The sequence below is a fragment of the Alligator mississippiensis genome, chromosome 3 (assembly GCF_030867095.1).
Source record: "Alligator mississippiensis isolate rAllMis1 chromosome 3, rAllMis1, whole genome shotgun sequence".
Taxonomy (NCBI): Eukaryota; Metazoa; Chordata; order Crocodylia; family Alligatoridae; genus Alligator; species Alligator mississippiensis.
Window position 1 is genome coordinate 76,592,844 of NC_081826.1, and position 144,179 is coordinate 76,737,022.

General features: G+C 42.0%; 1 protein-coding gene and 1 long non-coding RNA gene across 3 annotated transcripts; both read right to left on the reverse strand.

The window, feature by feature from the left end:
• Positions 1-21,916: 21,916 nt before the first annotated feature.
• On the reverse strand, positions 21,917-84,582 carry LOC132249083 (uncharacterized). Its single transcript, XR_009460475.1, has 3 exons — positions 84,215-84,582; positions 23,527-23,648; positions 21,917-22,850 (listed from the first exon to the last, which is right to left on the reverse strand). It is a non-coding gene; the product is annotated as an uncharacterized LOC132249083 (long non-coding RNA).
• Positions 84,583-94,826: 10,244 nt separating this feature from the next.
• LOC132249084 (centrosome-associated protein CEP250-like) lies at positions 94,827-100,320 on the reverse strand. 2 transcript variants are annotated; one of them, XR_009460476.1, is made up of 3 exons: positions 96,102-97,029; positions 95,229-95,306; positions 94,827-94,921 (listed from the first exon to the last, which is right to left on the reverse strand). XR_009460476.1 is itself a non-coding variant. In XM_059723480.1 (3 exons), exon 1 carries the CDS (start codon positions 99,027-99,029, stop codon positions 98,130-98,132), a length of 900 nt encoding a protein of 299 aa, XP_059579463.1. In that variant the 5' UTR covers positions 99,030-100,320; the 3' UTR covers positions 94,827-94,921; positions 95,229-95,306; positions 97,066-98,129. The 2 variants fall into 2 exon arrangements, 1 of the variants encoding a protein (XP_059579463.1); XM_059723480.1 differs by lacking the exon at positions 96,102-97,029 and adding an exon at positions 97,066-100,320.
• Between the last annotated feature and the right edge of the window lie 43,859 nt (positions 100,321-144,179).

A 144,179-nucleotide genomic window follows, 5' to 3' on the forward strand; every position in this document is an offset into this window, starting at 1 on the left:
GTTTTATGTTTGTATGTACCCGTTTGTTATATAGTGTTGTAAATAAACAACACTATATGCCAGAGCCCGGTCCACTCCACCAGCTCTTCCCTGCCTACTATCTGTGGGGTGGCTAACCTTGGATTAAAAGTTAAATTAAATTGATTTTTGCCCCCTAATAATTACCTTTCTACAGCATCTGAGAGACAATGAGTTGGCTCAGCCTTCTTTTGCGCTTCACAGAAGATTTTTCTGTGCAAGGGGGCCTAAAAACTGCTAATTTATGAAACAAAAGTCTTCACATCTTTTTAAAGAGAGCAATTCCTGAAACAGGCACGATGGACATTTTAAATGGAATGAACACAGTCTTGGATAGAAGAAGAACATGGAAATTGAGATCCTAAAGGCTGCTACCATGCCTGAAGGTGGGCCTTCCTTGGTTACCCACATAAAAAGGACTTGAATAGTTCCACATCTACTGCATCTTCCATTTTTCAGTTCTTATAGGGTGCGTCTACACAAGATGCTTACTGTGCAGTAGTGTAATAACACTGCGCAGTAGCGCACTGGTCAAAAACTATGTTAAAAACTGCTACTGTACAGTGTTATTAGGCTATTGTGCTGTAAACATCACCAAAAAACCCCCCATGCAGTAGTGCTACTAGTGAGTAACTAAATGTGCAGTAACTATGGTGAATTAATGAATGTGTAGATACACCCACAGAGTCATACAGTAACAGAGAAGTAGGGCTAGAAGGGACCTCAGAGGTCATCTATTCTAATCCCTGCCTGAGGCAGGATCATCCCTTTCCTAACCATCCCATACAAACCATAATCAAAATTCTACATAGAACTGACATCAACACTGACACAATGGGTAGAACATAGGGATAACTACACCTATATCATCCCTGACCAGAGGTTTTCCAACCTCTTCTTGAGCACCTCCTGTAATGGAGAGTACACAACTTCCCTGGCCAGTCTATTCCAGTGCCTCACTGTTCTAACAGTGAAGCAGTTTTTCCAGATATCCAATATCCAAACTTACCTTGCTGCAACTTCCAGTCATTGGTCCACATCCTCCTCTCTGCAGCAAGACAGAAAAGGTGATTTCCCCCTTCTTTATGATAGCACTTCAAATATTTGAACAATGCTATCATGTCCCCTGTTAAGCGCCCTTTCTGCAAGCTGAACATGCCTAGCTCCTTCAGCCTCTCCTCATATGACTTGCCTTCCAAACCTTTGAACATCTATGTTGTCCAGGCTCTGAGCAACAGGATCACTGTAGATGCAGCCCCAGGAGGATCCCAGGAAAGGCTGCTGGGACCAGCCCAGTGCTGGCCCCAGCCTCCCCTACCCCATCTGCGGTAACCTGCTGCATGCCAGAGGGCACATGGCACAGGTACTCCCCAGGGACAAGTACCAGTGGCACAAGGTGTGACACTGCTTCTGTCCCCAAGGAAACAATCTTCCACGCTCATGTGGACATGGCCCTGGGGATGGAGAGGGGTGTATTCTGACACACCATCAGTTAGGGGCCATAGTTACACTACTGGAACCAAACATCCAAGCTGGCAGAAGACACAATCGCCTATGACTGAGGGGAGTAAGTTGTAGTTGCTGGTAACTTCGTGTGTTATAGGCACAACAAAAGTTAGAGACTCACCTCAGCTGGAATCTTTCAATGACAGTGAAAAGAAACAAAACCTTCAATACAACATCCCCAAATACAATGCTATCTATAGTTATGCTATTTGCTTGGGAAATATTGGTGGGGGTTTCATTTATCAGTTGTTATGTTTGTTTCTATTGAATATAATTTTATTTCTGTTTATATATAATTACTTGTTTCTGTAACTCAGTGACATACTTTTACTCTGACTATAATACACAGATAAATTATAAACATTTCTATAAAAAATGTGTCAGATGGATAACCAAAATACCTCACCAATATGAATCCCGAAGGGAATGAAGAACACAAATTATATATTAGCTGAGGACTCTGGTATTGTATGTAAAATATCTACAGGAGAAAGGACAAGTCATTTTATTTTCTTAGCATGAAGTAAGTTGGGAGAATAGATAGGAAACTCTGATCAGTTTAGTTATAAATAAGATCATTCTGAGACATTCTGCTGTCCTGTGGGTGCACATTCATTAACAGTCTACACATTCATTAACATGCTTTTGCTACTGCACATTAAATTTAGTACCTCTAATGTGAGATATTAACTAAATGTGCATTAAGCTACCCTAACGCACAGTAGCAAAAAAATACAACCTTTTTTTTAGTGATGCTTAATGTGCAGTAGCTTAATTTTATTGTGTATTAGCATATTAGCATTGTTTTTGCCATGACACACTAATACACAGTAAAATAGGCTACTGTGCATTAAAGCTTGCATGTAGACACACCTTGTGAGTAGAAAAGGTATGTCAGTAAGTGCAAAGTTTGAGGGAATGGGGGCAAAAAAGCAATGCAAAAATCAAAAGTAAAAAACCCAAGGTGCCAATGATTTTAAAAGGACAGTTTGCTTGCAACACAAGTAAAATGTTTCCCAGTTGATGACTTACCACTACCCAGTTGTAGTAATGAATCAGTCCTTTGAAGCAAATAAATCTAAACTATTGATGAACTGTTATATTTGGCTGTGTTTACATACACACAAGGTTCATTTTCTACAATGCTTTCTAAATTTGTCCTTAAGAAAAAAAGAGCTTACTCCAACCTTCAATACATGGCACATATCACTCTGCATAGGTCCTAATATTGCCTCAATACAAAGTACATAAGCAGTCCCAGGATAAGGGAAAACCAAGGCTTTCCCCCTCCCAGAGCAATGTTCTTATCACTGTGCTATAATCAGGCTTTTGACACCATAGGGCCTTTGAAGTGCAGATCTCAGCTGGCATCCTTAAGCATTATTATAATACAAATGTTGCATATATTCTACTGTATTAATCTTACATTTGGATTTTGAAATGGTTGTCAATAATTTATTCAAGAATTTCAGTAAAGAATTTCATGTTACACATTGTTCTGATAATTTTCATTCTTTACTTAATAGGTTCTTTTAAACTTGTAGATTTCCATGAATTCCAGTGGTTAGGAATTATATAGAGACAGCCTACATTCAGAAGTGACACATAGCAATGTAAGGTTTGAAGGTTGAGGCTATTTGGGGAAAAATTATGGCCCTTGCTGTTCACATGCATCACACATTGACTCTCATGCATTGGTCTCTGCAGCTGCCAATCTCATTCAGTTCCTCTGTGCTGCCATGGATACTCATGCTGGGGAACCCCCAGTGAACGCAGAGCCAGTAAAGCAGGCAAGTACAAGTCCCTGGTATTGTTGAGGAGGCTGTTTCCTAATCAATTAATTATGCAAGTCAACTGTTTTGACAGCACTGCCTTGGTGGATGGCTTATCTGTCATTGGACTATTGGCCTGAAGCCTGGCTCCAATCCGATGCTTACCCAGTTAATTTGTAACAACCAGATGACGCAGAGAGAAGGGGTAACGATCAAATATTTAACAACAATGACAATCAACAACAACGTGACCAATGAAGCTAATTAAATCACCAAAATATTCAATCGAACCATGAGATATATATAAATATATTACCAGAGAGGGCTCCAAAGAGCAACCTCTATCTCTGACTTGCTAATAGCTCTGCTGCAGCTACACCTCTCACCACACACTCACAACCCTGACTGCTCTTCCAGTCAGCACTCAAACCACACCAGGATGTCAGTCACCTTGCACACACAAATCCACAAATGGGATATTGGCCTCCTGGGGCCCTCGTCCACTCTCAACACAAAGAGAACATTAAGTGGATATTAGCCTCCTAGGCTCACACCCACTCTGCATTCACTCACTTATGTTTTGTCAGCCTCCAATCTCCCATCACCACAGTCAAACGCTGAATCACACTGGCCTTTGGCCTCCGAGGCCCTCAAGCCTTGCTTTAGTTGTTTGCACAGCTGCGGAAGACATTCACCAGACACTGCTTGGCCTTCACATACACAGACAGGAGACAACACTCCCTTCGATCTGCTTCCTTTTTATGCACATGATTGACAGACAGTATACAAGTTGTTAAGAACACATGAACAAAGAACATAAGAACTGGCATTTGCTAGGTCAGACATTTAGTCCATCTTGCCCAGTATCCTGTGTCACACATTGGCACAGAGTGGATGCTAATAGGGAGAGTAAATAGGATATGTTTGAATCTAGTTAAACTGTCAGCTTCTACAACATCCTGTGGCAATGAATTCTACATTTCAATTACACTCTGTGTGAAAAATAACTTCCTTTCATTAGTTTTAAACATATTGCTTACTAGTTTCATTTTATGTCCCCTAGTTATTTTATTGTGAGATGCGTTAAATGATAAATTCCTATTTACTTTCTCTTTAGTATTTTGTAAACCCTTATCTGATGGCCACCTATAAGTTTATCAGGGGTGACCACCAGTATCTGGGGGAACGTTTGTTCACCAGAGCACCCCAAGGCATGACGAGGTCAAACGGTTATAAACTACTGCAAGACCGTTTCAGGCTGGACATAAGGAAGAATTTCTTTACTGTCTGAAAGGTCCAGAACAGCCTGCCACTGGAGGTGGTTCAAGCACCTACATTGAACACCTTCAAAAAAAAATTGGATGCTTATCTTGCTGGGATCCTATGTCCCCAGCTGACTTCCTGCCTTTGGGCGGGGGGGTGGACTCGATCTTCTGAGGTCCCTTCCAGCCCTAATGTCTATGAAATCTTATCACATCTCCCTTCAAGCCTCTCTTGTCTAAACTGAATAGGCCCAGCCTCTTTAGTCTATCCTCATATGGAAGCCCCTCCATACCACTAATCATCCTTATTCATAAATGTTAGATGTTAGGGTCAGAAGAGACCTCAATAGATCATCAAGTCCGACCCCCAAGTCCTTGTTGCTCGAATCCTTGTTGCTCTTCTCTGTACCTTCTTCTCTAGTTCTGCTATATCCTTTTTGAGGTGGGGCCCAAAACTGAGCATGGTATTCAAAGTGTGGATGCACCATTGTTTTTATAGTGGGGCATGATGATACTTTCAGTTTTGTTCAGAATTCCCTTCTTAATAAACCCCAACATTTTGTTTGCCTTGGTGGCAGCTCCTGAGCACTGAGCTGATATTTTCAGAAAAATATCGCAGTGCTTTGCAGATCTTTCCCATGCAGTAACAGCTAACGTAGAGCCCATCATAATATAGGTATAGTTTGGGTTAATTTTACCCATGGGCATCATTTTACACTTACCTATGCCGAATTTCATTTGCAAGATACTGCAAGATCCTTCTGTGGTTCCTCACAGTCTACCTTGGCCTTTACCACTTTGAATAATTGTGTCATCACAAATTTGGCCACCTCACTACTCACCATCTTTTCCACATCAAATTCCAGAGTACTCATAAAACTTGCTAGGTCATCAATATAAAACACTTCAGTTCATTGGAGAGCATGCAGTTGCAATGAAAGGGAACATTTTAAATTTAAAACTGGCAAAGAAAAAAAAAATTGCAATCAGGTTTTAAACAAAACAACCAACCCCGAGCAACTCACTGGTTTTACTGAGACCAAGTGCTTAGAAGAAATCTAAAAAATATTCCAAATGTATATGGATAACAACAACATTCACAGTTATATTAAATACAATAAAAATCTACAAGAGTACTAAGCCCTCAGGGCATGAGCTATCCTTTAACTGCCTGGAGTTTAGCAGCTTCCCTTGGGGTAACTTAAAGCATACTGGTCTATTATGCAGTGTCTAGCACTCTCTATATGCTCTTAAGGCAGGATACTGGACTACACAGATGAATGGTTTGATCCAATAAGGCACTTGCTATACACCAGACTCTCTCTTAAGCATTAAGAAACCCATTTGCTCTGATCCAAAAGGCTGTATAGCCTGTAGAGGCAAAAAGTGAAAGGCAAGCCTTTCCCTACCTTTTTCCATTAACACACAGACACAAATCATATGTCAACAGTCTAAAAGTGCAGGTGAAAAAAAACACTCCTCTTTCAATAGTAGGAACAGAATTTGCAGTCCTTATCACTATTTTGATACACTTTACAAAGCTTATCTCTACAAAGACAGCACCTGTACATAAAGAAATCTGAGACTACTTATGTGATTATCAACATCTGCAGCTCAATAAAAGATGTACACACACCCTCCAGAAAGAGAGATGCAAGACAAGCCTGTTGAAAAACATATCACAGAGGAAATGGATTTACAGTGGAGATAATGAATTAGGTACTAATTAACGCAAGGGAAAAAACACATGGAAATTAAAACATTTTTAAGTTCAAATGGAATTGAATATAAAGTGCATTATTAAAAATGGAATGTAAATTTACATCTTTACAGTGTATTAGCCAAAAAGAAAAAGAAAAAACATTAAAAAGTTATGCTGTAAACAGACAAATGCTTTAGAGATATGGCAAGATGTTCTGAGATGAGATGGATATAAACAATGTGGATCTTTTGGTCATTATTATATTCATCTTAAAAGCTACAGGGGTACTATATGGTGTATTTGTGTGCACTCTTTTGAAACTGGTTTGCTTCTGTAACAGATTATCATTTAAATTTACAATCTATGCAAAACTACTTAATTTTCATGGACATGCATATACATCCAAAGTCAATATAAAACAGTAAATATATGCTCCTTCTCTATCAAATCTGGATACTTATTTACAAGCACAGAATAATGCAATTGCAACTCTTCACACACACACACACACACACACACACACACATATAATATACACACATCCATAAACACAGACAAACAGACAGACAGACAGACACACACACACACACACACTATATATATTGTACTAAAGAAGCTGTCATCGGGAATCTCAGAGTCTTTCACAATTATTTTTAGCTACCTGTGAGAGTTGGGTGAGGCACCAGAGGACTGGAAAAGGGCTAACATAGTGTCCCTCTTCAGAAAGAGGCTCTTGACAAAGTCCCACTTGACCTTCTCATAAGCAAACTGGAAAAGGGCAGGCTAGACAAAATTACTACAAGGTAGAAAGACAAATGCCTCTATGGCTGCAACCAAAGGGTAATTATAATCCATGTCAGAAATGCAAGTTTTAAGTGGAATCTTTACAGGGGGTCTCTGTGCTCTGACCCAGTGCTGTTCAACATTTTTTTCAGTACTGGACTAGAGAGATTCCTGAACAAATTGGCAGATGACATAAAACTGGGAAAGACTGCAGACATGCTGGAAGACAGGAGCACAATTTAGAAGAAGCTTAATAGATTGGAAAGTTGGGTTACAGCCAACAGGATGAAGTTCAATACTGTCAAATTCAAGGCCCTACACCTGGGGAAGTCTAATCAAAGATGAATACAAAACAGGTGACAACAGGCTGGCCGGGAGCACTGTAGAGAAACAGCTTGGGGTCTTGGTAGATTGAAGACTCAACATGAATCTGCAGTATGATGCAGCTGTGAAAAAGGCAAGTGCAGATGTTGTCTACATCAACAGGAGCATTAGATATAACACACAGGTGGTGATAGTGACTCTTTACCTGGAACTTGTTAGACCTCAGCTAAACTATTATGTGAGTTTGGGACTCTGCATTTTTAAAAAGGACCTGGACAACTTATTGAGAGTCCAAAGGCAGGCAAAAAACCCCAAACCCAAAATGATAAAGGCTTGTAAGAAAAGCCATATGAGAAGATGTTGAACAATTAGGCATGTTTGGTTTGTGGGAAAAGCACTTTATAAGAGGGAATATGATAGCAATCTTCAAATGTCTGAAAGGGTGGTCATAAAGAAGAGGGAACCACCTTTTCTTCATTGCTGCAGAGAGTAGGACACATACTTGCAGAGAGTAGCAGCAAAATAGGCTCACATTGGATATCAGGAAAAATGTTCTCACTGTTAGAAGAAAACAGTGTGGAATAGATTAGCATAGGACTGAGTGGCTGTAACTGGGATCCCTGGCATATGGGTCTGATCACCAATCCCAACAGTCATATCTTATGGTTTGCTATATGTGAATGGCAAGGCAAGTGATTTTGGGATCAGGGATCAGATCCCAAAAGAACCATAACCACTTGGCCAGTGCAGGTGGTTCCCCCTGCACCAGCAAGTTGAAAGCTGGGTGCCCACAGCCTGGCAGTCCTAGGAAGGGCACTGATCATTTTCAGTCCCAGCCATGTGAATACACCAGAGCCAGTTCCAGATGTCCATGAGGTCCTAGGGCTGGGACAATGAGCTTGACTGCAGTACAGTCCCAAACCTGAGACTGCACCAGGACCATTTCCAGATTCTTTTGCAGGTCCCAACCCCGGGACCTAGAATTAGCTGATTGTGGGCTCCAGCCCCAGGACCATACTTGAATGGGTTTGAGACAGTCAGTTGATTATGGGAATCAGCTCTGAGACCTCACTGGGCCCAGTTTAAGACTCCACACTAGAGTCTCGAGTCTGCTTTGATTGCCCTCACACAAATTCAATTTCAGTTGTAAAGGAAACCAACCACAATAATAGTTTACATCTTTCATAGGAATATTTTTATAGCTCATTTCCTGTTTCATTGTGCCATTATTTTCTTGAACATGTGGGAGGGTTACTATTTATGGAATGATTATCAGGTTAATCATGTGTTAATTGTAACATCTGCCAGAGGCTACTATAGTCAAGTCACAGGACAGGTTTTTTTATTGTGAAAGAAAGCAAACTTTTGCCTGTGAAAATCATCTTGTGAGTTTTTCAGGAAAAGAATTAAAAGGAATAAAAATAAACACTTGTCCAGGTCTTTGCAGTACTGAGTTCAGATTTTCCCTTTCATATAATCAATTAGGAGACATCTCCCTCTGTCTCTTAAGAAATACTAAGGGAGGCAATTAGAGCTCTGCATTTTTTTCTCTCTGCAAAAAAGAAAAGGTTTTGGAAAAAAAAAATAAAATCCAAATGTTGGTCTGAAAACCAAAGAATTTATCTAAAGACTTACAGAAGAAAAAGAAAATTTCTATTTTGCATTGCTACTATGTTAGGAGATGCACTTAGGCTGCCTAATGCCAGCATTCTTCTTTATGGGATGGATTCCCCAAACAGATTGTGGTGTATCATGAGAGGCTGATAGCCACATACCACCACACATGCAATCCAGGCCTGGGGAATTCAGGCCAAGAAGGGGGATGTAGTCCATAAAGGAACACAGAGATAAGACACATCCAAATTACACCACAGGGTATACCATACGACCCCACAATAGCATTTTTTAATAAAAATGTTTTATATTTAGATGTTCATTTTGAATTAAAAATTGAAATTTTCTGCAGAAAGCAAACACTGAATATCGTCCTGAAATACAGTTTCCATTACGTTTCAATAGGGATAAAAAACTAAATAGCCTTACATACAATATGAATACCTTGAAACTGAAAGAAGTATTTGTATGGACTCCTACAAAAGGGAACCATGATACTTTGACACAGATCTTGTTACGGAGGCAAAAATCTAATATAAACAAGTCTAGTCATATCTCAAAGTCAGAATTTTCTAATATAATACAATGCTCCCTATTTCCATTTATGAATAGACTTCCTAATTATCATTTACTCCTACACATATATTATCACTGTGTAGAACATCAAATCCCTTTGTCAGGCTGTCTCATTCTCTAATGGAGCTTGACACTTGCTGGGCTGTGCATTGTCCACTAATTAATCACTTATTAGCAATTATGTTCCAGTAGTTCTTTCACTATCTTTTTTTTTTTTGGTAAGTTATGCTCCTCTAAATTTCTAATTGTATTTGTTAAACTGTATTTCCCTTTGTTCTTTAATTTTATTCCTGCATGACAAATAGGCATTAATTCATCTCTTCTTCCTGTTTCAGAACAAAGTGCAATCTTGAATAAGGACTTGATTTCTTTTCCCAAAATGTATTCTTAAACCCCCTAGTCTTAAAAAAGCTAAGGCTGTAATGCACATTCTATGCATTTCAAACTGAGACTCTTTTTGTTGTATTTTTTAAAAAGGAACGGCTCACTGATAGGGTATCTTCTATTCTAAAAGTGGTTGTGGAAGAATATTTATATCCTGATTGAATCCCTGGAAGAACATTTGAATTCAATGATCTAATTACATGTGGTGGTCTGACATGTAAATCTTCAATAGGGCTCTACTTTAAAAGTGGGGGTTTGGAACAATAAAAACTGGTTTTTAAGGTAAAGCAACATATTGTTCTCCTTGTAAATCTTTACAAAGCATCACTGACTGCTTTGTAGCTTATTAAACTCTTTGGCCAGATCCTCAGCCAGAAGTCAATGGAGAGTAGCTGAATCTCACTGGCTAAGAGCAGGCTGCTAATTAATTATTCATTATTATTTATATCCATTTTATTTCTGCATGTCAACTTCAGTATTCAGATCCCTAAAATACAACATATTCTTCTACCAGTCTACTGAAATTAAGGATCACTATACTGTGTACATGAGTTACTCTGATCTCTGCTAAATCCATAGGGCTAACATTCTGGTTAAATGGTCATTACATTTCATTTGTCAACAGTTTTCTATTTTGAAGTCCAGAAGTCTGAATTTTACTAAACTCTGAAAGTGTCTTCACAATAGTTTATTAATATAAATATTAGAATAACTATGCAAAGTACATTAAAACATCTGTTGTTTTTTTTTTAATTCTACTGGTTTGTATAATAATAATTGATTCAGAACAGTACATGATGGAGCTTCTTGTTCAGTTGTTCCCAAAACAGTTAATGTAGTATATGTACCTAGGCATTCTGAAAAATCCATGTAGTTTATTATTTCAGAGGCACTGGCCACACTATTTATGCTCTTGAAGCTGATTATAGAATAAAGACAAAAAATGCAAGTTGAGGAAGCAATCTGTTGTTGTCGTAGAGGTTGCAGAAAATCCATTGAAATGCAGAGGCCAGTAAAAGCCAAGAGAAAGCCATGGAAGTGTATTTTAAAGACCTTTCTTACATACAAATTAAGAACAGGGCATCTTAGGGTGCCTTGCATTGGAATTACTTACATATTATTTTTAAGTTAAGAATTATACAAAAGAAGTTAAGCTGAATCAGGACCTTAATACGGAAATTATTATTATTAATCCCACCATTAGACCAGCTGGCTTTGATCTCCCTAGATCTCTCTGGTCTTCTCTAAACTGAATTAGGATAGGACACGGAAGACATGGATTTCTGTTACATCGATGGGGCTGGACTAGTTCACCAAACTGTAACAGCGGTGCCCCTTTTCAAACTTTGAATCACATCATCTCTGAATGTCCTATCTGTGCATTTAATGGAGCGCTGTTGGATCTGCACAATATTACACCAGAGGCAATCAGCCGGCTGCAGAATTTGAACATAACATTGTGAATATGCTTCTTCTTGCTTTGTGATCACCATATCATCATATGCTAAATAAAAATAAAGGGCCCAAAAAAACTATAGTAACATCCAACACACTATAACACCTCTACTGAAAGCCTATTTGACTATAGAATACTTTAGTACAATGTGTGTAAGAGATTACTGATTAATAGCTAAATGAAATCCGTTCCAACCCGTTAGCTGGCTCATTATTCATGACACCCTCTCATCACCAGGCAATATTATGAAATAACTTTCAAGTACTCCATTTTTGCCCCCAGTGGATGGATATAATTGAGTGAAAATGTGTTGATGTTTCCTAAACAACAAAATACTTTCCAAGTGTTAGTGTCTGTGCTGTTAAATTTCACACAGAATTTATATTAAAATTGATATTGCTATTGAAGATACAGTACACTAAGGTACAGTCTCACATTACTTGGCATATACAATGTTAAACCCGTGTTAAGTTAAATTGCTTCTAATTCACTCCACTAATGACAATAGATTCAGGTGAATTATGTTTACTTTTAGGGTGATGCACTTATATTCTGAATTATTTATATATTCAAGAAAGAAATATTCTGATTTTTGTTTTAAATTAATGCATTCCTTACTAACATATACCCAGTTTAGATTAATAAAATGCATTCCTAGCGTGTGAGAATATATTCAAATCATTCAGCAACATTATGAATTGAAAAAAACCCTCTGGGAACAGAGAATGATATAATCAAGTGTTTTTAATCAGTGTGCTATGACAGCCTTTCAGGTATGTCATGGTGCAGGTAATACCACCACCACTGCTGCTGCTGCATCCAAGTGAAAGCGCTCTGTGTTCTTGCCATAGCCCTTCCCAGTTCAACCCTGCATGTTTCTCCCAGAAAGAGAGGTACACAGGACAGGTGGAATCGTCTACCTCTGTCTGCCTACCTCTATGTCCAGGAGGAACATGGGGGATAGGGCTGGGAAAGGCTGTGGTAAGAATGGGTGCTCCAGCCTGCTTTAGGGTGATCAGATAACACTAATACAGGTGGGATCACACACTCCAGCCCCAGACCTTCCTTATCTGACTTAACATGAGGTTCGCAGGGAAGCTTCAACTGGCCAAAGCAGCAACAGCAGCTGAAGCTTATTTGAGAATCTCTGAGAAACTGGGGCAGAACAACAGTGATTCTCAACCAGGGCCCTGAAAACTTATGGAGAGGTGCCCTGAATCAAAGAAGCCTGAGGACCACTGATACAATCTGTGTAAAAATGAGAGAACTATTGTTCAGTGTTCCACTCATCATTAGATTGCTCTGTACTACTCATTTAATAAACCACCTTTCTTACCTAAAACTTCTCCTTTGGAGTTACCTTGTCAGAACGTTTATAAGAATCAAACACAGAAGTTATAAACAGAAGATGTGTCCCAGACTTACTAGAGCACTATATGGGAATTTATCCATTTAGCTCATTTACATCAAGAAAGATGATAAGTATCCAAGTGAAACCAAAAAGAATAATTGGATGATTAGTACATTGCCCTTAGATTATTATTTATATTGAAATAACAACTCTGGACACCTGTCTTGAATCAAGACATGAGTCTGCTAGGCACTATACAGACACAAAAACTAGAAAGATACTTCCCACTGCAAATTATTTCATTCTAGGGTGGACGGGCATGTTTCTTTGATTCCTGGTCCACCCAAAGTTTGACACTAACTGCCTGGCAGTGGCAGCAGGATTTCTACTCAGGTAGTGCTAAGGGAGTTAAATGCCTTCATGGCTCATAATTTAACTGATCCCTTCTAAACTCTTTATTCCAGAGGTGTTAATGACCATCTCTTATTTTACTGGTCGTGATGTTCAACCAATCAAGCTAACCTTTGTTTAGAAATTCTGCTGTCTGATAGCTGCTTCTGGTAAGGAAGCTCCTATTTCACAGACCTGCAGATTGTTTTTGATTCGTTCCAATGAAGTTATATTTGTTTTTGCTTCAGTATTAAACTTCATAATATAGCCCTTGGTCAAGGATGGGCAAAATGGTTGATCCACCCCATTTCTCAGCAGCACCTGCCCATGTTGCTGGGGCTGGTTTCCATAGATGCCCCAGCAACAGCGGGTCCATGACAATATGGGGCCAGGGTTTCTATGAGCTGGGACAGAGGCACAATCTGCTGCCTGCACACCCCTGCCCAGTCCACGCTGCTACCACCACCAGATCCCGGTCCTAGCCCTAGAGTAGCTCCCGACCCAGCTGTACCACCAATGCTGCTTGGGCTAGTTTCCATGGAAAACTTGGCCTTGTGCTTTCACAACCTCGCCACTTCAGGGGTCTCCATGAAAACCAGCCGCAGTGACACAGGCAGGGACTGTGGGGCAATGGAGTCTGCCATAGGCCCAATTCTACCCATGGGCTGGACTTTGCCTGGCTCTGCCCTATGCGCCTAGCATATTAGTAAAACGTCTAGCTTAGTTTTAATGGGAGCAAAAACTGTGTTGTTTCATATGCACTTCACCATCTGCAACCCCGTTTTCAAAATTCTAGATCTGTGCATGGGACCATCCCATTCATACTACAGTCACTAATAACAATACGCTCTCATAACTAAGGTTAAACATGATTTCAAGACAAATCACTAACTAAATCTGGTTAAAACTCAGGGAAATATATTTAAATATACTCCTGTTTCACATAATTTGAAACAAAGTCAATTCATTTTTTTAATGTTTTCACTTTTTAAATAGAAATGTTAACATTTTTATCAACGTTCTTTTAAAAGCTTACTTTTCAGTTAGGAGATATATATATATATAGTCTAAAATAAAGATTCTTATAATGATTTCAAAAGCAATGTGAAAAATGTCTAATAAAATTTAAGTTAAAACATTGATTTTTTAGATATCCTAGAGGGGTTTTTTGGTAATTTATTTTGAAAATAGCCACTTCCCAATGGAAAAAAAAAAGTTTCACATAATGGATGCTTACTAGGTTGATTATTTATGGCAAATCTTGTGCTACAGAAATTCCGTTTAGTTCATAAACAAATGCAATTATAGAAAACACCAAATTAAAAATTTAAGAAAGGGCTGTATTAGTAAAATTATTATTCAACCAATCTAGTACCTACATTTACTAAATAATTGCTGAAAAAAGTATAGCCTTTCTTCTAGTCAGGAGTGTGAAGAGAATGGGAACTCAAATTCAGAAATTTGGTTGGCACCATAAAAGCCTTGCATATGAATGGCGTATTTTTTATATAGATTTCACTAACATAAAAATGGAAGCCAGAAATGAGATAATTTAATAACTACTATAAAATGCTAACTGTCCAACAGAAAGATTCTAAAGAGAGGTTACTAATATGGAGTAACTATGCAAATGTATATTTAATGTTATTACAAACTGACTATATACCAACATCTGTTATGATTCTGAATCTGCATAATGAAAACTATGCTTCCAGTGGCCAGTGCAAATTCTGTGTGATGTCAGTGTGCAGGTAACATTAACATCTTAATTTTAGACTACTAAATTTAACCTTACATATACAATCATTTCCCTAATTACATCTGTGTGGTACTTTGATGGACTCCATTAGTATGCTAACTGAACACCTCATAGGAATTGCTGAACTTATCCTCAGAGCCTCCATGTTTGATAAATGAAAATAACAGTGCTTCTTACCTTTTAGAATATGGTAAAAATCTGAACATGAACCTCTTGGGTTTTATTCAAACATACAAATATGTAACTGACAGGACAATGAGGTTTCTGGGTGCTTATTAAGTGCAGGAAGCCAAAGAAAGATATGAAAGCAATATGCCAAATAGTCTTTTCTAGGGGAGAGTACTTTAGAGTCAAGAGAACAGGGAGAATAAACTGCTGAAATTCACTGGCCAAATTCAGTAGGAAATTAGACTATTCTATGCTTGGCATATTTTGCTTGATTCCCAGAAAAAAAAAAAATGTAAAAATAAAGCTAATGTTGAGCATATGTATCCGTATAACTTCAGGGTAAAACATTCTAGAAGGAATATTGTAACCTCATACACTACAAACTCTGGTTATCTATAAAAGAAATCCAACATGTTAAGGTATAAAAATGAAGCGTTAAAGTACCTGAAGAACCTTAGTTTTACCACTATTGTTAGAATGCAATAACAATACTAGAATCATTTTAGAGATTTTAGTTGTTATGGTTGGATTAAACTTGATTTTAAAAATACTTGTTCCCTATTCTTCCTCTTTGTGGTATTCTCCTGCTCTCCTTGGTCAGATTCCCTGGGACTTCTCTGACAGCGTGCAATGAGATTTGTAGCTCCCATATTACAGAGGAGCCTTTCAAGCTAGACTGCAGGAATGAAACATTAAAAAAAGGAGTGACAAACAATCAAGCCAAATCCTTCACCAATAATAAACACCTCAAATATGTGCACAGTCTTTATCATTCTGCTAGCAGATTCATAGCAGTGACTGTAGAGGAAGGGTGTTGCTGCAAGGTGATCTGGACGTCTAAGAAGCTAAGGTCCCATTCTCTGCTTATCAGTCACACAACAGCAGTTGAAAAGGACTGACAACTATAAAGCTAGAAAGTTGGCCGCCTGTTAAGACACAGTGGAACTGAACTTTATAGAAGAGGGAGGTTGTCCACCACAAGCTAACAGGAAGGTTATTGGAGAACTAGGAAGCCCCAGGTTTCAAAATATGGCAGGGTTTGGGTGGGGCTGAGCCCTTCTATAAGAGATGAGAGCCCCCAGCCTGCCCATTACCTTTCTAAGCAGTTCAGGCAGCAGTGACAGCCATGGCAGCTCCTTCCAGCTTCTGGCTGCCACTGCCACAGACCCCTCCCACCCCCGAGTCAGAGTTTAATTCGTAAACCTGGGAAGTCCTCAGCTGAAGCTCCAACACCAGCAACCAAACCCTAAACCAGGGAAGGCCTCAGAGTTCTCCCAGAGATAAGCCAATGATATGAGGAAGACTGAAACAATTTCTAGGTTCTTTTTTCCCCTGACCCATCCCATAATTCAGCACAAGACCATCAGCAATATCTTCATTCACTAATAATAATGATAATAATAATAATAATAATAATAATACACTTCCAAGGCTTTATACTGTTAATGTAATTGGGGGTGTGGGGATGGTCAAGGAAGGGGTAGGAGAAAACCCCCGAAGTATTTTACCTTAATTTAAGAACAGAGCGTGATTCAAGATTTCAAACTAGGACAGGAAGCTTGTTCCACAGTGATTGTATGTAATTGCCTAAAGAACATGGCTCAATGGATTTAAACGATCACATTTACTACCCCATATAAAGTAAGTACCAGGAAAACAAAATGATAAATACAAGACAATGATAAGCAATGGACCATAGTTCTAAACAGCAAGTGTACTGTGGGACTGTACTGGAAAAATATATGCTAATTAAATGTATTAGCTTATTCTAAAGTCATACTGCTCTATACATAAAATATTGTTTTTATATCTATTCACATATACAATGGATACATATTTATTAAGAAGATGTAGGGCAGTCCTCCCAGGGGTGCGTGCCCCCAGATCTGCAGGCCAAATGATAGCAGGCTGCCAGCAAGTGTCATGGGTTTTGCTTTGAACAGTTTGAGGTGCAGTTTCCCAGAAACCTCTGTACCTGCAGAGCTGTGCCAGACTCCACACAGGGGTGTGGGCCCTGGATCTGTTCGCCAGATGACAGGAGGCTGCTGTTGCTGCCTGGCTAGGAAGATTGGTGCTGCCGCTGGCCCCTGCTGGCAGGACCAGCCTTCTGTCATCCCACACACAGATCTGGGGGCCTGCAGGGCTGTGCCAGACTCCTCCCGGGGGGCACAGGCCCCCAGATCTGCATGTGGGATGACAGGAGGCTGCCATTGCTGCCTTGGGCTATCAGCAGCAATCTTCCCAGTGCTGGGTGCGGGCTCTGCCCAGCACCAGTCCCAGGTGGCAGCACTAGCCTCCTGTCATCCAGCACGCAGATCGGGGCCCCGTATCCTTGGGAGGGCTGCAGGGTTGTGATGGACTCCTCCTGGGGTGTGGGCCCCTGATCTGCATGCTGGATGACAGGAGGCTGCCGCTGCTGTCTGGGGCCAGTGGGCAGCACCAATCTTCCTGGTGCTGGGCATGGGCTGCACCCAGCACTGGTCCCAGGTGACAGCAGCAGCCTCCTGTCAGCCGGCATGCAGATCGGGGGCCCCCATCTCCGGGAGGAGTCCAGCACAACCTTGCAGCCCTCCCAGGGGTGTGGGTGGGCCCCTGATCTGCATGCCAGATGACAGGAGGCTGCTGCTACCAGCTGAGACCGGCACTGGGTGCAGCCTGTGCAGAGTGCCGGGGAGACTGCTGTGGCCGCTTGTCCCAGACAGCAACAACAATATGCTGTCATCCCACGCACAGATCTGGGGGCCCACACTGAAGCCAAGTAAACCTGATTTGGAAACTTAACATGTTTTGAAACTTTGGAAACACTTCTAGTGCCCTTGTTTCATTTCGAAGCTGTTTTGAAGGCTTTCATTTCATTTCGATTTTGCTGTTTTGAGCTTGAAATGCATTGAAACAGCTTCAAAACAAAACACCAGTGTATCACTGCCTTTCTTCTCTCCAATTGTGTATGTAAATTAGACTTTTCCAAGCAAATGCAGTACTGAGCACTAGACAAACTTTTATTGTATGTGTTGGTATCAAAGGTTCCCAAACTGTGACCTGTGGACCCACTCATGGCTCACAGAGAGGTAATAGCATCATCTGCATTGGCTCTTACTACTTATTTCCAGCTGCTAAACTGCATTAAAAAAACCTCATAAAATAGATTAAATGATTCTGGCTTGGAATCAGTTGGTCTATTTCCCACTGGAACAGATTTACAAATGGGAGGGCAGGTGGTCTGCAAGACAGTCTGTATCAAAATACAATCAAGAGTATGAAGCATTTGAGAACCCTGTGTTTTAGCACACAAAATTGAATAGGAGTTGAGAGGTATTGGAAGGCACATTATGTATCTTAGTCTTATAAATTGGTAGCACTTAGCACTGATTAGTTCTCAGATGCAAACACTTAAAAGGGACTTGGCACTCACAATCTTTGCCAGAATAATATTTTTTATTGCCCTGGAGAGTAAGATTGAATTTGCTTAGCTAGTCTAGGCTCACTCTGCCAAGCTATTCATATGTTCTGAGTACTAAGGAATAGTGCATGTGTACTAATACAATGTTTCTGCTATTAGATCTCAGAATGTTCTTTTTTTTTTTTTTTTTTTTGTTACTTCTTCATTTAGTATTGCCAGATGTTTCTAAAATATTCTGTCATCTAAATTGGAAGCAGAACACTAAGGGGGAAATATAGCAAATGTTGTGTCCTTCAGTATTTTGTCTGAGACGATATCCTTCCAGCTATCTGTACATGCAGGAGATAAATGGTTTTCATGTTGCCTTTGAGCTACTCTGCAAGAAATGTAACTAACGTATTTTTGTATCTAGCAAATGAAGTTCACAAATGTTAGGTCTGCAAATGTTAGAGAAAGTTAATTTCCTCCTATACCAAATAAGAACCATTAATAATTTGGTAGGGTAAGGGAGGCAGGAGGAGAAGGTATGCGGATGGGATACTGAGAGGGGAAAGCATTACTAGGACAGGTAAATAATCAGCAGTTCAGCCTTATTATACTATTATTACTAATAGTATATTAATATTACTAAAGTGATCCTTAATGGGCACAGCTACATGAGACACTACATCACCATAGTAACAAGCTATGGTGATGTAGCTCATTGTTACGGAGACGTAGCATCAGCAGGCAAAAACCATGATGCCAACCCGTAGCGTCTAAAAATAACTGCATCAGTAGGACTGTGCAGTACCAAATGTGCAGTTAGGGGCACATGTAGATGTGCCCATTAAAATTATTTTTAACAAATAAGAAAAGCAAACAGGGCTACATCCTATGCATTCTTACTGCACTGATGGGATTTACTATTTGTCCTGAGTAAATCCAGATGCTGCTCATATACACTTGACATGTGGCCACCCTCCTAAAAAAAAAAAAAATCACAGTTGTAACTATTGTGGGAAGTTGATTCCAGTGTGGTATTTCCCAAATCCATACTGCCCTGCATACTTCTTGCTGCCACCCCATTTAGAAATTGGTTGACTAGAATGTCAGCCTTTGATAGACATCACTTTTGATAGACATGACAATATCCAGTATTTGGTTATTCCTTCAGGATCTATTTTCCCTCTTCTCCCCTGGATCTCTGTTCTATCTTTCATTCTGCCTCAAATTTCTTATCACTGCTGCTATTGTAAATCAATGAAGATAAGCTAGTGGCATTTTGACAATTAGTAATCTAAACCCACTGAAACCAAGGTGAGTTGATTACAGTTGTACTTCCTCCATTGCTATCACTAGCACAGCAAAGCTGGGAAATTTGAAATAAAAAAAAAAAAATCACTAATGTAGTCACTGGGTATTAAATATATTAAAGTATTGGAAAAATGAAGATGTTGTAGGATCAATGAGGAAAAACACTTAGGTGATTTCTTCATTTTCTATTAAAGCTGAGTCTTATTCTTTTGGTCCTTAATTTTTCTGTGTGGCCTTTGTCAATACTGCTATTATATCCCCACATTTGTAATGTTGCCCATAGTACTGTATATACTTTGTTTTATCCTAATAAAAAGTGTCTGAACTGCTGTGACACATAGACTCAGGATGCTCTTTAAAACAAGAGGTATTTATTATAGTACTCTTCAGCATCCTCAAACACTTCAGTGATATTTTCAGATGCAAATCTTTATTACTACTCCTCCCATTACACTCATTGAATTAACCTTTACTTGATCTTTCCTCCTCATTTCATCACTTTATGTTATGTTCATTAGATAGACATGGTTATTAGAGAGACATGCGTAACAACTGCACACTGTTTATTCTTTGTTAATTTGACATCAGGTTTTGAATTTTCCCAGATTTATTCACCTGTTTCCAGTGACTCCAGCTTAGAAATACATCCTAGAAATAATGCTGCCTTTCAAATAATTAGAGAAGAAGTTGCATGATTAAATGTGCCAAGGAGTTATACTATACACACATGATGGGATGCAGGAAAAGCTTTTTAAGCAGTTTCTTCTTTCCTCCTTAGAGATATGCCGCTTACATTGAGTTTCCTATTAGTTACCTCTAGTTAACTCAAACAACAAACTAGAACTCTTGGTTCCAAAACGATACCTTTTATTAGACCAACTGGAAAATGGCAAGAAAATTGTCCTTTCCTGCAAGCTTTTGGGATCAAAGTCCCTTCATCAGGCTCTGGGAAAAATGTAGATGGTACAAGATGGTAAAAAGTCCCCATAGGTAAGAAATAAACTTCATTTTTGCAGAGGGAGCTGAAGATGGAAGGCTGTCCCTCTGGGCCCATGACAGTGTCTTTGTGAGCTGTGTTGAGTAGCAATTTGATGTGTTGATCAGGTAGAATTCCTTCCCTGAAGGTGTCAGATGGCAGGCAGGGAAGTAAAAAAAACTTCCTTGTTGTTCTGCAATGAAGTTTAAAATCCAAAATTGGCTAAAATTCAGCATCTTCCATGTTTCAGGGGTGTACTTGGTAGCCATGTTGGTCTGAGACAAAAAGACATAGTTAACTCTTCACTTAGACAGTGAGGTTGGCCCTTCAAACATACCCAGCTCTCCTCATAGATGGGATACATTTTAAATCCTATTTGGACTGCCCTTTTTTTTTTTTTTTTTTTTTTTAAAGATGTTTTGAAGCCTAAATAGACCTACACAGGCAGCATCTTTTACTCTGCCTCTGACTAATCTAACCAATTTCATCAGGTAGGGGAGCACCAATAGTCCAAAACAAATTTTAAAAAGAAATAGGTTGTTACTTACACAAAACATGCAAGTATGAGCAAATACTATGATATAATTTTCTTATGTATTGTTAGCAGATTTGCCCGTCACTTTGGGGTGTGCTCATTTATTAAAGTTATGTTTCTGGGGTCTCTAATTCTATCAGTGTGTTGCTCGTGTCACTTGTGTTTCTATATGGAGCTTTCTCTCTCCCTTCTGCAAGTCCTCATTGCCAGTGGAGCTACCTTGCATGCCTAGTTTCAATGGGGCTGGGTTCCTCCAGCTACCGAATCAGTTGAACACACACACAGGTTAACAGAGCACATCTGAGTGAGGCCAGGTTATTCAGCACTTCCAGCTGACACCCTCATATGGCACAGACTCAGTTCAGCAGGCCAACAATAAAATAGTCAGACACAGGCACACAGGTTAACAGGGCACGTCTGAGTAGGCTGGGTCTGATCAGCACTTTCAGCTGATACCCTTATGTATCTCAAACTCAGCACGTCCCAATCTCTTGTCACAAGTGTCCTGGTAGTAACTCCCTTGATGAGCAGATCCCACAGGATTTTTGGGCTTTACAGGGATCTTTGGTTTAGGTAAAAGAAGCAGAGCAAATGGGGAGGTTGAGGAAGAGTAAATAAGGGTCAGAGAGAGTATGGCAACAAGCTTGACCATAACAGTTATTTTATTGCCAGGTACATGAAATTTATAATGACACTTGTAGTAATAGCCATACAAGAAGAGACAAACAAACAAAGCAGTTACAATATTACACAGTTTCAATTGGGTATTTGGGGAAGTCTAGCTAATTTGAACAACAAAAGTCAGGTTTAGAAAGCTGTGCTTAGAGTAGGAGAGAGAGAGAGAGAGAGAGAGAGAGACATTAAACCAAGTCTGAAGTTTAGAAAGTAGGTGAGAAGGGGAGGCGGGAGGTGGGGAGAGTTAGGGCCTCACTCAATGAAGCTAGAACCAGTCAAGGTTCCCAGGTGTTTGTTGGAGCTTGCAGACAGGCAGAGTCCTCAGCACAAATCAGTGAAGGTGTTCCAGGCAGGGAAGAGGAACTGGTGCAGTGTTTGGATCCAAGCACCAGGACAGAAACTTGAGCTTGGGTAGGGGTTTTTGTACGGAATGAACAATGGCTCAAGGCAGAACACCAGGTTTGTTTCTGGGTAAACAATGGCTCATATGCTGGATGATAGGAACTGATCACTCCTGGCTATGGGTGGCATTGCTCTGAGGAAGCTCACAATGCAGACAGACAGGATTCAGTGTTTTGAGTACCAATAAAGGAGTCACTACTAGAATTGGTCTGATACATGCTGAGCTGGGTGTGTGCAGACATGGGTTGATTAGCATTTGGAGCAGGGATTCCCCATCATGAAGAAGTGCTCCCCTGCTTCTCTGGTCCCAGATTTCAGTGTGGTCCCTGCCTTGGAATCTTTGTTCTCCATCCTGAATACTAATGGAGGTGCCTCCCTTTCCCATCTCTGATGCAAATGAGACTGGGGAAGTTGTCTTAATCCTGTCACCCTTATCTGGAGGAATTTAGGTGCGTCTTTCACTGCATCTTCGTTGCCTTTTGTAAGTTCTTCTGATCAGTTCTGGTTCAGACAGGGGAGAGGAAGAGTCCTTAGTGAGTTAGACAGACTATGTACTGTGTGTCAAGGTCCCCCAGGAACACAGAAATGACAGTTAACAGTATGCAAAACTGGTAATTGTACATGCAATCACCTGCTTCCATATATAGCTAATATTCAGCTAGTGTAACAGACTGGGGCTCTACACAACTTTTCCAGTTTTCATGATACTGTTTCAGAGCCACCCAGGTTTTGCCAGAATAAACTGAGATAGAAAACCTCTCTTAGATCTGAAATTAGCTGCAGCTATAATTGGAACTTATTATATACACTTCAGGAGGACTCTACTTCCATCCATTGGAAGGCAGCAGGAAACACAATATAGTCACTATATTATAAGCCCTGTTCATCTATATTTCATGAAGCAAATTAAGCTGCAATATGCAAAAACCAGGCCAGTCTCTATAGTTATATTTATTGTAAAGTGAGATCTTTATTACCTGATTAAACATGCAAAATGTACTTGGGATGGTTCCATATCCTAAGGAGCTTTTATTGAGAGATTTTTACTGCATAATATTCAATGTATCACCAGTTCAGTGAAAGAACTAGGCAACTAGGCAAGCCAAGACTGTCAGATTTTTAGGGGATAAAAAGACAGAAGCACAGGTGCTGAGTTTAGTCTTAGATAAATACTCACTGATCATTTCCTTTTCAATCTCTTTATTGATTATCTCTTCCTCTGAAGTTTTCTATGATTATTACTGTGTCAAGTAGACAGTTATTGCTTAAGCTGCAGAAACTGGTGAACAATTTTCTTTCCTTGAACAACAGAAAGGTTTGACAAAGGAAAAATCACAAAATGATTCTCAAGAATATATACTGTATAATAAATAACTGTATACGTCACATACGTTCTTGCCAATAAAAGTGACAAAATAATTGACTCCACAAGTTCAATGTATTTGTTTTAGTCCTGCTTTTACTTGCTGAGTATTTTTGCTCACAATGTTTGAAGTTTCTCAGAATTAAAAGCATTTATTCCAAAAAACAATAATTTCAATGGAAATATGGTAACTATGACAATGAGTGATGAGTGGGTTTACACACATGGCAGGCAAATGGAAGTTTGCAATTCATTTCAGATAGGAATTTTGCTTCCCCTTAAAAAAAAAAAAGAACCATACAGCCATTTCTCAGCAAAATAGGGAATTTAGAACCTGATTGCATTGAGCATTTGTACATTTCAGTAGTCAAGCAAGTATACCTCTTCCAGACATCTATCTATACATGCCACAGTGCCATCCTACCACACTGCTGAACCAGAACACAGAAAATAAAGGGGCATTTTTTCCATACATCTAAGCTAAAAAAAATTCATATATCAGTTTTTAAAAATCATAGTTGCTTGTTCATTATGACTCAAAAAACCCATACTGAAAAAATAAAAACAACATCTCTCTACTGTCCACTAGCATTGGTTTATCTTCATCTCTGTGCTGTTGAAAAAAAAAAAAAAAAGCTGTAAAGTTCTTGTCTTTTCCTCTTTTTTTGTTTGTTTTTGTTTAAAGAAGAAACCCTCTCTCACAAGCCACTGGATGTCACAAGATAATACGGTTAAAAACCGATTGTGTTACAAAGTATCTCCTTCACAGTGTACTCTCATCAAAGGCTTCATGTGCATTTCATCATATTTGAATCCAAATGTTGGTGGATTTCAGCTACGTGCTAAATAATGTAAAATGCCCCTTTGTAATCTTGTTCTCTGATGGATGCTTCTTGCATTCTGTTGTAGTCAGAGCATCTCTCTGAAGACTTTGCAGACTGCCTATATTACAAACAGACTTTTAATGTGTTGTTGGTGATGAGATATTGCATTCCAAAGCTTGTTAAATAAGTAAGGAACATTATGTGTTTCTATTTCCCAATGCATATTTCAAAAAGTATTTTGTTCTTTTGAACTGTGAAGTATTTCTACAATAAGCTGTGTGACATGGCACTAAAGCTTAGTTTTAAAAGCAACATCAGCATTACCTTTTTAATAAATTCTGCTGTGTTGAGGGCAGAATGTCCCCCCGATGTTTATGCCATATAAATATTAGACAGTTCATATACATATATTCAACAGTTTATCTGTTAAATCTTTAAAATGAAACTTTCATAGTATCTGAGTCTTTTAAATGGCATAATGTAGTACAGAATTCTCAGCTAGCAGACAGAAAAACAAAGATGTTATTATGCCCCTTGGCTGTTCCTCACCTTCCTCATGGATGGTAAGGAGTGGGAAAGAGAAGACATGGAATTATCTCCTTACTTGCCTAGACCACTTAAGGATGGACAAAGCAAAATTACAGTTCCTGTATTCAGAAGTGTATAGGCACCGATCACTCTTTATTTGCCTGGAGGCTCTGTAAAATAAGTGGGGAAAAGCAAGTAGTCGTAACATAACTCCGCCCTTCTCCTTTCATGCCAGTTTGGTGCAATCAGGGAAATATGTGGCAAATAATGAAAGTATGGATGAAGCAACATGAGTCCCCTGAACACAAGGCAGGACACATCTCTGCAAAACCTCAGTGTGTAGCTATACCTAAATGGCACAGCTGACACCTACACAGCAAAGATAAAAGTTATTTGTAGGGGTGTGCCAAGTGAGCAGTATTCAATTCAGATTTGGCCCGATTTGGGGGACAGAGATTCAATTCACTGATTCAGATCACTGTCCCGATTTGATTTGGCTGAATTTGAAGATTCAATTCGGATTTGGAGAATCAGAGGTTTGGCAATAGACACAGATTTATATGTTTTTTCTATGTACCTCAAGATACCAGGCATGGCTCATGAACACCGAGATGGTGGGGTGGATAGAGAGTCCCATGGGAGTGCGGGGGGGGGTGGTCTCCCACATGCTTAGTGGAGGATTCCCCCCCCCCACCCCTCCTACTCAGCAATTGGCTGTGGGGGGACCCCGGGTGTCCCTCCAGACCCAGGAGGAACCAGTCACTGAGCTGGTGGGGGGGGGGTACCCCATGTGCTCAGCAGTAGACCTGGAAGGTCCAATTCTGGGTCCACCACCAAGCACGTGAGGGATCCCCCCTGTGCTCCCATGGGATGCTCTATCTGCCCCACCACCTCAGCATTCATGAGCTGGTACCTTGAGGTACATAGAAAAAACAAAGCTGTGTCTATGGCCAAATTATCAAATCTCTCCAAATCGAATTGGAGGTTTCTGATTCAATTCAGAGAGGTTAATGGATCTCCTGATTCAATTTGGATTCAGATATTTGGCCACCAAATCAGGCCAAATCACCTTCAAATGAAATCAGTGACCTAAGCTTCACACAGCCCTAGTTATTTGTATAACAAAAATGCATCCATCTCAACATGCACAAAAGAATTTTCAGGTCTAAAGAAAGAAATCCTCACTGAGGTTTTGGATTTTCCTATTAATTTTTCAATTTTAAAAAAAAATTAATCAGTCTGAAAATGCAAAATATTTACAGCTACTGTATTTATTCAAATAGGACAATTTCCCCCCCTCAAAAAGAATGGGGTAAAATGCTGCTACTCTTATATTCACATACAAGGAAACCTCATTAAATATTTTACCTATCAGTAAACTGCTGCCAAAAGTGCCATACGCTCAGTAATGGAAATCAACTAGAGAAGTTGATTAAATGCAGCCAGCACTGAACATGATTATACAACACATAGCCCATACTATGCAAACATACTGATAAGAATCTACCACAAGAATAGCTTAGTGCAGCTCATCAGAATAAAATACATGGAAGGGTACACTGCAGCTATCTCCCACAACTCCCCCAGCACCAACTCAGTGGTGAGTCACTATACTGAATACATTTTAACTTCCTCTTCATTCCCAAAGCTAGGCTTTGCCTTTCTTTCCCCTTTTCAATGATTCCTATTTCTTCACCAGCCTTAAATACCTGGCATATATATCACAGGGTCCCAAACAGCTCCCAAATAGTTCACACAGAATCCCTGTGCCATAGTCCTCCTGACTGTTACATAACATTAGTGTTGTCCCACCCTCCATGAGGTGGAGCTGGACCAGGTTGCATGTACATTTTTGGAGGATCCCAGGTTTGTGATAAGAACACCCAGTTCCAGTCATGAGTGGGGACTAATTAGCACATGAATCTTTTGTGGATGGGGCGGGGGGTGTATCTAGAGTACATACATATACTGAGCAGTGCTGAGCTGTGGGGTCACCATGGATTGCAATGCTGTTGAGTCTGCTGGGACCCAGCCCAATGAACTACAAGATAAATCATGAGTCTTTTGGCTTTAGAAGGTAGTAAAGGCCAAATCCACACCAGTTTGCTTCTCAGACAACTGCCTCCTAACAGTGAAAGCAGAAATGGGAGAGCATCCCAAGAGAGGCAAGGTTGTGTGGAAACTAAATGTGACCTTCCGGTAGATGAGAAGATACAGTGGGATTTCAGGTAGCACTATGCAGGATGGAAAACCTTCTGACCTGGATGCCAGAACTACACAGAATGGTGGTCCAGCATGAAAGAGAGAATGAGGGACTTCTTCTGGAAGGCTGGAAGGAGGTGAGCCTGGTTCCAGAGAAGATGACAGGAACACCTCAACTGCAAATTGCAGACCCTGCACAAGCAGGCGATTGGGGGTTGGGATGTGCGGGAGGCCGTGAGGTAGGTGAAGACCCAGATCATGGCCTGATACAAGGAACAGATCTGGAAGAAGGTCTTCCTGGCCCAGGCTCCCTGGGTGGAGGGGGAGGTGGGGAAGAGTGGTCTGCTTTTTTTTAGCAAGATAAAGGAAACGAAGAAAGAGGCAATGTCCAGCCTGGTAGAGAGAACGGGGCCAGAACACCGGTCAAATGAGGAGATGCTGGAGACGGTGGTAGCATTCTACCAGGAGCTCTACATCACGACCAGAGAGCCTTGGGGCAATGCAGCACTGCCTGCAAAGACTTATGTGGGTCCCTTGGGGAGGACGAGGGACAGAGGCTGGTGGAGGAGTGGACACTGGAGGAGGTCAACATGATGCTCTGCAGCTTCTGGAATAGTAAGACTCCTGGGGGAGATGGTTTGCCCAAGGAGATTTATATTACTTTCTGGGACCAGGTGGGACTGGACCTGCTAGAGGTCTTTAGAGAGCACCTACAAGAGGGCCACCTGGGAGTGGGGATGAAGGAAGGCTTCATTACCCTTCTTTACAAGAAGGGGAGAGGTGGGACTTGAGAAACCGGTGCCCAGTTACACTCATGAACTTTGACTACAAACTAATGGCCAAAGTCTTGGCTGAGCATTTTAAGTCTGTTATAGGTGTAGTGATCCACGAGGAGCAGGCATGCACAGTGGTGGGGTGATACATACACAGTGCCCTTATGCAGCTGTGCAATGCACTACAGTACCAATGGGAGAGGGGACAGAACATTGCCATGCTGAACCTTGACTTGGAAAAAGTCTACAACCAGGTATCTTATCACTAGAGACACTGAAAAATATGGGAGTCCCACAACCTTTGTCACCTGGATAAAAGGAGGCTCCCTGACTTTCCTGTAGCAGTGGGAGGAGGATAAATTCAAGGCAAACCTCCGATAATTTGATTTTATACCTGGAAATTATAACAAATGTATAAATTCTCCATATATAAAATATTATTATTGTCGGGTTATCTTGCGTTCAATAAAATATGGTATGTACATGTTAAAATCTATGTTTTTAAGGAAGTTACAAGACTGCTAGAAAGCCTGAAAAATGAACTAAATATACATTATAGAAAACCAAACTTTTTCTCTTCATGGGAGCTTTTTCCTACTTTTTTTCCTGAAGGCTAATCTTCAGAAACTCCTTTGTATGCCATTCCACAAGATATAGCATACAGAGAGAAAACTAAGGACATCAGGAATGTGATATCTTTAATAACCATTGTTTGAACATCAGGGCCATAATTCAAAAGGCATAAACTTCCTAACAATTAGGCTGTTTTAGCATGGGATCAAATGAGGCTATTGTACAGAAAGAGGGGGTTGAAGAGAGAGATAAATCCCATGTACAAAAGTAAAGGATTGTGGGTTAAGTTAATTAACCCAGTGTCCCGATAAGGCTAAGTGGGAGTTGGTTTGGGGTGTTTTTTTTGAGAAGTCAAAGTCTTTGAACTTTTGCAAAGTATTTGGCAAGACAAAAAATGGGTTAAAATTATCTCTCACTTTTCTCTCCTTACAATGCATTTATAGTTCCTGTGCATGCTATAAGCTAGAAGATTAAACCATGAAAGCTGCAGTAAAACCCACACACAAAAAAACAAAAACAAACCAGCAGAAGGTACTTTCAGTTCTGGTAAGTTCTCTAAGCAAGTTGTAACCAGAATTTTCCCCACACACAAACCAATTCCCAACTGTCATGCAAAATCTGGGAAAACCTGTCCTTTATCTGCATTGGCTCATTTTTCTCCCAGAAGAAAAAAAAAAAAAGTGAAGCTGATCCAACCATCCAAGGATTTCTAGTCATTATCAAGAGATGGAATACATTTTGAAACAGCTGGAAACGGGTTTACAGCCGATGAACAAGATGTGTTACCCACTTGAATTCTAGAAGGAAAAAAAGACATCACTACTGAATAGAGATGAAGCAAATTCTACCTGAAAATGACTCAATCTGATAAAGAATTGAGTCTGACATTAAAATCAATTCAGGGTCATGAAGGAATTCTTCAATGTATATAAGTATTGGATTTCTATTTCATGAACTGAATGTTACCTTCCATTAGCTCACTGAACTTTTTCTCAGTGCAAGTGCTTTCCATCTACTGACCTGAATTGATTAAAGTGCCAACTCAGGCACTCTTCCTACATCAAAATATTTCCACCGATGCGGCACCACTATTCTTTCTGAGTAAGTATAATTCTGTACAAATCCTAAATTACTGTAGCATTTCATTTTGACACAAAGATGATATTATAGTTATCCAGTTTATTTTAGGTATAAAGCCACTCCTAAATTTGCACTTTCCTCATTATATAAAAATGTACTTAACATATTAGCAGAGTTTCTGGTTGTAGCTGCATTGGTCTAAGGACCAATGTGTTAAAACAAGGTTCTTTGGGTAGATGTGCTATCTTTTATGAGACCAGCTGAGTAGCTGGAACAAAACTATTTGCACGCTTTTGGGTATAAGTTTCCCGAAGAAGGAAACTTGTGCTCAAAAGCTTGCAAAGAACTTTGTTCTAACTACTCGGTTGGTCTAATGTTGCTGGCAGCTTTGAAGCAGAACTACTTGCAAGATTTAAAAAATAAATAAATAAAAATTAAAAAAACAGAAACAAAAAAAGGAAATAAAGGAAATAAGAGAAGAAATGAATGTCTGGACTAAATTTTGTCTCCTTCAATCCAAAAGCCACATACAAGGCACTATGCAATGTAAAGGGTGTAACAGTACAAAACCCACGTAAAGAAACTTCACCTGAGGTAATGTAGAGCCAAACTTCATGTAAACAGGAGTGCAGAAGTACAGGGAAGATTTTATGTATGGACACAAATGACAGGGCCTGATGTGGATCCATGTGTAGCATGGGCAAAAGTTCCATGTTACACTTAGACCATAACTAAAGGAAATGAGTAGAAATGGTTTATTGTAAGAATCACATGAGTCACAAGCAACTGGTAAGTTTAACAGTTCAAAATACACTCTCACATTTTAAATATTTATAGCAAATTCTGCTATAAATAATCATATTCTTATCTAACTAATAACTCTTATGCGATCTAACAACTTTTATTATTAACATTATAATCCAGACTCAGGCAAAAGGGAGGGGAATTTTATTAAAGGGAAGAGGTTCATTGTACTCCAGCCGCTGATCACTGACTCCGGTTTCTATCCTTGCAGCACCTGAGCTGCTGCAGCTAGTGGCTTACCTTCCACTCCTTTAAGAAAAGGGGTGCCCCACCACCAGAACCAAAAAAGGATAGAAAAATGGAGAAGGTGGGATGGGGTAATACAAAGAGGCAGAGGGCTGCTATCTTATGTACAAAACACACCTGGTAAAGAAAGAAAGCCACACATCCAACTAGGGTGGCCATCATAGAGGACAGTCCAGTTGTCCTCTGCACTCAAAGGCATCAGGTTTTGTATCAATAATGTCCTCTATTTTTCTCTTGAAGAAAAAAAAATAGAGGACATAAAGGCACCGGTTTCGTATCAATAGAGGACAGAGAACAGAGTAGCAGAAAACCAGAATGTCCTCTATTATGGCCAACCTAGATCCAACCCTTTCTACCTCTGTGAGGGTTATAATTTGAAGGACTGGAACCTCACAGAATACCAAAGTCTCGAGTGACATACACCTCCATGGCACACCAACAACTCTGCTTCGTCGCCTCCCTCACACTCTCTGAATCACCATCGGTCACACTTCGAAACACCCATCCACCACTCCTTAAATACCTTAAGCACCTCCTATCACTCCTCACTCTCCTCAAACAATCTAAATCACCTCAGACCCCTGAGCCACACCTGACACTTCTCTCCCTCTCCTAAGACCACCACAATCCATCACCATTCCAATCACACCCAGCCCCATACTGAGCTATCAATCATGAGCGCTTATATATGTGCTCTGTATCCCATTTGCTACTCCACTGAGAATGGCTCTCTGATGTGCATATGGCACTTTAATGTGATACCTTCACAGGTGGTTTATATCACTCAGTATCAGTGGGGTCAGGTAAAGTTCCCAGCTTGACCTACTTAACATAGAACTCCATGGCTCCAGGCCTGAATTTCCTCCTCAACAAGGGCACTTAAAATGTGAGCTCATTTACTCATGCTAAGTGCTCTGTGAGCATCTCAAAGTTACATCACTTCAGGCAGGCTCAACTCTGGGTCATGCTACAAGAGCTCACAGTGTAACTTCGGTCTGCTCCATAGAGATAAAGCAAGCAATGTGAAGTCCTTTAGCATCCCAGGTTGCATTGCTTCCAACTGTGCCTCTGCCCCCAGCCAGAGCAAGGATAGAGGCAGGTCCCCTAGCTCCCAGCCACACATCTTTGCTTGCCAGCCCTCTGTCAGAGCTGTTCAGACCAAAAAAAAAAAAATTTATAAACTTAATGTGCAACTACTCACAACACATTCTAACTTGAACACCATTTAACATTTCACAGATTTAGTAGTCTAAGTGTAATGTGCAACTTCACCGACTTTTTTTTTTTTTTACATTATTTTTTTCTACCAAAAATGACAGTGTAAAATTAAATGCAAGAATAATACCATATAGTTACAAGAGGAACAATGAGTTAACTTTTCAGCAAATTGCCCTTTTCTGGTAGATTATTTAATTATCTTCCTAACAGAAAACTAAAAATGGCCATCTTTTTCATATCACATGAGTAAATGTGGGGTCATGTCAAGATCTTTCTAGATCTTGCATTCTTTTTTTTTTTTTTGGTAGCGAATATTATTTTCTTCCCACCAGTAGTGCAGAAAGAATGTCTTGCTGGAGAGTTTCATTTCAGCCATGTCAGACCCTTTTCAATACTATTCCAAATTTTATGATCATTATTAGCCTTTCATTGAAAACAGAAGCAAAAATACCTACTTTTAAAAGCTATTTTGACTATGGAGTTAAAAAAGGCAAACGTGATTGTTTCATATGCAGTTAGATGTGTAAATTTAATTCATCCTCCCTTAATGAGGCAAAAGTTCTGGAAAGCACATTGTGTGAATATGTAACTAACAGTGACAACAGATACCCTTAAAGAGACCAAATTGAAAATGAAACTGCAAACAAATCTAGCATTTTCTAATTGCATAATCCTGCAAATTTACCTTCTTATAACCTTTTTATTTGTAATTTACAATTTTATTTTCCTTAAGAAAAACAAAAATAGATATACATTTTGTTGCAGACAAATATAACAAACTTTCCCTGAGGTTTCCTAACAGGTGACTGGAGAAGTCCTTTGCTTCTCCCATTTGCTATGTTCAGTGGAGGGAGTTGCAAGGGAAATCCTAGCATGGCGCTCTCTGCTGTTCTGGCACACCCCAGGCATTTACTATGGGGACTACACTGTAGCAGCATTTGTCAGGCCTTGGAAATATTAAATAATTTCTGCAAGCTGCTGTTCTTGATTATTTTGTGCTCAAGTAAATATTAGGGATGGCACTGCTCTGTTCTGACTTCAGTTTCTAGGTCTGGATGGAACAGTGTTTTGTATCGAATATAATTTTGAGTCAAAACAGTCTCACTGTTTTGCTTTGTTGAAACAGTGAGGCTGTTTTGACCCCATTTCAACAGTTTTGCTGGACCATGGGACTGGGGAAAGGAACTCAGCCCAGTTGGGCTGCCATCCCAGATCATGCTGTGGGGCGAGAGAGCAGCCCAGCTGGGCTGCCTCACCATCCCCTGCACTAGATCACACAGCCCTGGTAATTACGACTAGAATTTCACGAGACAAAAACCCCAAAACTTCTCTAGTCTCTAGGCTTTCTCCCTGAAGAATATTAAGACTTCCTGCCAGCAATGGGAAGTGCTAGTTCATCTCAGAGAAAGGCACAACAGTATTTTACAAAGGAAATTGTTAGGCAACCCAATAAGGGTGTGGCAGCTATGCCATCCCAGCATGCTCCTTCCTGGGTCATCATGGTAATATAGCTGCTCTGTCTTCATTTCCTCATATACATGTCAGCCCAGGTTCATATAAACCTAGGTTTGGCTTTCCAGTCATGCACAGCCTTCAGCTCAGGCCCCTGATTATCAATAACATAACACAAAGTGGGAATACTGGGGTGTTGACCCTCAGAAGGGAAAGAGGGGACATAAAAATAGCAACAACTGTGCTGCCAGCCCAGCTACCATGTCACTGCCACCCCATTCTCATTGCCAACCAGGGTGCTGAAGCCTCCAGTCATGCCTTGGCTACCAGTTATTAAATCCTCTAACCAAAATGCAAAATGCATTTAAAAAAAAAAAGGGGGGGGGGGCGGGCACAAATCTAAAGCCATTCAGGGCTCAGCATCCCTAAGAAAAAGGAATGTTTTCTCTGTGTGAAAATGCCTCTAGCTCTGGGATTAGCTCTAGGTTGGGATTAGCTTGGCATTTGTTTTCTGAGTAAAATTCACCCCTATGCAGAGCATCAACACAAGAACTAAGCACTGCTTAAATCCTATTTAAACCTTTATTGGCCCTTTTCAAAGGAGTGACTATCACCCATTGCAAATCATCTATCAAAGCAAATAACAGAGGCCTTCTAGATCCAAGTCCTTTATATACAAGGAAAACTAATTTCCTAGGAATACAGTAATAAATGATTCCTTGGCACGGTTGTGCTTCAATTTTAGTTCCTTAACTGCTCTGGTCAAGTGTTTGTATTCATTCTTATATCTGTATGCTGAGAATGAAATAGAATTTCTTGGGATCTTGAGTGACACTTGAGTTTTCATAGCACATTAAAACATGCTCCAGTTTGCAACTTCTTTCTGCTTATGAGCAGCTATGATTCCCTATGTTCATGTTCTGATATCATTTCTGTGTAATTCAAGACATGTTTAATATGCCCTTAGTCTCCTTTGGGATGGTCAGCATTTACTAAACTAGGTCAGTGGCATAAGTAGAGGGTCAATATGGGCAACCACTCCAGGCACTGAGTTGTGCTGGGAGGGTAGGGAGCTGGCAGTCACACTCACACATCACAAACATGGTGGCAACTAAAAGTCACCACTTTCACATTGCTCTGGGCATCCAGGAACATCCCTACACTGCTCCTAGGAATCTTCACATACTAAAAAACTTACCATACAAAATAGTTTTACTTTAAATAAAAAGGTACTGGTAACAAGACTATAAAAAACATATGTAAAAGGGCAGTGTTTGTGCTTTACACATTTAATCTTTTGGTTGTTTTACAGTAAGTCATATCTCCACTTTTTTTTCTATAGATCTAGTCAATTTCCCAGTAGCAGCTATTATCAGGAACTTTCTAATTATATTGAAGAGTTGGGGTGGTAGGGGGGAGAACCTTTTTGCTCACCGTGAAAAACTGGCTATAAGCCAGTCAAAATAAAGACAGATTAGCAAAATTGTCCATCTGTTGATTGTGGCTTGGCATAGAGATTAAAAAAATCCAAGGCAGATTTGCAGTAACTTTCATGGCTTTTCTAAGCACCCTAAATTAGTTCAGGAGCAACAGAACTTACATTTGCCCTTGGTGGAGAGTACATGGAGGTAACCTACACTAGCTGAGGCCTGCAGGCTGCCAGAGATTTCCAAGCCCAGCCAAGCAATCAGTCACTCCTAATTGTCTAGCACTGTCCGAGCCCCACACCCCTCACCAGTTGTCAGCAGCAGCTGGGGGGTGAAGTGAGAGATGAAGCCTGTCACTGCTTGGGCCAACCCAGCTATGCTGGCTTAGGTCTGGAGGGGAACTGGTAGGATTTTTGTGCTTGTCTGGCACACTTTGAATTGGGGGCAGTGAGGGTGAGCAAAAGAGCTCCCTACCATGTGGCCCCAGCCCCAAACCAGCACAGTGGGAAGAACCATGCAACAGGGGGCTCCATTCCCCCCACCCTCCCTGCCATTCCCAGCCTGGCAGACACCTGCAGCCAGAGGCCAGTTTTTGGAGCCTCCATCCCCTGCCTGAGTGGCTAGATGGGAGGGAGGGGGCCTGGAGGGTTGTGGGAATGGAGTAGCAGCTCAGAGCTATATGTCTCTCTATCACATTGGGAACTGGGGAAAGGGGTGGGGGCCAGGTTCCCTCCCCCCTCAGCTTGCTGGTTCAGGTCTGGAGGGCATCAGGTTGGGTGCCTGCAATTGGGGGCTCCATTCCCCCTCTCTCCCCAGTTCCCAGCATGGCATGTAGGTCTAAGCCACAGCTCTATTCTCCCATCCTCCTCCTATCCTGTTCCCAACCAGTGGGCATGCAGGCAGAAAAGAGAGGCTCCAAGCACTGGCTCCTGACTGCAGCTATCTGCTCAGGCAGGACCTGGGGGTGGGGAAGGGGAAAGTGGAACACCACACTGTGTGGACATGGTCCAGCCCTCTTCCCACTCCCGCCCCCCACCCCGTGACCTGAACCAGCAGGCCATAGGTGACCTATATGTTAGGGGCTCTGCTCCTCCCCTTCCCCACTCCCAGTTCCCAGCGTGGTGGATGCCCCAGCTCAGAGCCAACTCCTGGCTGCAGGTGTCCTCCAGGCTGGGTGGGGGTGAGTGGAGGGCTCCTTTCCTCCCATGTGGGCCTGCCCCCACTGTGGTGTCTCAGGGCCAACCTGTTCACAAGAGAACTGCATTCTCCTACCTCCAAACCCCCTCCCCTCTGCCTGGCCAGCCATGCAGGCAGAAGACAGAGGCTTTTCTGGCTCTTGCCTGTGATAGCCTGGGGCTGGCCCTGGCCCACTGCTTACCCAGACCAGGTCAATACCAGCTGAGGCTAGCAGGCCACCCTGCAATGGGCACTTGGGATACTGGAGGACAACAAACTAAGGTGATTTGTTATGGGATCTGGGTTTGAAGTTTGATATACTGCTCTAACCTCAACCAATTAAGTCTAATACTACATCCATCCAGATCTATCTTACACCAGGTTCCTCCATTTGGAAACCAGTCTGCGTGTGGTAAACTTCTGCTCTATTACAGGTTTAAACTAGCTTTCAGTCACTTATACTGGTTCATGTGCAATGTCTGTACCTAGCTTACAGGTTTAAAACAGCATGCTACAACTCTTAGTCAGGTTAATGCATGAAAAACAGGCATTTTTAGATTTAGGATATTAACACTATGCCTATTTGGTGAAAGGCAGCATTGGGAATTTTAAACAGGGATTCAGTTGAGTCTGCTTTAATTGTTTCATCTTCCTATTCTATCCACAGTAAATGGAAGCTTAAAAAAAATAAAAAAATAAAAAAAAAAAATCACAAAATCGAGATGAATTATTGCTCTATCCAACAATAAGTGAATGCCAAACTGCAAACTAATGAAACAATTACAGCAGGTTCATCTGACCCCTTCTTACCCTTTAAATTGCTATAATTGTTTTCTCTGTCCACACTGAAGATATGGCACTATATGCTGGCTGACACATTCTGTTAATAGTAAGAGCTAATAGCACAAATGCACTGCCATACTAATGCAGCTACTCTTCTTCAGGTATGAAAGCTACCATGAAGTATTTCTGCATGGTGCTGTCTTGAGCTGTATTGACATATCCTAAGAAGTTCAAAAAAATGCAACAGGAAAATTCCTTCTATTTTTTAAACGTAAAAGTGAACATCTGAATTACTGAAGTTTCTTACAACATGTATCATGCAAAGAATTTACAAATATCCACTTCAGTGCACCTATGGAAAAAAGCTTTTCTCTTGGGTTATAAATAATATATATACACACACATGTTACACGTAAAATTAGAATAGCTATCCTAAAATTACATTATGTTAGAATAGCTATCCTAAAATAATGGGAAGAATGCAAAGGCAGACACATGCAAAATTAGGAAATGTCAGAAACAAGGTTGTATTTTCATCACAGAACCCTTACAGTCAGTGCACAAGATGTGCTGTGGTCAGAGAATGAAATTAAATGTTCAATATTTTTTTTCATCCTGTTCATTCAATGCATAACCCCACACTTTTTTTTTTTTTAATTTGTATATATCTATATCTATTTTTACACATTATCCAACCCCTTCATGGAATACAGCAATCACAAGCCTTTCAGTACTGTTCATTCATGATATTGCCTGGGAGTGCTTCATACTTCTTGCAGAAAGAGTCAAAAGTATTATCGTAATCCTAAATTTACAGGTGGGTAACTGAGGCACATGGAGAATAAGGCCAACAAGAACTAGTTTAGGGTGCCTCGGTGGCTGGGTACCCAGGTGAAAAATTCAGACAGTCTGATTTTTTCCAAGCGCTACTGAACCACGACTTGTACTGATTTCTGTTGCCATGGTAATTATCACCTTACCCCTTAATGGCAGATGTTTCAAAACAGGAAAGGAATATACAGTGCCCACTTCATAAATGCGGTGTAAGCAATTTTCCAGGAATCAAGAAATTTAAGAGAGCTAAAGATAAAACTAAGGATTTCATATTCAGCTCAGCAATCCTCAATTCTCCTTCTGGAGTCCCTATTCTTCCTTCAATTACATAGCAGTAAAATGGCAATCCTAACAGGTAACAACCTCTAGACTTGAGAATCCCAATTCATTCACTGAGAACCCTCCATACGTCATCCTAAATGTAGAAATGATCTTGTAGGACAACTAGTATACAATCATACTATTAAAGAATATTTGTTTTGGCGTATGCATAGAAAGAATTGATGTTGCATAGATATCTTTTTAGATTTTATTTTTTAATACTTTATTATCCAAAAATATCATATACAGCTGTCATTCCAACCAAATGAAAACACACACACTAAAAATAAAAAAATAAAAATGGAAAAAATAGATCTCCTTGCCAGGCATAACAGTCCTCACTTATACTGTTCAACACTGGCAGGGTGAACAGGTAAACTATTCCCTATGGACATTCATCTTGCTGGGAGAAATTTGTGAGTTGGGATTTTGAGAACTAGACTTTTATATTTTCCGCCGTCCACAAAACCACATCCACTGCATAAGTAGCTGAGCTCCTGCTAATTATGCCCATCTTAGTCAGAGAAATACAAAACCGTATAACACAAAGGGAAAAATAAAGGATGGAATTCTCACTGGCTTCAGTGGAACCATAATTTCACTCGAAATACAGCCGTAAAATGTACTCTTTGAAATGTACTCTGTATCCAACCTCAAAAAGGCCAACAATTGTTGCTTAGCCATTTTTCAGTTACATTCTCAATCCATTGCTTGTTTGTTCTTAAATAACTTTTGATTAGGCAAGACATGGAAAACTTCTAAAGAATGTCAGCAGCTGTGAGAAAGGCATCCTGAGGTTTTACGTATAAAAGATATTCCAATTTAATTTATGAAAAGGTATTTGAGAGCTGTGTGTGAATGGTGGGTTTGTGTTTTTTTTTGTTGAAAAAATAAATATTTCTGAAAGATGTATGATGACAAAAAGGATCTTACAAAGAATAATTCCTCTCTCCCTCTCCAGTGCTAAGGTCAGGTGCATACTCAAGTTATTCATTTGTGACCGAAGAAACAGAAATTGAGGAAATGAATTGAAAGAACTCAGAAGGTGCAAATAAATCACATCCTACACTTTTTCCCAAGGCAACACTATTAGAATCAGAAATGAAAATATAATTTCAGGGTTTATTTTCTATGTATGGATGCTTTCTATATGTTAAAAGAAATGCTGAAGGAACATCAGGTATGCCCTGATACTGTTATTAAGAGAGCTCTCTTTTCAAACTGAGAAGTAATAGTTATTTTCTTGTTGAACACACATAATTTATGTGCATGGAGAATCTGTCTCTTATGATTATTGGGATGCCATCTCACAAGTCCCTTGGATGCCAGAATTGCTTAGATTTGCTTCATGAGTCTGTTATCTAAAGAGATACTGAGGTACTAGTGACACAACAAATAGTTTTGGTGTACGCTGCACAAATATGTATATTTGTACAAAAACAGGTGGAAGTTTTTGGGTATTTTGGAAGCTTTGGGCATATACAAGCCAACCATAAGGAAATCCCAGAAATCCAGGACTTCAAGAACATCAAATCAGGATTGCCCCCACCCCCAGGTTCTCAGAAGTGGGCAGGGAAGGGGGCAGTGTGCTGGGCAGGCAACAGAGCTTGCCAGTCCACTCTGCCTGGAGCTCTGTGCCACTTTACCTGATCACAAGACTGCTTCCCGTGCCCCTGAGTTTTTGGGACAACCTATATAAATTCTCCCAGCTAAACTGGTACACCCTAGGTATATAAGTTTTGGGGTATATATTCTCTCAAGTCATGAACATGAATTTTATGTTGGAGGACAATAATCCAAGAGAAAACCATCAGGCTAATAGGTTAATTCCCCCAGTAGGAAAACCACTGAGTTTTGGGAAAGAAAAAATAAACCAAGTAGAGATAGAAATTTGTGGTACTTTGTTAATCTAAATTTCAGATGTGTTTTACTAAGTTAGAATGCATCTCTTGCTGCAGTTTTTGACCCTCAATTGCTTAGAGGAGAGATTTATGAATAGCTTCCCTAATGCACCACTAGGATTTCCCATAGAACTACTTTTGATAGCAGCTTCTGTATCTTCTTCTGTGTTATTAATACCATTTATATAGCTATTACACAATTATATAATGTTTTCTATTATTTATAAGCCATTAATTCTGCACAGGTGGCCATCAAAGCCTGTGTAGAGCTCCAGTGAGGCCAGTGGACAATGTGTGCCAAGCTCATTGCAAGACTGGTTTGCACTGAAAGAAGCAGAAGGAGATCCTAAGGATGACCAAGCCAAAGTTGCCTGGGCAAAACTGGTAAGGGTATATGTGGTTCACATATACTGGTATGTAAGTGTGGATTATGAATGTTATTAAGGGTTTTATTTGTTATTTGCCGCACCGGTTATTTGTCACACCTGGTCTATGTTCACATGGCTCCCTTTAAGCTGCATAACCTCAGACTGGAAGTGGCGTGTACAGGCATTTGCCAATCCTAGGATCTGCATGGGGAAACTGGAATAAGTACCTCAGGGTGAGGGGAAAGGGTGGGTGTTAGAAAAATGCAGTCCCAGGGCTGGAGCAAGTGCCTGGGATTTCCCAGCCTTGGTGCTATGTTGCAAGCATGTACAGGTGTTCAAGAGATTAGGCTAAACTGTTCTTGATCCAAGTTAGTTCACCTAAGAAGGTGAACCAACTTAGATCAGGCCTGCCATGATTTGCCCAATTTAAGCCTCCCTGAGTGCCTATACAATTAAACATTTAAAATTGACTTACCCCTAGCTAGGTCGATCTAAACGTAGGTTCTGCACATACCCTAAGAAATCAAAACTATGCTGTGATTACATTTTCATAGTGTATCTTAAATGTTCCATACACCATAAGTATTTGAGCAAGTTTTGCAATTTTAAGATCTGCCATAGTAGTTTTTACAATTGCTGGAGCAAAATTCAGTAAGCAGAGGTGGAGGCGGGTGTTGGAAGCATCCTAAGCAGCACAGAAAAGGAAAGACAAAATTTCTTGACTATCTTCATGTCAGGGCCTCATTACACTTTACACATGCTAACTTCACTTACAGTGCTAGCATCCAAGCAGCAAAGCATGCACAAGTCCCATCATCGCATAGTAAAGTTAGCCCTAAAGTGAAGAGTATCTCCAGCTCCTAACATCTCTTGAGCTAATAATGTTGGATTGTTCCACAGAGGTAACATGATCAGGAGACTCTGGTGCAGTGGAGGATGATGGAAGCCTGACAAACAGCTGTCAGGCTCCCAGCCTCCTTAGTGCATTGGAGCCTTGAACCAGCAAGGCTCTGGTGCAGTGGGGGAAGGTGGGAACCTAAAAGCCAGCTATTTGTTAGGCACTCTCCCCACCACAGAAGTCTCTTGATTGTATTACTTCTGTGAAGCAGCAGTTTATTGAGCTCTTCTCTTCTCCTTGCCCTCCACCCACTGCACCAAAGCCTAGCCAATTGAGGGCCCCAGAGCAGTGTGGGGAATGGGAGTGGGACCAGCACCCAGCCCTCGCATCACATGGGAGCCAGTTCAATGCTCTGGAGTGGTACAAGGGCTAGGAGTGATACCGGAATGGCATGGGAACTCTGAAAAAGTCAGCCCCTGTGCAAACCTATGACCAAGACTGAAAATCAGCTGACTTTTGGTCTCAGCATTGGGATTGCACTAGGGGCTGGTTCAAGACTAGTGCAGTCTATATTTAGATCATAGTAAGCATTAATGTGCAACTGCTCAGAATACTTTCTAAGTTTTATTAATGCTTACTACTATCTAAATATAACGTGTTGTGTAACATATAACAGTGAGAAGAACAAGTAACTTTAACTGTTTATCTATGCCATAGACATACAGTACTATTGCTATAACTAAAACTCATCTCTGCTGTCTGGGCCTTGTTTAAGCTAGAATGAAAGATGATTTTATTAAATATATAGGTCTGCATTTGTGTTAATAAATACATTTTTTAAATGGGTGCATAGCCCCAACCTACCCTCAGTTTCTTTTCCTCATCTAGATAATATACCTGATATATGACAAAACCCAATACCCCAATGTTTTGCCCTCTCTCTTTCCTATGTTCCCTTTCTTCTTTGATGCAAAAGGACGTGCCAGTCTCATCAGTTGTAGGCTGCAGCAACACAGAATGCAAAGTTTTTTTCTGGGAGGCCCAACAACAAGAAACCTATTATACTAGATTTTTTTTATACTTAATAAAAAAGCTTTACATTATCATTCATAAATTATGATCCATTTGAATATCTTATGGAGCTTTATAAGGATGAATGGTATCTTAAGCTGTTTTAGTTGTTCAAGGTGAATTGTGGGATATCATTCAGAATGCTTTTGCCTCCCCTGGGCATGAATGATTCCATGTAACATAAGAAGAGCTGTCCAGCTTCTGAGCAGCTGAAGGCTATGGATGGTACCACATGCCCCACTGTCCCCAGGGACATCAGGAGGAAGTGGAAGTTGGAGGAAGAAAAGTGAGCCCAAAGACCCTGGCAATTCAGGTTTGGAGAAGCAACAACAGAACCAGGAAATGGACAAAGGAGTTGAGGAGAGGTGGAAACACTGCCCATAGTCCTGGAGGAAGTGCAAAGAGCTGAGGAGTTAAAGGAGGCAGGAGACTATGGGCCGTGAGTTAACTACTTGTGGGCTGAATGTGGTCTATCTGGGCAACCCTGAGTAAATGGTCCTTTGTCTACGTATGTAACAATATAGATCAAAGCTATGCTTCCTGATTAAACAAGCAATTTAATCTGGTACAGCAAGATGAACCTTGACATCTGGACAAAATTAGAATCATAGAGAATTAGGGTTGGTAGGGACCTCAGGAGGTCAGCTAATCCAACCTGCTGCTCAAAGCAGGACCATCCCAGCCAAGGTTTTGACTAGCTGGGATTTAAAAATATCTAAGGATGGAAATTCCATGATGTCTCTGCATAACCTGTTCCAGTGTTTTACCACCCTCCTAGTGAGAGTTTTTTTCCCCCAATACCTAAACCTAAACTTTCCTTGCTGCAACTTAAGACCATTGCTCATTGTTCTGTCATCTGTCACCACTGAGAGCAGTCTAGCTCCATCATCTTTTGAACCCCACTTCAGGTAGTTAAAGGCTGCTATTAAATCCCCTCTCAGGCTCCCCTTCTCTAGACTAAATAAATAAATAAATAAATATATATATATTTTTTCAATGGGTGCATAGCCTCAATGGTGGAGCAGTGGACTTTCCTCAGCCTCACCTCAGAAGTCATGTGCCCCAGTCCCCTCATTATTTTGTTGGCCTCTGTTGGACTCTCTCCAATTTGGCAACATCCTTTCTGTAGTGGGGGACCACATCTGGACACAGTACTCTAGATGTGGCCTCATGTGCTGAATAGAGGGGAATAATCACTTCCCTTGTTTTGCTGGCAACACTCCTATCAATTCAGCCCAGTATGCTGTTAACCTTCTTGGCAACAAGGGCATACTGTTGGCTCATATTCAGGTTCTTGTCCACTGTAGCCCTCAGGTCCTTCTCTGTAGAGATGCTGCCTAGTCAGTCAGCCCCCAGCTTGTACTGGTGCATGGGATTCTTCTATCCTAAGTGCAGGACTTTGCATTTGTCCTTATTGGAGAAGCAGCAACCCAGCTTGGTGTCATTTGCAAGTTGCTTGTCTCCCACACTTGCCATCACCTTCAAATTTGCTGAGGGTGAACTCTATGCCATCTTCCAGGTCATTCATGAAGATGTGGAACAAATCCAGCCCAAAGAACTGACCCTTGGGACACTCCACTTGATACTGGTTTCCAACTACACGTGGAACCATTGACTACTACCCTCTGAGCCTGATTATCTAGCCAGTTTTCTATCCACCTTACAGACCATTCATCCAATCCATACTTCCTTAGCTTGCCTGTGAGAATATTGTGGGAGAACTATCAAAAGACTTGCTAAACTTCCACAGAGCTGTTCATCTCATCATAGAAGGCAATCAGGTTGTTCAGGCATGACTTGCCCTTGAGGAATAGTCAGCATGGATTCATAACCGGCTTCTTGTCCAAGTGCTTAGAAATGGATTCCTCAAGGATGTGCTCCTTGATTTTTCCAGGGACTGAGGTGAGGCTGACAGGTCTCTAGTTCCCCGGATCTTCCTTTTTCCCCTTTCTTAAAATATGGGCACTATATTTGCCCTTTTCCAGTTGTCCAAGACCTCTCCTGATAGCCATGAGGTTTCAAAGATGATAGCCAATGACTCTGCAATCACATCAATTGCACTCTGTCCAAATTCACAGACAACACCAAACTATAGGGTATAGTAAACACACTGGAAGGCAAGGAGTGAATTCAGATGGATTTGGACAGACGGGGAAGTGGGCAGATCAGAATAGGATGAAATTTAGCAAGGATAAGTGTAAGGTGCTGCACCTGGGGAGAATGAATCTCTAAAACACCTATAGACTGGGAAGTACCACTCTGAATACTATGGAAGTGGAAAGGGACATCCGAGTCATAGTTGATGCAAAAATGAACATGAGTCACCAATGTGATGAAGTACTAAGTGAGGCTAACCGCACTCTTTCTTGCATTAGTAGGTGCATCACGAGCAGGTCTAGTGATGCGATACTTCCTCTCTATGCAGCATTGGTGAGACCGCAGCTGGACTACTGCACCGCACTTCAAGAAGGATGTGGATTACCTTGAGAAGGTTCAGAGGAGGGCTACTCGTATGGTTGAGGGCCTGCAGGTAAGACCCTATGAAGACAGAGTGAGGGACCTGAATCTCTTCAGCCTCCACAACAGAAGGCTGAGAGGTGATCTTGTGGCTATCTACAAACTCATCGGCCGGGGGGGGGGGGGGTGGTCAGCAGGGAATAGGGGATACTCAGTTTACCAGGGCACCCTGTGGGGTTACTAGAAATAATGGGCACAAACTGAAGAAGAGTAGATTTAGACTGGACATCAGAAAGAAATTATTTACAGTGAGGGTTGCCAAAATATGGAATGGGCTTCCAAGGGAGGTAGCACTCTCCCCTACCTTGGAGGTTTTCAAGAAGAGATTGGACAAGCACCTGTCTGGGGTTACTTAATCCCAGTGCTTTTTTCTGCCTGGGGCAGAGGGTTGGACTTGATGATCTCCTAGGTCCCTTTCGACCCAAGAAATTGATGAAATCAACCAACTCCCTTAGCACCCTTGGGTGCATCCCATCTAGCATCATTCTAATATGATAAAATGCTTAGTCTGTCTATCTGTAACACTTTTGGGCAACTACACATGCACTGCCAAGAAGGCAGACAGCAATTGGCTGCATGGTCCAGGAAGACTGGGGCTGGACCCAGAGCAGCTGGGGCTAGTGGTGGTGGTGGTGGTGGTGGGGTGGGGGTGGGAGGGGGTGGTGTATATAACAATTTTCTCTATAGAGATATTTCGGAGTATGTCAGATAAGTCTCTTTATGTATAAAGTTTATCTTTGTCTTCTAAATGTTAGCTAACTTTTCTTAACATTCTAATCCCTTAGCATGATCAACCGAATTATAATTTAACATATGGTAGCTGGCTTAGGTGAACCCTTGGTTTCTTTATCACAGTCACCCCGTCAGCACCAGAGCAGAATTAATGATTTTTTAATGGTTTTGAATGGTTTGTTTGCATTCAGTTTGTGTTCAGGTTTAAAAATTACCATATTTAGTATGGAGAATCAAGACTTCTCTGTCCACTAAAAACTGCCTCAAATCTTACTTAGGCAAACTGATGCAACCCCATATGTAAACATTCTTGTATTGATTTAAAACAGATCATAACAGTTTGCCATCTGCCTATACATTTACTGCTAAACTGAAAAAAGTGCCAGGGTGCACTGCAGTGCTTTGCACCATTTTCATCTGTTTGTCTTTAAAAATGTACCTTTAAACCAAAGCAGATGTGTGTGAAGACTTTGGCATATACATTTTTGTGTACTTCATAATTAATGAAGTCTACTTTATCATTTACTGAAAGAGAAGATTTTAAGTTCACACTTAGATTATAACAAAGCTGGTATGATACAAAAGAAAGAAGAAATCAAGGGTAGACTAAATCTCTGTACAAATGTCTGAGTCTCACTGAAGAATCAGTGGGGAAGACTAAGTGATATGCATTACATCCAGTTGTAAAAAGACAAGTATTGAGGGACTATGGGTAAGATTTAAATACTGCTGAGGTTAGTTACCAGGACAGCAGACTGTTCATGCAGTCTTGCAAAACTGTAAGAGAGATGTGGCAATAAATAAATTGTACATCTATTATTAACTAAGCACACGAAATAAAAAGCTTTTGCCATATGTATAGGAATCTAAGACAGCCAGTAATTAAATTACTAATTATTACTTTCCTTAAACTATATTATCAGTCAAAGGAATATGAAAATCCATCTTCAAAGCACTGCATCCAAATGAAGATCAAACATTAACCCTTAAGCCCATTATACCAAAATATCTTGCAAGGTAATCAGAGTGGCATTATAACTTGAATACTGGTGTATGTTATCTTATGATAAAATAGAACAAGGCTCACATCCTCCATAGGAGCTGATAAAAAGGGATGAAGCATTTAAACTAAGTTTATAGACGTCTGATCACCAAGGTAAAATAACAGTGAAAAAAATCTGCCACAACAGGCCCTTATAATGTCTTTTCAAGAATAATTTTGTAAGATTAGTTTCCTGCAGTCTTCTGCAATCAGTGTGACAACTTAAAACGGAGTCTAAACTCTCAGATAACTGTTATGTAATCTATTAAAAAAGGTAAGGACTTCTAACATTTCATCTGACATAAATGGACTGTAGACGGACAGGATTAGATTCTTAGTTATGGCACTGTAAAGCTGTGGTAACTTCTGGGAAGTTAATGGAGTTATTTCAAAATTTCCAATTTTATTTAATCAAAATATTGCCCTGCATACATTTTTGTGCATGGAGGTAAAATAAATATTTTGTAGAAAGTCATAAATTCCCATGATGAATGTTACAAAAAACCCTGACTTACACTTTCATTGCGATTTCCCTACTTAGTAAATTACTTGGACGAACATGTGGTTTGAGTCCCTGTGTTTCATGCCCAGAACCTGCGAGTTTCTCTCAAGCTCTTTTTAGCTCAAGTTAAAGACTCATACTTTGATCTCTGAAGATCCCTTGTTCAGTCCCCAGGATGTAAATGAAAAACTATGTTCACCATACAAAACTAGGAGCCATCAATTTGCCTATTCTACATAAGCCACGTTTAATATAGAAGCATGTTTTAAAATATTTATTAGTATATTTATTTTTCTCTCTACTTTATATTTAGGTGCCTTAAATCCATTGGTTAATATGATGATGAGTAAAAAAATCTGTAAGAATGTATTAATAAATAAATTCTATTTTTAGGTCTGATACTGACCTGAAATGTGACCTTGAACAAGTTACCACAACTTCCTAGGCCCTTCCTTAGTAGAAAATCACCAGGGCCACTGTAACCAGCCAGATAGCACAGGAGGCTGCAGCAAATTGAAGGGGATGGCAAAAATGGTGTACATACACACTGCAAATGCTCATTGGTAGCTGCCTCAGGAGTCTCAGCATGCACATAAACAAACAGGTCAGCTGTGATGCTACTGAACTGCCACTCTAGGGCTCTGTCTAGTGCCCACCCTCACTAGGTCCCAGGTATATTACAAGGGAGGGTGCATAGTTTTGTTTGCCTACATTGGCAATAATCTTTGCGCCACTCCTGGAAATAACTTCAATTTCCTAAGGGCAGTTGTTGATGAGAAGCTTTGAATATACCCTGGCAATTATAGATTGTATGGGAAAATACAAGAGAGTTAATGTAAGGTACACAAGAAAGGAATTATTTCAAAAGGATTTACCCCTTGTCTGATATTTGCAAAAGTATATTTTATGTATATATTATGCATAAAAAAGGATAATGACAGAGATATAAAACAGCAATACTACTTTAAAAGAATCTGAACCCAGGATTCAGAATCCAGGTCATATAAAAGAGTTTTAATTAATAGAGAAAAGTCAACAGCCAAATGTACATTATTCCCTTTCCATTATTAGTTTAAGTTCCACAGCCTTTACTATAATTAATATACTTAAATAATATGGAGAGGTCAAAAAAAAAAAAATATCTGGCAGATTAGTAACCTTAGCCTGTGCATCTCAGGGTATAAATCTAGAGGTCTCGGAAGGATATAATTACAGCAAGCAAATGGAAATGAAAGCCTATAGAAAATTTTCTTGGTAGAAAATAAAAACAAAACAAGATCTAGAAATAGATATAGATGTAGTAAATCTTTGGAGGGACTAATGTACAAGACCTATGAGCCCACGAGGTCAGTATGAAAACACTATTTTGACTTAACATTAGTAAGTAACCTTGCATCAGTAATGTGCCCCAATTGAAGTTCTATGTGCCCCTCTTCCAGACTTGCCAAAGAGAGATTTATCAGTCCATTGGCAAAAGTGTGGATAAACTTAGTGAGGCTGTACAAGATAAAAGTATTTCCTAGATGGAAATATTTTTCAGCACACTAAAATAAAAGTTAAATAGCTTCTAAATGATAATTGCAAGTTCATAAAAGCAAGCAAGTTAGAAAAAAAGAACACTGTCAAGGCTGGAAGCCCATACTTGACCTTTATACATATATATTAGTTCTTGTTGTTCATTGATTTAATTTTAATGACAAATGCAATATCTGTCTAACTGAACCTAAGGGCGTGTACAAAATATTCACTGCACCTGGTACATGTGATCATGTGGCTTACTTTAAGCTGCATGATCGTTGACTGGGAGATTTGTATGCAGACATTTACTGGTGCTGGGGAGGGTGGAGGATTGGTTGGTCTGTGAGGTGGAGGGAAGTGGTTTTCTGGATGGGAAGGTGTCCATCTGGGAGGTTTGAAGGGTCAGGAGGCTAAAAATAACTCTGAGAAGATGGTGGGGCAAGGGTGGGAAAGTGCAGCCCCAGGGTTGGGACAAGTGGTTGGGCTTTCCCAGCCATGGGGCTACACTTCAAAATGTGCGCAGACACTCTCTGCATCAGATTAACCTGTTCCCAATTAAGTTAGTTCAACTACTCAGGTGAAAGATGAATAGGTGAACTAACTTAGATTGGGCCTGACATTTTTTGGCTTGATATAATCCCAATGAACATCTCCATCTCAATACACCCTGGATTACATCTCCATAGAGTGGTATTTAGGTTGACCTAACTCTACTATTGATATTGGCCTAGTATTAGTATTGGCCTAACATCTGCATGTACCCTAAATTAGTACTGGGTGACTTGCCTGGGTTAGAAATGATTAACTGAAAAAAGTAATCTGCTTAATATTCTTGGTCTTTCACACTGTAAATCAGAGTTTTACTTGTGAAAAATACACTCAAAAAAAATAAATAAATAAAGCATCATTCCTTGGAATACAGAATAATCTTCTTTGAATCATAACCTTTTATATAATAATTGACTGCATTTTTTGAGAAATAGCTAGATGAAGGTAGAAAGAAGAAAGATGACTTGCAAAGAAATGACAAAAGGAAGGGGAAAATAGAAAGAAAAAAGTGATGGTGGTTCTTAGTTTTTCTCTACAAAATAATCATATAGCTTGGATAATGAAGGAATACAAAAAGAGAAAAGGATGACTAAAACCATTAAAAAACAGGATGTAGAAATAAAAGCCTAGAAAGTTAATATATTATTCATATAGGAGAAAAAGAGATTACAAAGAGATAGGCAGGGTTGAAAAATGCTCATTTTTAAAAGCACCACTAAGAAAAAAAAGCAATGTTATGGTTTCTTTAACAAGTGCAGCTTCCTCCTTTGCTAAATGTCATAGAACATCTAAAAATAAGCACAAGGTCTCTTAAAAAGGTTTATCTTCAGGAAGTAAAGCTGAGGCAGCAATGACTGAGGGTTACCCTGCCTGCCTGTCTGTCTGAGGGGAAAGTTTAAAACATTCACTTTGACCAGAAAAATCACCCACAGTTCTTTGATCTTCTTGGATCAGTAATAGCAGTGCTAGAAATTTCATGCAAACAGCCCATAGGGATATTTGTGTAGCTTAGCTTCTCAGACGTGCTCAATCACAAAAATGCTAAGGCTCAGCCAAATCCATGCATTAACTGTGAGGTCAATGAGATTACAGTGATCTGTCAGAAGAAAAATCAACACTAGGAATATAACAGATTTTGACTTCTTTGATTTTGGGTGCATTCACATTCTTCTGAAGCATGTTTCATAGATTCTAAATACAAAGGCCTTAATTATTGAGTGCCTTGCACTGTGTAGTATGTAAAAGGTGAGTACAAAGTGCTTCCAAGTAGTTCTTTACGTTGGCTTTATACAGATATACTCCGACACCTGCTCCAACATGCTTCAATTAGAAAACACCAGCAGCTTCAGCATCACGTGTATTCAGCATGCCCATGCTTCAAAACAGCAGCGTGGATGCTTTAACTAAAACTCATTGAACAAAGTGTGGGATGCTGAATACATGAAACTCTGTGGGCATTTTAATTAGAGAGGCCCTTGAAAGCCACTCTAATTAAAGCTCCCTCCCTCCACCCTGCCCCAGAGCATGTGTAAAGACACCTAAGAGAAACCCAAGTGACTTCCCACAACTCACAGTAGTGGCCAATGAGGCTTAAAACATTCCTGGTTTTTAAATCAAACTCATTATTTCAGTTAATCACTGTACAGTAACTATTGTGTATTGCAATATTATCAAAGAAAAGATCTCAGATTAAAAATGCTATTATATTCCTCTTGGAAAGTTATAATAAAGATATCTGCATTACCCCTTTAATTAAACTTCGTTTCTTTCAGTGCAGATATCTAAAAATAATCCATTCCATTATTGTAGGGCAGGCACTGTGTTTGTATTGGGCAAGTTGCCACTGTTTTGGTAGAAACTATGAGATAAAACCATTCATTCAATTTTTTCCTGGAGAATCTCCCTTGTGGAAAAGAAAAACACCCATCAAAAATGAATACTTATACACTCCCGTGCCCACCAGTGTCCAGCAGGGGAGCAAAGCAGATCAGGAATCGCCCATCTGGGGAGAAGGCAGAGATCTTTCAGGGCTTTGCTAGTTGCCTCCCAGGCCAGTCTTGGGAGCTGGGGGAGGGTCGCTTCCCAGGCCAGTCTTGGGAGATGATGTTCCTGGAAACTGAGAGAAGCAGAGCAGTCACTGCTCCCCACACCTTCCCCAGACCAGATTCACACCAGTTTGGTAAAGGCTCAGGAAGCAGGAGAAAGGGGACAGCTGCAGGCTGAAAGACTGTACAATTCCCTCTCCTGGGAAGATTTCTATCAGTGGACATTTCAGAGAAACTTTCCATCAGTGGGAACAAATGCCTCTTCATGGCCTTAGAGACTGATTCAGAGAGGCATGAAATTTTATAAGTGATAGTCTATTTCATTAGAAATCCTACAAAAAACTCATTCCTCTTGGTACCAATTAGTCTAAGATGCCAGCCTCCCTTACCTTGTGACTTAAAAACTAAGCATCTCAGTGTCATTATTATAAACTAAAAATGTGCTGTTTGCTCATAGTAGGCCTTAGGCCAGGTATCTTTGAATGTATCTATTTTTGAAGGAAATAATAGTACACGTCCCAGACAATATTTGAAGCATTCATTGTATGCAAAGATAAATCATGTTTGCATAGCATTTTGTTTGTTTGTTTATGAAAACTCTTTGTTATAATTGAAGAAGAAGGGAACAGAGTAAACTGCAAGCACAGTTAATGCAGTTTTAATTAAATTTGATCCTAGCAATAGACATGTTCAAAAATTTGTTCTAACCACTTGTTGGTTGAAAAATATCACAAAAATATTCCCCTTAATAGCATCTGTGAATTCTAAGTCATATTAATCTACTTTATTTTATGCTGATAAACTAGTGGTTTATTACCTGTCACTCACTAGACTTATTTGTGAAGCAACCGAAACTTAGCAGCAAGGTTCGTTTTCCAGCTTTCAGAAAGGAGCAGCTGGTTGACTGTAATACTCTTTCATTAAACAAAAAAGTCACCTTACCACTAAATTAAAAACACTATTTGTTCTTTTTGTGCAGACTTGCTGTTGATATTGTATCTGGAAAAGGCCAACTGTCTGCTTTTCCCAGCTACATATAAAGCAACAGTGAGGGGGTCTAAAAGTGAAGGGAAGGATAAAAGGCATGAAAAAGGAAACTATCATAACACGTAGATTACTATAGATGTTTTAAACCTCACCTATAGATATGCTCTGAGGCATTGTGATTAGAACGCATTGGAGCAGACTCAATTAAATCAACCCAGCTGGAACGTCTCATGTATTCAGCATCCCTGTGTTTCAAAATGGTGGTGGGGCAATTTAACTAAAGCTCATTCAACAAGCTTTATTGAAAGTGCCCCACCACCATTTTGAAATGCAGGATGCTGAATACATGAGACGCTGTGGGCGTTTTAATTAGAGCGGCTCCTGGGAGCCACTCTAATTAATGCCCCCAGCTCCTCACCCCAGACCATGTGTAAAAATGCCCCCAAAACAACTAACTGCATATGGTCAGGCATTGCATATTTAGAAAAACAAAACCCTCCAGTTTGTAAATTGTATGATTGTGCTTTAGGAGATTTGCTCAGTGATGATCCTGTTATTTTCACAGCATTAACCTTTTACTTTGGGGTCTCCAGGCTTTTGCTGTGCAAAGACTTGCGTGAGATCATGTTTACCTTTAACAGCCTATTTTCAGCTACCCACTAGTGTTCTGGTTGTATATAATATAGAATTATCTTTACATTACCTTTTAAATCCCTGCCATGTATGTTCTCCCAGATTTCATTTTGCTCCTTGCACTGAACTCCAACTCAAAATTGAGGATATACTAACATAGGTATATAACATCACTAAAAATAGCCTTGGTACCAGAGGACTAGAAGGTAGCCAATGTAAAGCCAAAAAGACTCCAGAAATGATCCAAGGAACTACAGACCAGCGGGTCCAAGTTCTGTTCTCTGGAATTCAAAACAAGCTGAAAAATATATATAGTACAAGTCTGTCATAGATCAAAAGAAAGTAGGGCTGGAAGGGACCTCACAAGGTTATCTGTCCAATCCCCTGCTCAATGCAGGATCATCCTGGACTAAACCATTGTAGCCAAGCATCCATCTAATCTGCCCTTGAAAGTTTCCAAAGATTCCACAGCTTCTTTAGGTAGCCTGTTCATTGGAACACTGTTAGAGTCAGAAAGTTTTTCCTGATCTCCAACCTAAATTCCTCCTGCCTTATCTTGAGGCCATTGCTCATAGCCCTGCCTCTTCAATCACAAAGAAAAGCTCATCTCCAACCTCTCTATAATGACCCTTCAGGTATTTGAAAACTTATCAAATCCCCACTCAGTTGTATCTTCTCCAAGTTAAATAACTGTAGTTCTTTCAGCCTTTCCTCATAAGACCTGCTTCTAAAACCCCTGATCATTTTTGTTGCCATGTGCTGGACTCTTTCCAAACTATCCACATCCTTCTTGAACTGTGGGTCCCAAACCTGGATGCAAGTACTCCAGGTAAGGCCTCACCAGTGCTCAGAGCAGAAGAATCACTTCCCTTGCATTTGCAAGTGACACCTCTGTTAATATAACCTGATGCTATTGGCTTTTTTGCAACAAGAGCACGCTCTTGGCACATATATTTAGATTATGGTCCACCATAACCACCAAAGTCTTTCTCTGTAGTACTGCTGCCTAGTCAGTCATTCCCTAGTCTGTATTTGTGAGTGCACGGATGCCATCCAAAAAGTGTAATATTTTTAACTTATGCTTGTTGAATCTTATCTCATTGATTGCAGGCAATTTTTGCAGTCTATCCAGGTATTTGTTTATCCTAGACCTGCCCTTTACAGTATCTGCAATTCCACCCAACCTGGTATAATCCACAAATTTGCTAAGTGTGCACTCATTCCCATCATCCAAAATATTAATGATGTTGAAAAATACAGGACCCAGGGAATTCCACTTAATACCTTTTCCCCAACTAAACATTGAGTCATTGAAGGTTACCCACTGAGTATGATGATTCAACTAGTTATGTACAGTGATGGGAGTCCAGTGTCCAAATCCTTGCTAAAGTCAAGGTATACCATGTCCACTGCTCTCCCCTCATCCTCACCACCTGTCACTTTATTATAGAAAGAAAAAAGGTTGGGTAGGCATGACTTGCTCTTGGTGTATCCCTGTTGACTGTTCCTGATCACCTTGTTCTTCTCTACGTGCTGAGCTGGGATATATTAGAGGTCTACAAAATAATGAATGATGTAGAGAAAATAAATTGGGATATACTATTTACCTTCTTTTACCATACTAGTGGACACTTAAGGGACTTACTATGAAGCTGGCTTAAAGGAAGTTCTTTTTCACATAGCATGCAGTTAATTTCGTGAACTCATTGTGACAAGAAATGTCATGGGTGACTACAGGGCTCTGGGGGCCAGGCTTAGGGAGACGGGGGCTCAGGTAGTCTTCTCATCCATCCTCCCGGTCAGAGGTCACAGTAGGCATCACAGCACCTGCATAAGAGAGGTCAACCTGCAGCTCAGGAGTTGGTGCCATCATGCAGGATTTGGCTTCCTGGACCACAACCCACACTTCCTGGCAAGGGACTTCCTGGGACATGATGGACTTCACCTCTCAGCAAAAGGTAAAAGTCTTTTTTCCAACAGGTTGGCTGATCTCCTACATCAGGCTTTAAACTAGCTCAGATGGGGGATGGGGAGGCAGAAGGAGAACATCAGAAACCTGCAATCCATGGGACGTCTAGCAGTACAGCACAGGTAAGCAATAAGCAGGTAAGCAATAAGAAGCCCATTGGGCATCAGAGCTGGGGGGCAACAAAGAGGCCAGTCACAGGGCTCAAGTGCCTATACACTAATGCTAGGAGCATGGGGAACAAGCAGGATGAACTAGCACTCCTGCTTGCAGAAAACACTTACAACTTAGTGGGGTTAACAGAAACCTGGTGGGACTCTACCCACGACTGGGCGGTACACATTGAGAGCTATAAGCTGTACAGAAAGGATAGAACAGGGAGGAGGGGGGGAGGGGTTGTGCTCTATGTCAAGGAGCATTATACATTGACCCTTATCAAAATGGAATTGGAGGAGGATAAAGTAGAAGGATTGTGGGTTAGGATACATGGAGGACATGGGGAAAGGGATTTGGTGGTAGGGGTCTCCTACAGACCCCCACACCAAGGGGAAGAACTAGATTTGGAACTCCTGAGGCAGCTCTCGGAGACCATAAAGACTAGGGAAGCGGTAGTCATGGGGGACCTAAACTACCCAGACATCTGCTGGGAGACACAGACAGTAAATTCCCACTGTTCACACAGGTTCCTATCCTATGTGCAGGACCTCCACCTGATGCAGGAGGTACATGGTCCCACTAGGGGGAATGTGTTACTGGCAAAGGGGGATGACATGGTAGGGGACCTACAGATCACTGGTCACCTGGGGGACAGTGACCACTAAATAATAGAATTCACCATAAGGCATAGAGTGGGAAAGGTAACTAGTAGGGTGGAAGTGCTAGACTTTAGGAAGGCTGACTTCAGTGAGCTCAGGCATTTAGTCAATGACACATGGCAGGGTAAGAGATTTGGTGGAACGGGAGCTCAGGAAGTGTGGCTGCGCCTTAAGGAAGTGATCCTTTGGGCACAGAGGGAAATGATCTCGATGTGGGGAAAAAGGGGTCAAGAGGCTTCCTTGGCTAGCCAGAGAAATTCAGAGCAGCCTAAGGGCAAAAAGGGGGGCATATAAGCAGTGGAAACAAGGAGAAATTACTAAAGAGGAGTATGCCTCCTCAGCTCTCAGTTGTAGGGAGGCAGTTAGAAAGGCCAAAGCTACCATGGAGCTGAGGATGGCATCCCAAGTTAAGGATAACAAAAAATGTTTTTTCAGATATATAGGGAGTAAAAGGAAGGCCCAGGGCAAAATAGGACCAGTACTGAATGGGCAAAAGCAATTGGTGACAGACAGGGGGGACAAGGCTGAATTCCTCAATGAGTTCTTTGCCTCAGTGTTCCTAAACAAGGGGCAAGACAAGTCTCACAATGGGATCGTAGAGAGACAACAGCAGGGCACCAGACCACCAAGCGCTGACCCTGAGAGAGTGCAGTGTCACTTGGCAAAGTCTTTGAAAAGATTATTAAGGCTCATTTATGTGATAGTCCATCAGGAAAAATTATGCTGAGGGGAAACCAGCATGGGTTCGTAGCAGGTAGATCATACCTGATTAATCTAGTCTCTTTTTATGACCAGGTTACAGAACACCTGGACACAGGAGTAGGGGTAGATATCATTTACTTAGACTTCAAGAAGACTTTCGATATGGTATCCCACCCCATTACTGGTGAACAAATTAAGAGGCTGTGACTTGAATGATTACACAGTCCAGTGGGTGGCAAACTAGCTAGAGGGTCATACCCAGAGAGTGGTGGTGGACGGGTTGGTATCGACCTGGAAGGGTGTGGGCAGTGGGGTCCTGCAGGGCTCAGTCCTTGGACTGATACTCCTCAATGTCTTCATCAGCGACTTGGACGAGGGAGTGAAGTGGATGCAAACTCTATCCAAGTTTGTGGATGATACAAAACTGGGGAGAAGTGGACACACTGGAGGGCAGAGAACAACTACAGGCAGACCTGGATGTGTTGGACAAGTGGGCAGAAAACAATAGAATGCGATTTAACAAGGAGAAATGCAAAGTGCTGCACCTAGGGAGCAAAAATGTCCAGCACACCTATTGCCTAGGAAATGACCTGCACAGCAGTACAGAAGCGAAGAGGGATCTCGGAGTCCTAGTGGACTCCAAGATGAACTTGAGTCAGTGTGATGAAGTCATCAGCAAAGCTAACTGTACTTTATCATGCATCAGGAGATGCATAACAAACAGAACCAAGGAGGTGATGCTTCCCCTCTATCCACATACCTCTTGAAGTGTGGTGCCCAAAACTGGACACAGTATTCCAGCTGCAGTCTGACCAGTGCCCGATAACCTGGAGAGGGTCCAGAGAAGGGCCACTCGTATGGTTAAGGGCTTGCAGGCCAAGCCCTACAAGGAGAGACTAGGGCACCTAGACTTCTTCAGCCTCCTCAGGAGAAGGTTGAGAGGTGACCTTGTGGCTGCCTATCAATTCATCATGGGGGCACAGAAGGGAATTGGTGAGGCTGTACTCACTAAGGTGCCCTGGGGGTCACAAGAAATAATGGCCACAAGCTAGCAGAGAGCAGATTTAGACTGGACATTAGGAGGAACTTCTTCACAGAGTGGCCAAAATCTGGAATGGGCTCCCAAGGGAGGTGGTGCTCTCCCCTACCCTGAGGGTCTTCAAGAGGAGGTTAGATAGGCATCCAGCTGGGGTCATCTGAACCCAGCACTCTTTCCTGCCTATGCAGGGGGTCAGACTTGAAGATCTATTGAGGTCCCTTCCGACCCTAACATCTAAGAGTTTTAGCAGTTGACTGTATTCTAAAGAGGATTAGACAAATTCATGTAGAATTGGTCCATCATTACATATTAAACATTATGGCTAAGGACAGAAGTTATGCATCACCTAGTTTACGTGATCAGAAACTGGTTTAAACCTGTAACAAAATAGAATTTTAGTGCTCATAAGCCAGTTTGAAAATGGCCAAAACTGGTTTAAGATAAACCTGGTTGAATGTAGTATCAGACTTGACCGATTTGGCTCAAACCGATTTACGGAACTTCTGTCCCAGACCCCTTCCTGGTTTAAGTTAAACCTGAATCCCCCAGCATCACAGCACACTTTTCAGACCCAGGCTGAGCTGTGCTCTCTGCTCAAGACAGCAGGGCTAGCTCCACCCCTCTGCTCTCTTTGCTGGAGAAAGGGCAGGAACATGGCCAGATATCAGCCTGGCATGGACCCCTAAGGCTAAAGGGGCAGGTCGGGGGCTTATTCCCCTCTTCCCTCCCCTCTCCCCCTGGGGACTGCAGCCAGGGTCTCCCTGGCAGGACAGAGCAGCCCCCATCAGGGTGAGAGCTTGCCAGCCAGCATGGCCCCGCTATCTGATGGGTGTCTTGCTGCAGCTGAGGCTGTAGGGAAGAGCTAGAATGTCCCATGGGCACTGCTGAGGATGGTCATGGAGGGATTGGCCTGGGCAGGGTTGGTCTGCAGAAGCAGGGCCCTTCCCAGTCAACTGGAGCTTGGATTGGGGTTGCAGGAGCTGTGCGGCTGGATTTCTCCCAGGTCCCCATGCCAAAGCTAGGCTGGGCTATCATAGAGCCCAGTGGGGCTGGCGCAGGCTGGGCCATGGGGGCCAGGCCCTTCCCAGATGGCTGTGGTTCTGACAGCCCAGCCCAGCATCATGGGTGGCAGCTGGCCAGGCAATGGTATGGAGGTGATGCTGCTGCAGCTGCGGGCGGGTGTCTTGGTAACAGGACTGGCCACGTGGAACGTGTTAATTGTGCCTGCGGCTGCCCAGGCCAGCTCAGAGGCACTGGTGGGCCTGGACCCCAGTAGCCATCCACTGTGAGCGCTCATGTGCCTACAGCTGCTGCTGTGCCCCCTGTCCTTCACTATGCAGCACCCATACCAGAATCTGTGCACTGGTGGGGGCTGTTCTACCCCCCCCACTTCCAGCTGCTGCTACTGCCACACCACTCTGCGTGGGCAGTACAAAAGCTTCAGCTCAGCAGCTTCTGCCCAGCATATGGAGCTCTGACCAGCTCCTGACCATCTTCCATCTGCTCCACCCACCTGGCATGATGAGCAGCCTGTGTGTGTGGAAGGCAGCTGGGAGCTGAAGCCAGCCAGAGAGCTCCATGCACTAGGCAGAAACCACTAGGCTGAAGCTTCCTCCTTCCCCCCTGCCATGCATATGCCTGCATTTCTGGAATCAAAAGTGAATGTCTATACACTTGCAAATCAGTTTAAATCTTCTCACGTTAGACTAATCTGCAAAGATTGAATCAATTTAAACTAGGGGTTTTTGAAAATCTGTCTTTACTATATAGGAACAAGTGTGTCATATTAGGACTTCCTAGGCCTCCAAATGCTGGAAGCTCTAAAGGAAGAGGGGTAGGGAATGGTTCAGCCTGGATAATCCCTGCATAAATACTCTTCTTCTTCACACCCATCCTGTGCCAGTATGAAGTACTGAATACAAGGCTAGATGGACCCATGGTTTGATGCAGCATTACATTTCTCAGATTCTTATGAACATCTTTGCAATGCTCTTGGGGATTTCCCTTCCTTGGAGATTCATTACAAAAAGTGTAAAGAACAGGGAGCACACCTGGTACAACTTTTATTGCTTCCCTAGTATTTATGTGCACAATTCTTTAGCAGTTCCTAATCAGAATATTGCCATTTTCCCTGTGAATAAATAATATGGGCACATTATGCCAGGAGCATAATTATGAATATTACCAGTATGAAATTTTGGCCTTTTCTGCAGCAAGCACATGCAAATTTGACAAGGAAAAAACTTTACACCTGCAGAAATTACACTGTCTTCCATTTGCACAGTAACCAGCAGAAGGTGTGAAGCCAATTTACAAAACATGCCAGCTTTGCTGGCAGCAAAAAAAATCTTTCCCCACAGTCCCAACAGTAAATTGTTAGCATGGTTTAAAAATGCAAGTAAATTCGGAATGCTACATTTAATTTTCAAAAGTACTGTATGAATATTTGAAGACCTGAGGAATGCTACAAAAGTCCCTTTTCCCCAGAATGCAGAAGAAATAAAACCTTGCAACCTGTCTGAAACTAATCCTAGTGCTTTGGGTAGCAGCAAGACAAGAGGAACGCTTACAACGCTTTCATGTTTCCAATCAGCAAAGCAAAACATCTCATTATATAATTCTGCATATCCTTGACATGAGACCAAAACTGTATAAAATGGTACATGTACTTTTCATGAGTATGATATCTGTTATAACTGTTTTTCAAGGACTGGAAATCTGGCACAGAAGAGGGACACGTCAATTAAAGGATAGCAAGAAAGTAAAAATGGTATGAAATGCTTAATTGTAAGTAGGAGTTCTAGAATATTATTGAATCAGGTTTGAGGACTCCTCAGTGCCTTTGGGCATTTTGTTGGACAGTGCTGGTATAAAGCTTCTAAGCTCTAAATTGCTTTAATCTTTTTGATGGGATAATGATGAACTGTGGAGCCCAGACTTATGAGGCAAAAAGCTTTTTCAGCCTTTCGTGCAATTGGTTTCTTTGCAAAATGTCTAGGACCATGGATCATGAATTTTCTTATCCATTTGCTGAAAAATAAAAACAATCTTCTGTCTCTGGAACAGTTTTAAAAGAATATCCACTCAAATAAGCGGAATACTGTATTGTAGCCATTATGCCCAACTGTACAAATACAGTGAACTCCAAGACTGCAGTACAGTCTCCACACTGATCACAACAAGATCTAACCAGAACACTTCAGTAAGATGCTTGAAATTCATAGTTATTTATCTTATATACCCTAGTATAAAATACAGTTATAAAAACTTTCCTGAGCCACAAAAAACAAAGTAATTTTGATGCAGATTTGAAGTTGTATCACAGTTTCTGTTATTTTATTCTGTTTAATTACTTGGAAAGAACAGAGGTACTACAAAGATGAATACTTAGATCAGCAATTCTCAACTAGGTTGCCATGGCAGGCTACTGACTTGAGAGCTTTTCCAGGGTGTTACAGGGTGTCCCATAATGTTAGTATGGTTAAGTGCGCAAGCATGATTCACAAGATAAGCCCAGAGATTTCAAATAGGAAACTATAGTATTAAAAACATTCTGACCTGTTTTGGTCTTCCCAAGTTCTTTGCAATGAAACAATTACTGTATTATTTTTCTGTAGTCAAAAACCGAGTAAAAATTAAGAGCTAGCATTTTCTGTGGGATGCCTTGAGCCTAGTGAGAAGTGAGCCTAGTAAAAAGGTTGAGAATTACTGTCCGAGATAAATAACATTTTGAATGTATACATGCAAGATTAGATCTTCACTAGCAGGATTTTTTAAACATATAAAATATAAAATGTTTCAAATGAAACACTGAAACCTTATGGAATCAAATGTTCATGGATTATGCAATGCTAAAATTATGGTATTGCAAACAGCAAGCTCTCCTTCTGAACAAAATTTAGCCCTCCAAATATGGTAAAAGTAGTTACATTTTGGCTTATCTGGTACAGGTGAGAATAACCAGCTTGAATATCCAATAATAAAATGTAAAGGGACAAACATAACAATTCAGGGCATCCATTTGCTGGTTAAGTCTAGGAGAGTGTCTGTCCTCTTATCAGCTCAATGTATAACATGAGAAAATGGCATATCCTATAGATTCATAGATGTTAGGGTCGGAAGGGACCTCAATAGATCATCGAGTCCGACCCCCTGCATAAGCAGGAAAGAGTGCTGGGTCTAGATGACCCCAGCTAGATGCCTATCTAACCTCCTCTTGAAGACCCCCAGGGTAGGGGAGAGCACCACCTCCCTTGGGAGCCCGTTCCAGACCTTGGCCACTCGAACTGTGAAGAAGTTCTTCCTAATGTCCAATCTAAATCTGCTCTCTGCTAGCTTGTGGCCATTGTTTCTTGTAACCCCCAGGGGTGCCTTGGTGAATAAATACTCACCAATTCCCTTCTGTGCCCCCGTGATGAACTTATAGGCAGCCACAAGGTCGCCTCTCAACCTTCTCTTGCGGAGGCTGAAAAGGTCCAGTTTCTCTAGTCTCTCCTCGTAGGGCTTGGTCTGCAGGCCCTTGACCATACGAGTTGCCCTTCTCTGGACCCTCTCCAGGTTATCCGCATCCTTCTTGAAGTGTGGCGCCCAGAATTGCACGCAGTACTCCAACTGCGGTCTGACCAGCGCCCTACAGAGGGGAGGTATCACCTCCTTGGACCTATTCTATCGTGCATCAGCAGATGCATGATAAAGTGCCATTGGCTTTTCTGATGGCTTCGTCACACTGCCGGCTCATGTTCATCTTGGAGTCCATTAGGACTCCAAGATCCCTTTCCACCTCTGTGCCACCCAGCAGGTCATTCCCTAGGCTGTAGGTGTGCTGGACATTTTTCCTCCCTAAGTGCAGCACTTTGCATTTCTCCTTGTTGAATTGCATCCTGTTGTTTTCTGCCCACTTGTCCAACTTATCCAGGTCTGCCTGCAGCTGTTCCCTGCCCTCCGGCGTGTCCACTTCTCCCCATAGCTTTGTGTCATCTGCAAACTTGGACAGAGTACATTTGACTCCCTCGTCCAAGTCACTGATGAAGACATTGAAGAGTATCGGTCCAAGGACCAAGCCCTGTGGGACCCCACTGCCCACACCCTTCCAGGTCAAGACCGACCCATCCACCATGACTCTTTGGCTGCGACCCTCTAGCCAATTCGCCACCCACCAGACTGTGTAGTCATCCACATCACAGCCTCTTAACTTATTCACCAGTATGGGGTGGGATACCGTATTGAAGGCCTTCCTGAAGTCTAAGTATACGACATCCACCCCTCCTCCTATGTCCAGGCATCTCTATGCATCTATCTCTATCTATCTCTATGCATAAGTCACTTTTGATACATTAGTATTTTAAAACTCCTCAGCAGGAGTATTATGAAACTGAATATTTATTCTTATGATATGATATCACTTTTAAATGAAATAAGTTTATAATTGCATAATATTTTAGTAAGAAGAAAAATATTGCTCAAACTTGCATCAAAATGGGAGGGGTGGTACATGGAGTACCAGCCCCAAATGCCAGCACCAGCATTACCATCCCCCTCTCCTCTCATCCCAGGAATCCTTGCCACATCAGCAATAGCCTGGTGCTGCTTGGCCATAGGAGCCAGGCAGGCACAGCTCCTCACCCAGTAGCGCATCTGAGGGGCAAGAGGATGAATGGAATGGTTCTTCCCCCTACCCCTGGGGAAACTGTGTCACAGCAGGCTCAGCCCTGTGCCCAGCAGCACATATGGGTGGCAAGGGAGAGCAAATAGGGAACAGAGGCAGCTCCATGGAAGGACTGCTACAACTGCTGCACAGAGAGTCTTTATCCCAGTGGCAGCAGGGCAAGCCCATGCCTATGCTGCTATAGCAATAGCAGCTGCCACTTGAGTGCAGAGAGCAGGCACAGATAATACTCCATCTTGCATCCCCTTTCTCCCCTCACCTTCCCCAGTGGTCTACATGGTCCCTTCACTCCATCCGCCAGGGAGGTGAAGGAGCTTACTATGCCCCTGCACTGAATCCTCTTAGTAAAGCACTTTGAAACATCACACATTCAAGCTACCTTAAAAAGAAAAAAAAAAAAGGCTATTATATTGTATACTTTTCTGAATATGCTAACACTTTATTTTCTTGATGGATGGAAATTTAATTTTTAATGAGCATGATCCACATAACTCGGGCTTCTAGAAAGATATATTTCTCCATGAACTGCATGTCTTTGTCTAATTTTAACTCAGGATCAAAGTATTTTATAAGTATTGAGTTAGCCTTGAGCATTATATCTTTCCATAATCATTAGCATGAAAATGTTTAAGAGCTGCTGTTAAACGTATAATGTATATGCAATGCATTCTAATGTACTCTATTCACAAAGATACCAGAAGCTCATATCTTGCAAAATTATGTAAATTGTTCTGTGACAGTTAATGCAATTACTCATGTATGTATTTGCACGATCAGATTCATATTAGTTTATACATGTAGTTGACTCCAACAAATATATTAAGTCTTCTCATTTGTTTTGAGTTTTAATCTAACATGGAGGAGTAGTTAATTCAAGTTCCTTTTAATAATAAACAAAATTGAGAATAGGTCAATTTGATGGCTCAGCCAGTGCAATGTACTTTTTAACAGTCAACTAGAAAACAACATAAAATCTTATCTTATTTCACCTTAAACTCTTAATGTCAGGTGTAGTTAATTTGGGGAACTCACTGCCACCTGAGGTTGTAGAGGGAGACAGTACAGAAAGGCTCAAAAAATGGGACTAGATAAATTCATGGTCAGTAGATTAAATAATAGCCATTATACAGAAAAGGCAGAGATATTTCCTCAAGTATCTTCAAACCAGAAGTGCTCATTCCCTGACCTGCAAGCCACATCCAGCCTCTAGTGCCAGTTCACTGCTTTCCTACTGCCAAATTTCTGGACCCATGCTGAGCCCTGGGTCCTATGCAATAGATCAAGCATGCAGACAAGCATGTACTTCAGTCCTGAAGTGCAGGTAGCACCAACCCCTATGACCTGATCCCAGTGCATGCAGCTCTATCTTGGCATGATAGGCTGAACAGGGGTGGCATAGGGCCCAATCATGTTGCATAGACCTCCAGGGCTTGATCCCAGCACATGGAGTCAGGCAGGAGCAGTACAGGCTCCCAGGACCCAGTCCTGGCATTTGGGAGCTGGGTAGAGTCAGTGCTGTGCCCCAGGGCCTGATCCTGATGTGAGGTGCCAGTGAAGGGCCTTTTCTCAGCACATAGGAGCCAGCCAAAGCCACATGGAGAATTCTCCAGGCACATGGGGTTGGGTGGAGGCAGTGTGGGGCCCAGTTCTGGTGGGCAGGACTCAATCCAGCCTACAAACCAGCCCTGTGCCATTCATCTGGCCCACAAGGTCAAAAGCTCTAAATCAAGCTCTGTGTTGATTATGGATGTCAGGGAGGGTAATGAATAGGGGATAGATCACTCTAGATATACCCAGTATAATGTTCTCCCTCTAAAGTATTCACTCCTGCAGTGTCAGAGACAGGATGCTTGGCTAGATGGACCAGTTGTTCAAGCCAGTATGGAACTTCTTATTATCTCATGTTCTCTGCACTCAGGATTTGAAGTAAGGCAGAAAATGTACTTTACATGAATTTACTTGGAGTTCCTAGTGGAAGACCATGACATGGTATTGCCACAAAAAGGCTAAATTCTTATTACTCTAAAAGCCTGTGTAGTTCTTTTTGCATCAAATTCTTTACCCAGGGTGAAAAAATGTAAGCTACCAGATCCAGATTATTACATGGATTTCTACTAAAGCACACTGGAAATTATAGTCTGTTTTGTAGCTACCCTCAGAGTTTACCATGGCAGGAAAAGGATATTCTTGAAGATAAAATAACTCTAGTGTATAAAAAGTACTCTCAGCTGTTTCTTTAAATATAAACTAAGTATAAATTTCCTAACATGACTTTTAGTTCTTTGAACGAAAGATCTTTTTTTTTCCTTTTACAGAAAAACATTGGAAACACTGGGATCAAATTATTATTCTCTATTCAAAATTCTCATTGAAGTTAACATTCGTCCTTCAAGCACTTATTATAGTGTATGGATCCTGAGACCTCCAAATGGTCCTCTTTAGAAAAAAGTTAAATTAAAATGGAAACTAGAAAATGAGGAAATGACTTTATCCCAATGGGATTTACAGCAAAGACAAAGTTAAGTAATTCCTTTAAAAATGTTCTTGTAAAAAGGGATTTCTATAGAGGGAAAGCACTGTCTTTTGGTTTACAATCTGTTCCTAGATCAATTAAAAGTGTTTTGCCAAGGCAAAAATGTGGAAAACTCTGTGTAAGGAAACAGTTTAATTGTTATACAAAGTACTTAAATTGTGAAAATGTTTGCATTGCATTGAAGGATATCAAAATTCCATACAATGATTAATTAGTTAAGCCTCCAAATAATAACAATGTACTGTGAAGTCTGCATTTAATGTAATTTTATAATTGGGACAAATGACAACCCAGCCCAGCTCCATAGTGCTCCCACCCTAGTCCCTGGCTGCATGTGGTGGCAGGGTGTAGGGTCAGCCCCACAGCACACAATTCTTGAGCTCCTGGTCCCTGACTGCACATAGTAACAGCACATGGGGTCAGCCCAACCCAAGCTCCCTGTGCCCTCAACCCTTTCCCCCAGTGGGAGTCCCTGGTCCTGGCCTGGTGGGACCTTTACCTAAATTCCCACCTCACAGGCAGGAAGGCTGGAAATAGCCATGGGGTAGCTGGTAAAAGCCTCTGCCAGACAGAGGCTTCTCATCTCTAGCACCCCCTGGCTCAGGGTTAGGAGTAATCAAGCCAGAGTGGGGTAGTCATCAACCAGAGCTGCACCCTTCTTGCAGAGGGACAGCCCCAGGCCAGGGCAAGCAGACAGGCCACACGGGCCAGGTGGAATTGCCTGGAGAACTGAAATTTGGCCTATGGGCCTGCCCCTGATCTAGGTATTAGGCAAGAGGCATTAGGCTAACAGAACAATCAAACAGTCAAAAGTGGGAAGGAAGAAAAGTTTGTTTGTTTTTTTACAAACACACTAAAAAACAACTGAACACCTGCAAGATAGCAGAGGAAGGTTACAGGAGGCATTTAAAAAAGAAAAGGTAGCACTTTCAAATTTTAATAGGTGGGATCCCCCTTAAAGGCCCCCCTCCCCCCCTTTTGTATGTGGTAGCAAAAATGTAAAACATGGTCAGGTTAGAGGAAGAAATGGACATCTGAATAATCAAGGCTGCCATCAGTGGAGAAAAAAAATCAGGTATAAAGCCAATAAAATGCAAGACAAAGAACCTATTAGAAAGCTAAATGAAAACAGACCTTAGGACCCAAGGACATGCTCAAATTAAAGCAGGATAGAAACCAGCTATAGAGTTGTTACACATTTTCAAGCACTAACTTTGCAGCTGGCTTCCTCTTTAAAATAGCTGGATATTCATTGTTATGGTATAATAATTACTTTGCACCTGTGCCTGGTCTAAATGTATTGAGTGATTGACTAGACAATTGAATAATATATGTAATGTGTAGCAGGGGCCTTAAAGGCACACAAAAAAAAGCTTATGTCTGATATAAAGGAAGAAGGGTACCAGCAAGCTGATGGAAAGAAGGAAATGTCGGGAGAAGCCAGGAAGATGATCTTGGCTCTAGAGTTTTCAATAGGAAATCACATGATCTTTTCCAAAGTCAGAAAAGAATTGGTTAACAATTTACAAGCTCTTTTGCTTTGAAGTTGACAGTTAAAGTACGTAGCATGCCTTAACCCAAAACATGTCTAAAGCAATGAAACGGTACCTGCTCCAAGAGTTTACAATATGTTGTTCTGGTTCCAGATATTTTTTGTGGTTACACCAATGCTATTGCAGGTTCATTAATGCTGGAAGGTGTTAATGGTCATCATGAAGCCAGTCCTTTCTCTATAGACTCTATTACAATTCATGGGTGCACTAAGCCCCTTTCTTTCAGACTACATCAAAACAAAATTATATGAACCTTTATGCAAAGTCATCTGGAATCAAGGCAATGGGACACAAAGCATAGTCAATAAGATGATAAACTCTGTCTCTCCCTGGGAAGCAGGATATTCATGGGCTACAGATATAGGTAAGGAAGGCAAACTCAGGAGGAAGGAGGAGAATCAGCAGTGAGCTTGACCCAGGAAGAACAGACCTTTTGGGCACCAGTGTAATTAAGTGAGGGTGGTGACCAGGACAGTAGCCCCAGGCACTGCTCTTCTGGAGGGGAGGGGCAAAAATAGCCACTGGTGCAATCAGCATGGTAGCAGCCTGCTCTGACCCATGGGGCATTGCTGACCCTGGACTTAATTAGGACTAATTAAGCACCCAATCAGCAGCTGTCAGTGAGCCTAGGCCAACAAGGGGTGGTTTTTGACCCTGGGTCAGTTAACAGGATAATCTGGTGTTACTTCTCAGCTCTGTGTTCTTGGGAACCCTAGCACAGGATGCAGTCTGACTCGCAAAGAATTCCCCCTCCCCTCCTCTACCTAAACGAAACTGATTAAGATGCAGTGAGAGACGCACCTAAGACCCTCCAGATAAGGGTGATAAGAGGGAAACAACTGCCCTAGGTCTCATTTGCATCTGAGATGGAACCAGATGACCATTCATTTACATGAGAGATGGAGAACAGAAAGCCTGAAGCAGAGACTGCAGTGAATTCTGGGACCAGAGAAGCAGGGGAGCACTGCATGATGGGGAATCTGTGCCCCAAATGCTAATCAACCCACATTTACACACACCCAGCTCAGCATTTATCAGACCAGTTCTAATCTGGATTTACAAAAGACTCCACCCCCCACCCACACATCTCTAAGCATGTGTAAAGTTTAATAGGCATCTCAGGCTGTACCTTCCCCTGTCCCACTATGGGAGGCCTATTTAAAGTTGATTAACTAAAACTCAGTTGCCAGGTTAGGGAATGCTGAGGCAAGAGACCGAGTCAGAGGGGGTATGGGCAACATTTGAACAATGGTAAAGGCGTTCATCACAGTATCCAGCCCGTTGGAGCCCTAACCACAGGTGTTGTCATGCTTTTCCCAGGACAACTGGTGGAAGTCCTCCTGACCAAAGGTTATAAACACTCCAATAATTGCCTTAAGTCTGTTAAAAAACTATAGTAAGATCTGCAAAAGTCATGCTAAGCTGAGGCTTGTTCACAATAAGTAAAAATCCAAAATCCTGATGCTACAAGCTATCTATTGTTTCTGAAGAAACCATGAGATATCCCATCAGTATATGTGCTATCCATAGGAATTTCAAGCTGGCTCCCAAGTGTCTGGGTACTCCCTAACCTTATGTGTTTCCTGATTATCAATCAATTTCTTGAGATGTTCCAAACCAGATAACCCCTTGTCAAGAGAAAAGACAATGATTTACACTATTAAGAATGCTTTGAAGCAGCTGAACTGAGGGTATAAAAATCTGTAAAAAGCAGCAGTGTGTGTGCTTCAAGAAGAAAAATCATGTGCTGACACCACCCGTTGTTGTTCTTGGGACACTGGAAGAACAGATCGTCTCCCTTCAAGGATAGTGCTAGGAACTTTACCTGTCAGCTTTGATACCAAAGTGCCTTGGACTGGTGAGATCTCAGAGCATTCTCTCTCTCTCTTTTCTCTCTAGGCATAAATTTCTGAACCTGAACTGTATTAGTTAGGCTTGAGCTAAGTTTCCCCAAATACTTAGTGAAACCAGGGTAATACTGTAATTGTTTGTGTTTGTTTTTCTTTTGCATGTCTATTACTACTAGTACCATTATATATTTCATATACTTAGCAATAAATAACTTTTATAGTCAAACTGGTAGTAACTGGGTATATTTTTCCTTCTCTACCTCTCCTTCCTCATGTGCTCTGCAGCAACGCTTCTTTTACCTAAGCTAAAGATCCCTGTGAAGCCCAAAAAATACTGTGGGGTCTGCTCATCAAGAAGCCAAAGATTGGGACATGCTGAGTTTGAAACACATAAGGGGATCAGCTTGTACAGGCTGATTGACCCAGTTTGACTCAGATGTGTCCTCATGAACTGAATGCTGACCCATGAGGGTGTCAGCTGGACACCCAGCCGGATTCAGAGGTATTCTGTTTACATGTATGCTTGTGTCTGACTGCAGTTTATTGTTGCTCTGATGAACTGATTCTTGGCACACGAGGGTGTCAGCCTGTCCATGCTGATCAACCTGGCTGGGTCAGGCGTGTCACATTAATGTGTGTGTGTGTGTGTGTGTGTGTGTGTGTGTGTGTGTGTGTGTGTGTGTGTGTGTGTGTGTGTGTGAGAGAGAGAGAGAGAGACTGATTTGGTGACTGGAGGAACCCAGCCCCATTGAAACTAAGTCCTGCAAGATAGCTCCATTGGGGGTGAGGACTTGCAGAAGGGAGATATACAGCTCCGTATAGAAACACAAGTAACACAAGCAGCAGACTGACAGAATTACCAAGACCCTAGAAACGTATCCCTAATATATGAGCACACCCCAAAGTAATGGGCAAATCTGGTAACACAGGGCATTTCTGATCACCACCTAGTTAACACAGCAATTAGTGAGCTATGGCTAATTAGAAACTCACAAAGGATGCAAACTGACACAAATAGAATGGTTTATTAAAATCACAACAAACAACAGGTAAATAAATAACATACACACCTGGTCCCCACAATGACCCTTACCAATACAACCCTTATCTTATACTTATCCCATCTAAACTTTAATAACTCTAATCAACAACAATATAAGATTCCCTCAAGGATGGGGTAGATTTTGAGGGAGAGGGGGAACTTTATTTGGCTCGTGTCCCTGTCTCTGGTCTTCCAAGCGTGGTCCGTTCCTCAGGCAACTGCTTGGTAGGGCTTACCTTCCCCTCACAGACAAGAAGGGACCAGGACAAAAAGTAAGGGAGAAAAGGAATGGGTGATGCTTACAGTGGGAAGTAGAAGGCCACTGCTTTATGTGACACACACACACACACACACACACACACACACACACACACACACACACACACACACACACACACACAGAAAGAAACTTGGGAATCCGACCCCATCTACCTCCGGTTAAGATTCACCACAATGGAGGGAGGAGATAGATGGAGCCTCACAGGTTACTGGAATCTAGCATGGCATGCCTCCATGGTGCACCAACCAGAAAAACTCTATTCTAACTCTCACCCTAGTAATCCAATCACCAATTCCCTCACCAAGCACCCTTCTCCAATCTCTCAGAGCCTCTCCATACCCCAAAACAAATATAGACCTCTCAGTCCAGTCACACTACAGACCCACAGTCCCACACATGCGCCAACATGTCAATCAGAGCCCTCTTGTATATGGGTACCCCATACACTCAGGCTCTGCACCCAGCACATGGGTGTGTGCATGGCACTATTTCAGGGCCTTTGCAGGTAGCTTACATCGCTCTGCAGAGGGTGGGCCAGGTAGAGGTCATCTACTGACCTACTTAGCCTAGGGTTTCATGATCCAAGCCTGAATTTGCTCTCAATAGCATAGCTGCCCTGCTATGCCTCTGGATGTTACTAGGAAAGCAAACTTGGGTGTCTACTGTATTCTCTTTCGATTGTAACAAGGGTCTGTATATGCTGTTTGTGAACAAACAAGATTATACAAAACAAATACCTGATCATCATTAAATTTCTCTTTCTAATGGAGGCAGCCAAACAAGGCCTGAAATATTGTCTAATCACTCTGGCTCAGAGGGAAAAGAGGATACAGTAAGTTACTGTGTTATGAGGAGAGGACAGGCAAGAAAATGCTATTATATTTAGAGATTATCCTTTGAACTCTGCTTAGATAGTCAAAGACTCTTATCCTTCCAAACTAATGAAAACTAATGTTGCTGCAGAAAGAGAGAGTTTGTTTGGGGAAGACGAAAGCCGCATCATTGGACAGAGTTGGGCAAGTCGTATGTCAAGCCTAGTGTACTGTGAAAAAGCATTTGCATTCTTTTTCCAGCCAAATATACACAGACTGGTATAGAGGCGTACAGTGAGACAGGAATGAATACTGCCTACAAAGTGAGAGCACTGACAGAATCATGGGGAGGCAAACACAACAAACACAGATTCCAGCAGGCTCTAACAATTTTGGTTTCTTTTTCTGGCTCTGATACACAGACTACTGCCATTTCTTTCCCATGTAAAATGCATTAACAATTCAACAAAAATGCGGTAGAAAGATTAAAACGATCACTGGCTTCGGATGTGCATGTCCAAGACTGACATGCTCCTGAATGCTCAGAAGACAGTCTACATATCATGAATCAACCTGTAGGGATAGCAGGACAACTCCAGCTCTGAGACGCTTATTTGTTTAAAGAAATAGGATTTGGAGTTGAGGAGAAAACTTCACTGAGCAATCTTTCTTCAATCTACTACACACTTGTTCAGAACTAATCAGCACTCTATTTGAGGAAGAATGTAATGTTGGAAATTCTCAGGATATTATTATAAATCTGAAGATATTTGGTAATTTTCATAAACATCCAACTCCAGCAGTCATGCATGAGAATCCTAGGGGTTTTTTTTTTAAATGAAAAAGTCATGTGCACACAGAAATTTGTATACTCATGGTTGAGGAGAAAAGCTTAGAAGTGTTACCCAAAGTTTCAAAAACTGAAGGTTAAGAAAGAAAATCCAAAATAAATACATTTGTATAAAAACACATTATTTTAAAGGTCCTCATAATTTTAGGAAGCATGAGTCTTTGAATGCTTGACCTTCTTGATACTGAAGAAGGCATCTATCATTAATATCAAAAGAATCAGAATGCTGAACCTGAAAGAGTATCTTTAGTTTAGGGGTTTAAGTTTTCTATGACTTCCTAGCATAACATACACATGGCAATATATATATGTGACAGTAACAAATCAAATGTGCAATGCAACCAAATGAAAAAACAACAACAACAAAAAAACAACCCCCCCCCAAAACAAAAACAAAAAAACCCCAGGCTTTTTGTTTTGTATTCCTTTATTTTTGCAACTCTCCTACATCACTTCAGAAGACTGACTTGCAAACTAGAAAGGGACCTTCACTGCAAGTCATGTATTGGTTAGATGGAAGCATTTAGCATATAAAATTATTTTCGTTCTATAACATCTTGAAGTGTATGCTCATTGTCCTAAATTTGTACAGTCAAAAAAATCTGAGGTCATATATTGTCATTCATCTTCATCAAGAACATGTTCCTACATGGGGAAAACAGGAATTTAGATATCTATAGATTCTTTGAAGTGTTTACTAAACAAATTTTCAGGTTGTCTGCTATAATTTCCAAATAAGACAGTTTATTTTTCATGGTTGATTTTAGAAATCCTTACACAGCAGAACACAGCATTTTAAATCACTTATTTAATAATAATTAAATGTATTCCCTTGTTTATTTTGGTTAAAACCATGGAAGTTAGAATGTATAGAAGAAGAAGATCAATTCAGCTCTATCCCATTCTATTCAGCATTAGTGACACCTCATTTGAAGTAATGCAGGGTAGTGTTTGGTCTGAAGTACACTGGACTACTATGTCTAGTTTTGGTCCCCACAATTCAAGAAGGATGTGGACAGATTGGAAAGAGTCCAGTGGAGTGCACAAAAAACGTTTAGAGGCCTGGACAGGAAGACTTATGAGGAAAGGCTGAAACAACTAGGGTTATTTAGTTTGGAGAAGACAGACAGAGAGGATTTGATAATAGTCTTCAAATACCTGAAGGGCGATAATAAAAAGGATGAAGATGGGCTTTACTCTGTGGCAGTAGGGAGAGAATTAGAAGCAATCAACTCAGATTGTAGCAGAGGAAATGTAGGCTGGATATTAGGAGGAAGTTTCTGACTATGAGGGTGGTCATAGCATTGGAACAGGCTACCTAGAGAGCCTGGAATCTCCACCCCTGGAAATTTTCAAGAGCAAGTGGGACAGGCTCTTGGCTGGGGTGGTTTAATCAGGGTTGAACCTGCATTGCACAAGGGCTGGACTAGGTGAGCTCATGAGGTTCCTTCCAGTCCTACTTTCCTAAATTGCTTAGGATCAACACTTGATTTAAAGTTATAACCGTATATTTCATTTTCCCTTGGAAATAGCATCTCTATTAACACTGCATTCAGATAGCCTGTTAGTAAAGTTTACATTAAAATGGAATTTTTTCCATTACAAAATAAAACATGATTTAAAACATGATGTTGAGATTTTAAATGACTACAGAGGTCCAAAATAAGTTTTAATGTATATTTATCTACAATAAATTTCTATTTTCCAAATTAATTAAAAGGATTTGTTGCTCTGTTCTTCTATATTCATTTATAAATTCTATTCCTGATCCTTGGAAGCAGCCTCCTTTTCAATCTCATGTCTGAAAAGTAGAAATGAGTGCCTAGAGATATCTTTACAGTACATTCACACTTTTGAAGTTATTTTTAGAGGGGGTTTTCCTCCAAGCTTTTCAAATGGAAAATAAGGTGTCCAGAAAATTTTTCTAGAAAAATTAGAGTAACCTTAGAAGATGCATTGCTCTACCGTCTTCCATATACTTTTGAACATTACAAAGCATGCTATAGAAAACTGGTGTGCATATCAGGTCCAATTAAACTAGTCCAATTAAACTAAATTACACTTAAATTATCCAAGAGGAGGTTGGATATGCATCTAGCTGGGGTCATCTAGACCCAGCACACTTTCCTGCCTATGCAGGGGGTTGGACTTGATGATCTATTGAGGTCCCTTCCGACCCTAACATCTATGAATCTATAAACCCTGTGCCAAATCTTAGCTTGGGGTAAAGATCCTAAGTTATGTGTTTTGGGGTGGAGGAAAGAGAGGTGGGGAGAAAGAGAGGAGATGCTGATTTTTCACTAGTTTTGTACCTTATTTTAACCTAAACCAGCCTAAGGGCTTTCCAAATTTCTATCAGGCTGGCTGTTCCAAGGGGCTAATCTTGCAGTCAGTACAGGTCATAGCATTTCAACTACATCAAATGTCCCTGCTACTAGAAAAAAACAGAGGAGTTATGATTGCAAAACAGGAGTAATCAGAATTCCCAATGTCAGTGAAATTTCCTACAAAATTAAAGATGTACAGTATTAGTATATGAACAAAGGGAAGCAAAAAGGTGGTCTAAGAAATGTACTAGTTCCACTTACATCCCTATCTTTTTGTAAATGGTGAAGAGAAGACAAACAAGAATGTTAACAGTTTTATTTTTCTAGCTAAAAGACTCGCCATTTACAGAGTAACTATTTTTGTAGGCATCATACATTATTTAGAAAACTCAGAAATTTTGCAGCAGACGTGTTCCAGACTACACAGTATTGTCAGGTTCTTTTGGTCCTATTGTGTACCTGAAGAAATTTAATAGGACAGGTGCAATCGGACCTAACAGTGTGATGCAGCAGTTGGATGGGCTCATAGAACTAGAGCTAATTAAATTCATTAAAAAACGACACTGACAGCTGCTATCATTTAATATTGCAGAATATCTCAGAAGGCTGAACAACAAAATTTATCTCCATTTGTTGTTTCCCCTTGCATGTTTACTAAAACTACATTTGTTTAATATTCATCATCCACTGTCATATCCTCTTTTTCTCCTCACAATATATGCCCCATATCTTGTTCCAAAAACACCAGCTGTGCCCTCCCTGGTCTAACAGTATGCTGCTGCCTTTCTGATAGTTCTCTATCCACCTCCCCAGAAAATGAACCTTCACTTCTTTTTCTGGTCTTTCATCTCCTCCTTGTATCATAACACAAAGAATGCAAAACCAAACATATTCCATTCTCTCCTTTCTCCCACATAGCCTATTTAAATGTCTCAACCCCAGTCATGAAAAGACCAAGGCTAAAAGTCCTGTTGTTGTCATCACAGAACTGTAAAGAATGTATTTTCCTGTTGTATGGTTTCAGGTAAGGCTTCTATTTTATTAGCAGGAAGCGTCAATGTTTTTTTTTTTTTCCTGGTAGTAAGAGAGAAAAATAGATATAGCAATGGACGTGCCATTAATAGCTATTACACTCATATAACTACACCATTTTTTCTACTTGGTAACTAAACTTCAGTTATTATTCATGAACATATATCAGCTTAACAAAACAATCAATATAACACTTTCTAAGACCTTGTCTGCATGTCATCTGTTAAATGTTCATTAATCAGCCATTAAAGGTTGTAGCTGTATCTATACAAGAATCCCTTTGAAAGGCTTTGTTATTTAAAATATTGTTACTTTAGAGTGCCATTGTTAAGACTAATCTGTTTTCCCCTTTTAAGCTTCCTGTAGGATGTACAATTGAGGTTATGCATACTAGTTACAATATATTTCTGTCTACATAGGATGGCTCATGGTGGCAGCTGGACCCAAAATGGGACCCTCACTGTTGCTTATTTGCAGGGGTACCAGTATGCACTCATTTACAAGACAAGGTGCTGATGGGAATAGGCACATTATCCTTGGGGCTTGGCTTTGGTCTTTTAAAAATCAGGACTGTTCTCCTCCCCCCCAGCATCATGGAGCATCAGTAGGTTTGGGGATATTCCTCACGTGTATCCCCAGTACCAGGTTCCAATAATTCCTGGAAGAAGGCTCAATATTTATGAGCAACAGTTATGAGTAGATAAGGACTCCTACAAAACACTTCAAGGCATGTTCCCAGTAGAACTGGACCACTTCATTTATTCTACCTATACATTTGGGCTCACACATTATTTTACTAACTTAATTGTGAACGTATGTAAAAGTATTTAAAAATCACTTCATATCTTTTTTTACATAATTATGATATCCTTATCATTGTAAAATACTACAAACTATTTTGTAAATACCAACAAAATTGTAATTGTAAGTGTTATTTTAAGAGGTACATTAAAAATTTGCTTACCCAGGTCTAGACTAGTACTGCACAATATTGTGCTGTAAATACTTTGGACCTGGCCCAACATTCACTAAAGGCAGCAAGAATCCCAATAGAAAGACAACGTAGAAAACTCGTTACTGAGTCTTGCTTCATCCTAACAGAAAGGCTTCTATTAATGTTAAGGGACAATTCATTATATGCCAGGAACATGCCAGTGACAAACTTGCCTCAAAAGATTTACTCTGATTTTATTCCCTCCCATTTTATAAGAGGCCTTTCTCTTTCTCACAAACCTAAGCTCTTTGCCAAACAATTTTCAAAATTGTAACAGGCATCCTGTAAACAAGAATAATTACAATTCCAAAATCAAAAATTGAGGAAAAATACTAAATGTAGTATCAAAATAGATCTGCAATGGACTCAGTCCTATCTACATACATACAGCTTATACATTAATTTTAACAGCAGTGGTAGAAAGGGTTGCATATATAAGCAGTTGCAGAAAGCGGGCAAGGTTTCCAGAAACTGGGACAGGAAAAAAAAAAAAAATATCAATGGAATGAAATGTTATTACTATAAGTATGTACAATGATGAAGGAGAGAAATAATACTATACAGCAAACTAGAGATTCCATTTTAGAAAACAACAACATATCAATAATTTGGCAACTCAAAAAGCAACATAGCAATAAAAACCAAATACAATGTCACCAGTAAGAAAGCTATCCCAATAAGTACATTTAAGAGGTCACAATCAGTAGAAACACACAGATAAATAGGAATACTTAATTTCTAGTGCTAAGAGCAGGGTTCACCACTATTCAGAAATAAAAAATAGAAAAGATAGAAATTAGTTTCCAAAATGTTAAAGAGACTAAAAGGATATTACAATATATGAAAATACTATTTAGACCTTAAATGCAATACAGAAGGAATGCAATCACTTAAAAACATCACAAGAGAAACAGAGATATTTAATGGGACTAAAGTGAGGAAGTTGCCCTAAGAGGGGGATCACTGGCCTAAAATTAAAACAAACAACCCGCCCCCTGCATGTACACATGTAAGATCAATGTTGGCAGTGGGGGGGTGGGGTGGGGGGAGGGAGTAACAAGTATACAATCTCCAAAGAGAAGCAACTGAAGTATCTTTACTAAAGATATTTAAAAATATATTTGCTAAAAAACCAAAACATTGATGTGGAAGCAATCCTGTATTTGCAAGAAGCAATGAACTAGATAAGCCAGGAGCATCTACCCACCCCAGTGATTCAATGGAAAATGACAGGCACTAACGCTTGACATAAGGTTGTGACTTTCATACCACTTGCCTACAAATGTCCAGCAGTGTTAAAGCAAGCCTTCCCCAATAAGGTCACATCGTGAATGTCACTGTTTTTGAATGAAAACCTGTTTCTGCTGAAGAACCGACCAAATAGATATTTTCACAGCTACACTAGAAGTGTGGCTTAGTTTGCAAACAGAGAGAGCTGCTGGACTGTCCCTCTGATAGCAGCTGAACAGGTCACATTAAATGTATGTGGCATGTTGTTGCAGGGTTCACAGCCACATCTATTAGCCAAATTTTAAAGAGCCAGGTAGCAATAGCTGCTTATATTTCCATTTCAATTTCCTCTGGTAATTAAGAGCAAGTGAATTTGCCAGGAAGTAAGGCTTATTTTCAACTCTGAAGTCCATTTCATTAAATGTATTACACACTTACCATTTACACTATCTAGAGGCCTACTTAATTGAAAAGAAAGCTTGCTTGTGAAAGAATCTAGTTAGGGTTATATGGTTCTAGGCTATAATAAAGGTTTATATGGTTAAATTGTTCTAAGAACCAAAGGTATGACTCAAATTTGCTTTGAAATCCACTGCTCCACATTATGATGTTCATAGTTGGTTTTGAAAAGCATGTTTCATATTTAATATACTGACCTCCATGTTCTCAAAACCATTCTATATAAAACAGTATGATGTACCATCCAAAGCATTAGAATATAGAGAGACTATAACATTTATTCAGGATTGACAGACTTGTAAGGGAGACATTCTGCCATTCATTTTATATAAAGTCACCAGATGTTTCAATGGAGAGTTTCATGCATAGAATGCTGTAAATTTTAACCCTGGAAAACAGCTGATTAACAGTACAGAAATTCCAGAAATTATGTAGCTTTGTTGCAACACTAGACAACTAAAACAGCAATATGTGAAGAAAATGTTATGACTCTGATCTCTTGAGATACACGTATAAAATCCACATCTGTGATCTGGGCTAAGGAAGAAAGAGCTGGGTGATAAAAATGGGAACTTACACCAATTTTCCATTGGATTTCCCAACCCTTTTCACCTCAACAAAACCTGACTTTTCCAAAGCAGCTCCTGAAGAAAGCCCTCGTTCGCTGATTACTTGTAAAATCATATGAAGAGTTAGAAGTGAATTCTCTTATGGGCATAATTCTAATTGCTTTACTTCTTTAAGGTCAAAAGCAAATCAGAGGGGGGAAAAAATACACCCCCCCCCAAAAAAAAATGCTTATTTGTGTTGCAGAAGCTTAAACCATCCAGTTCATTATTCAAAATTTCTACAGTAGTCCATCAAAACACTGCACTATATAAAGAAACTAGAAAAAAGTGATCTTGCATAACTTTTGTTAGGGTACATAATCACATTGCACACAACCTTTTGATGCTAATTATTTCTGAATATAAAAGAAAAAACAAAAATGTTGATTTTGTAATTAAGTTGAAGGCCATGCTGGTTGTGCTTTATTGTTGCATATGAACATTAAACTTCTGGAAGTATATTTCTGAGAGAATAATACTATTCCTGTTACAAACTGGGAGTTTTGCCATTGACTTCAACAGAAACAGAATAAAGTCCTGGAAAAAAACATGAAAGGAATCAAAGTCAATGGATTATTATTGCCTTGTCGGGAATCTGTCATTTGCACAGGATGATCCAAGAATCATTTTGGTTGTGGAAGGAAAGATGAAACAAACTATAAAGATATGTTTTCCTGCTTCTTTCCCTCCCACCAGTTTATGAAAGGCTATCTTCTATTAAACAAATTTTATATTGCTGCTGGAGGAAAGAACGATTAAAAGGACAGTCTCTCTGCTCTCAAGACAACAGTAATTTTGCATTTACATGGTCTGTACACAAATTTCTGTGGGTGTTTACTTAATTTTATTAACAGTGACATGAGATTTCCTTACAGTGGAAGGAAATTGTATCGGCCACCAAATAAAAATAGCTCGAACAAACTAGATTGTCCAGCACTGGAAACAAAGCATCATAATAAACCTAACTAATAGGGCCTATCAGAGGAGCAAGAGTCTTCCTCATAAGCTTCTGTCAGAATATTTCAAAGTGAACAAGGTTGATCAGCTTCTGAAGACACCCTCAAAACAAGCATCCCAACCCATCAAGAAAAAATGTACAACTGCCTCATGTCTAAGCTGCATATGTTGAGCCAACAACCCATGGTGATTGGGGAAAATATGAAATCCTGGACTATTTTAGAGAATCACTGACCACCATTAGATTCACTGCTAACAATCACAACTCAGTGAGGATTTCAACAGCCTTTTTTTTCCCCTAGGGGTTGGATACCGCAGTGGATTAACTGGCATATTAAGCATAAATTGCATCTAATCTCATACAACAAAGCAAATATATTCATTTGTCTCTATAGAAGACCTCCTGCATTTCAAGTTACTTGCAAAGAGCCAGCAAACACACAACCTACCAATTCACTCTTCTATGATATGTTAAATACTTGTTTGCAGAGACTTCTTTTGCCTGAAGGGTGATTGCTCCCAGAAGCTTGCAAAAAACTTTTTTTCAACTACTCAGCTAGTCTAATAAAAGATATCACATCTACCCAAAGAACCTGCCTGCTTGCAGTCAGCCATTCTAAAAATATTTACAGAAGTATAATTTGACCAGGTTTTGGAAACAGATGTGAAATCAAGTCTCATCTTTGAGAAAATGAGATTACTGACTCATACCAACTGCCACCATGCAGTATGAAATCAGAACTCAGTACCACTGTGTACAAATTAGACTAAATCCAAAAATGGAATTAAAAAAAAAATCATCTTGGTTCCAAATTATGTACTACTGCAAATCCTTTCTTGTTCCATCTCCCTCTGTTCATTACTAGGGATTCAGCCCCTTAACTACAAGATAACACCTAGCCACTTGCTCTTTTCAGCATGCAATGAATGATCCTTTTCAACCTTTTGGTCACACTGCTTATTATGGGAAATGACACAGCTGCAATGGCCCTTGCTGTAGACCCTAAACACCATCTCATGAATATCACCCAAGACCAAAAATAGGCCATAAAGTTTCAACATGATAGGATATCTAATATATAAGCAAAGACACACAAGGAGCTAAAACTATCCCCTAGAATAAAAACATTGAATAACCAAAGGAACATCTTGATTCCCATCCTCCTGTCCAATGCGATTATCATCCTCTTTTGTATGTATAACACCCAGAAAGGATTTATAAAGTTGGCATTATATTATTAATATATTATATAATTTAGTTTCCATCAAATACCTACATTTGGTGTGGAAATGCTCTAAGATTTCTTTTTTTTTTTTTTAATTTATTTTGAAAATATTGTAAATAACTATAGCTTTTTCTCTCCCCTTATTTCACCAGGAATGGGAAGGCAGCAAACATAGGCTAGTGCCAGCAGTGCTTGCCGACTCTGCCTACTCATGTAAAGAAATTCAGGGCAGAGTTAGACAATTAGTGGTGTTGCTATGGTGTGACTAGATACTGTGTGGGAAGTTCAGCACAGGAGTCTTAAATTAGTACTCCACCTACCAACTCCTTCAGTTGGCAATCTGAAGTGAGGACCTTTACTTGCAAATGAAGAAACTTCCAGATATATTTAGTATTACCATTTCTTCCCCTTTTTAAAATGTAAACAAGCAAACCTGGCCACGACTGACTAAGTGGCATTATAAACAGAACAGCTTACAGCTTTCCTAGTAGCTGAGGCAATAGGAGCAGTGCTAAGTTGTTAGCATCAGGAAATTGTGCATACTCAGTGCAGCATAGTGAAGGAAAATTGAGAACAGCCCATAAACCAATACTTTTTATGTTCAGCATGACATAGAAATATAAGATGTTATGAGCGGGCTTGACTTAGAGAACTTTTCTTGATGGGTAATATTTCAGCTTCACTGATGGATTTTATTTATCTATGAATGTTATATCTGATGAGAAATATTCTGTTTGAGGCAGCATAGCACAATTAGGAAATAATTTTTGTGTGCGTTTTCCCTGGCTCCCTGAATCAAATCAACTTCTTTATTAAAGAGGCTTGGGCTGTTGAAGAAGTATTAAAATCAAAACGTACACTTTAAACCTGAACTTACTATGCATTACATCTTGGAACCATGTAATTTAAAAAGACATAAATAGGATATAGAACCAACCCATAAAACTGTTGGAAAAATATATGAGTCACACTTGGTACTTTGGAATTAAATATTATAAATATGCAGAATCAAAAGTGAATGTGCAGAAATATATTCAAGTGACTACTAAGTCAGTCAAGGATAAAAGAACATAGAATGGTAAGAAGGTCTGTAATCATCTCTGTATAAGTGGTTGTTACACTAATTATATTCTTGAATGGTTTAGTTCCCCAATATTCCTGTTTTCTTTGTTTTCAGTTGTATAGGTGAAAAATAAACTAAGAAAGTAGATGTATCACTTTTAGTGAAAGGCCATGCAGCTAAGGGATTGGTCAGACTAAAGTGTCTGGGAAAGTGAGAGGATAAGCAGGAATACTTTCTTTACTTCAGTGAAGGGGACATCTCATTAAACTCCCTCATAGCAATGGTACAGAGTACTGAAAAAAAAGCTGAATGATCCATCATTAGATGATGCTTTTCTTTTTTCTCCAGGCAAAGAAAATGATTTTAAATTAAACTGCAGAATTAAAAGGAACAGAAACAAAGGACTGAGTAAGTTACAGCTAACATGGCAGAACTGACGTGATTTCTCAAAATCAGTCATTAATACATTCAGCTATTAGCAGTCATTTATGTTCCATGTGGAAGGGACCACAGTAAAATACACTAAATGAATTCCAGCTCAGTGCATGCTTCGTTGTTTTACAATCTCTTTTGCACACACTTAATGAAAGCCTGCCACTCTGCAACAGAAGAGGGAATTACTACACTAAACCCATAGGTGCACTTTCCTAGAAATATACTTTTTTTTTGATACACTGCAGAGGAATTGACTGCTTTAATTAATAGAAAAGCTAGCCAGTCACAGCAACAATTATATTTTGCAATTCTTAGTGCACTTCACAGTGTCTTGGAATATTCAGAAATACACACTATAGAAAAGCTTTTTTGAAACAGTATTCAAATAGCTACTGTTCATCTCAGACCAGCTGTAGACAAATCATCTACTCTGGTGGAAAAGATTTATTCTTCATTTTGCTAGTCACATGTTCAGCGTATTGTCAGCTTTATCCTGTTTATCTTATTATGTTATTTTGCTTGCATACATAGATTCATAAAATATCCCTCTCCTATAGCCTCAGAGTTGTCAAGTACTAACAAATCAAAGTCCATTAACCTGAAAGGTTTGAGATATTATTATGATGACTATTATTATTAGTCACCATTTACCAGAGACCTCTTGGATTAGAAGATAAGGCAAAACATGAAAAATCAACAACTATTTTGAACCTTTTCCTTTTCCCTAGAAGCAAATCCTTCCATGGTGTTCACTTGGTACATAGTATCACCTACATCATAATGGGGAGGAAAGTTCATTTCCGTAAATAAATGTGTCATCCCAACACCCACTACCATTACTGAAATGAATGTGTTCATAGGAACTGACAACCTTTAGTGAAACATCAGTGCTTGACTATAAATCTGGGCAACTGCTTTTACTCTGTGAAGCTTTCAAGTTAAAGCAGAATTGTTATCAAGGTCACTATAAATGATTGTAGCTTTCAGACTCAGAGAAGATGCTAGGAAAATCAATAAAAGGAAACTTGAATAGGGTTTGAAGTTTGCTGTTTTCTGAAAACCTGTCCAGAATCCACATCTTCATCCCCTGAATTCAGAAACTGTAGATGTGGCAAGGCAGATTGGCTAACTGATACAGTACTGAAAGGTGAACAGGAGAACCTGCTTTTCGCAATGTAACAGATTTGCTCTGAGCTAACCACTTCCAGGTGAGTTTTTAGAAAGAGATGCCAGCCCACCAGGCCTGATCTTTACAAATGGAGTTTTGCCTCCAATTGTTCTAGGACTCAGCCCCCTACCAGTAAAACGATTTATTATTATTATTGTTTTTTAATCTGTTAAATTGTCCCCACATTGGCCTCCACTTCCTGCCCTGGTAAACATCCATCTCCTGAAGTAGAGCAGTACCACACATGAGGGTTTAGGGATAGTTTTTTTGTTTTGTTTTTTAAGTGAAAACAAAGCATCAGAAGAAAAAAAAAAATCCCAAATGACACAGAGAAGAGTTAAAAGGCATGTAAATCCAAACTCTCTGGGCTTCAGTGAGTGCTGTAAGTTATTAGCATATGCATTCATATACACACAGCATCAGTAGCTTATCACACCGGAGCTATTGCTAGAACGCACTCTGTTGTCACTCCTATAATTTAGTTGTATTCAGACAGAGAAGGAGACTGCATTTCATGGCAAGAGGTATATAATGCATCATTCCTTAGAGCTGCACATGCGGGCAGCAGCCTCTGGCTTTAACACGGTGCTTGCAAAGCAAGAAGTACTATAAGAAGCACTGTACTGTAATGCACTTCACCAAAGTTGGAGCAATATTGCAGTCCTTCTCATGATCCCAGAGCTAGCAATCAATAATAAGAATAAAAAGACCCCACCTAGAGATCTGATCAGGCATTTGAAACCAAGAGCTGCAAAAGTCACGGGAGAGAGAGCCTGAAGTAAGGATGAGAAGCAGATGTTTGTGCCCGAAAGCTTGCAAAGAAAAATTTTCCCCCAACTGTTTAGTTGGTCTAAACAGTTATCACATTTACCCGAAGAATATATTTACACAAAAGAGATCACATTTATCCAAAGAGCCTTGTCAAGTGATGATAATAACCACAAGCACTTACTTGCCTATTACGCTGGTGTTGGGCGACCTGCTCTCAGTCGCTGGAATGATGCACAGCTCCGACTCCTCTCCCAGCTATTCCCCAGATATTTTCCAGCCCCCTGGTGAACATCCCCGGGCTCATTCGCAGTACTTGGGCAAATGGGTCACCTTGCCTCCGACCGCAGGACCCATGATGGCAACCCCAAGCCTACAGCAGGTGACACTTGTTATGGCCAAAGCAAGCTGATGGGAGTCACCTGCTAAGATCTCAAACTCCAGAGCGAAAGGACTTCACGGCCACTGCTAGTACTTGCATGGAGAGGAGAGGGGAGGGGTTACTTTTCATCCATCCGACAGGCGAGGGAGCGAGCAGGGAGCGGGGAGCGCCGCCTTTCAGCAGCCGAGACGAGCGAGCCGGAGCACGGGCGGCGGCGGCAGCTCCCGGTCCCGGCGGCTGCAGAGTCCGGCGGCGCTGTCCATCCCCGTGGTGCTGAACGGGAAAGCCCCAGCTCCCCCGCAAGCAGCCAACTTGCTGCCTGCCTGCCTGCCTGCCTGGCTCGCAGTGGCTCCGGCTAGGATGAGCAGTGCGGGGTAGCTGGGTTTCGCCTGTAACGCCGCCTCTGCTGCTGGAGAGAAAATCCAATGACGCGCAGGTCCCTGGCCAAAGCCTCCTTTCGAAAGCAGACCCTTGGGAGCGGGGGGGATAGAAAGGGGGGAGAGTGAGGCTGAGTAGATGCAATCAACGCTCGGAGCAGGAAAGTTGCAGCGCCTTGGGGCAGTGGCGGGTGTAAGTGCCCAGGCTCCGAGCTCCCCTCGGTGCACGGGGGACGCGGCTCTGAATGAAGGGGAGGGGATCACCTTCCTGGAGAAGGAGCAGCGGCTTCTTACTTGCATCCGAGCCACCAGCGGATGTTACAGCCGATGACCTGGTGCTGCTTGGCTGCAAAGGCAAAGGGCAGGGTCCTGCCACGTAGGGGCTTTGCCCCAGACAAAGATTCCAAATTCAGCTGCTCTTACGGTTCTGAGCAGCCCAGACCCCACGTCTCCCAGTGCAACAGCGCCGCAAAACCCAGGGCAGCAAAAACCTGGATCTTGGAAGGAATCTTTACAGAGGCTAGGAGGTTGGGGGGGGGGGGGTGTTGGGGGGTTTTGGCCTCGAATCTTAAACTCTCATGGAGCCCATGCAACCCCTAAAGCCAGATGACCTAGAAACCAGGGGCATGTGAAGCCTGCCAGAATTTCACCGGCAATTCAGAAATCGTACCATGAAAGCAATGATAGTACATGCAACAGCCTCCCTTAGTCACTAGAGTAGTCTGAATTCCAAGGCATTATAATTCAGCTCGGGTATCTGGTCCACCTGCATGTTGGCAACGGAGAGCCATATCAGGCTGTACCTCAGAACCAAAGCCTTCCTTTGCAGCCTGGATTCATCTCCCAGATCCTGAAACATGAAACCTTCTTGCTAATCTTACATGCCACGAAGTCCAGTAAAAAAGGGATTTTTTTTCTCATTGTAAGGCTAGTTCCTTATTCCTAAACAGATAGAAAGAATAGTGTATGGAGTTTCTTATTTAGTAATGAGGCTAAAGCCAGGAACTGGGAATAAAGAACTGGGAATAAGGAATCAACGTCAGGCTCACTATTTAGTAAAAGTTATGTAGAGGTTTTGATAGGCCCATTTAAAGCTCCAGCGATTATTCCTTTAAATTTTAAAATAAAAGGAACTGTCCTCATCCACTCCCTAGTCAATTCAATCCCATAATCTGGGGCTCTGGCACTTCAAATCTGGTGCTGTTCCATCTGCATAAGGAAATAATGTCCTGATTATTATTCATGACAGGAAAAAGAGAGAAAGAGAGAGACTCTCTTTGTTGGGGATAGTCCTGCTGTGAGCAGGGGGTTGGACTAGATGACCTCCTGAAGTCCCTTCCAACCCTAACCCTAATTTTCTATGTTTCTATGCCCCCCCCCCCCCACTTCACAATTTACATGCCAGATCATTTGTGGAACTTCTCAGCTCAGAAAATGATCCCCAGAAACTAACAAGCAGCCTTCATAATACACAGCATTACTAATTCTGTTGTTGTAGCATTCCACATAGTTGAAATGTGCTTCTCTGTCTCTGTTGGCAGGACTATTGCATCAGGCTAGTTTGGGATCTGGCTGTTCTTAGCTAAGTACAGACCATCAAAAATCCCGAGGCTGAATCCAGTTGATCTTTACAGGTTAGTCTAGGCTGCATAGATTGAACCAATAAGCAAGTGAACAGACATTCTCTTTTGATTGTGGAAATGCCAGAATGCCTGGAGTGGATCAGCCACAATACTTGGGTGGAGCAGCCAGTTTGAGCCAAGGCTAGCCCACTCATCCAGAGGGGAGGGATGTTGCAGGGAAAGTGCAAAGCCTGGGATGCTGGGAGACTGTGAGTTATTTTGAATCTGGTGGGGATATGGGACAGAAGTTCAAAAACCTGATTTAAAGTAAATCAGTTTGGTCTGATACTACATACATCCACGTTGATCTTAAACCAGTTTCAGCCATTTCAAAGGTGGTGTATGTGCACTGAACTTCTGTCGTGTTATATATTTGAACTGGTTTCCGATCACTTATATCGGTTTATGTATAACTTCTGTCCCTAGCCCTAGAGAAGAGGGGATTCATTGTGGATTCATTATACTTCATATAGTAAAAGCACAGGGTGTGACTTGGCCAGGGATGTGACTTGTGGTGTGCACTGTGGGTCATGGGGATAACAGCAACAACAGAATGCTGTCTCCCTTGAATGTTAAGTTTAGAGGAGCCAATATGTGTGGCATGACCCAACAGGGTCCAGGAGGCAGACAAGGGTCTCTTTTGAGCTGGGCTGCATCTCAGTTAGGACTTCAGGGTATTCCAAGAAGAATGCCAGCACTTGCTTTCTATCTGGGGGGCAGAATGGCATGGCCAGAGGCTGGATCCATTGGGATCCACTGAGATCTCCTGAGGTCCAGAATGCTGCAACGCTGCTCTGCTTCTTGGAGGCAGGGAGAGTCCAGTGCAAATGAGAGCCACCGCTCACTGAAGCAGAAGCACGCAGGGGTCTGAAGCCTATACCAGACATAAGGCAGGAGCAGGCAGACTCTGCCTTCCCTAGGCTCACACCCACCACTAAAGAGTTCTAACCATATTAGGCCCAGATCCCAGGATCTCCAGTTCCCAGCTGCACGATGATCACCTGATAGTATGGGCCAGAATGGAGTGGTGGGGTAGACCGCATGTCTGGGGAGGAGGGTGATCAGGAGCCCCCCTCCCCCCCAACATAGACACACAAGAGCAGCGATAGTGGGACTCTCTCACCAGCCATGGCCCAGGGGGAAGCTGCCTCTTCCATGTTGCATCTGCTGTTGCGCCTCCCCCTGCTTGATCACTGCTTCCTCCTGGGCTCAGATGGTGGATCAGAAGTTGAACATCTGTGCAGAAGTCTTGGACCTGCTCCCTCACCAGCCACCCACCATTGACCCACCACCAGCAATCTACTGCAGGGAGGGGAGGGGCACCATGCACAGCCTAGGTTTGGCGGCCTAAGGTGTAAATAGCTCCCGATTGCCCTTGGAGCCCAGACAGGCTCTTGCTGCCCTAGTCCATTAGCTTGGGGCTGTGGGAGAGGCTAAGAAGCAGCCACAAACACCGTAAGGGGATGCAGCCAAGGCAGGCAGCACTGCAATCCTCCCTCCCCCGGAAGCAGGCACTGTGAACACGGACAGATGAGCTGGGGCCACAGCCCCATGACAGGCAGCCCCTGCCAGCTGCAGGACGTGTGTGTGTGTGTGTGTGTGTGTGTAGGGGATGATAAGCTGCTTCTGGGGGGAGGTATATTTGTGCATATGTAAACAGACTGCTTCTTGGAGAGGAAGCGGGGAGTGTGTGTGTGGGGGGGGGAGGGGGTACTAGGGTCAGGATTTCAGACCCTTCAGCCTCTCAGAGCCACACACTTAAGGCAGAAGTGGGCATTGGGAATGCAATCAAATTGACTCACTGTTCACCACCCTCAGGCCCTACTAAACCTTCACTCTCCCACTTCCTCCCTACCCCAGTCTGCTACCACTGAACTGTCTCCCAATCCAAAATTGCCCTCTCCACTGAAAGCCCCTAGTACAGTGGTTCTTAACATTATTTGTACTGGGACCCATTTGCAAACATCAATGGCCAGTCCTGACCCAGTGTCCCTCACTCCCAACCCACTGCCTCCCACCCCAGGCCACAGTCCCCCAGTGTGTGGGGCAGGGGGTGCAAAACAGCCCCAAGCAGCTCCTTGCATGCTAGAACTCTGACAACATGCAAGGGAAAAGCCACAGTTTCCTACACTTTTATCCTGTAAAAGGAGAATAGATTTGTTTGTTCATGACCCTTTCATATATTCTTGAGACACACTTTTGGGGTCACAAGACCCCAACCCACAGGTTGAGAAATGCTGCCCTAGTGCACATGTGAAGCAGAGCTGCTCTATTTGTAACATTTCTAGGTTGCTGCTCTCACCTTTGTGATGTTTCTAGTTAGTCACCAAAAACATGTAGCCACCAAGAACACCCCCCCAAATCCACCCCCCCCCCCCAATTAAACCAGGTAACTTCATGCTGTTTAAAGGGAAAGGTAATAGAATAACTCCAAATAGCCTTCTGTTACATTGTAATGGGGAAGGAGAGGGAGTGGGGGTAGTAAAGTAAGATCTACAATAAAAGCTCTGTTATCTGGCATCCACTGGGAATAGGGGATGCCGGTTAATCAAACATTCTGCTTAATCAAATGTGCACCATGTGGTGCACTCCAGGGAGGGGGGCCCTGTGCAGGCTGCTTTGCCCTGGGCCACGGGCCAAAGAAGTGACAAAGAAAACTCTGCTCGTGGCAGTGAAACCTGGAAGTGGTACTTCCGGTTTCGCTTTTGCTGCATCCCTTGGATGCCGGTTAACACAGCTTTTGCTGTAATACCACAGAATCACAGCATTGGAAGAAATGCAGGGTTTTCTAGTTCCAAGCTCTGCCCAGATGAAGGATTCATCAGATTAGATCTGCTAAGATTCCAGCACTGTAACTGCAACTCTTAATGTACTAAAATCAAGACCCGTGAGAGTTTGAAAATGCTTCCTTGCCTTGAAAATTCAACAAACCAGAACCATATATTGATCATACTAAGCTCAGGAAGGACTTTAATTTTAAGTGCATTTTTCACTAAATGAAATGGATACAAATGGTTCTTAGGAAAACAATCCTAAAAACAAATCTGTTACATTTGCAGTTTGGTTTTGAACTGAAGTGGAAAAATGTCTGTTGCAGAGAGACTATATTTTAGTAAGCATATTTTTTCTGCTTTAGCAGTTGAAGCCACCTTCACAGGCAGTTCATTAAAACCAATATAAGTTCTCTGAGTTTTATATAAGTTCACCTCAAGATGAAAGTTTAGATAAGCAAAAAGCAAAGAGGTTTTTAAGACCTCGATGGACAAAGCCTTAGCTGGGATCGATCTAGTTGCAGATCATCCTGCCTTGAGTAGGGGTTGGACTCCTGAGGTCCCTTCCAACCCTAATTTTCTATGATTCTAAGAATGTTTTCAGAAACAGTAACTTATTTTAATTTCCATCACAAGATCATGGAAATTGGTCCAATGCCAGTTCAAATAGGCTGGATTAGTTACAGGCCCTTTTTTTCTGCTGCTAGACTTGCCAAAACCAAGTAAAAGACATCATGTTTTTTAGTATTATTACTGTACCAATGCCACATGATCCTATGATATATTTTGGCAGTCAGTCTTCCTAGATTAGGGAAGCAAAAAAAATAATGCAGTATTGCATCTCTTGCTCTAGGCAACATAAACAATGCAGGGATTTTTACAGAGACTGAAATCACATTACAGGTAATACTAGAATGCAGCAAACAATGTGTAACAACATTTCAAATCAGATTATCCATTCCTGTTTGGTTTGGTTTTGTTTTGTGTTTCCCTGTGAAGAATTGATAATCCTCTTTAACTGATGACACACAAGATGCTGGCTACTGTTAATTTAGCTTGAGTTGTGTTTCTGCAGCTGCATCAACATGACAAGATTCCAAGGAAGAGAATTAGATGAAACAGAAAAAAAAAAAAGTAAGAAAATTTTCAATTGGCTATCAAACTACATTAAAGATCCATGTCACCTCAAGAAGAAATATCAGATATACTTTGTAGAATTGTACAGACTGCTTTTCTACAACCAGTCCTTTTCCTGGCTTGATTACCAGAGGACACATTCTATTTTCTAGTTAAATGACTGCTCATACCAAATGTGGGAAGTGATTTTGACATTGTGCTGTCAGGCATTTGCACACAAATCTGCTGACTACTCTTTTCTGTGAACAAGCTGGGTATTCTGTATGTTAAAGGTCACTAACCAGAAAACACATGGGGAATGAGGAGAAGCAGTATAAAAATAAACTATCTGTAGCGTTGGACAATGAAGATGGACAAATTAGGGAGAAATTACAAAATCTATTCAGTTGGGAACCAAGATTCTGTAGGAATTGTAGGAAACAAACACAATGGCCCTGCTCCAAAACTCATAAAAGACAAGGAGTGGCTTTCCATTGACTTAAAAAAGGCATGAGATCAACCTATTAAAAGGAGCCCTTACAGCACTAATGCTCATTTTTAGTTATTGCCTCCTCCCCCAAGGGGTATCCACTATTCTTCCATGACAGGACTTAACCAAAGTCCTTGTTTATCAGTTTAAAGCAATCAACACCACCCCATTTGAACAAGACAATGCATTTATTTCTGTTGGGCATGAGAAACTAGCTGAAGTCAATAGCTGAAGTCGCTTTAAGTGATGGTCACTGACAAATAACTATTTGCTTATAGCAATCAAACATTTTAAGATATCCTTGAATGCATTTCTTTTAATTCCTAGACAATGTGAGTCTTATTTCTTCATTTAAAAATAAATAGTCAGTGTGAAACATGATCACTCTATTGACAAAATTGTCTTCATGAACTGACTATGAAGAGAGACATGGAAATGAAAAGATGGCACTGGTGTGTTTTCAATAATCTCTAATGGAAATGATTAATTTTGATTTAATATTCAGTTCTGGCAAAGAGCATAAGCAAATGCCAGATGTAACTCCTTCAACCACCAGCATACTTCCCCATAACACAGTTTATCAATAAGTGTTAAGCTAGTGGTAATGCCTATTTTGAGCATAGAAAGAGAATTCCCAAATTCTTCAGTGCTTGCATTGTTTCTAAGTCCTATCTATAATGTCTGCTCTAGTAGGAAGGGAAAGTGTTTTACATGAGAAAGGTTTCTAGCCACTCTGTAGATTGAATAAAACAATTACAAAATATAGTGCAAAATGTATCTGCTACTATAAAGGGTGTGGGCATCATTTGCCAGTAAGGTTTGCAATCTGTAGATTTGCTTAGATAGATATTTTACCCACCATTATATTTCCCAATCTTTGTTTGGGCCTGGGGTCTGCAGCCATCATTTGCATCGGTATGCCTTGCCACAATAATTTACACTTTTGTTACTTTTTGATTACCCTACTGTAGTGTGCTGTGCACAGGACTCCATTTTACATTCATTTAGAAATTCATGCTAACATAGAACTGAAACAGACAGAGCTGAACATGTGTGAACCTGACCTGAGCCCAGTGTTTACATTTTTTTCAGGTGGAAGTTGGGTGTCTGAAATTGACTTAGAGATTTTGTACATAAACTAAGTGCATATATACTGAAACTATTGCAAAACAAGAAAGAGTTCTACAAACCTGTAAAAAACAAAACTGTTAAGAATAATCTTGGGACTTGGTTCATCCTTCCAGATCTTATAAACAGTCTCTTACAACACACAGTCTCAGTAACTATTATTGGTCCCTTTTTATATTAAGTTTATGCCAATCTGATTAATGCATAATTTTAATCCATAAGAGAGTTTTGCATAAGGGTATAACAAAGGACTTCAACTAGTCTCCAGAAAATTATCTGCTTTATCTGCCTTTGCAATTAATTATGAAGAAAAGTTTTAATTATCACAAATAACAAGACAGAGCAACTGAACAATTCAGCCTATAAATAGCAGAACATTACGAAAATTAACAACCACATTTTTTCCCCTAAATTATCTTCAGTACCAAAATTTATAATTATTTTCATGGTCATCTTCCTTCTTCATCATAAGAAATGAGATGACTTCTTGGACTTAAAAAAAATCTTAAATACTGCACAGTTTGAAATTGCCTTATAACTTTACTAAACATGTATGTGAAAAAAAGACTTTTGGGATTTTAAATCGCTGATTTGTAAGTAAGCTATAAACTAGTGTATGTAAGGGAACCAAAGACTGCAAAGTGGAAACAGCTTGTTTCTAGTTGTTTCACAGCTTGCAAAGTGGTAGTTAAAAGATGGGATATAGGAATTTAAATACAGGGAGTCATTTGAAATAGCATAGCAGATGATAGTATTTTGACATGGACATTGATATAATTGCCATGTCAAAAATGATTACCATTCTTTTAGCATTACAGACCTTTGATATACAGTTTATAAATATAGAATCACTTCAGTGGACTTACTTGAGTGTCACAAACAGCTTTGCCCAAGGGTAGGAAATATCCATCACCTTCTAACATGGTATACTTCAGTAGTGCATACTACAGAAATGGTTATCATAGACAAACTAAGACAGATGTGTGAGCTTTGTAATGCCTCATCCCACCACCACAGAAAAGCCTCATCTGGACAGTATATGCCACCAATGCGGTGCACAGTAGTTGGCACTTGGGAAGAAATTTGGTGCCCACAGTCTGTGGCTATGTTAAATTCTTTAAGAAGGTGCCTCGTTTTCAGAAACACTGTAACATGTGGCTCCTTATGTGCCTATTTTACTTGAAAGTTGGAAAGTGATTGAATAAAGTCTGAGTTAGCTTGAGCATAAACTTGCATAGCTTTGTGGAAGTTGAAGTTGATCTGTGCTAAATGAGGATTGGGCACAGAATACATGAGGATGCAAACAGAAGTTACATTTGTCATGTGATCAGCCCCCTGAAAGCATTCTACACCCATGCTGTGACATGTGCACAGCTGCAAAGCACTTTTAAAGTGGCCAATCACATGACAAATTAACCCACATCAAGTGAGGGAACAGATGAAGGCACTCCATCTTGGAGCACCTTAGGGAACTTCTGTTCCCTTCAGTCAATCTGTCATGCAATTGGGGCTGGGCTGATGCAGCCCAGCCCTGCTTCCAGTGCTGTCTGCAGGAAGGGTGGGATGGGGAGCAAGTTGTGGCTGAGCTTTGTCTGGCCTGAGCTGGAGGTGGGGCAGGTAGATTGGAGCCCTGCACCCCTCGCCTCCAGCTCAGGCCAGGCAAACCCCAGCCAGCAATGTGCTCCCCCTTCCTCGTCCCTGCTCCTTTCCTGTGGTTAGCCATGGACCTGGGAGGGGGGCAGGGCTAGGGGAGAGAGGCTGTGGGCAGACTCCTCAGGATTGATCTGCTCTGAAGTGGATCTTCCCTCCCTGACCCAACAGGCAAATGTCTATTGGGTCAGGGAAGGTGCTCATGGTACTTTATATACAGTTTGATGAGTTAGAGTGGGGGCCTGCACATCTGTCAGTGCCCTGAATGTAAGCATCATCTCTCATTTTCATACTCCTTCCACCAGAGGCCATAACGTACCCGTGAATTTCTACTCACAATTGCAAAACTTCCCATAAAAGGATTTAACATTTCCTTTCTAATGCCCTAATTATTTTATTATGTGTTGAAAAATATCCACTCCAAGTCATGTTACCCTGTCTTTAATTCACTCCTCCAAAACACAGTGGTTCTGACTCTTTCTTCACTTCCCATGTTATCTTTAGTGACTCATACTCCCTCTTCAATACTACCCTCTTCACAACCTGTCTTTTTCTGGCCTACTTCTCCTAGATGTTTGGGTATTTTCCAATGGGTACAGCTACTCATGGCCAGGGAAAGGTGCTTGAAATACATTTTAATGGACTGGATGACTTGAGATTTTTTTTTCCCCACTCGGTTCCCATGCCAATCTGCTCTCCATCCACATGCAACCCAATAGTCACTACTACTTCTCTGTGTCTTTTAAGTATGTATATGGACCCAACACAAGTATCCTGAGGTTGTTACAAGAGAAAATGCATGGAACATGACCCTCCCCTGTTTGGTAGCAGCAAAGTCATCAAGGTCCAACAGACTAATGAGCCCTTCTCATGAGACTGATGGCAAGGACATCTTTTGGAAGGGCAGCTTCTTGGATATGTTAATAGAAGATGTTTAGTATTCCATCCCCCTCAGTATGCCTAATTGGAATAACTACAGGAGAGTAACTTCTATCTGAAATAAGCAGAATCTAACTGATTCCTGCTGTAAGGAAAATTTTGCTGAGTATGTGGATAACAGAAGATTATCACTCATTACAAAAACATGAAGCTACTGAGCTGAAGCCCCAGCTCTGATAAGGCATTTCCCAACAGCTACAGACTCCAGGGCAAACTAAGCCCTAATACAATTCCAACAATGGACTGCTTAAAGTTATAAAAAAGCCACCCACAGCAATTTATTCAGAAAACATGAAAGCCTTATATTTTTATTAGGCTAAGTAAGACTTACATAAAAATGTGCTCATTTTTGTTTAGGGAAAAATGTATCAGCATCGATCTTCTGAAGTTTCTCTTTTCAGTTGTAATCAGTGGTCCTATAAGTTGGGAAAGGGACATATATAATACTACTGACCTCCTTATATATCCCCTACATCAATAATACATTTGTGTGCGTCAAATATTAGGTCAATTTATTCCTATAAAATCCCAGTACATTGAAGAAATTAAACATTTTTTTCAAGTCAAAATGGAAATCTGTAGCAAATCTAAGCTTGCTCTCCTTCCTGAGTCTTAATTTAATTCATTAACACTATAGTTCAATCTTCACATCATCTCTTTTTATTTTTGGAAGTATAAGTCACACTGGAAATGATGCAAGAACACTTAAAAATAATTACTTACAATTCTTAACATAGCAGGTCACCAAGCCAAACAGTAGTCATAGGAGCATTATTAAGGGACTTCAAATATGGAAGATATCTGGAAATGCATGCATCAGGAAATATTATATGTACAAGGGAAAAGTAGCCATAAAACATTCGATGCATCTAGTATTAGGAATACCAGCCCTGACAATATACTTAGAATTCCATATTCTTTACAAGTAACATCTACTCCATACTGGGTTCGTCTACATGAGACGTTTACTCTGGAGTTGCCTAATTAGCATCACAGTAAACATCTTGCCATCTAGATGTGCAGCCCTATTTGGCCACAGGAAACTAATAAAGTCCACAGCAGGTTAGTACTTGATAATTCCAAGTACTATCCTGTTGTAGAGTGTCACGGCAGGGTCCTTCAGGAGGGCCGTGATCTCCTCAAGGCCCTCTCTCCGCGCTAATTAGGTCCAAGGGCACCCTCCATACTCGCCCGCCACGTCTTTGCTCTTAAGGAAAGTGTAATAGGGAGGCTGCCTTGCGTCTCCTCGGGCACGTAAACTCCTGGACCCCTCGTAGGTTTCCCCGTACAATGGGTGCTACTCAAGCACCCTAGCCTTGTGGGCTACGCGTGGCTCCTACCAGCCCCTAACACCATGCCCCAAGCCTCGCAGATATACCTGACGTTGGTGTGTCCTTCTCTATATAGTCTGCTCCCTCTCTGGGGTCTTCTCTCACAAGGCACTCCCCTCTTTGGGGCTCGCCGTGCCCTCCCTGGGCTTCCTAAAATGCTGCCCCCCCTTCTCTGGGGCCTTCTCTAACACTGCCCCTCTTCTCTGGGGCCTCTTCTAAAAGTGTTGTCCCACTCAGGGACCCTTGTCCACTTTGGGACTCTTACCTCAAGCCTCCGGTCTTTCAGGCCCACCGCGCTGCTTCCCCTCTTGCAGGACGCTGTGCTGCTATCCCCTTTCTTTGGGGACTACTGCAACACCCTGTCCTTCTCTTGGGGCGCTGTGCTGCTAACCCTTTCTGTCTGGGTCCACCGCAGCACCGTGCCCCTGTCCTGGGTTTTTCCCTGCAGCGCTAGCTGATTACTGGGCTCGCTACGCCCGTTCCGGGCTTCTCAATCTGGCCCCTCTTGGGCCTCTAGCATATTGCCCCTCTCGGGCTCCTTGTGCCCACCTTGGGCTTCCTAGTAGTGCCACCCCCTCTTTGGGGCTCACTGTGCCCACGCTGGGCTCCCTAATAAAAAATCGTCCCCCTCTCTGGGACCTGTTGTGCCCACACTGGGCCTTTTCAAGATGCCCCTCTCTGGGGCTGGGGTCTATGCACCCCGCACACAACCTGGGGTCTCAGTTCCCCACCCGCAACCCACTGGTTGCACTCAACTGCGCCTCCACTGGTGCACAAGCTGCGCCTTCCCTGGCGCTAGGGCACCCCACCCCTATAGGGTCCCTATGAGGCCTCCTCCAACCCCTACAGCCTCACCCAAGCCTCCAGTCGTAAAATACACAAAAGCAAACTCAAGCTGCCTGGCTATAACTAAACTCAAAGCTCTATGGCTCCAACAACATTGCTCCATATCCGCGGTACTTGCTGCTAGGCTCCTCTCTGCATCCTCACTCCCGGAGCTCCTGCCTCCCTGGCTGCTGGCAGGCAACCAACAGCCTGGCCTTGACTCTTAGCTTTATAGGAGCCAGGCCCTGCCCCCTACAGGCAGCTGATTCTTATTAGTCGCCCTGGCAACCCGCAGCTGTACTCATTATGGCTGCTGGGGCTTTTCCCCAGCAGCTTTCCCCTCTCTAGGAGCGGGGCAGCGAGGTGCACCACGACATACCTCCCCCCTTAAGATCCTGACTCACCGAGGCAGATCTTCCCTTTTCCTCAGGTGTTGCCGGATTCGGGGTCTCTTCTTGGCCTGTCTTCTGGCACCTACGGGTAATTCCTACAAGCGGCGGAGGTTTTAAGGCGCCTCCTCCTCACCTTTTACCCAGGGGCGCATCACATGGGATTTTTTGGGAGTTACCCTGCCAAAGGTAGCCCCGCCCACATTAGCCAACCCTGGTAGGGTGCACTTCAGGCCCACCTTTTTTTTTTCTCCTTCTACAGCCCCCTCATTTTAACAAGCCGGCTTCTTCTCTCTTCATCAGGGAGTTACTCCCTATTGCTTGGGATGGATTTTCCTCTCAATCCTCCTATGTCCCGAACTTCCTCTTCTTTGGGGCCCTTGTAATGAGTCCCTTCTTCCTAAGGCTTCCTCCCAGTCCATAAGCCTTCCCCACAGCTCCCACTGTTTTCTCAAAGCCTTCTGGGCACACTTCTCTCCCCAAAACTCTACCTTCCCTCGGTTGGTAGGTCTTCCGTTAGGCCCTTTATATATCTTCATGTAAGCTACCCCTCCAATTCTTGTATCTAAAAGTTTCTTAAAGTCCACCACAGGACTTGTCCTGGGAGGTGGCTAACATACACACATGGCCTCTTCTTTCCCTTTTGATCTTCTCTCGACCGAATTACCTTCGGTGAAGATGGCCCTTCTGCCTCCTTAACTTGGTCTGCCATCCGCACACGGTCCGGTCTCTGCCGTTGTACTGGGCTAGATATTTCTTCTTTAAGGTGGAGCTTGAGACGTCCATCTCCTCCCCCCTTAAGTTCCCTGGGGTTCTGGCCCCTTCTTTCCAATTTGGGCCCCTGTACTTTTCCTTTACTCTGGGCTTCTGCCACTCTCTCCCCTCTGGGAGCTCTATCTGCTCTATCACCCATCAGAGCCTTTGCCATTTCTGGACTCTGGTCCTTTTGCCTTAGCTGTCCTCCTTTCTGAGTATGTCTAGGGTAGCTTAGGTCACTGTTTTTGCTGTCCCTACTGTCCGGCTCACCGCCTTGAACAGCTATTGTATCCCCCTTATCTACCTTCATCCGTTTCCCCTCTTTAGGTACTGTTAGTACCCCAGCATCGTGCTTGCAGGCCAGTTTCTCTACTTTTTCTCCTCAAGCCATTTAATTCCTCTGTATGCTGGCTTGCCCAGCGACTCCATTCTTGTTTGAGGTACTTGATCACAATGGGGATACTTTCTTCCCCCATTCTTGCCCCATCTGTCTCAGGAGATCCCTCCATCATCATGCCCTTTTCTAATTTCTCTATTTCCGTCTCCTCCTTGGAGCTTCCTCTCCCAACATTCTTATGGAGCTCTTGGTCTTCTTGGACCTTCAAATGTATGGTCTGTGCCATCTCTACCCATTTCTCAGTCTCTGACAAGATTTTTTTCAAGGCTTCCAGCTCTTGTAGCTGCTCCTGGTGCTCAGTGCTAATCCTAGATGTATACTCCTCCAACTGCAAACTTACTGCAGTCAATCTTTCTCTTTGTGCCTGAGCAACCTGTGTCAGTTGCTGCTCAAAGTCCGCTTGTACTATCCTCTCTGTGACTGTGCGCTCTTCTACACAGGTCCTCAGGGACTGCACCTCTTTCTCTAGGTGGTCCTTTTCTCTTTCCACCTTTTGCCTTTGAGCCCGCAACTCTGCACACTCCTTTGTTTTATCTCTCAGCTCTGTTTCGAGGGACTGCTTCTGCTCTTGCAAGGCCTCATGATTGGCCATATACTCCTTTACTTTTTCCATTTCTTTCTTTATCACCCTACTGGTCTCCTGTCCCTGGGTATGGCTCTCTGTAAGTCTTTCCCTTAGCTCTCCCACCAGGTGTTCCGCCTGGTCACATCTCTCTTGCCATGTTCCCAGACTCTCCTGCAGGCTCTCTATCTGTTCAGCCTGGCTATGTATTTCTTTCTGGAGGGTTGCTATAAGGCTCTTAGATACCTCCAGCCTCTGCACCATCTCTTTTTGTTCCCCTGTTTGGCCCTTGTCAGGCTCTGGGGACTTCCTCTTCCATACCGCTATCTCGTCTACCAGCTCTCGCAGCTTCTCCTCTCGCCGTTTACTTCCCTTAGTCTCCTCCGCTATGAGCTGTTCTATTGCTCGGGTCCTCTCTGCCTCTGCTGCCAATAGGCGCCTAATCTCCTTGGAGCCTTCCTTCTTTCCAGGTTGTACCCGCAGCTCTAAAGTGGCTACTCTTGCCTCAGCACGATCCCAAAAGGAACAAGCTATCTCTAACTCCCACTCTGATCGAGCAATGTTTTCTTTGAGCTCACTTACTCGTAACAGCCAGGTAAAATTCTCCTGCCTGAGGCTCTCTATCGTCTGTTCCTGCCATCATTCCACACTTTTTTTTTTTCCCTCTCTGGACCTAACTCAACGTCTTTTCTTATCTAAAATTCCGACTGGCAGTCTTATATTTGGTCTGGGCTTATCTACTCAAGCCCCACTCTTACTGCATTGTGATTCTTCACCTCTGTCTAGCCCTCAGGTTCATTCCCCTTCTAGGGAACACGGGTTCCTTCCCCGTGCACAGCCTCTCTTCCCGGCCAATGCATCAGTTGTCATGGCGGGGTCCTTCAGGAGGGCCGTGATCTCCTCAAGGCCCTCTCTCCGCGCTAATTCGGCCCAAGGGCACCCTCCATACTCACCCGCCACGTCTTTGCTCTTAAGGAAAATGTAATAGGGAGGCTGCCTTGTGTCTCCTCGGGCACGTAAACTCCTGGACCCCTCGTAGGTCTCCCCGTACGATGGGTGCTACTCAAGCACCCTAGCCTTGTGGGCTACGCGTGGCTCCTACCACCCCTAATACCATGTCCCAAGCTTCGCTGATGTATCTGATGTTGGTGTGTCCTTTTCTATATAGTCTGCCCCCTCTCTGGGGTCTTCCCTCACAAGGCACTCCCCTCTTCGGGGCTCACCATGCCCTCCCTGGGCTTCCTAAAATGCTGCCCCCCCTTCTCTGGGGCCTTCTCTAACACTGCCCCTCTTCTCTGGGGTCTCTTCTAAAAGTGTTGTCCCACTCAGGGACCCTTGTCCACTTCGGGACTCTTACCTCGAGCCTCCGGTCTTTCAGGCCCACTGCGCTGCTTCGCCTCTTAGAGGACACTGTGCTGCTATCCCCTTTCCTTGGGGACTACTGCAACACCCTGTCCTTCTTTTGGGGCGCTGTGCTGCTAACCCTTTCTGTCTGGGTCCACCGCAGCACCCTGCCCCTGTCCTGGGTTTTTCCCTGCAGCACTAGCCGATTACTGGGCTCGCTACGCCCGTCCTGGGCTCTTCACATATTGCCCCTCTCGGGCTCCTCACATATTGCCCCTCTCGGGCTCCTCACATATTGCCCACCTTGGGCTTCCTAGTAGTGCCACCCCCTCTTTGGGGCTCACTGTGCCCACGCTGGGCTCCCTAATAACGTCGTCCCTCTCTGGGACCTGTTGTGCCCACACTGGGCCTTTTCAAGATGCCCCTCTCTGGGGCTGGGGTCTATGCACCCCGCACACAACCTGGGGTCTCAGTTCCCCGCCTGCAACCCACTGGTTGCACTCAATTGCGCCTCCACTGGCGCGCGCAAGCTGCGCCTTCCCTGGCACTAGGGCACCCCGCCCCTATGGGGTCCCTATGAGGCCTCCTTCAACCCCTACAGCCTCACCCAAGCCTCCGGTCATAAAATACACAAACGCAAACTCAAGCTGCCTAGCTATAACTAAACTCAAAGCTCTATGGCTCCAACAACATTGCTCCATATCAGCAGTACTTGCTGCTAGGCTCCTCTCCACATCCTCACTCCCGAAGCTCCTGCCTCCCTGGCTGCTGGCAAGCAACTAACAGCCTGGCCTTGACTCTTAGCTTTATAGGAGCCAGGCCCTGCCCCCTACAGGCAGCTGATTCTTATTAGTCGCCCTGGCAATCCACAGCTGTACTCATTATGGCTGCTGGGGCTTTTCCCCAGCAGCTTTCCCCTCTCTAGGAGCGGGGCAGCGAGGTGCGCTGTGACATAGAGTTTTTTCACGCACAGCAACACATGTGTAGATGCTGATCTAGCTGGCTGGAGCACGAGGGTATTTCAGTTCAGGGGCTGCCTGCTAGCTAACTCCGCACTGGAGCACCCTCATGCTCCAGCCAGTCCCACTGCAGCATGTTGAGCCAGGTCAGAGCAGTCCCAGGTTGGCAGGCTGACCCCCTAGATCCTCTGCCAGCTGTGGCTGCTCCAACCAAGCTCAGAGTGCTGTAATCCTAGGCACGCGTATAAATGCACTGCCCAGAAACAATAAACTCTGGTGCAATAAGCATCTAGTAAGCTGACTTCCGACATTTGCTTTGAGTTCCCTCAGAACTTCATGGCAATGTTTACTATTTCTACAGCTAATACTTTAAATAATAAAGATACTTCTTTTTTCCTTGTCATAAGAAGCATATCTATATTGAAAAGTAGTTCATTCATATTCTTTTATAGATTTTTAATTATCTGAGCAGACCGTGATATAGGAGGAAAAGGTTGATTGGGACAATATTTTAAATAAAATAAAATTAAGATGTTTATTTTGCTTTTCAGAAGATTGCATTGATTAATTTTGCTTTATTATAATAAATGACTACTAGGTATATTTTGAATGTATTTATCCCTTTAGTTGTATATCTTATTTACTGATCTGATATTGTAGTTTGTCAATGTGATTTAGAGTTAATACAACATAAACATACCAGCTCTCAGAACTTATTCCTGATGGATCAAATAACTGTGTCAGTATGAGGTATGTGCCCATTTTGTTTTGTAAGGTTAACTAGTTTTGTGGCTTGGCCTCATCAGTTTGAAAAAAGTATGAATACACATACAAAAATAGCCTCACCTTGAATATTGTGTGTGAATTGGAGAAGTCTTGGAATAAATAGATATAAAGTCCCAACAGGCCCCAGCTGTATTTCAGTGAATATCACAAGCTTATGGAATCACTAACAGATGTGCCTACTGTTAGAGTTGCCTTATGAAATGGGATTAAAATGGAACATCAATTCCTGTTTTTCTCTAACACTGCTGAAATTTCCCATAGGGCATTTTCTGTGCACTCTGAATTGTCTATGAAGTTTTGTTTGGTTTCTCTTCATAAATTTTTAGTAGGAAGTCTTTGAAATTGTGTTTTAGTTGAATTTTTTTTCCCTGGGAGTCCTACTTTTCATTGCTGATCAACAGATCTTAAAGAAACAAAACATGAAAAGACTAAGCTTATCTATCATCCATGTTCCCATGGAAAGATGGATTTTGAATAGGTTTAATGCAAGAAATAGATTTTCTTTAAAATATCAGATTTTGGATTATTGTTATTTATTATTCAAATTGCAACTAGAGCTGAATATGACACCCTTTTCATGTTAAAGGGAAATTTGGGCTGCTGGCTTTTTTTTACTAAAGTGGAACAAGAAAAAATATATTTCAGAATTTCCTAAAAAATGAAATTACAAGCAAAATTTCTTTCAGACTGGTTAAATTGTCTCTCCTAGACAAATCAAGCAATTTTACCCTGATTTAGGTTTTTAAAAATATATATGATATATCATCATTTGAAAAAAAAATGAAATGAAAAGTCATGAATTTTCTCATTTGGAATAACGTTCTATCCTGAAAAAATTCATGAAGCTTTTAAAATGTTTCTTTCCAAATTAAATTTGTTGAAATTGATGTTTTGTTTGAAAATATTTCATTTTTGATAAACTGGCATTTTCCAATGGAGAAATGTTTTACGAGAAAGTTTATTATTAGCTCCTGTAATAACTAAAACATTATGCACTATACATACAAAATGGATTAACTAAAGGAAAGGGAAGATCTGAGCCCAAGCCTAATGGAATTTGGAGCACATAAACTGTATGTCAGTAGGTAAGTCTTTCCATCAAGCTCTATCCTGAATTGATGGAAGAACGGGAAGTGAAATAGGAGACCAGCCTAGCTTGACAGCAATTTCTTGAATACGCAGAAACTCAAAATGGAATCCTTTAAAAAGTAGAAACTTGGTCGTAATACCAGGGAAGAGTATAAGAGTATCACATAGGCATGCAGGGAGAAAAATGGGAAGGCCAAGGTACAACTTGAGATGCATCTGGCAAGGGACATAAAACACAGTAAACAGGGATTCTATAGATACGTCAAAAGTAAGATGAAGTTCAGAGATTTCATAGGTTTCTTTCAGAATGCAGAAAGCAATCTTGCAACAGATCCAGTGAAGGTTGAAATATTCAATAATTTTCTTCCTTCAGGTTTCATGAATAGGGGCAGGTGTCAGCTGATGAGTGCAGTTGGCAACAAAGGTAGACAAGGAGGCAAACAGCCTAGAATAATGACAGAACAGGTTAGGGCTTACTTAGAGAAACTAGATGCTTTCATGTTGGTATATGATGCCAGATGGGATGCATCCAAGAGTACTGAAGGTATTGCCTGAGGTAAATTTGGAGCCATTTGCTATCCTTTGTGAGAGTTCCTGGAAGTTGGATTTTGTCCTTGATGACTGGTAAAGGGCAAACACAGTGCCCATCTTTAAGAGGGGAAAGAAAGAGAATCTGGGGAACCACAGACCAGTCAGCCTGACCTCTATACCTGGAAAGATCATGGAGCACATCCTCAAGGAATCCGTTGTGAAGCACCCAGGGGAGAACAAGGTGATCAGGAACAGTCAGCCTGGATTCACCAAAAGCAGGTCTTACCTCACCAGCCTGTTTTATGTAATGATAAAGTGAGAGAAATCAGTAGGCATGATATACCTTGATTTTAGCATGTCTTTTGACACTGGTCTCCCATGACATTCTCATTTACAAGCTAAGGATATACAGAGTAGACAAAAGTACTGTAAGGTGGATACATAACTGGTTGGGTCATTGTACTCAGCAAGTAGTCCTCAATGCTTTAGTGTGTAGTTGGGAGGAGGTATTAAGTCAGGTTCACAAGAGGTCTGTCCTGGGTTCAGCATTGTTTAATATCTTCACTAATGATTTGGATGATAGGATCAAGTGCATGTTTAGCAAATTTGCAGATGACACCAAGTTGAATGGGACTGCAGACACCCCATTGGGCAGGGCTAGGATCCAAGATGAGATTTAACAAGAAAAGTACAAAGTCCTGCATTTGCAATGAAATAACTGCATGTGCAAATACAGATAGGGGAATGACTGGCCTAAGGTGCAGTAATGCAGAGAAGGATCGGAGGGGAGGGGAGGGGCTGTCACAGTGTACCATAATCTGAATATGACCCAACAGCGTGCTCTTGTTGCAAGCAAGCAAACAAACAAATAAACAAAAAAAATCAATAGCATCCTGGGTTATATTAACAGGAGTGGCACTAGCAAAACAAGGAAAGTGATTCTTTTGCTCTATTGATCACTGGTGTGGCCTTACCTGGAGTACAGTGTCCAGTTTTAGGCCCAACAGTTCACAAAGAGTGTGGAGAGATTGAAAAGTCCGGCATATAGGGCAACAAAAATGATCAGGACTCTGGGAGACCTGACTAATGAGAAAAGGCTGAAAGAGCTAGGATTATTTACCTCAGAGAAGAGAAGACTGTGGGAGGATTTCATAAGAGGCTTCAAATACCTGAAAGGTCATTATAGAGAGGAAATGTAGACTGGACCTTCTGATTATGATGATGTTCAGGCATTGGAACAGGCTACCTAGAGAAGTTGTAGAATTTCCGTCCTTGGAAACTTTCAAGAGCAGCTGAAGGTTTAGTTGAGGATGCCCCTGAACTGAGCAAGGGGCTGGAATAGATGATCTTGTGAGGCCCCTTCCAGCCATACTTTCCCATGATTCTATGATCTTATAGCAACAGAGATGAGTTAATGAAAAACTGCCAATTCATGAACTTTTATATATAGCTGATTGTCGCAGGACACCTCGGTGCCTGCTCCTAGAGAGGTGAAACTGCCAGGGAGAGAGCCCTGGCAGAGCCTAATGAGCGCAGCTGCGGGTTGCCGGAGCAACTAAGGGGAGCCAGCTGCCTGTAGGAGGCAGGGCCTGGCCCTTATAAAGCCCAGGGCTGAGGCCAGGCTGGCAGTTCTCTGCCAGCAGCTAGAAAGGCAGGAGCTCATGGGGCTAACAGCAAGTACTGCTTGAGTGGAGTTAAGCCATGATGTTAAGTTATAGCCAGGCAGCTTTGGGTTGTGTTTTGAGTTACAGCCAGGAGGCTTGTGTTGTGTTCGGTTAATGTTTGTATTACAACCGGAGGTTTGGGTGAGGCTGTAGGGGTTGGAGGAGGCCTCAGCGGGGACTCACAAGGGAGTGTGAGGCCCCAGCGCCAGTGAGGGCACGGTCTAGCGCCAGGAGGGTGCATCATTCTTATAGCGCCAGTGAAGGTGCAGTTTACGTGCCAGTGCAGGAGCAACTGGCGGCAAGGAGTGCAACCAGTGGGTTGCAGGCGCAACCAGTGGGTTGCGGACGGGGAATAGAGACCCTGGGTTATGTGCGGGGCACGTAGACCCCAGCCCCAGAGAGAGGGGCGATTCTATCAGGGAGCCCAAGGTGGGCACGGTGAGCCCCAAAGAGGGGGAGCGCCATATTGAACTATTGGGAAGCCCAGTGTGGGCACGGCGAGCCCCAAAAAGGGGGAGGGGCCATACTGAGGAGCCCTAGAGCGGGGCGATATTGAGGAGCCCGGTAGCAAGCTAGCACTGTGGAAAACCCAGGGAAGGGCAAGGTGCTGCGGTGGCCCCCGAGGGGACGGGGAGTAACAGCGTGGTGAGCCCATATCAGAAAGGGTGGTAGTGCGGTGGGCCTAAAAGACCGGAGGCTCGAGAGGACGTCCCAGAGGGGACTAGCTTAGTGTAGAGAAGGCCCAAGAGTGGGCTGGGTTATAGAAGAAGGGCCCGGGAAGCGGGCGTGCAGACACAACAACGTCTTTCCCATCTGCGAGGCCTGGGGTATGGTATCAGGGGAAGTTGGAGCCACGCATAGCCCATAAGGCTAGGGTGTCCGGGGAACACCCACCATAGTGGGAGACCCCCAGGGGGTCCAGGAACACACGGGGACAGAGGTCCCGAGTAGCCGTGCCCAGGGAGTCATAGGCAGCCTCCCTACTACATTTTCCAACAAGATGTGGCGGGCGAGAATAAGAGGGTGCCTTGGGCCGGCCTTGACACGGAGCGAGGGACCTCGAGGAGATCACGGCCCTCCGAGGGGACTCCCGCCGTGACACTGATAAAGTCCTTTGCATCAGTACCTTTACTTCTGCTTTCCTAAACACCCTCATCGGTTATGCCTTCCCTACTGAATGCAGGCCAATAATCCAAAGCCACTTGGAAAGGGGAGACAGCAAGAGATAGAGACTAACAAAACAAATATATTTAGACAAAATTTCCCAACCAAAAAGTACAAGTATTAGAACTTCATTTGTGGCTCCCCCTTGCAACTAGTAATTTCTTTCTCCTGGGTCCTTTTCATGTACTGACCCAGGAAGTACTCCATCCATTTCTAACTGTTAAATATTCCACCAAAAACAATACACCAGGAACAGAACTCCTCTCTGTTGGCCCCAGTTTCTGGCCCCGACTCCCCTTAGTGGTATTTGTGAATGAGAGACTGCTTGTAGGTGTGAGGCTTGCTTTGAGACTTGGAGTCAGGAGGGAGAGTCCTAGACCCAGTAAACTCTTAACTCCGATGATGTCATGACCTACTTTCACTGACTGGAAAATTCTTAACTGATAAAACCACTTTTCTCTCTTAGTACACAGTTACTGCTCCTATTTGCATTTTAAATTCTAATCAGTGTTTATATTTGATTAAATTGTATGAGGAGATTCACAGCTTTTCACTCTCTGACTTTCAGACCCTTAAGATTTATAGTCTGCATTTCTTGGGGCTTAGCTGGTACGGAAATTCTCTGTTGCTCAACCACAAATTCTGGTTCACTCCTGACTCCTCCCTGGAAAGTTTTTTATTCTGTTCTGGGTACAGTCCAAAACCTCCAGTACAGCTGAGTCCCTGACTGAACTTATTTAAACAATGCCATTTCTTACAGAGTGGAAGGTCTAGTCTTGATAGGCCCCAAAATTCTTGTACATTTCACCCCTCCCCGGGTATTCCTACTACTAGAAGTCCTACTACTGTGTTCTTCTGGCAGTGGCAATTTCAGTTCCACTTCTTGCTTTCCTGACTTCCTTATCTAAATACCACAGATAATTTTCCTTACTCATCTCTGTGCAAAGATTGAGATTCTAAGTCAAAGGAAATAAAAGCAGCATTCTAGAGAGCTCTGCATACTCCCTGAGAGAAAATCTGATTTTTTTAAAATGACAGACAGGGTAGGTCACAGGAAGAGTCAAATGTGCACATGCACAGTAGAAACAATTACAAATCAGCATTTCAGACTCCACTGTAGAAGTGCTAGAATGTATTTGCAATATGAGAAGATCCCGTTGTTACCACAGAAAAGCTTGGAGCAGAGAACACCATTATTCTTTCTGGGTGTGTTTAATTTATGTGTTCATAACACATAATTACTTTAAAAAATTGCTGCCTCATAAAATATATTAGAGATGGCAGCCATCTGAAGAAATAATGTAAGAATACTCAAATGATCATAGCATAAGGGTCACATTTGACACATTACTCTCTATGGACAATTACATTTCAAATGAAACAGAAATTGAAGGTCAAGGCACCAGTCTAGTTGGACTTTGCATCAAACCATTCACATTTTTGGTATTAGAGAATGCCATAAGTTATCATACAGAGATAAGATTAAAAAAAAGAACCAACTTGTTCAAAACAAGGCTTTCAGGGATAATTTCGTAGCAGAATTGGCAGTCCTGCAACTAGACCCATATGGGTCGATCCACTGCATCTGTACACCAGTTATTTCAGTAGACAATTGAGATCTCTTTGATTTAGCAGTGAGCTAATTTAATAAATAAATAATTCTAATATAATAAAAGCCTTACCACTTCTGTCTGTCTATCCATAATGCTCTGGGACAACTGCGCATGCGGGCCTGGAGCCTTAGGATAGACAGATGGACAGGCAGAGGTGGAGGTGGCAGCAGAGGTAGGTGGGGCAAGGCTGTGCTCCCCGCTGCAGGGATCGGCCATGTGGGGGCATGGCTTGCCATCACGGGGGCGTGGCACATGGCCATATGAGGGGGTTACGACATGCTGCCGCAGGTGCCATGAGGGTGACATGCCACACATACCCCTGTGCTGGAAGCACCCAAACACAGGAAAGGCGCATCGTGTGGCCAGAGGGTGCAACATAAGGAGTGGGCATGAGGGGCATGCCCCACCCTGCAGTCATGTGCTGCAGCTGGTGGGTGCTGCCCACGTCCCCATGCCCGCCCCCCTTGGGGCTGCCTGCGACCGTGCTCCCCCCCGCCCATGGCCTGCAGCCAGCGGGCGCTCCCACCCTGTGTGCTATAGGCATCTGGGTGGGTTTGGCTGGGTGGGTGCAGCATGTGGCTGGATCTGTGTGTGGCTGGGGTTGTGTGTGTGGCATCTGGTGGGTGTCGCATGTGGCTAGGTGTGTGTGGCACTGGGTGGGTAGGTAGATGGGTAGGTGGGTATGTGGGTGGCGGGTGGCTGGGTTGGTGGGTGTGGCACAGTGGCACGTGGCTGGGTGGGTTGCTGTGGCACGTGGGTGGGTGGATGTGGCTGGGTAGGTGGGCGGGTTTGTGCGTGTGACCTATGCCTGGGTAGGTGTGGTGTGTGGCTAGGTGTGTGTGTGGCACATGGCTCTGTGTGGTGTGTGGCATGTGGCTGGGTGGGTGGGCCTGACCTTTGTGGGGGAGGAGAGTGGTGGCAGTGCAGGGCAGTGGGTGGTGGCTCCCTGTCCCCGCTGCCTGTCCGTCATTCTTGAGGGACACTTTGCTAGTAATATAATAATTTTAAACAGTCACTCCATACATAGCCTTCAAATGTCAAATAGTTGTGAAACGTTTCTCCCATAATTTTTAGAATGAGCTTATATTAGCAAGAGGGCTTTTTGAATACAATATGTATCTTCAAGTACTAAAAATATTTAATGGTAATTTACACTGTAAGTGTCAGTGTCTTAATTGAGACAGTCTTTTCAAATGACAAAAGTGAACATTTATTTTGGGTGTTCAATGTATGCAGTTACAGTAATGTAGCTTGTACTTCAAAGACATTCTGTCTAGGTAAGAAAAAACAAACATGCAAATATTATTGCTTAATCAGTTCTAAGAGAGAAAAGTGGTTTTATCAGTTAGCAATTTTACAGAAAAATAAATCAGGTTTATAAGGCAGTCACTGGATAAAGGAGTACCAACAAAAGGAAAAAATGTGTGCACAATGCTGCATTAGTTCTACACCAGTCAGAGATCAAAAAACTTAAGTTCCAACCCCGTTGTTAATTTCTCAGATGGTTGCTGAATTAAGAATGAATTGTCCAGTGCCTGTTGTTGCTTTTACTTCAAAAGGCCCCACTTCTCCCATCAGCTGGAACACAGTTGCAGTTCCACACAGCCAACTGGATGGTGTCCTTTGAAATAAAAATTGCTGCAGATAGCTGTTATGTTTCTGTGATCCCAGCTAGTTTGCAAATTCTCAGCTTCACAGGGTGGTTAAAAACTTAATTCTGTAAACCCATTCTGGGTTTTGCTGTATAAGGAACTGTCTCAACTATTTTCTTCCATATATGAAAAGCCAGACCCATATTAGTCTTTAGAGCCATGTCTATAAATCACCTTTACACTGAACTAAGAAATGTCTTAGCAAAATAGAGCACCCCTGGGCACATCTAGATGAGATGCTATGGCACAGTAGCAACAAGCTACTGTGTGGTAGCTTATTGCTATGGTGGCATAGCATCTCTAAACATGAACTTTGATGACTACACTACTGTGCAGTAGCACTTAAAAATAACTGTGTGGGGATGGTACTGCACAGTAACACTGGTTTCTGTGCAGTCATTTAGTACTTGGTTAAGCAAGTACTAAATGACTGTGGAGTAACAACTGCACTGTCCACTGCTCATATAGACGTGGCGCCTATGAGCTATTCTGCCAGCTGTTTGAGCAAGTCCCTGCCACAAGTTGTTCAGGGTTCAGACAAACCAGTTTTTTTAACACAAAAAGTCTAGGTCCCTCTGCCCACTACCCTCAGAAAGGAAATCAAAAGAAAATACCATTGCCTCCATCTGCTGCACCCTAAAATAGATGCAATATAGACACCTCTGTGTGCCTTAGGTGCTTGTTCCCATGCATCCATTTTGGCATATGCCTAGATCTCATAATAGTGATAAAATTTTTATGTGCACCAATATCTAACAGGCTTGCACTCAGGCTTTCCTCACCCTCCCCCCCCCCCCCCGCCCCTTTGCCTCTTTGGTGAATCTAGCTTGCAACCACCCTCAGATAAGTGAATCAAATGAAAACGTCAATGCCCCTTTCAGTTCATGCTATAAAGGTCCTCCATCTTATTCCAGCAGCAACAACCTCTGTCAGCCTCCTTTTCTCTCTCAGCTAGGGACCCTTTTTAAACAATCCCAGCTGGAAATCCATTCTCAAATCAGATCATCCACCATAGATTCACTGCCAGGCATGGCTAGCAGCCCCTCCTGGATCCTTAAATGGTCTCTGCATCCTGTCATAGTCCCCTTTGTGGCTGTGTTATACCTTAAAATGGAACATCTTGGAGCAGATCTGGGAAAATGCCAAAAAGCTGCTTTCTGCCACACATCCAAAATCATGCTGAGGTGGCTATATTGCATCTATTTTGTGGTGTAGTAGATGGAATGATTGTACCAGGTTTCACTAAAGTGTTTCTTAGTATGATCCTCTGATGGTGTAGACATGCCAAAGTACTGATCTAAAGCCCAGTAGAATTAAGAGAGAGGGACTCTTTTTTATAATATTGTATGGCCTGAAATTAAAGAAATGCAGATTTAAGTGCCCACTTTGCCTTATTCCAAGTTCTGGATGAAAACTGCATGTAAAAGACCACAGAACAGGAATATATCCAAGGTCAGGGTCCTAACCAGTAGGCTGTATCAATACACTCCTCCACATGAATCAAATTGTTCAGGTGTTAGATAGACAAAAATCAAAACCAGAACATGTCAATGCAATTTTATTTTTTTAGCAAAAACATTTAAAGATTTGATTCAGTTCCGGTATGAAACAAAAAAAAAAAATGCCAAATCCTAATACTTGACATGAAACTGAATTCTTGCCAGCTTAATTATTGACATTAATGGCCTTTAAATCAAACCCTGAACATTATCCCTTTAGTCTTGTTATCTCACTCCCATGAACAAGAGGCAAAAATGAATGACGGAAAACCATTTGCATCAGGGACTGAGAGTGGACTGCTAACTTCGTAGCTGGAACAGTCAGAAACGTATTATTGCTAAAATTCTATTTCTACCAATGTCTTTCCAGTTTGTAATCAGCAAATATCAGGGAACTAAGAATGAAAAGGGAAAATAAAGGGAAATAGTATACAAGATTGATTTCTCCTTGAGAGACATACATAAATAGAGGGAGGCTTTAGGAAGAGGTGTTTTGCCAACAGCTCTGCCACCCGCATTCCAACTCCTACATCGTTTGTTAAAAATCTGCTAAAATAATTTCCACTGAAAACAAATCAGATATATTTTGGAAGCTTTATGGAGAGACGGAATGTTATTTGTCCTTCAAAATGCTGCAACACTGATTATGTTGCCGTCAGGTTAATAGTTAGTAAAGCTGTTAATAACATGGAATCATCAATAGCTCTAGCTCTGAATTTATTGCTCTGCTGAATAAAAGCAGAGGAAGGTTTGTGCAATTGACTGGGCAAATCAATTGGCTTCTTCTATAGTAAATACTGAAATGTGTCTAACATTTTGGACCACCTTTCATTCAGAAGGGTCTTGCAGCAGTTTACATGTCTATATTTCTACAAACATGCTCCTAAAATGCCTGTGTTTAAGACCATGTGATAAGAAGCAGTATCAGAGATAGTGCAGAAGTTTTCTATAGTTAAAATAGGATGTATTATAACTACCAGCTCATATAATGATGTATGCAAGTTGGGTTTTTTTTGGCAGGGGGGCATTGTTATGAACAATATTCATCTACTTGTATGTTTGCTATTAAAAGTTGACCCGGCATATAAATGAACCATACATTTTATGGCTGAACTTCAGGCAATGCAACTTTTCCCCCTGAACATAAAGTGATAACTACAGGGGAAAAAAAGACCTTGAACTCCATTGCCATTGCAGAATCCTACAGGAGAATCAAATAATAGAAGAAAATACTCAAAGAGTGCATCCCCACAAATGTGCACGTCATTTGCGGTGCTGCAAACCCATATGTGGTGCAGTAAACTGCATGCGTCCCACATGCATGCATTTGCCACACTGCAAATTTACAGTGCAGTGGGTTTTTTTGAAGTCAGGAGATCCTGATGTCGGGGGGGAAAAAAATGCACCAAAGAAGAGCAGCATGGTGCATGTGGCTGCAGTGAAAACTGCCTGAAACCAGAGCCTGGATAGCCAGAGCCATGCTCTGGCTGCTGGCCAGAAGCCACATGCCCAGGTTGCCACCACTGCAGCCCCAGACGATCCGCAGGACCCCAGATAAAGCTGCAAGCTAACCCAGGTGATGGTCCAGCCCTTCTACCCCACTCCAGGCAATCTGCCACACACCAAAGCACATGTGCTGGGGCATGCCCCAGGACAACTAGCAGTGGCACAAATTCATCCCACCCTTACTTCTCCCCAAGGAAATGCACATTCCTGATCATAGGACACACCCAAAAGGGTTAAACTAGATAAAAAATACTACAATAAAAACTACAATGAAAAAGATATGGTTTGGTATTTTTTGTTGTGTACACAAAAACACTGCAACTACAGAAATCAAGGCTACCGGGGGGGGGGGGGGAGGGGGTGATTATAGGCTGTATTTTAGTTTAGTGAGAATTTTATGTTTCTTTTGAAAGAAAAAAGGTAGAGTTATAATCAGGACAAATACAGCATTTATATACCTAGAATCACAGAGAAGGTGATGTAATGCTGAAAGCAGGAAACCAGGGCTGCTTTTGAATTTGTACCAAAATGCACAGCAAACAGGAAGGCAATGACCTTGTGTCATTTTGTTTCACCACTTGTAAATTACTGATTTGCAGTTTTATCCTCAGATGCAATGTATTACACATGCAGAATACTATGTATATATATACTGTATGTGAATAACATCTTGATAAGAGGTTCTTTTATTGCTTCATTCAGCTTGGTTAAAAGTACCACATGGCCAAAACGTTTCCACTGCTAGCGTTTAAAGAGGGCAATCTTCTTTTTCTAATTATTTCCTGATTAAAAAAGTAACCGAGAGTTTGACTTTCTCTTCCTTTTCTAGGGGAAGTGATCCATTTTAACATCATGAAATCTCTCTAAAGATGAAGATTTTGCTCCTTAAAAATCTAAAGGGAATACAAAAGCAAAAACAAAATACTTACTGCCTCAGTATCAGTAAAAACAGAAAAAAAAACCCAATACCAATAGGAAAAATCATTTGTAAATGACAGAAGTTATCTGTTGGGCACTGTTTACATTGTTCTTACTGTCAGAGTCAGTCAGTATTTTATTCTTATAAATATTTAGTTAAAAATCTTTAAGCCACATTAAGGTAGCACCATTAAAATAGATGAATCACAAATTGCAAAATCATGGTTCCTTCAACAATCCTGGCACAAACAAAATACTTTTTCCATTAGTTAAGGGAAAAGCATGAAGAGAATACCGAATAACATGGAGTATTTGACAAGTATGTGCAAGATGATTGATTTAACACGGAATGATACTGATATAGAACTGAAATAGCACTATGAATCATGCCCCTTGGCCTTTGGTTTTACTGACTTCGGGTTTTAACTTTACAACTAGAATTTTGCATGAGTGCCTTATTTAAAACTCAGTTTTCCTGATGTTCTTTATAATACGAAAAGGGCTGTGAGTCTCCACCAGCTGCTGTAAGAAATTAAGGTAGCAGTGGTCTATAGTGTATTTGGGCCCTGTAGCAGGATACCCCAGCACTGCCCTGTTCTGCCCACAGAGAAGTTATCCCTGATGGTTGTTTCCCAAGCTTGATCCCAGGTTGTGGCAGGTGAGGCTTGGATAAGGAGAAACTCCTCAGGGAGGACTGTAACTCCAGGTCCCCTGAGTCACGTACTCTTGGGTTGGAACTTCATTGGTCCAAGAAGCTTCCAAGGAAACAGAAAAGTGAGGGGAAGGTTGCTCTTGAGGGAATGAAAGTAGGGAAGGACTAGGGGAACAGGCCATTCTGAGTGAGGAGAGGCTGCAAAGAGTTACACAGAAGCAGGGGAGAGAAGGTTCTGAGGTCCAAGCCAAGATGCATGGTGCAGGGCACAAACAAAGGCAAACCTAGAGCTGAAAGCAAGCTGATACTGCTAGACAATGTAACAAGATTGACTCCCAACACTTCTGGAGGAAAGGGACAGGGTGGAGGGGTGAAGGAGTCCTGTGAAATCACCTCTCTGTGTTGAAAATAGCCCACCATCTTCTGCATGAGATTCACCCTCCCTTTTCTACAGTTACATCAAGACATGGCTGGTGAGATTGGGGGAGAGGGCAGAAGGTAAAACCTTATGCCAGGAAGTGGATGCAAATGAATAGCACCCTCTCACAAGCCCGAATTCCATTCCAGGATTCAGAACCCAGCTTCTCTTTGCCTCATGCCTGTGCACAACCTAATGTCAAGTTTAAGTCTTCTTCATGGACCCTCTCAGAAGGAACATAACTTCTTTTGGGGTTGTGACCTCAGGTTGGAAACTGCTGACTCAGGGCCCTGCAACATGTTCAAATTAAAGCTGGATAGAAACCAGTTATAGAGTTATTGCACATTTTCAAGCACCAAATTTATAGTTGGTTGGCTCTTTTTTATAGCTAGAAGTTCATTTTTACCATGTGATAATTACGCTGCACATGTGGCTAGTCAAAATGTATTGTGTAATATAGGTAATGTGTGGCAGGGGCTGTAAAGACTGATCCTATGCACACTTAATTAAATGGGAATTTTTCCATCAACTTTTTTGAGCACCGATCAGGCCATAACTCACCTTTAATTCCCTCATACATTCCTCCAGTGGTACAAGGAAAAGCCCTAACATTGCCCATTGATAAGAACATGTTATTGGATATCAGTAATGCGAACTACAAACACTTAGAGTATATGAATCATGTTTACCAAAATGAAGAGATTGGCTTAAGAAAAATCAAAGTATTTTTACATACATTATACTACATTCTGAGTTATTTTTATAGACCTTATAGATTTTGAACATTCATGGTATAATTGGATCAAATGTTCAAATTTTTACCTGTAACACCAAAGACTAGATACTTGTAAAAACTAAGATTTTGATTCAAAACTCACTTTATTCCAGGACTTAAAACTTTAAGAAATGCACCAAATATAGCAAGACTTTAAATAACAGTGCAAGAGTCTGCAGCTCAGACATAGGTTCATAGATTGTAAGGCACTGGAAGGGACCTCACAAGATCATAGGGTCCAGCCCCCTGCACCAGGCAAGAAAGTCAACTGGGGTTAGGTAACCCTAGCAAGAGGATCATCCACTCTCCTCTTGAAGATTTCCAGGGTAGGTGATTGCACCACCTCTAGAGGGAGTTTATTCCATAGTCTGGACACCCTAACTGTGAAGAAGTTTTTCCTAGTGTTAAGCCTGAAAAGGTCTTCCTGGAGTTTGTGGCCATTACTCCTGGTTTTCCCCAAGGGTGCTTTGGTGAACAGTTGTTCACTGAGCCCTTGATGTATTCCACTGATGTAGTGGTAAGCTGCTACCAACTCCCCTCTCAGCCTTCTCTTTTTTAGGCTGAAGAGGGCCAAGTCCCTCAGCCTTTCCTCTTTTGGCTTGCCTTACAAGTCTCTGATCATACAGGTGGCTTTTCTCTGGACTCTATCAAGTTTTTGCACATCCTTGTTGAAGTGTAGTGCCCAGAACTGGATGCAAAACTTCAGCTGCATTCTCACCAATGCTGAGTAAAGCAGGAGAATCATTGCCTTGATTTGCTTGAGATGCATTGTAGGGCTATGAAAAGCTTTGGTTGCTGATTCAGTTTGGAGGAGATTCAACCTGATTCAGTGGACAAATCTCCAAATTGAATTGGAAGACCAATACAAAGGTCTGAATCAATTTGAAGCCTCCGAATCAATTCAGAAAAGATTCAGAGAAAGATTCTGAGATTCAGGCAGTCCCCGCTCACCACCACAGGGAGCTGGACCCAGACTCCATGCTGGTAAGTAAGGGATGGAGGAGGTGGGGGGGGGCGAATGAGGGGGGAGGGTCCATGGAGGGACCCCCAACAGACCCCATCCCCTGCCTGCTACCCCAGCCCCCCTGAGTGCCCCCCAATCCCCACCCACTCTCTCAGCCCCATCAGTGGCTAACTGGCCTGGCCCCAGCATCTTGGAACTTAAAAAATGCCCTGCACCCACTAGCTGCTGCAGCAGCCATCGGGGCCTCTGGGGGGGCTCATGGCAGAGCCCCTCCATGCAGCACAGGACAGTGGGGGGGCAACAGGTATCACCCCCCTCCACATGGCAGGAGCCAGTGAGTGTGGGACTTTATATTTTTTTTTAAGTGCTAGGATGCTGGGGCTAGGTGGGGCAGCCATTGACTGGGCTGGGAGAGCGGGCAGGGGATGGGGCCTGTTAGATTCAGAGATTCGGCTGATTCAGCAGTGGCTGAATTGATTCGGGAGAGTGAGTCGAGTCACTGATTTAGATCATTTTCCCCTGAATCGGCCAAATCTGAATCCAAAGCGAATACTAGCTGTTTCACGTGGGCCTAATGCATTGTTTGATGCATGCCAGAGTATTGTTTGCCCTGTTGGCTACAGCATTACACTGATGGCTCATGTTCATACTATGGTCTATTTTTACCCCAGGTCCATTTCAGTCATGGTGCTAGTCAGTTTGGCTCCATCGAGCCTGTAAGTATGTTGGGGATTGTTCATCCCCAGGGAGCACACTTTACACTTCTCAGTGTTGAACTTCATCTGGTTCCGGTCCACCCAACTTGCCAGCCTGTCTAAGTCTGCTTGTATCTGTAGCCTATCTTCAAAAGTGACCACGTTCCCCCATAACTTGGAGTCATTCACCAACTTGACTAGTAAGCTCTTCACCACCACATCCAAATCATTGATAAAAATATTGAAAAGTACCTGGACCAAGCACAGACCCCTGAGGGGCACCACTGGCCACTTCTTACCAGGACAGCACAGATCCATTCATTAGAACTCTCTGGGTCCTACCCCACAGTGAACTTCCTACCCACCTGACTGTCAAGCAGTTAAGTCCACAACCCTCCAATTTTCCCATGAGAATATCATGGGATACCAGATCAAAGGCCTTTTGGAAGTCTAGATATACAATGTCAACCTCCTTTTTCTTTTCCAGGTGGAGAGTTACCTGGTCATAAAAGGAGATGAGATTGGTAAGACAAGGCCTGCCCATGACAAAGCCATGCTGGCTGTCATTCAGAATCCTATCTTCTGCAAGCATATCACACACAGACTCCTTGATTAATTTTTCCAGGATTTTCCCTAGGATTGAAGTTAGGCTAATTGGTCTATAGTTGCCTGGGTCTTCTCTCCTCCCCTTCTCGAAGATGGGCATAACATTGGCTCTCTTCCAGTCTCCAGGGATCTCCCCCAAGCACCACAAGTTTTGGAAGAGGTCCCGCAATGACTTCAGCCAGCTCCTTCAGCACATTCAGATGAAGTTCATCTGGTCCTGCTGACTTATGTCTAACTTTTCTAACTGATCATTCACCAGCTGAACATCAATAGTAGGAAGGCGGTAATTCCCACCATGCCCAGTCTGAACCATATCAAGTATGATTCTCCCCTTAGTCCAGTGAAATGCTGAAGCAAAGTAGTAATTAAGGAGCTCAGTTTTCTCCTGTGTGTCAGTAACTAGCTGTCCCAAGTTGTAAAGCAATGGCCCCATGCTTCCACTTGTTTTTCTCCTGTTCCCTACATAACTAAAGAAAGACTTATTGTCCTTGATTTCTGTTGCTTATTTAAATTCAGTTGCCACCTTAGCCTTTCTAATCTGCTCCCTACAAATGCAGGCTGTTGTTGCACAGTCCTCCTTGGGGACTGTCCCAAGCTTCCATTGTTTGTATGCCTCTTCTGTTTTAAGAGGACCATGATATCCCTATTAAGCCAAGAGGGCTTACCAGCCCTTGTGCTACATTTCTTCTGAATGGGAATGGACTTCTTTTGGGCTTTGAGGATTGTGTCCTTTAGGAACAACCAGTTTTCATGCACTCCTTTCACCTTCGGTCCCTGGCCCTGTAGTGTTTCCCCTACTATTGCCCTGAGCCTGTCGAAATTCACTTTTTTTTCAAATCCAAAACTTCAACCCTGATAGCTGATTTTCCTGCCTTGCAGCAGACAGTGAACATGATGGTTTCATGGTCGCTGTTTCTCTCTCTCTCTCTCTCTCTCGCTCTCTCTATCTATATATACACACACCCGCTATACTCACCAAATCATCTCCTTTGGCCAAGACCAAGTCTAAGGAAGTGTTACTTCTGGCTGACCCATGCACTTCCTGGGTGAGGTAGAAATCTTCAATACAGGTCAGGAAGCAATGTGACCAATCCAACTTAGCCAAGTGTTTCTCCCAAGAGATGAACTCCAGACGGAGCTCCTCCCCTTGGTTTGGTGGTCTGTAGTATACACCTACAGTTAGGTCTTTCTCACTGCACCTTCTCCCCCCTGTCCCCCCCCCCCATAGTTTGACCCAGAGGGTTTCGAGCCGCTCTTCTTTGGAGCTGATGTGACATATGTGAATATGTCACATATGTGAATATGGCCTTGTAACTATGAACATTTCACTCCATATTAAAGTTATTAGACCTGTGTAAAAGTCAGAATTTCAGCCCCTTGGAAAAATTTGTATTTCCAAGAAAAAAAAACCCTTTACTTGTAGACAAAAGTGAAATTTTCTGTAGGATAAGCATTTCCTGGCCCAAATGTTAGGGTTCATTAGGCTTTTTTTCTGGGAGGCTGTTGGGATGTTAAAAAAAAACGAGGAGCAAGGCAGCCAGGGATGGTAAGAAACCATGTAGACAGAAACTATTCATAGAACATTTCATTTTAATCAGTTCAGAATTTTCTAGTGGAAAGTTATTCATTCAAAATATCTTCTACCAATTCTCATTTTTATTTGTTGTATATCCAAATCTATAAGAACCAGGTCTAAGTTTTTAAGTTTAAAGTTTAATTAGTTTAGCTGTGTTTAAAGAGACAGTTTTTATTTATATATATCTTAATTTTATTCATTCAAAATGAGAAGAGGGTTTAATTTTCTTAATTTGCAGAGCCTAGTAATCCTTAAAGGATTTCACTCTGACTTTTTACAACATGGGGGGAAAAGTCACTTCAGGCCAGTGCAATCACTGAAATTTTAGAAGCCAGGGGAGCTCCCAAATAGTACTAAAAAAATCTGGACATGCCTCAAATTGTTTATAAATTGATGCCCAATATTTAATACATTTAGTTTATTTATGTGATGGGATATTGCAACTGATGTACAGATGCCTTAAGCTCCTGGGTGGCTATTTTATTTTATTTTATTTTTTCATTAGAATATAAGCTTGCTTGAAGTCCAGCTATGCCAAACCAGTGGGTTTAGCTGGCCAATAACCATGCATCAGGTTCTGTCATGTAAACATTCTGCAACACCTTTTAACTTTTAATGAAATAAAACTTTAAGACTTAAACCTCAGGATGTAAAGCCTAGATTTTCTAAAGGGGGCTATATCAGTAGTGAGAATCCCTTAAGCAGAAAGAAGTAGCCAAAATTGACTATAAGCTACCTTGTACCAAGATATAAGGGGAGCACAGAATACCAGACAAGATAAAAAAGGGAAAAAACAGCAGGGAAAGAATGGTGATCAATGTAACCAGGGTATGTGCTGTCTTCTCACATCTCCCTCTTTTGAATTCTTTAGTATTCCAACAAGAATTAAAAGCCTCAGTCCCATAAATATTTAGGCATATGCTTAACTTTAAATTCTTAAGTGATTGCACTGAAGTCAATCAGACTCTTCACACACATGCATTTAAGCACATGCATAAGTGTTTTCAAGAGTCTGGACTAAAATTGCTTCTATCCTTCTTGGCAAAATGCCAACTTACCAAGAGAAAATTGCAAACCACTGTTATATTGAATCCTTTTTGGCAAGCAAGGTACCTCACTGTCACAGAGAAATATAGGGCACAAATAGGCATTCAGAAGCCTCCTCTAACACATGAAGCTTTGCATAAAGTGCCATGAGTTAGAGCACCCTCCGAACCAACAAACATTCATCTGTTGGGCAATGGGTGGGATTGAGCCTTCCTGCACTGCCTTCCTCCCAGCCCTGCCCCACTCCCAGCCCCAGGGTTGTCAGTGAGGAAAGGGGGAGAAGGAGGGAGGGAGGGAGCAGCTCCAAGCTTCTGTCTGAAGTTTCCTGCCTGGCTGGAGCTGGGGTGGTGGGGGAAGGGGGTGGAACCCCCCCCCCCCAACCCCCTCACTATGTAAAGCAGAGAACCTTCATTTAATACCTCATTTGAGGAGGGTTATTTTCCACACAATCAGCCACTTTAAAAGTGCTCTGCAGATGTGCACGTGTGTCATGGCATGGCTGTAGAGCACTCTCAGGGGCCTATTGCATGAAAAATGTAACTTGTGTAAGTACTCATAATTGACAAGTTTAAGCAATGTGGTCCAAATCTCATTTTTCATTTGGATTTTTAGCTGGTGGTTAAACCAGAAGTACTAATAACAAAACATATATATATACAGGCTATGGCTTGAAAAATCATTCCTTCAACCAAAGCGTCTTAAGAGACATGTTTTCAAATGTCTTCTCATGTCAGCCAGCAGAGCACACCAAAATTAGATATTAAAGTAAATAAGAAACATTTTTGAAAGGTAGAGGAGAAAAAAATTAATTGCACTTGGAATTCTGGTGGCAGGGGGTGGAAAATGAGTCCCCCTACTATAGGGAGGCTTAGCCCAGCCCCAAGCAAGACTTGAGGTGAAAAGCTAGAGGGTTGCCTAGCCGGGGTCTCTTTTTCCACCCTCCCCGCCAGTGCAGCAAAAAGCAGCACAGGGAACTTGTGCTACCACTGCTGATACCCGTGCCACATGACCCCCGCCCCAGCTTCCCAGCTTGGGTCTTGCTGAAGGCTGGGTTGGCCCCTCTGTGGCCTGGAGGCTTCCTTACTGTAGTTGCACCAGGAGCAGTGGCACTGTAAGTTCCCTGAGATGCTTTTCACCACTGCAGGAATTCCACAGGGGGGTGGAAAAGGAACCCTCTTGTGTTATAGGCCCAGCCCTGTGCCCATCAAGACCCAAGCCAGGAAGCTGGGTGGGGCACTCTATAAGGGGGCTCCTGTTCCACCCCCCCCCCCCCCCGAATTTCCAGCACAGTGAAAAGCAGCACAGGGAATTAATGGGATGTTGTATGGAAGAAAATATGGTTTTCCCCACCCTCATCCTCTGTCCTGGGTTTACCCTAAAGGAAAAATGCATATAAACATAATAACCTCTGAAATCTAACAGTTATATACTGTTTATTTGGAAATCTAAAGGCCATCTTTGCAGAGACGAGTTAATATTCTTAAAGCTGGGAAATAAAAATTGAGTTTTTTTTCTTTCCATACTGAGAAGAAAACAAGTTTCATAAAAGTTTACTTCAACACCGCAGGATCAGGGCTTCATTTGTCTGATCCAGATCAAAGTTTTCAATTTCAGTCTCTTACACCCTAGACAAGTATCCTATGGGATATTGGCTTTTTTGTCCAGTGCCTCTGGACAATAAAGTATACCTTTGGCCTAAGAAATCTTTCAAGCTGAAAGATTTATTAAATGTATATTCTTGGTGTTTTTTAATACACTGACATTTTGTGATTAAAAATCATTTAATCTGAAAATTCTCTGCCAGATCTAACAATCATTTTGCTATTACACCTGTGAAAAATGATAACTATTGAAAGTATAGTCATGTGCCAATTTAAGCAGCAAAGTAGCTGAAGTGGTGAAATATAGTACTATCACAGTTGTGTGATAGCTATACAAAACAAAGGTCAACAAATTATGGCCTGTGGGCCAGATTCAGCTCCTGAAGAGACTGAACTTGGCCCATAACAACTCATGGACTTGGCAGTGCACTCCAGCCATAGTGGCAGAGGAGATACTCCTAGGGTCCTGGAACCTGCCATGTTCAATATATTTTCTTTGCTGCAGCAGAAGAAACATTCCCAGGGTCCTCTTTGCCTTACTTGCCTTTTAAAATATATTTCCCTTGCAGCATTAGCTGTTCACTGGGAGTGCAGGGCTGTGGCCCATGGTGGCGGTGGGTCATAAGCTGCAACCCATGGTGGCAAAATGGTTGCTAACTTCAGATGCAGAAAAAGAGAAGAGTGGAACTAACAACTGTGGATGTGTTTAGCAGTCTGTGAAAGGGAATTTTACTGTTTGTCAAATAAAACTCTAGATGGGCTTCCAAGCATATTTGTATAACTCTATGCATCTTGTTTGTTGTGCCCAGAAAGCTGCAATTAAGACTACAAAAAGCATAATTGAGTATCTAGCCACACCTGTCTGAACTTTATATTCTGACGACAATGCACATTCAGCATGGAGATGATGGCTGCAGTTGTGCAATTCATATACAGAGGATGCAGGTGTTCTCATCTCAATTTTACTTAGGTGCCATCTGTATTGCTGAGTCTATAAATTCACTGAATAGACAGGAAGTAGTGCATCTCAAGCAAGTGTTGGTTTTTCCTAACAATTAATTGAAAAAAAGCAACAAGGCAGGATATAAAGTTTAATCCAAACACACCCTGGATATCAGCATGGTCCATGCATTATTTAGCAATTTTCCAAGTAAATATAACCTGTCCAGATAACATCTTAGTGCAAAAAACAGTGTTTATCATTACTATGCAAGTATTTTGCAAAAATTATAACATAGTAGCATGGGAAATACCATAGCTATTTTCTTTATCTAGACTGCGAAATAATTGTAGTAATTGACACTTCTCTGTGGCAATGGTTGATAAATGGGAGCTGTAGTAGCAATCATGATGCAGAAGTCATTAAAAAAACCAACATTTGCCAGCTGTCGTCATAATGATATCATACATGTAATTTCCTATGTAGGCACAAAGAAATACTGTGATAATTTTAAATGTAACTGTGTGGTAACTGTTGTCAAACTAGATTTTGTTGTGATCACTGTGTAATAATTCATGTCACTGTCTGCTAACCACGCAAATATAGCTTGTGTCTATCATAGCATTCCCACAGAAATACAAATGAACGAAAGCTCCTGTCACAAGTGGATTTTGAAATTATGTTGGCAAAATCCTGGTGCTAAAAAAAAGGATTTGATCTATTTCTGTGTATAGGTGCTTTGTTAAAAGAGTTAAATATGAGGGTTATAAATGTTCTTACACACATAAATAGACTTATTAAAACAGTTGGATCCTGCAGGCAAGCAAACAGGAGAGAAATTGAGTCAAAGATCTTAACTTTACTTGTATTACAAAGTTATGGAAACTAAGGCTACATACATATGTTCAAATAATTTAGGAGAATTCTCCCAGGTTTGTTCTCCTGGTAGAAAAGCTTACTCAAGGATGTCTGAACAGACATTTGAGTGCTGAGCCCCTGAATAGTAGATAGCTAGCAGTGCTGACACTGAGTATCCAAGTGACTCTGTGCACTGGCTCCTTTAGTCTGCCTGGATACAGAAGGGCAGCAGTGCACAAGACAGTCCTGACTGGGTGAACCAGATTGCGCAGAGAGAGCCTGTATCTTCTTGCAGCACTGTGGAATTGTAAAGGGAACATGTTCTGCTCCTAGTTCAACTGAAGCAGCAAGTCTAGCAAGTGACATACTGTCCCTCTAGGGAGTGGGGGAGAAAAGCACCCTGGGATACCAGAGACCTGTGCTGTGGTCCTCTCAGAAGAGATCATGTATAGACATTTGATCTTCCAGGAGAAACTCTCTTGGGAGTGATTTAAACCTTGCTGTTATTTTTCTCCTAGAGCAGCCATTTTTATTTGGGGAGAAAAATCCTGAATATCTGTAAATTTGTGGTTTCTCCTGGGAGAGCAAATACTCTCAGGAGAAACTGAATTTCTATATATGGCCTATGCAAGCAACAAAAGAGCATGTATATATAAAAATAAACCAAAGAAAGTTAAAAGCAAAGGGAGAAACAGCAAGAAATGCATGTACTGTATATACCAACCATATGTATCAAGGATCAGAGACCATCTGGATGAGAGGATGATACAAGAAAACATACTGTTGTAAAAGTGAGCAAAGGAAAGGAAATAATGATCGGTCAATGTCAGTGTAGCAGGACACTTAGTAAGCCTGCCACTTTAAGAGAAGAATCTGCCTGAGAGGCAGCTTGCAGGTAGTGTTGAGGGGCTGATGAGAGACTCACCCAACCAGAAGAGGCTTGGACTTGAGTTATGTAAGCCTAGAGCCTGAAACGGTCAGACAGTCTAGCTCCACGAGCCACAAGGAGAGGAGCAGCTTCTGGCAGCAAGGCTACTGAAAGAACTAGGAACAAGTATAAGACACTCTGCAGGGCTGGGAACAAGGGAATATCACCTGGGGGACAGAGGGGATGGTTTCATGCAGGCAACTAACCTATATTTTATGTTAGTACTCTTGTTTGAGTTACAAGCCTTGATTCCTCCTGGATGCAGGCTTAAGGCATACTAGTAGAGTCCCTCCATCCCAGAGAGAGGCTGAGGGTGTGGACTGAGGGTACAGGAACCTAGAGAAGGACTGAGAGGGGAACCAGAGGATCCAGGAACCTAGAAAGAGATTGGGAGGGGGACAAGGGGTCCAAGAGCTCAGACAGAGGGCTGAGCAATCCAGAGGATCTAACAGTGAAGGGACGAGCTAGGTGACAGGAAAAACAGAAGTGATAATGCCTGTGAGTCTTGGGTCATGATGTAGGGGAAGACAGCTGTACATTTGCCTTTAAGGCAACAGTGACCTGGAGGAGTACAGACTCGGGCTGAGTGGGCCCATATATCTTGAGTACTTATTGGAGACTAGTGGGGTCCAGGAGGGACCAGCTTGTGATTCAAATGGATTAAGGGTCACTCTAAGGCCCATGGGCAGCCTACCTTCCTTAATCTTTATTAAGAACAAGGAGTGGTAGACCTCGGGAGGGCTATCTTAGAGCTTGAATCAGGCAGGAACCATATAGCCATCAGGGGCATTATGGCTGCTCTGGGGGCCCAGTCCTGCCACAGCCACAGAGCAGCTGTCCATGTGAGGAGGAATATGTGCTGTCCACTGGTGGCTTTTAACAATGGCCCACTTGTCCTATTTTTCCTTCCTTTTGTGAAGATGTGCAAGATGAGAAGAACTGTTGGGTAATCTTTATAAGGAAAATAAAATTCAGAATTCATTTTGTCCTAAAGTATAAGCAATACAACTTTGTAAAAAGAATGGTAATGATTAGGTTCCTAGTAACAAGAATCAGAGTAGAGGTATTCCTGAGACCTGATCCACAATCATGGGACTTTAAGAGGTATGATTGTAGATCAGGTCCCTGCTTGAGCACATATTCACAGATGCTGACAGCTGCACTGGAAATACTATCTAAGTGTGTGTGGGGGGTGAGGATCAAGGGGTTGGCTGGTCTATGGGAGGGAGGTGTCTGGGGGATAGGCTGGATGGTAGGGGCAGCAAGCTTGGGAGAGTTGGTGGGTGTGCAGAGGGGTTGTCTATCGAAGGGTTATGGGGGTCAGAAGGCTAAAGATAGCCTGGTCATAGTTGAGGGGATAGGAAAAGTGCAGCCCCAGGGCTGGGGTTAGGGGCTGAGTTTTCTCAGACCTGGGTGGGCACTCTAAATGTGTACATATATTCAGTGGCCACGTGCAGGCATTCCTAAGACCTGGTATACAATTACATGACTTGCTTTAAGCCATGTGATGGTAAATTGGGTCTTGTCTGTGAAAACATTTGCCGGTGCAAAAAGCTGTACCAGGAATGTGATCTAAGTAAGCTGAGGTTGGGGGTAGGAAGTCTTGGGGGGGGGGGGGGGGGGAGTTGGCAGGATTGGGGAGGGCTATGTCCACAGGGGTTGTAGGGGGAGTTGGGGAAGCTAAAAAGGCCCAGTCACAGTGTGTGTATGGGGAGGGGGGAAGTTGTTTCCAGCCTTGGCCATTTTCAAGGAGCCAAGGCCAACCAGCAGAAACATAGCCAAGTAGAAGTCCACAAAGCCTGTTTCTGAGTGACTGTAGCATGTACCTTTGCAGCTGTAACAAAGTAAAGGAAGTCATTGAGATGTCTAACTAAACCAGTAATGCATTTAAAACAAAGCACAAGACCTGAAAGGAGACATTATAAGAGAAGACTATACATTAAATAATCCAAATGCCATAATCCATTATGTCATAATTTTATCAAAAATATTAATAGTAATGGATGATGTAACCATATGTATTAAATGCTATTTTGCTGTAATATATTTATATGTATTTTTAAGATGCTTAGATAAGTTGTAAAAAAACCAAAACCAGCCTTGTAAGAGAAGACGATAAAGTGAAGTAAAGAAAAAACAGAACAATGTTGGGCAACATTCCAAAATGGAGTAGAAAAGAGATAGGAAACTATCCCTTTTACTTTCCCAAGGATATCAATCCCAATTAATGAAACCATCCAAGTCCACAAAAGAATTGGTTCAATCCACTCCCCAAAATTTCAGTGAAACAAACAAATGTAAATTAAACAAATCAAAGAACGTTTATTAGAATATTTAGAATTAGCCATCTACAAATATAGGGCATAGGCTGGAGGTAAGTTTAGAGAATTTAGCAATTCAAGAAGACCTGCTGCCAATCCAGCATGCCACCCTCCTTCCATGGTGCTGTCTGAAAGGGATGAGGGGCAGGGGGTGCAACCACGCTGCTGCACCCTCTCCAAATCTGCCCCTGACTAAATAAACTCTACAAATCATCTTCCCTGAGATATGAGATGACAACATTCTGGAAGATTGACACTTGCCTAAGAAAAGCCTGTAATAGGAGACTGAATGTGAAATATGATTTCAGTCAATGTGTAGAACTAACTGTGGGACAGAAGAGTCTAACACTTTGCCTCAGTATTTTTCAGATCTCCAGTTCATCTGCAGTCTCAGTGTAGACCATGATTTTGCATCTGTCTCTGTATTGAATAATGTCATATTAAAAATAAAGGCATAATTGTGATCTGAAATGAATTTTTCAAAAAGCCTAGTAACAAAATAATCAAGATACCCTTGCCTTTCATGCTTCAGAAAAGTCTCCTATTTTCACTGCAAAGCAAATATAGAATTGCCTATTTATTTTCCTGCTATGCTTCAATAATTTTTACCTCTCTCTAGTTAGCAGTACCAGTACCAGAACAGTACTAGGCATATTTCCTTAACTCTCAGGAAAAAAAAAAAAAACCAAAACCTTACAAAGTTTAAGAACAATATGAAAAATAGAACATGCTACCTAAAGAAGTTGTGGAATCTCTTTCATTCAAAAATAAGCTGGATAGGCATTTTTCTGGGACAGTATAAGCCTAACAAATTCTGCATATGTACAAAGGTCTGGGTTAGATGACCCTCATGGGTCCACTGAAACCCTAAAAGTCTTTTTTTTTAAATATATATATTTGTGTGTGTGTGTGTGTGTGTGTGTGTGTGTGTGTGTGTGTACACTGCAAGATGTAGGTGGAGATTTTCAATGCAAGCAGAGCGTTGGATTCCCGACTCCCACGGAAAGTCAATTAATACCTAACATGCTCTTGTGCCTCTGAAAAAACCTCCCTTGTAATTTTTTATTCATGGATAAAAGAAAGTCTTTAGTACATTATTATGCATGTTACTTAAGAAACAAAAACAAAATCAGAACACATTCAATAGTATCTTTTAGAGAGACTTAGAATAGCAGCCCATTCTATTGTTCACAGATTAGTTTAACTAAACTATCTTAGAAAATAAACACAACAAAGTCTCCCAAACCAGGAAAAGTTTTTTCTAAGTGCTTTTAAATTTACTTCCCTATGATTTTAGCAACCAGACTGCAATCTTTTACTTCTCATTAGCAGCTTCTTATGAAAAAAAATATAGGATTAAACATGTTAAAGCACTTACAAATGGATATTCTACCACAGAGTGTCAATCACCCAGTATAAGGAGCAACACCATCACCCTCTCAGTCTCAGTTTCCCAACAGGTTATTTACCTCTTGCAATACAAACTCACTAATATATCAACCTGACTATCCAATGCTTTAGACAATGGGAAGACAGGGCAGAGTCACAGCTCCTCTCCATCTGGAAGAGCTGCATGAAAAAGTGAAAGAGTAGTAGCTTTGCAGAACCTGCATATCTCTGGGCCCAGAGCACACTGATTTGCATCCATGTGCTGGAGAAACAAGGTGAAACTATAACTTTCACTAATTTAAAGCAGCTTGGAAGACTGCCTGAAATATCGCCTGTTGCTTAGTTAGTCTGTACTGAGGCTAGAGCTTTGGATGAAAAATTATTTGATGATCTAGGCAGTAAGTATATCAAATATAAAGCTAAAAGTATTCTTTTCTTTTCTTTGCATTCAATGCATTTCTTTACATTGAAAATGTCCATCTTGAAGTCATGAACGCTGTGTGCCCCCAGAGGCTGTGGAGGGCATGGTGAGTTCCCGCAGGTGGCGGCGGCGCTGTTGGCAGTGGGAGTGTGGTGGTGGTAAGTGGGGAGCTCCCGCAAGCAGTCGTGGTGCTGCCGGTGGTGGGAAGGAGAACGGCGAGTGCTGACCAGTGGTTGGAGACCACCCCCAGACACCACCAGCAGTGATCACGGACCACCCGCAGCTTCCACCGGCAGTGTCGGTGGTGAAGGGGGTGGTGAGTGACGACCGCCTGCAGGCACCACTGGCAGTGTCAGCAGTGCCTTTTCACAGGGGGTGCACTGCCACTCTTGGGTATCAAGATTATTACAGGATTATACATACACATTAATACACATCATTCTATAATGAAGAATTTTGCATGGACTTAGTCCAGATCCCCAAAGGTATCAGATGCTTGATACCCACTGATCTCACTGGTAGTTAGGTGCCTAGATATTACTGAGGATCTGGGTCTTGATGACTAAACTTATGTAGAAATACATGATAGCCTTTTAAGTAACTAGATGAAGGGACCCTAACACATGCCTAATTTACCTTCCTGAATAAGGGCCTTTATTAAAGCAATTATATGAGCAACAAAAAGATAATATGAAGTTCTAGGGACATATTTTATACATGACCTTCTATTCCCCCCAAATGAGTGGTCCCTTATACAGATTTCACTAGATGCTATTTTAGGCTCCAGTCTTTATATGTGGCATATGACTAGATGACTAAGCCTGTGTGGAGCCCCTCTGAAATTAGTAGTGGGAGGGTCTGGTAGTCCATCTGAATGCTATGTAATGTGGGACTTGGGCTAAAGTTTCTAAACCTTTTCTGAGCAATAGATTTAAATTTATACTATATATTTTAACTTACCACCCTCCTCCCCTTTTTCTATTAAATAGGCCCAGATTTATGAGGCTGGCTTCAGATTTTGGATGTCTAATTTGCAAATGGTTTGGTTTGATTTTCAGTTGAGCTGAAGAGTTACAACTCTAGCTGAACTCCATCAGAGCTGGGAGTTCTCTTCACTTCCAAATGTTTAACCTCATATGCTCCTTAAGTCAGTCATACAAAATCAAAGGCTACACTTCAAAATTTATCCTTTATCCTTGAAGTGATTTTTATCAAATAAATTAGAGTTGTACTATGTAGCATACATCAACAATTCCTTTTAACCATAAATTATTGAAAGCTCCAGGTGAATCAGGGTAATTCATCCTTTCAACAAAGGCACAGTCAACTTTTCAGTGTGCTGAACATATTTCAATTGTACTAACTGACTATGGCAACGCCTCAGGCATCAATAAAAATTCAAGACTACATGACATTAGTGACACTGATGAATTCACTTCATGACAGCTTGAAATGAGCAACACAAGTGAAATTTCAAAATACAAGAAGCTTCTAGCATTATTTTGTGTCCACTTAAAAGAGAATACTCTTTACTATACCATAAAAATATCTAATGGTCTTTCCAAGAATGATTCAAAGACTGGGTACTTTGGAAAAAGATACTCATATAATATTCAAAAACTCAAAAATGGAAATCATGCTATGTATTCCAGACTCTACTGGATATGCTGGGTGAGAAAGAAAGGAAAAAAAGTTTTCTATCTATTCAGAACTTCCTGTTAGACCAACTGAATAGACAGGGTTTAAATCTTATTATGTACATTTTGCATGGCTTTAACTCCACTGAAATAAATTATTGAAAGAATTTAGAATGAAATAATTTATTCCATATGCCTGCAATTGCCCTTAGAGGAAAGACTATAGACCATAGAGCCCTTTATAGGGAATAAGATATCTTAGGAGCAGTGGCCAGCATTTTGAACTTAAATGTTACCCATACTGCAAGAGTGAGTAAAAAAGCTGCACATGGAAAATAGCATTTGTGACTTGTAAATGATTGTCATGTAGGAAAAGGTGTAGTTGTGGACTATATTTAGGAAATAAGATTTCAAAAGGTTATGGTCTCTTGGTTATGACAGATAAGTGAGGTAAGAAAAGGATTTTTCCTAATTAAACAACTGAATAGTCCTATGATGATAAAATGGTTATATATTTTACTTGACTTGTAAACTATTGAAAAGGAGTAGACCTAAAACTTTACAATGTTCCTAACAATCCTTCAATTATGGTAATTACATTGGTTGCATTACCTCAGGAGCAAACACTGTTTCTGCCAAAGACAATATTGTTTCCTTTGGAGTTTACTTCTATGCTGATTTTAATTTAAGGACATTATGGCTAGATTAAAAAGCAACCCAATAAAGATCTCTATTTAGTATTCAGTCAGTGAGGTTTGATGAAAAGCTCTAATGTCAGCAAATTCACATCACCTAGACATTTGTTAAAAGTCTTTAGCAACTATCAGATTTTCATATATACAATTAATGTCATTAAACTAATTTCATTTTATTATTTTAATATTCTCTATTGATTTACAAAATCTTTATTTCTAAATACTTGTATTTATTTATGCCTCTGAGTTTTTATTGCTATAAATCCTATTATACAGTTAGTATGAAGATCCAAAGATTACTGGATTAATTGGATTTCTGACATCACTGGGTTTTGGATTAGAGCCTCAGGCTATGTACAGACATTCAAAAACCTGAAGCAGAATCAATCCAAGTTACACAGCTTGCTGTAAAGCGATGCAGTTTAGATCAGTAGCAAACAGAACACACATTTGCCCTTTGGTGACAGAGGGGCAAACTTTAGACAAGGTTCACCATTTTTAAACCAGCCTATGTGTGCTGAACTTCTGCTCTGCTACAGGTATAGACCGGTTTCCGACCAGTTACGCTGGTAAAAGTGTAATGTCCTTACTTGGCTTAAGAGGGTTGTCATTGAAATTTTGACAAAAATAAGGTTATTTTTTTCCTTAGCTATGAGTCAGGAAAACAATTTATTCCAGCACATGTTAAAGATCTGTCCCACATGCTTAACAACCACTCTGAATAACCAGAATGTAAGTCTTAACCATATGTATTGCATGAAACAGTAAGGGAAGTTTCAGATTTGACATAAAAACTGATCCAGTTTAAAGTAGGAGGCTTTGTGTACATAAGACATGGTCACAACAACTCTTCCTCATGAGGCAGGGATGAGCAATTATTGTTGATGGAGGGTCACTTAATGAGTTTTGGTGAGCTGTTGAGGGCCATGTGCACAAAAACTTACAGAAGACTTTTTTTTTCTCTCAAAAGTATAGCTAAAAAACAGATCATATACTAAAAATAAAACATGTTGTAACATATTTTAATTTTATTTCAAAAAATATTTTTGTCCTGAATTATGTTTTTTTAGTAGTGTATATAGATACATTTACATTATAGCTCAAAATAAAGTCTTACTCTTGTATGTTGTACATATATTGTGTGTGTGTATATGTGTGTGGGGTGTGGCATGTGGGAGGCTGCCTGAATGCTAGATCCTCTGAGCTGGTGGGTGTGTGGAGGGACTGGGGGGTGAATTGGAGCAGGAAGCACATACAGTGCAGTTCACCCATCCAGTAAAGGTATAAGTGCAGCCTATGTCCTCCCTCCCCCAGCCTGTGGCTCCAGCTGCCTCTGTGGCACTCCATATGGGGCTGAGCCCTTCCTGTTTCCACCCAGGGCAAGCCCTGAAGTACCCATCTGGTGATGGCTGTAGCCAATGTGAACAGTTTCCTTGCAGAGCTGCTCTCACTGCTGCTGCTGCCACCCTAGTGCTGCTTGGCTCCCCCCACCCCTGCCTCTATTACCTCCTCTTTCTCATAGAATCATAGAAAATTAGGGTTGGAAGGTCCCTCTGGGGGTCATCTAGTCCAAGCCCCAGCTCAAAGCAGGAACATCCCCGACTAGATCCTCTTGCCTTGCTGCACCACTTCAAGTGGAGGGGAAGCTGCAGCCAGGCAGCTTCTACCCCAGTGCACAGGGCTCCAGCTCCAGCTCCCAGCCACCTTCCACCCACCAGGCCACCCGCAGGTGGCTGCTCATTGCACTGGGTAGATGGAATGGGTGGAAAGCAGCCAGGAACTGGAGCTAGAGCCCTATGAACTAGGGCAGGAACTGCTTGGCTGGAGTGGCACAACAGGGGCAGGAGGAGGAGGTAGAAGTGCTGGAGGCAGGGGGAGCTGAGGGACAGCTGCACTGGGAGCAATCTCAGGGGAAAGCTGTGCCTGATGCCTGTGCCTGACATAGGTGGGAGCTGCTTCGGGTGGGAGCAGGCAGAGCTTGGCCCCATGCAGAGAGCCACAGAGGCAACTGTGAGATGGATCCAATCAATTGGAGGTCACCTGCCCACAGGCCAGATCTAATCAGTTGGTGGTCCAGATCCAGCCTGCAGGTTGTATTGTGCCCACCCTTGCTGTAAGGTCAATGTCAGTCCTTCCAGTGTCTCCCTTAAATGATACATTTTTTAAATTTTACCTGAAGAGTTAGCTTTCAGAGTTTAATTTATTTTTTTTAAGAGATTTAAACTAAATTCTTTTTTCAGTATGGTTCAGAACTTCAGTATGTAGCAGAAAGCCCCCTTTTCCTCTTGTCTACATTTGCTCTCCCCTCTTTGAATATGTTTTTCCTCTTCTACCTTTTTTTCCTTCCTCTTTCTTTCACTTTAAGATAAGGAATTGTGTTTTAAAATTTGTGTGTGTGCATTTTGTATCTCCCTGTGTATTTTGGTATTTTTATCTATTTGTGTGCCATTACATTTGTAGCTTATATTTTATACTCCTCACCTTTCAACTAAATGTGTTTAGTTTCATAAGTAAGTTATACATTGTAACAATGTTAACAAGGGCAGGAATCAAACTGCCATTCCCTGTATCAGGCTGGCCCCTGAAAGAGCGAGTGAATCAGCAATTGAATGCGTAACACAGTAGCAGGCAGCAATTAACACCTAAGAAACCTGCAGATCAACCAACGGAAGAACTCAATAGAAGACAATGTAACAACCGGGACATCTCTAAACCTCACTGATCAAGGACTAGAAGCCCTGGCCTGAGTTAATCAACTCCGGGGACCAACTTTTGGACTGAATATCTCCAAATCGACCACTCCCAGAGCCCTATTCAAAATTCATTAACGGACTCCCAAACCTGCACGTACATGCGGACGACCCCTGGGGCTGACAGATGCCACAGAGGGGGGAAGTCCCATGAGGGTCAATGACCCCTGGATTGGGCAAACCTGAAAACTGGGGAGTCACCAAAGTCTGCTAAGGACAGATAAAAAGCAGTGAAAAGTGACCCTCAGTGGTGCCCTCTTGATCTCCAACTTGACCAGCACCCGACCTGTCCAGCCAGAAGGACCAGCCAGCAAACCCCTTCTGGAAGATAACACCATGGTGAAAGAAGCCTCAACAGCAGACTCCAGTGCCTGTGGGATAGATATACCTGACTCTTGTAGCTTGCTACTGTGTGTGTATATGTGTGTGTGTGTGTGTGTGTAGGGACCAGCCCCAAGGTTTATGATTTAACTTCATTACAGTGATTCAATCCGCCTAATAAACCAGAATTTTAAGGATCCCAAGTTGGACATTTGTAGCCAACAAGTATGCTTCTCTCACTACATGTTCAGATCTCCTGTTGACATCAATAGACATTTATTGATAGCCTGGTATGTTATATCCATACAGAATGCAAGGCAAGGAACACACTGAAATGGTGTAGTATCAGGGCCTTCTCAGATCTGAGAGGGGTGGTGTTTTCCTTTGGCTTTACCCCCAAGAGGTAAGAGTACAATAATAATCATATTCTTTTAGAAGTTTCTTTTATATTTTACCTAGCAACATTCAATCAGTAACTGTGTTTCTTTGTTTTCAGCTCTGTCCAGGTTCTGTAGATTAGGAAGCATCTTCTGAAGTACTTGTTTCAATGAGGAACAGTGCAAAGCAAAATCCCTCTTTAGGAATACAGCAGATGAAATACATCTTATGTCTTCCTTTACTTCTCAGCCCATGCATTGTGGTGGGTATTCAGCATTGCAGGTGATACCTGGGGAGTCAGATATCTGGCAGGCTGTACTGTGTCAGAATTCCAAAGTCTATATTGAGTCCATGAGTTTCTGTACCTAGGAAGTTGATGAAGTGCAGTTCATAGGCTCATCTGTGAAAAATCTCTCCACTTTTACCTGTTACATCCCCTTTGCCCTCTACCCCAGCCTGTCTCCTTCACCCCCTGATGCCTCCATTTCCATTTTCACTGACTGGCTTTCTTGCTTGCATATCATGCCAGCCTCTGGCTTCTTTACTATCCCTTCCAACCAGGAACAGCACACACACAAAGTACAGGTGCTTCCTCAGCCTGATGAAGGGTTTTTCAACCTGAAACCTTGCTAAGATATATTTCTCTAACTATTCAGTTGGTTTACTAAAAGATACTAGATTGACCCAAAGAACCTTGTTTGCCAGTGCTATGTCCTTAGATCAACACCCCTAGCACCTGTCCCCCGGTCAGCTGACTGGAAGGACACAGGGCCCTGGGCACATCTGAGCCCCAGGGCTGGGGCTGTCTCCTGCAGGAAAGAAAAGAAAGGCTCTGTGACAGTTTGGCTGCCTAAGATGCTAGTGCTAGTGTGTTGCTTACTAAGTTATTACTAGGGCTGTGCAAAGCTTCGGGTGGCAATTCAATTCAGAGGAGATTCAGCCTGATTCAGTGGCCCCTCCAGCCATTCCCTACTCCCCCATCCCCCCAGCCACTCCCCACTCCCCCATCCCCCCAACCCCTGCCCGCTCCCCCCCACCCCTGGCCCCAGCTTGGTACTTTAAAGAAAAGCCCCAGTGCTCACCAGGTGCTGCTGGGCAGGGGGGGGTGCGATCCCCACTGTCCCCCACTGCCCCCCACTGCATGAGCCCCCATGACTCCCCCTGGTCCCCCACCCCCCATGGGTGTGCCACCCAGGCCAGCTCTGGCCCTTTAAGAAAAAAAAAAAAAACAAGGAAAACCCTGGGACTCACCACTCCTGCAGCAGCCTTGGGGCTTTGGGGGATCATGCAGAGCCCATGTGCCCCAGGGCAGTGGGGGTTAGCGGGGATCATTTCCCACTGGCAGGAGTGGTGAGTCCTGGGGTTTTTTCTTTTTTTTTTCTTTAAAGGGCCAGAGCTGGCCCATGCAGGGCACCCATGGGAGGGCTGGGGGAGTGTGTGGGGGGGGAGCTCATGCAGAGCCCTCCATGCAGCGTGGGGCAGTGGCGGGGCAGCATGGATTACCCCTGCCCGGCAGCACTCAGTAAGCCACGGCTTTATTTTTTTTAACAAGTGCCTGGAGCTGGGTCAGCCATTGCTGGGTTGAGAGAGGGGTTGGGCATGGGCCTGGCCTGCCTGATTTAGAGATTTGGAGATTTGGCTGAATTGAATCGGGACAGTGATTCAAATCACTGAATCAAATCACTGTCCCCTGGATCGCCCAAATCCGAAGTGAATACTTGCCACTTTGCACAGGCCTAGTTATTACCTGTTGTTATTTAAAGTGGCAGACTGGGCTGAGGCTGTAGGGGAGGATGCCTCATTGGGGCACACTACCGTGTCATGTAGAGGCCCCAGCGTCAGTTAGGGCATGCCTTAATACACATACAGTTCATCATGAGTTTTGCTTGTCAGCATGTTGAGGTGGAGTTTCCCAGAACCCCCTGCACCTATCTCCTTGAAACTTGGCAGGCTTTGTGGCCTCAGCAGGGGCTACCATCTCTTCTGTTTTCATTCAAGTTAGGCAAGAAATGAGAAAGGTATAGGCAGTTTTTTGATTCCCCATTATAGCCTATGGGTAAAACGTCAAAACGTGTCGAAACAGCAAAAGTTTTGATGAAACAAAATGGAACAGTGCTTCAAAACAAAACATTGAAACAAAACACTGTCCCTTCAAAATGGCAAAATGGAAGTCAAACTGAAATGGTGCTGTTTTGCACAGCCCTGCTGCTTACTAGCCCTCTAGTTGCAAGTCCAAGCTGTGCAGATCAGAAGCAATATTAACTTTAAATATGTTACTGCTCATAGCATATTTTAACTTTAATATCACATAATATTCCATAGAATAAGTGCACCTGAATTTTACCACGTAACAACACCCTCACATTGTTACCTAATTCAATAATGGAATGCAATTCTAAGCAGCAGCCAGTACAATAAGGTGTTAATCCAAAGACCACTGAATTCAATAGAAAGACTTGTATTGCCTACAATGAGCTTCAGATCAGATCTTAAGTCTCTAAAATAATAAGCTCCAAAGTTTTTGGGATGGTTGAAAACTGTATGAATATGTGGCCAAAATCTGACATTTTCCCATTAATAACAGAAAGGTTTGTTTTTTTCCCTTCATAATTCTAATTAAAAATAATCTTTATATAACCTATCCATTCTGTTGCTCAGAAAGCTGTAGCTTTTATTTTATTCAGCCACACAACTAAGCAAATAAGATCTGTCAAAACACCATGGAAACGAAGAAATGAAAAAAAAAATCCCTTCTTAACAAAGAAAGTACTTCTGTTGCACTTTCAATCACAGAAGAATTGAAGGAGCTTTCTGTAGAACAGTAATGCTTAAAGTGCTACAGAAAAGATTATCTGCCCATGTCTAAGTCAAACTGACCTGTAATTAGATGAAAGCTAAAATTGCTTTAAAAATGCTTATAATGTTAGTCCATTTGAAAATTCCACACATGGTCAAAATCTGGGTAATGTTGACTGAGAGCACTCATTATCCTTCTGTGAAATTTTATCACACACTGTAAAAATAGCATTATGAATAAATCCTTGACAAATGTCCTTTTCGTTTCTTATTGTACAGGCTAGCTAACTGCCTATAGTTTTCCTATATTATTACATTTCTATATGTGATCTATTCTGTTCCTACATAATTATTAGCTTGTTTGTTCTCTAACATAAGATTTAGAATGACAAACAATGCAAATTTTTGCAGCTTTGTAAAAACCATACTTAACAAGGGCAAAGCTGAGAAAATAGACTAAAGTCCATCAATTTCTCAAAGATTTTTCCCCATTCTCTGTTAAATATAGGCTACTTTAGATAAAGATAGGGGAATTTTAATTTCTTTATGAAGATCCACCTAGAGATTTATATATTAAATCTGTGGGTGAGAATGTAAGCAGTTGAATCTAAAAGGTATGAAGTGGAAGGATTTTTTAGGGAAACAAAGTCAAATGGTAAGACTTCTCCAACCACTTTAGTGTTTAGAGGGAAAGATGAATACGAAACATGGGAATACATTACACAAACCATAGGTTAACACAGAGGTGAGCAAAATACAGGCCCAGAGCCCCAGGCAATTTCATCTGGCCCAATGGTGCCCACCAATTATTTGTACCCTGCCCAGCCTGCTTGTCTTGATCCCACCCTCATGTGCAGAAGGGCCCAGCCCAGCCAGCATGCACACCTTCTGCCTTCAGCAGCTTGTCCTCCTGTACTTTTTTAAAAATAAAATTAAAATATGTTATAGTAGATGTTTGACTTTTAGTATATGATTTGATTTTTTTTCTGATTCTAATATGGCACCTCCCCCCTCTCCCCCCCCCACCCCAAAAGGAGTACTTCTGGGAGCAAGGGGAAGAACTTCCAGTGGAAAAGATCAGGGGTTAGGGGCAGGACTTCCAGTCCCAAGAGAGCACTCAAAGGGCGGGGCTACCCTTGCAACATTCAAGAGCTCAGCCAAATTCATTAAGTGGCCCTTCAGCCGAAATAACTACCCACCCCTGGATTAACACCTACTGGCCCTATGTACAAGCAATGAGGCCTCAGCCAAGTTATTTTCTGGTGCCTCCTGGTGACAGGTGCCTAGTGTAGGTAGTCTTTCTGTTGGAGGCTGGTTCCCTGATAAATGAGAACTAGAACTAGACTTAGAGAAGACATGAAGGAGGTAAACATGGCTTTAGCATCTAGGGTCTGGTACAATGTGGAGACAAGCCCTTAACACTTATATATAGTGAAAGCAAAGAGAGGTTCCTAGCTGAGGACCAGCTGTAGAGGGAAATGGGTACTGATGGCAACCCTTTCACTATAGGGAGACAAATATGGAACGAGGAATCATGACTTCACCACGCTACGCTGGCTGGGGAATTGGCTCCACAGTAGGACCCAGAGGGTGGTGGTTGATGGAAGTCAATCATCTTGATGTGCGGTCACCAGTGGGGTCCCTCAAGGCTCTGTCCTAGAGCCTATACTGTTAAACATCTTCATCAATGATATGGATATTGGTGTCAGACATGGGCTGGCCAAGTTTGCGGATGACACCAAACTCTAGGGTAAAGCATCCACACCTTTAGGAGGGTGATCCAGGCAGATCTTGACAGGCTCATGAAATAGGCAGATGAGAACCTGATGGTGTTCAACACCGAAAAATGCAAGGTTCTCCACCTTGGGAGGAAAAATCTGCGGCATACTTATAGGCTCAGCAGTGCTATGCTGGTTAGCACTACAGATGAAAGGGACTTGGGGGTCATGATTGACTACAAGATGAACATAAGCCTTCAGTGTGATGCTTCAGCTAGTAAAGCGAGCAAAATGCTGGCTTGCATCCATAAATGTTTCTCAAGCAAATCCCAGGATGTCATTCTCTCCTTGTACTTGACCTTGGTGAGGCCGCAGCTGGAGTACTGCGTCCAGTTTTGGGCTCCACAATTCAAAAAGGGTGTGGAGAAGCTTGAGAGAGTACAGAGGAGAGCCACATGCATGAAAAGAGGTCAGGAAAACAGACCTTATGATGAGAGGCTGAGAGCCATGGGACTCTTCAGCTTAGAAAAGCGCAGGCTCAGGGGTGATCTGGAGGCCATCTATACATTTATCAGGGGTGCTCATCTCCCTGATAAACGTATAGGTGGCCACCAGATACGTCCCTGGGGGAATGTCTGTTCACCAGAGTGCCCCAAGGGATGATAAGATCAAACAGTCACAAACTCCACCGCAACTGATTCAGGCTGGACATAAGGAAGAACTTTACTGTCCCAGCCCTGAAGGTTTGGAATAGACTGCTGCCAGAGGCAGTTCAAGCAGCCACTTTGAACACCTTCAAGACACATTTGGATGCGTATCTTGCTGGGATCCTATGATCTCTGCTGACTTCCTGCCCCTGGGCAGGGGCTGGACTAGATTATCCTCCAGGGTCCCTTCCAGCCCGAATGTCTATGAAATCTATGAAATGACCTGTAGTTCCAAGATTAATTACAATAATAAAATTATTAATAGTTATTAAACATATTAATAAAATAGCAGCATAATTAGAGCATATCTCTAGTACCTTGTCTTTCTTCCTGCTTTCCCAATGAGAAAAAAGATCTGGATTTCATCCTAAACCCACTGTAATGAATGGGAAGACCAGCCATTGACTTCAATGAGATTTAGATGAAACTTGTTATGGTGCAGAATCATTAAGGGTGCAGACAGAAGTGCAACTCCTCACAGTAACTGAGAACACTTTTCAGGAAGCATTTTGAGTTACAGGAAGCATTTTGAGTTCACTTTTCCTTCCAGGGGAGAGGAGAATCTAGCCCGTTTCCCCAAGCAATGGCTCCTGGGCCCTGTGAGGCTGCAAATTTTTCAGAATGGGAGGGGGAAAGGGAGTGGAGGATCTCATTCTAGGGGTTCCTTAGCCAGCACTGGAGGTTGGGTGGGTGGGTGAACTGGAAGCCCACACCTTGTGGGGTGGGGGCAATATACGCAGCCCCACCCTCCCATTGGGGGCTGAACCCCACCCCCCCCAGACCTAACTTCCTCTAATCCCTTTCCTCCCTCCCATTCAAGTGACAGGCTAGTAGGCAGTGCAGACAGAAGTCACAGAAGATGCTCCTTATCTGACTCCTCATGCATTTTTGAGGTTGTCTGCAGCCATGTACTTGTGTTTGCTCATGGCTATAAACTGTTTTCTGTGGCCAGAATGGGTGAAAATTGTCACTTCTGTCTGCACCCTTAGTCTTCTAGGAAAGACTTTTCCCCTTTGTAATGAACATGACAGATCTCAATGAAGGTTTCCCTGAAGAGTTAAAAGCATTTCTCATAAGTAATCAACTGCTTTTCTTTCTCAGTGAAAGAGACATCATTCAGAAAATGTTCAGTAAAGAGAGATAGTACATGCAGCATATACACAGTTTGCACCACTTGTGGAGAAACATTTTCTAACCCAGGATGCAGGACATTTGAAGCAGACTGTAAAACCAGAGAAAATTTCTCTTCAACAAAATGTGCATATCCAGGAATATCATGACCAATTCAACAGCTTACATTGGTAGCCAATAATTTAGTTATTTGTCTCTAAAAAAGCCAAGTGTACTAATAGATATTAGACATCAGAACAAATAAAGCTGGCATTTTTAGAGCTGGTAACAACAGGAAAACATTTTTCTAAATTTTATCAAGAACTATTTCACTCATTTAACATAGTAAAAATGTCAAAACCTTTGGATGGACTTAATTGATGTAGTGCAATATTTACCAGAATAAAATTATCTTTAAACAGGCACACCCATTTTTCCAAAATTCAGGTCATGTTCTGAACCCAAATTTGGTAATTTAAGTATTCTCTTTAAAATATTACTGTGCTTCTTTTAACACTGTATTAAGATTGTTGAAATTGAAGAACCGCAGCCAGCAAGGCCAGCCATACCTTGTCATGCATCCAAAGGTGCATCTCAAGCCGGTCCAGAGAAGTGATACTCCCCCTCTATGCGACTTTGGTCAGGCCGCAGTTGGAGTACTGTGTCTAGTACTGGGCACTGCACTTCAAAAGGGATGTGGCCACCCTGGAGAGGGTTCATAGGAGGGCCACCCGCTTGGTGAGAGGGCAGCAGGGCAGGCCCTATGAGGAGAGACTGAAGGACCTGAACCTGTTCAGCCTCAGCAAGAGGAGGCTGAGGGGGGACCTGGTGGCTGCCTACAAGCTCATCAGGGGAGATCAATAGCAAATAGGCAGAGCCCTTTTCTCCCCAGCACCACCTGGAACAGGTGAGCAATGGTCATAAGCTGATGGACAATAGGTTTAGGTTAGAGATCAGAAGGCAATATTTTACAGTTAGGGAGGCCAAAATCTGGAACCAACTTCCCAAGGAAGTGGTCCTCACCCCTACCTTGGGCAAATTCAAGAGAAGGTTGGATGATCACCTGTCTGGGGTCTTGTGAACCCAGCATTCATTCCTGCCTATGGCAGGGGGTCAGGCTAGATGATCTGTTCAGGTCCCTCCTGACCCTAGCCACTATGAAACAACAAGAAGATAATTTCTCTGTCACTTAGAACTCCAAACCACATCATGGACTTCCTGTTCAAATGGTAACTGAATGCATAGCAAGCTAAAAAAGCAACTGACTGAATTATATTTTGGACTTTTCTCTAATGCCTGTCTTCAGATGTTCTCAAAGTACCTCACAATGCCCTCCTGTAAATCCACTTTACAGATAGATAACTTGAGTTATGGAGAAATTAGAATACTTTTACACTGAAGAGTGTGAAGCAGTATAAAGGTATCTGTGATAGCTCTAAACTAGCTACATGAGGTACTGAAGTAGTCCAGCTGTGGCAGCTCCACATCTGCATGTTGCCTGCTGAAAATATATCTTAAATACATTTAATATATATCTGAAATATATATCTTAATTGAGAAATGTAATGCCACTTAGCAAACCTGGCCATAGCACAGTCTCTTGCTTTATACAGGAGATTCTAACTTATTTATTTATTTAGCATTACAGTAGTTTACATCAATCAACAACAGTTTAAATGAATTGTGTATGGATAGATATCAATCTCTCTCTTGCACAGACATGCAAGCACAATTACTTGCAGGTAGTGAATTTAATGTTAGCAGTGCAGTCAATGACAGCCAAGTTTTTAAGGAACTCTCCAAAGTTCTTACAGAAGAAAGCAAGAGAGAAAGATAGTACAATAAGCCTTCTCCAGCCCTTCCTCTCTCTGCATTTTGAGTTGTTTTCTATAATATTTTTTTTACATTGGAGAACAGATTAAAATGCAACAAACCTTTGTACAAAATCAGGATACTCCGTGTCTTCTGATGAAATTTCCTATGGAGACTTCAACCTACTCCTTCATGGGAGGACTTTTGGTCTATTATGTTTACCAGCATGCATGCTACAGAATAACAATATGAGTAGCAAACATTAATTTTTTTAGGCTGGCCATCAGTTCCGATACAGGTTAGTTACATCATGCTATTTTTTAAAGCAGGCATTATGGTTTTTCACGATATTAGAAGGACACAGACCAAACTACCGCAGCAAAAGATCCAGAAGTGGCAGGACCAGCATCAAGATATACTTCTAATGAATTGTACTAAAAACACTCTGTTTTTGCACTGTCAGTCATTTGTTATAGCTTTTAAAATATCATCAAGCTTCCTGAATTCTAAAGGCTTGGAGTTTAAACTGAAGCACAGCTCTTAGAGCATGTTTTGTTCTGTCCTTGTACTCCTTGGGTGTGTCCAGATGAGCATGCACATGCCTGTTGCAGCATCTCAAAGCAGTTTGAGATGCTGCACAAGGCACGCTGGGAACAGAAAAATGTTCTTTATGCTGCATATTTGCAGCACAGGCTCTAAATGTGATACCTGGAAATCCAGGTATTAAAAAAAAAAAAAAATGCTCTGAAGAAAAGTAGTGCAGGGCATTCTCCCTGAGCATGCCCTGAAGCATCCAGAGACTGTATAAACAAGGAGATGGTCTGGCACCCAGCCAGAGTGTCTCTATGGTTGCCCCATGCCCCAGAACACTTCATCATGCTGGGGTAAATAGAAGTGGGGCAAAGCTGCAGCAGGGTTTTGGACCCAGGCTCTGTCCCAAGGAAGTAGGGACGTGGAGGTGGGGCCTGTAGGTGGAGGCACGGGGGGGGACTTTCGGGATGGGGGTATTGTGTATGTGGGTGTGGAGGGGACTGTGGGTGGGGGGCACTTCTCAGGAGGGGTGGCCCTCTCACCACTCAGTTTGGCCCACAGCCCCTCGACTCAGTACACACCCTTCCCACACAGGGCACATGGGGGCAGGACCTGGCTGGGCCCAAGGGTGTGTGGCCCCTGCTTGGGGTGTCAATCTGGCACCAGGTGGCCGGGGTCATGCTGTGCTGCTGAGAGACTTTGCCAATTTGTGTGTGCCTTGTATACCCTGATGGCCACTGCTGCTTCTGCAAGGGGGCTGTAGGCTGAGTGGCGGGCTGTGCACTATCCAAGGGGGGCAGGCAGGGGACCCACCCCTCCTGAGCAATCCTGCCTGCCAACAGTCCCCACCACATCCATAATCCCCCAGTTCCCCCCAGACCCGCAACCCCCCCCGCACTCCAACCACTACCCCCCTACCCACATACCCAGCCACAAACCCCACCCCCAAAAACCATACAACCACCCCCAAACTCCACCCCCCACACTCCTTTCCCTGCCTCAAACTCCACCCTGCCCCAAATCACACCCTGCATGCCCAGTCA

Excerpts from the sequence above, each read along its gene's own strand:
- LOC132249084 (XM_059723480.1), bottom strand. The coding sequence starts at position 99,029 with ATGGTGCAGAGGCTGGAGGTATCTAAGAGCCTTATAGCAACCCTCCAG.